The sequence below is a fragment of the Atheta coriaria genome, unplaced genomic scaffold (assembly GCF_025399875.1).
Source record: "Atheta coriaria isolate IRGN ID8LTWV9N9 unplaced genomic scaffold, Caltech_Dcor_3.1 hic_scaffold_6_pilon, whole genome shotgun sequence".
Lineage (NCBI taxonomy): Eukaryota > Metazoa > Arthropoda > Insecta > Coleoptera > Staphylinidae > Dalotia > Dalotia coriaria.
In genome coordinates, this window is record NW_027045448.1 from 5469862 (window position 1) to 5582757 (window position 112896).

At 36.2% G+C, this 112896-nt stretch overlaps 14 protein-coding genes and 3 long non-coding RNA genes across 20 annotated transcripts; 10 read left to right on the forward strand and 7 right to left on the reverse strand.

Annotated features, from left to right (window-relative positions):
* Window positions 1–238: 238 nt before the first annotated feature.
* On the reverse strand, window positions 239–23328 carry Cht6 (Chitinase 6). 3 transcript variants are annotated; one of them, XM_065306411.1, is made up of 12 exons: window positions 22129–22698; window positions 8673–8916; window positions 7846–8230; window positions 7507–7636; window positions 7090–7275; window positions 6766–7028; window positions 6353–6705; window positions 5906–6297; window positions 5177–5844; window positions 5021–5116; window positions 4572–4959; window positions 239–4163 (listed from the first exon to the last, which is right to left on the reverse strand). In XM_065306411.1, exons 1-12 carry the CDS (start codon window positions 22129–22131, stop codon window positions 1440–1442), a joined length of 5832 nt encoding a protein of 1943 aa, XP_065162483.1. In that variant the 5' UTR covers window positions 22132–22698; the 3' UTR covers window positions 239–1439. The 3 variants fall into 3 exon arrangements, with proteins under 3 accessions (XP_065162483.1, XP_065162482.1, XP_065162481.1); XM_065306410.1 differs by lacking the exon at window positions 22129–22698 and adding an exon at window positions 23204–23328 and having other exon boundaries at window positions 239–4959; XM_065306409.1 differs by having other exon boundaries at window positions 239–4959.
* Window positions 22731–23473, forward strand: LOC135794937 (thioredoxin, mitochondrial-like). The gene is made up of 3 exons (XM_065306436.1): window positions 22731–22981; window positions 23057–23180; window positions 23237–23473. Exons 1-3 carry the CDS (start codon window positions 22845–22847, stop codon window positions 23354–23356), a joined length of 381 nt encoding a protein of 126 aa, XP_065162508.1. The 5' UTR covers window positions 22731–22844; the 3' UTR covers window positions 23357–23473.
* Strump (WASH complex subunit strump) lies at window positions 23414–27514 on the reverse strand. The gene is made up of 9 exons (XM_065306412.1): window positions 27375–27514; window positions 27212–27311; window positions 26957–27148; window positions 24816–26890; window positions 24588–24760; window positions 24253–24529; window positions 23940–24151; window positions 23725–23875; window positions 23414–23627 (listed from the first exon to the last, which is right to left on the reverse strand). The coding sequence occupies exons 1-9, from the start codon at window positions 27512–27514 to the stop codon at window positions 23480–23482; spliced, it is 3468 nt and encodes a 1155-aa protein (XP_065162484.1). The 3' UTR covers window positions 23414–23479.
* A 167-nt stretch (window positions 27515–27681) lies between these two features.
* On the forward strand, window positions 27682–29921 carry LOC135794930 (tRNA dimethylallyltransferase). The gene is made up of 6 exons (XM_065306427.1): window positions 27682–27888; window positions 27950–28104; window positions 28609–28850; window positions 28993–29235; window positions 29293–29503; window positions 29563–29921. The coding sequence occupies exons 1-6, from the start codon at window positions 27762–27764 to the stop codon at window positions 29875–29877; spliced, it is 1293 nt and encodes a 430-aa protein (XP_065162499.1). The 5' UTR covers window positions 27682–27761; the 3' UTR covers window positions 29878–29921.
* Window positions 29922–32685: 2764 nt separating this feature from the next.
* Window positions 32686–56208, reverse strand: LOC135793178 (bHLH transcription factor Myc). The gene is made up of 3 exons (XM_065304005.1): window positions 54538–56208; window positions 52993–53999; window positions 32686–36260 (listed from the first exon to the last, which is right to left on the reverse strand). The coding sequence occupies exons 2-3, from the start codon at window positions 53831–53833 to the stop codon at window positions 35662–35664; spliced, it is 1440 nt and encodes a 479-aa protein (XP_065160077.1). The 5' UTR covers window positions 53834–53999; window positions 54538–56208; the 3' UTR covers window positions 32686–35661.
* LOC135793179 (uncharacterized) lies at window positions 56167–56816 on the forward strand. The gene is made up of 2 exons (XR_010548552.1): window positions 56167–56268; window positions 56324–56816. It is a non-coding gene; the product is annotated as an uncharacterized lncRNA (long non-coding RNA).
* Window positions 56817–71818: 15002 nt separating this feature from the next.
* LOC135794127 (G patch domain-containing protein 1) lies at window positions 71819–75448 on the reverse strand. The gene is made up of 3 exons (XM_065305292.1): window positions 75222–75448; window positions 73796–75161; window positions 71819–72781 (listed from the first exon to the last, which is right to left on the reverse strand). Exons 1-3 carry the CDS (start codon window positions 75292–75294, stop codon window positions 71908–71910), a joined length of 2313 nt encoding a protein of 770 aa, XP_065161364.1. The 5' UTR covers window positions 75295–75448; the 3' UTR covers window positions 71819–71907.
* A 136-nt stretch (window positions 75449–75584) lies between these two features.
* Window positions 75585–77030, reverse strand: LOC135794869 (glucose-fructose oxidoreductase domain-containing protein 1). Its single transcript, XM_065306339.1, has one exon. The coding sequence runs from the start codon at window positions 76861–76863 to the stop codon at window positions 75694–75696; it is 1170 nt and encodes a 389-aa protein (XP_065162411.1). The 5' UTR covers window positions 76864–77030; the 3' UTR covers window positions 75585–75693.
* A 322-nt stretch (window positions 77031–77352) lies between these two features.
* On the forward strand, window positions 77353–78865 carry Rh3 (Rhodopsin 3). Its single transcript, XM_065306340.1, has 4 exons — window positions 77353–77507; window positions 77571–77774; window positions 77834–78353; window positions 78408–78865. Exons 1-4 carry the CDS (start codon window positions 77458–77460, stop codon window positions 78777–78779), a joined length of 1146 nt encoding a protein of 381 aa, XP_065162412.1. The 5' UTR covers window positions 77353–77457; the 3' UTR covers window positions 78780–78865.
* Window positions 78866–78937: 72 nt separating this feature from the next.
* LOC135794872 (uncharacterized) lies at window positions 78938–79528 on the reverse strand. The gene is made up of 2 exons (XR_010548973.1): window positions 79398–79528; window positions 78938–79333 (listed from the first exon to the last, which is right to left on the reverse strand). It is a non-coding gene; the product is annotated as an uncharacterized lncRNA (long non-coding RNA).
* Dhc16F (Dynein heavy chain at 16F) lies at window positions 79234–92754 on the forward strand. Of its 2 annotated transcripts, XM_065306338.1 has the most exons (21): window positions 79234–79376; window positions 79600–79687; window positions 79746–80035; window positions 80098–80615; window positions 80679–80938; window positions 80993–81561; window positions 81618–81999; window positions 82065–82193; window positions 82253–83704; window positions 83761–83897; window positions 83958–84410; window positions 84467–84612; window positions 84671–88586; window positions 88640–89366; window positions 89417–89589; window positions 89642–90246; window positions 90337–91017; window positions 91068–91681; window positions 91740–92012; window positions 92075–92396; window positions 92452–92754. In XM_065306338.1, exons 1-21 carry the CDS (start codon window positions 79234–79236, stop codon window positions 92679–92681), a joined length of 12108 nt encoding a protein of 4035 aa, XP_065162410.1. In that variant the 3' UTR covers window positions 92682–92754. The 2 variants fall into 2 exon arrangements, with proteins under 2 accessions (XP_065162410.1, XP_065162409.1); XM_065306337.1 differs by having other exon boundaries at window positions 89642–91017.
* Window positions 92755–92816: 62 nt separating this feature from the next.
* On the forward strand, window positions 92817–93503 carry LOC135794871 (uncharacterized). The gene is made up of 2 exons (XM_065306342.1): window positions 92817–93058; window positions 93117–93503. The coding sequence occupies exons 1-2, from the start codon at window positions 92843–92845 to the stop codon at window positions 93429–93431; spliced, it is 531 nt and encodes a 176-aa protein (XP_065162414.1). The 5' UTR covers window positions 92817–92842; the 3' UTR covers window positions 93432–93503.
* Window positions 93504–94951: 1448 nt separating this feature from the next.
* Window positions 94952–96116, forward strand: LOC135794228 (uncharacterized). The gene is made up of 2 exons (XR_010548830.1): window positions 94952–95656; window positions 95724–96116. It is a non-coding gene; the product is annotated as an uncharacterized lncRNA (long non-coding RNA).
* Window positions 96117–96188: 72 nt separating this feature from the next.
* Window positions 96189–98410, forward strand: LOC135795057 (coilin-like). The gene is made up of 3 exons (XM_065306614.1): window positions 96189–96462; window positions 96525–98037; window positions 98091–98410. Exons 1-3 carry the CDS (start codon window positions 96248–96250, stop codon window positions 98298–98300), a joined length of 1938 nt encoding a protein of 645 aa, XP_065162686.1. The 5' UTR covers window positions 96189–96247; the 3' UTR covers window positions 98301–98410.
* A 157-nt stretch (window positions 98411–98567) lies between these two features.
* LOC135795058 (lipid scramblase CLPTM1L) lies at window positions 98568–100537 on the forward strand. The gene is made up of 6 exons (XM_065306615.1): window positions 98568–98813; window positions 98900–99512; window positions 99566–99754; window positions 99808–100004; window positions 100056–100307; window positions 100366–100537. The coding sequence occupies exons 1-6, from the start codon at window positions 98569–98571 to the stop codon at window positions 100457–100459; spliced, it is 1590 nt and encodes a 529-aa protein (XP_065162687.1). The 5' UTR covers window position 98568; the 3' UTR covers window positions 100460–100537.
* Window positions 100466–103193, reverse strand: LOC135795056 (kinesin-like protein KIF22). Its single transcript, XM_065306613.1, has 6 exons — window positions 102955–103193; window positions 102369–102892; window positions 102042–102247; window positions 101829–101983; window positions 100743–101755; window positions 100466–100687 (listed from the first exon to the last, which is right to left on the reverse strand). The coding sequence occupies exons 1-6, from the start codon at window positions 103039–103041 to the stop codon at window positions 100576–100578; spliced, it is 2097 nt and encodes a 698-aa protein (XP_065162685.1). The 5' UTR covers window positions 103042–103193; the 3' UTR covers window positions 100466–100575.
* A 58-nt stretch (window positions 103194–103251) lies between these two features.
* On the forward strand, window positions 103252–110179 carry Cmtr1 (Cap methyltransferase 1). Its single transcript, XM_065306612.1, has 17 exons — window positions 103252–103740; window positions 103800–103952; window positions 104009–104194; window positions 104259–104423; window positions 104478–104780; window positions 104835–105018; window positions 105076–105319; window positions 105388–105578; window positions 105638–105769; window positions 105822–106268; window positions 106325–106430; window positions 107270–107689; window positions 107745–107974; window positions 108033–108760; window positions 108835–109397; window positions 109463–109981; window positions 110051–110179. The coding sequence occupies exons 1-17, from the start codon at window positions 103696–103698 to the stop codon at window positions 110106–110108; spliced, it is 4674 nt and encodes a 1557-aa protein (XP_065162684.1). The 5' UTR covers window positions 103252–103695; the 3' UTR covers window positions 110109–110179.
* The last annotated feature ends 2717 nt before the right edge of the window (window positions 110180–112896 follow it).

Here is a 112896-nt window from a genome sequence, read left to right on the forward strand (position 1 = left end):
GTATTAAATTATGTACTCCTACGTGCGCATGGTGGGTTTTCTCTCCTTAATCGGAACGAAGCATCTTCGCAATCATGCCAGACAACATTCCTGCTAGAAGACGTCATGCCAATCTAAGACGACAATCTGAAGATAATACTTCTCTAGTTTGCGATCAAGTGTGCAAGGAAAGAGAAAGCTAATTAAGTCCACATACATTAACATCAATCTGTGACCATTCAAATAAGAAAAGAGACGATTCTTTTAAACATAAATATAACATATATTTAACACATGTACACACAGTTTTGTTAGCAAAAAAAATACTCGCACATACTGGCCGAACAACAATTATTTTACAATCTCGATACAATACAATAAAAATGAAGTTCTATGTCTATAACTATAAGTGCATGTAACTAACAAACTAATTGTTATTTAAAAAAAAGTAGTAAACTAATAGATCACTAATTACGTACAAAACAGAATTTCACTGCTTCCACTAAAGTTTAAAAAAATATGATGTGGTTTAGTATGGTTTAGTTTAATTTTGATGTTAAAGAGAAACTACTCACTACACGAGCATTACAGCAAGAAATACTTGGTTAGTTTGATAACAAGTGGCATCAGTTGGTGTTTCGGTGTCTGAAAAACATTCACAGAATATGAGAACGAGCAGTACAACCACAAACGACGGTGCTGAGAGTGTTGCGCAGTGTCAAATCTACTTTTACACATTTTCACTATGTACATTTATAAGCCACAGCGCTATCGAATTCAAGTGTTGATGGCAGTATTGCTTCATAAAGTGGTGGCATGGTTTCACCGGCAAAGGCAGAGAGCCAGTGATTAGAAAGCAGTATGGCAGGCATGTACATAATTGCTTAAAATGCAAAACACCTGAAGAGAATTTTTACTTTTCTCGCTTCAATATATTTATATATACATACAAAAACATTCTTGGCTTCTTTTCCAAGCGGTGCGCGACGAAACAACTTCGACATGGTTATGGAAATTGATTGAATAAAAAGTTTAGCAAGCTAAATTAGGTCGTGATGGCGGTTTGGAGACACGCTCTCGATGGCTTTGATTGATTGCCTTCAATCTTCATCTGTTTATTGCTAAATTATTGAGTCTCACTTTCTAATCGCGGTAATTTTACATTTTCATCCAAATGAGTTTAGTGTTAATCCTAAATGTCATTCGAAAGTTAAACAAATAACAAACGTGATCAACTAATCAATTTATTATAACAAAATAAAAAATACGTTTTATCTATCAACCGAAATTTTGTGCTGAATAAAACCAAAACTATTCTAAATAGAATCTGATAAAAAATCGTACACAAATTTTGTTTGGAGTTATTAACAACTATTGTATCTCTTAGGTTTGACTAGCACGAACAATCCTAATTTGTATAGACTTTTAATTACAACCTAATTAACCTCAAATCCATCCACCTATGCGCTTTTTTCTTTTTTATGTACAGCAACAGCAATGGGAGCAATTTTAATAACCTCCTTATCATTTCTAGCAACCTCAACCACTTGAGCTTTCACATCGCTTGCATCATCATGGAGAATCTTCACCGGAACGAATTTCGCTTTAGGGTCGATGATTGCCTTCTGCGCACGCGCGTAATCCTGATCCAGAATCTTAATATTTACATATTTTGTGTGTTGTGTTTCTAGCAGCTCTTCGCCATCTTTGTTTTCCCCGCTGGACATTTCCGCATAACTAGGCGCTTCGGTTTTGAATAAACCCTCTAAAGCAATAGTTGACACTTCAGTATTAAACAATGGCCGAGGCGTGATTGTTCGCACGTTTGACTTGCTTTCGATAAGAATCTGATTAGGAATTATCTCAACTGCTTTCGCATTCACAATGGCTGGGTTCTGACGAGTGTAATTCAAAACCTTGCTATCTCCGTAGATTTCAAACTTGCGCTCTTTCCTGTTATTATCAAATGGATTCAAGTATTCCGTCTCAATATTAGGACCATTGATATTAATTTTTAATTCTCCTTTGGAATCTTCAGTGTTTTGACCGTTTACAACTTCAATGTTGGTAACTCTGTTGATCACACCAAGGTGATCCACTTGTGTGCCGTTGTTTGATCCGTTTTTAATTTCTACAATTCGATTGACTTCAATTAACTTCTCGAAGTGATTGGGTACATCACCATCGAGAGAATTTAATGTTTTGTCATCTTCGGTTACAGATGGTTCTGTCTCAGCGAAGATGTGATAGAATGTTGTTGGTTTATCAGTAGTAGTTTTGGATTGTGCTTCATGTTCAGTGGTAATGGACTTATCAGTACTTTCAATTTCATTGCTAAATGTGGTAATATCCAACTTGTCAGTGGTAAAATCAGAAGTAGTTTCTGTGTCTTCATTGGTTGTTGATTCCGAGTGGGTGTTACCAGTTGTAACACTTGCCGAACTGACAGTTGTAGACGCTTGGAATGGTGTATTCATTTTTCTGGTCTTGGTAAACAATTGTTTGTTACGTTGATTTAGAGCTTCAACGTTTATGTCAGCTAAATCAGCTGTGGTACTAAGAGGTGTTGTGCTTGTGAACCTCTTGTAACCATTTCTTGTTGTGGTTTTTATACGTTTAGTAGTTTTACTATTTGGATTGAATGGAACATTAGTCCATCTTGTAGATGTGTCTGGTTTTTGATATTGAGCTTGATTTCTGTTTAAATTGAACCTTGGCAGAGCTGGACGACTTACAGCAGGAGTTTTAGCTTCTTCTTCATCTTCTTCATCATAATCACCTTCTTCATCTTCATTTTCTTCATTGTCGTCAAATCTTTCATCATCGTTGTTTTCATCTTCGTTATCTTCATCATTATCAATCACAGCTGCAGTTGTACCTTTAGTAAATTTGTATGGAGTCCTACTAGCACTTCTGAAAGTACTACTAATGGTATCATCTCTAGTCACACCACCAAATCGTGGACGGGATCTCAAAATCGTAGGCTTTTCCAACTTTCTGAACGGTTTAACTGTTCCATGACCCACATCATCAAGTTCTTCTTTTCGGGGCTCTTCGGTGGGACCATTTTTAGTCGGACGCAATTTGAATGATTTTTTAGAACTACTTTCAAACCTGTTTGCTGATTTTGAAGTTAATTCAGGGTGGGGCGTTGTAAATCCTCTGGATTTCAAGTCCAGCTTAGGTCTATCTTCAGCTGACTTGTAGATTTTGTTGGTGTACGCCAAAGTTGAAGCAGTACTTGAACTTACAGGTTCATCAGTAGCAACTTCTGTGGTATCATCATTATTATCATCTTCATCAGTAGGTTTGTCAGTTTGTTCTTCAATCGGTTCAACAGTTACATCATTTTCTGTACTTTCAACTTCTATAGGTTTAACAGTAGTTGTGGTAGTAGTAGTAGTGGTAGTCGTACTAGATGGAACTTCTAAAGTTTCAGTAGTACTTGAAATTGTATTCAAATTATATTTATTACCCGAAACTGGAATCAGTCTAGTTTTTATTGGAACGGCACTTTCTGTAACTTCAGAATCAGAAATAGTTGTTGATGGTGTTGTTCTGATACGTTTAATAATTCTGAATTTTCTATTACTTTCAGTTGTTTTTTCTTCAACTGGGGTTACCTCCTCAGTAGCTGTTGTAGATGGCGTTGTGGAAGTCACTTTTCTTAAAATAATCCTAGTTCTGACTATAATATTCGGTTCAGTGCTGCGACTTGCAGGATTTGAGCTAGGAGCTAATTCAGTTTCTTCCTCAATGGCACTTTCGGTTGTAGTACTTGTGCTAGTGGTTGGATATCTAATTCTTTTAATTACTTTTCGTGGCACTGCCTTAGCATCATCTTTAATGGCGTTCGTGTTGGCCCGATTCAAATCACTATTCTCTAAAATATTACTCTCTGATAGTTTAATATCATCATCGTCGGTGTTACCACCATCAATTTCATTCCTTCGTCGGTAGGGTAATGGCGTCGTGCTTCTTCCTCGATATCTTCTTGCTTGAGTCACTTCCGAAGGCTCTGTAGAAGTTTGAGTGGAGACACTAACAGGTCTCAATCGTCGTACATGCGTGCGCTGTACTTTGGTCACTTTGGGCTCTTCGGTGACGGACTTAATTCTAACATTTACACCCTCATCACTAACCGTCGTAGTCGACGTCGTCGGACGGCGTCTACTGCTACCAAACTGTGAATTTTTCAAATATTCTCGTGCTAGAGTTAAAGTACGTGAACCCGTTTTAAAAGTTTCTTGTGTTGTTGTTGTAGTTGTAGTTGTTGATAATGGTGGTAAAGTATCAGTGCTAGTGGGTGCTTGTGTGACTACAGTGCTAGTGGAAGTGCGCGGGCGTGACCGTCTGCCATGATGGTTAGGATTATTTACATTGAAACCGAAATCGGCTGCGGTGAGTGATGACAAGTCGCTGATAGCGGACGACTCGGGTCTGTAATGGCGTTCAGTGTGGTCGATGTGCTGTTGTTGTTCTTGTTGCTGGTCGGGCGATTTTTGTGCATCAGTTTTAAGCGTGAAACGTGCCGTACCCCTAATCCTACCTCTTGTTTGTGTCTGTACATTGCTTAGTGACTTAGAACTCACCTTAGGGGCTTCCGTCTCCACGCGTGATGTTGTTGATGTGGTTGAAGAAGATGATGTTGGTACAAGTTTCGTTGTAGTTGTTGTTGACGTTGTTGTGGTAGTTGATGGTACCAATTTGGCGTTTGTGCTGATTGAGAATGGGCGCGGTTCCAACAATTGCGGTTCAAGAATTTCGTTTTTGGGTGATTCTGTGATGGATGGTATTGTTGTTTCAAAGCTTAATGTGTGACTTAATGGCTCATCGCTAATGAATGTTAGAAGCGTGTTAGTAATTTTTGAATTAGTGTCTGCTGTTGGTGATGCAAAACTAGTTGTTATGTCCTCTTCTTTTTCTTCTTGCTCAGTTACCGGTGGAGCTGCCGTTGTACTACGTCTAATCTCCTTATATCTGGACAGAAACAAAACAAATAAACAACTAATTCCAACATTCAACCTTTAGAAAGACATACCTTGAAGTTGTAGCTTTGGTGGTGGTTGATCTTTGACGATTTAGAACAACATAGTTTGGTGATGCAGTATCCACTTCCTCTTCTCCCAGTACCACCCTATAACAACATTAAAAAGGATTTCAATCGTGTTCCTCAATAAATTATTACAATAATTACCTATCCAAAGGTTCCTCCTCGTTTCTTGCAGTAGTTGTAGTTGGTCTAGACCTCTTTAAAGTAACATATGGCGACTTGGATGTTGTAGAAACTTCAGGTAACTTAACAGGTTCCTCATTATCTTCATCTACATCATCTACTGGAGCAGCTGTAGAGACCCTATTACGTCTTAATGAGATATATTTAGGTTTTTCGTAAACCGGAGCAACTTCTTCTTTTGTTTTAACCACCTCCTCCTTATCATCCTCTGGTGTATCTTCGTTGCTTGTTGTTCTCGCACGGGAAATAGTTGAATATTTAGGTCTTGCTAAAGATTTCTCAGTTTTGTCTTCATTGGTTAAACCTTCATACTGCGGACCACGACTATTGCGGTTTCTATTAATTGAGTTGTAATTTATAGAATTCTGACGATTTGTGGGATTGCTCAATTTGGTTTTAGCTAAGACTTTTTGATACAAAATTTGTTTAATAGGTGAAGGTGTAGTGGATCCCGGTTGAGTTGGTTCATTAGCATCATCTTTCAGGTTTAACTGTTTCTCCAGTTCTTCGATACCACCAGCTTTCTTGATCAACTCCAACAACTCTTTAATCACTTGTGGATCCTCGGAATCCGATTCTGTATCGTTGCCATCTTTACGGTCCTCATCTTCATATTCTTCATATTCCTCCTACACAGAAATTAAATTATATTATATTATATTAAAATGTAGGCACGAACAAAACACGTACCTCATACTCAGGTGTAGTGGCCTTAGTGGTAGAGACAAAAGTGGTTCTGCTGGTTGCGGCAGTTATTTTCGGCGGTGGTCGACGCGTTGAGAATATCGACAAAGAGTCAGGTCTTCTTGTAATTTCTTCTGTGGTTGTCGACGTTTTAGTAGTTATACCGGACTTTGTAGCCGTGGCCTCGGTGGTTGTGGTCGTGGTGGTTTTTGTTTTTTTATTACACAGCACATTTTGAGTGTAGTCACAAGAAGATGCTGCTTTATTGAAATACAAACCCGACGGGCAAGTGAACTGATGAGCTATAATACCCAATTCGGAGGGTCCACTGAGACACCAGAAATATTTCTTACAATCGCGTGGGTGCGGGTAGAAACCTTCATCTTCACACTTAAAATCTGAAAAATTCATTTAATATGCACAAAAACATTAAAACATAAATAAATAACATACCACCGCCTGGATCTGGTGTTGTTGGTGGTTCTGGTGTTTTGTAACTTGGTGTGGTTACCACTAAACTACTACCACTTCCTCGTACTGGTTCATTAGATTCAGTGGTTGATGATTTGTTTGATTTTCTAGAACTTGGACGACGTCTGCGACTTGATGTACTGCTACCGGTATTGCTTGTTTCTTCAACGCGGCCTTGTGGACGTTTTCGGGAGGAAGTAGGTTCGGCACCTTGACGACCACCACTGTTTCTTGTACGTTCTGTGGATGGTTCTTCAGTTGTTTTGGTGCGGTATCTGCTGGTACGTGGTTTTGCGTTTTTGTTTGATTTTTGAATGGCATTCTCATTACCAAGCCTGTAAATAAAATAATTACTCAAAATTTTTATTCAAAAATATTGAAGATTGAATTTATACCCAAGAGCTTCAACTAAAGCTTCCTTAGCAGCTTCAATAATTGGGTAAGATTTATTGTGACAGGTTCCTCTAAAGTCGTCGTTATCAATGGACCAAAACATAATACCACCCAAATCTTTATCAGCAACATATTGTGACTTTTTCCTTGCGATTGCTTCGTCATCATAACCAACCCATTGGTTTTCTTTGTATGCGTAAGGACCCATTGCTTCGTCATTAGGTTGAACCACCGTCCACTCACCAGAATTTACAGCTTCACAAATCTATACAATACACAAATTAAACAAAATCTCTTCTAGAAATAAAAATAAATATTAAACATACTTCATAATAAGCCAAATAACCATTCTCCCTGGTAGCATCTCCCATTTCTCCCGGCCCATCAGCAGGCGCTCCGATGTCATTGGCATCAGGATTGAACAGCGTGTAGGAGCGACCATAAGTCGGAATACCAAGAACAAGTTTATCGCTTATGGCACCAGCCTTCAAATAATGCTGAATCGTATGCTCCTGCAAACCCACACACAAAGCGCCATGTAAAAAATGATGAATCCCTATATAGAATCAACAATGCACAAACAAACTCATCGTGGATACCAATTCGAGTGGTATCCCACCTACGCTGGCGTTTATGGCAGGCATTTATTGAAGGTGCTAAAGAGGAAATTGCAACCACGATATGACCATGAACTCACGCCTCAAGCGCACCTTGATTCGTTCTGCATTCAGTCCAATACTTACGATATTCAATTCGGTGTCGTAGTTATACTCATTGTCTTCTTCCAACGGGTAGAGTGGTGCATGATGATTCACAGAAGGTTCAAACGCGGAATGATAGTCGTAGCTAAGAATATTCATCCAATCCAAGTATCTTGAATAAATAATTTGTAGAAATTAGAAATTATGCAATGCGATTGTTATGCCTAGGCAGGTAATAATAGAGGTGTGATATTTAAATATGCAAATTAAAAAACTGCATATTTAATCACAACCAGAAGCAGGCAATGTACATTCTCAAATCACAATGCAACGCTATATAAATACCATATATTAATATTAAATAGTTAGTTATTTGCTTACTTCATGAGTTTTGGTACATCATATCCTTTGTTAATGTACTCTATACCAGCTGGTACCGCCATGGTAAGTAACAGTCTTGGTCGTCCGGTTTTCTGTGATTCTCTTTCAAACTCTTCACGTAATTCCTGAACTAATTGTGCGTAGTTATCTCGATCTCTAGGTTTACCTCCATCACGGAAACTTGGATATTCCCAATCTAGATCTAGACCATCAAAGTGATTCTGTCGCAAAAACTTGACGACATTTTTTACTAATTCTTTTCGTCTCTCAGCGCTTGCCACCATGGGAGAAAATCTAGATGAACCTTCATTCCATCCACCAATGGCCAACATTGTTTTTAGATTCTTGTTATAGGTCTTCAAACCGGTAAATTTCGCATATCCACCTATGGAAAGCAATAAAACATGTTTCCTATAAAAATGTATAACAATGTCTTCATTTGTAGCAAATAACTTGATCAATAGGACACATTCTAGGTTAATTTGTCTGATAATTATATAATAAACGCGTATGAAGTAGTTTGTTGAGTCAATTAAGCTTTATATCTTTATAAGATTTTCCTCCATGTGAATAAAATTGCACAAGATGTAAGCAGAGTATAATAATGAAAGTTGTTCTGGTGCATACAATGCAAATTGCATATTGCGCACGTGTAGGTATGACAAGAAAGTTTTGTTTTAACCAGGCGACACCTATTGAAATCATGTCAATTTGAATAAATTGCACGCAAATTGAATTTATAGTGTTAGCAGACTAATTAATCTACAATTGCAATGCACATAATGCAAGAGTTAATTAATCAGTCTGTGGCTGTGAGTCATAGTTACCTTTTTCGATATCTTGATATTTATCGAATGGTTTCAAAGTGTTCTCCTTCGTGAAACCACCGAAGGCGTAAACAAGATGTGTACACAGGTATGGATTTATATTCTGCGGGCTGAACTTTGCTGTTCCCGGCCTATACACTGACCAATTTGTGTAATAACATACCACTCTTAATTCCTTTGATGATGTTTCTAGTATTTTTATAAACATAAACAGTAACAGCCATAGCCATCGATGTTGCGTCCCCTGAAACAATAGAAAATATACGTTTACAAATCAATGCCACTTACAACTGCATTGTAGTTAATTAATTAAATGTGTAGTTGTGGTAGTTATCTAATAATAAAATGGTGGAAAGCTTATTAAGTGTACGGTGTAGTATTATGTGCAAGTGGTGGAATATAAAAAAACGAAGGTGGTTCACATAATCACAATTCATGCCGTGCTTGCGTTGCTGGAAAAGACAATGAAAAATTTCTATTGTCTTTGCTTCTGAGTAACCACATGTAGTTCTACATTTTTTATACAATGTAAGAGAACATAAATTATTCATCTTGTTCGTTCTGTTGAAACTTTGGTAAAAATGGATGTCCTTGTTATTAGATATTGCAACTTATCAATAACAACAATATTATATTATTGTGTAATAATAAGCAGTAGATGCTTGATTGCGCAGAGTCTAGGGTGTCACCGTAATCTTTTTACTGATAAATTGTATTCGCAAAAGTTTCTTAAATTGTTTTGTATATCACAGCGCCATTTCTTTTAAAATTGTATTATTATAACTCTGATTTCATGAAATGCAAAGTTTAATCTTATATTTCACTTGTTTTAAGTTAAATTTTGCGATAAAAAATATCCTATTTCGACATAATAAGGAAGGAAACATACAGAAAAGGAATAAATATGATTTTGCTTTTCTACTATAAGAATAAATTAATTGCAAGTAAAATTCATTCATATTTACAAATTATCAATTGTTTTATTTACACATTTGAAATTTTGTAAGTTATTACTTTATTACTTCCTGAATATTGCAAATGATTTAATTAAACACCATATATAACATAACTATTGCAGGAATGTTCTTGACAAACAAATATCTTTATTCAAGTGTGATTAATTAATAGGAATTTTCATTCATAGCATTTCTGTTTATTAATATCAATTAATATAGCGTATGAAATAAATTGTTGTCAGTTTGTTATGTTACTAGTTTCAGTTTTTCTTTGTTTTGCATTCCGCAAGTACTTGACATAAATTTGCTGATCTGCATACAAATACAGTAAACTTGTAACAATTTGCAATATTGCACTAATTTACACAAACTGGATTCGTTTTGCTTCAATTTCTGTCGTCGTTGCGAAACAAATCGGAGCAAAAAATTTACATTTTCACATTGTGCAACTGTGCAACTGAGACTGTGAAACAAAACACAGCACCTGCCCTAGAAAGTAGGTACAGCTCGCAAAACCACGCAAACTAAAACAAATGAAAAATCAAGTCTACTTATCTTAATCTTAATGCATTATCTCATTCGCGTAGAACATTCAACTACTCGTAATTTATTTTCATTGCAAATTGTCTACAAACTGCTTTCAAAAACGTACACAATTTTTAAATTACTAATTGTAATTGCTGCATAATTAAGAAGTAGGAGTTTAATTAATCTGTAAAGCGCATACTTTCCATTTATTAAGTAAAACTAAAAAATAATTTTTGGCGAGAACAAAATTTTTAATGTTTGGATGTTGTTTAATTAGATGAGCAATTATTTTTTGTAAACCCACTCAGGATTAATTATAACCACAGTATAAAATATTAATTAAAATTAAACTGGAAAGTTAATTGACCTTCTCATCGTTGAATAAGTTCTGAATTGATGAGAAACATCCACACTTCTTCTTTGCGGATTTAAGCTTTTACTTTCTTCAATCGTCAAATTTAAATTTAATTTGTTGAGTTCATGACGTTTGTATAAAATTATGCGTGTAATAAACTGTTACGAAATCAAGGTGAAATCATCAGTGTAGAATTACATGAAGGAATCTTTATTACAATTTATTTATTGCTTTCGGTGCGAGTTTTTACACTTTGTTATCGAAACAATTACAAATAAACGCTGTAACATATAATAAAAGCATACAAAGAATAAAGTGAAATCACAACTTAACTTAAATAATTGCTTTTTTTTTACTTCCGGCAAACCGGATGTGATGTTCAATACAGTAACTGTATACTAACAGTAAATAATTGTTTTATGACTTGAGGAAACTACTTATTTGGTGTAACACCTAAAGATTTATAAAATGTTTTTACATGTTTGGTTATACCGTTAAATTTTCGTATCCATTTAACTACGCATGTGCATTCAGTATACGTTGGATTAAAAAGTTATATAACTCGCACCGCCTCACTGTTGTAGCCTAATTAAAGAATAAATTGCATCTTGGATACACTTCATGTGTATCTGAAACTGTGTTTCTGTTACGAACACATCACGATAAATCGCATCGAATGGCTGGCTGATGAGATCGAGTGCAAGCGTACTCTCGAACTATTCATGAGTTTATTCCGCGTACGCGCACATTTATTGCTGTGCGATTTGTTTCACGTTTGGAATGCGCACCTTAGACGTCGTTTCGCAACTTCTTCGTCGACCAATATCGATAAGGCCTCAGTCGCGGCTCCTGGATGTAAACATGTGAAGAGAAAGTGGACGACTATTCAGGCTCACGTCGCGCCGGAATCAAATTCAATACGCTAACAAATTCTTCGAAATGTTAATAAAACTATTCAGGCTCATACAATTTATTGAGTTTTATTATTTTGGCAATAACAGAATACCAATTCTGTTCGTGTTTTTATTTTGCTTGAATTTGAGTGGCAACTTAAAATAATAAATTCATTTTTATAGATCGAACACACTAACCGCCGTTTTTTTTAAAAGCAGATGAACAACATAATCCCATTTTGAACAATTGACTTAAAGTAATTTATCCATTTAAAAAGTAACCTACAAATTACTGGTTTATTCTACTTTGACCGACAATCAATAAAATGTAGTTAAAATAATTCCACTTCTTTACATATTTTTATCATTAAAAACTCGTCAATTGAGCAGAAATGATCAAAAACCAATAATGGCAGGAAATACACAATCATCCCATCAATATTGTCAAGTGTTGTAAATATAATAATCTACAACAAATTCAGTTGTTTACACAAACTTTTACAAAAATTAATCATTAAAAAATGATTACATCTTTATCGAAATATGTACAAGTATACAACATTCAATATTCAGCTACCTACAAAAAAGCAATTGATATTTAACTCAAGGTAAATCACACATGAACTTGCTTGCAAGGAACGACGTCATTTGTTCGACATTTAAGTAGATCCTGCATGAATTCAATATTTACATCTCAAAACGATTCTCACTCGTAGCAAGTAATTTAGTAATGGAATTCACGATGTAATCATAGTTATGAACAAGCCAAATGACAGGTTACACATTTTTTGCTCAAATCACGCTCGCTAACGTGCAAAAGTACAACTTCAAAATGAAAAAATCGTGCGATAACCATCAATCGTTTTGCAGTGGTATTGCCATTAAACGATTACGTGCTTCTATGCACTTGTAAATTTGATGATGATCGTTCTACATACAAAAGGTATAATCTTCCATTCACTTTATTTATCGCTGATGATTTTTTAAGTAGGTACAGTTTTTAATACACATCCAGATTTCGTCATTTTGGATAGACTAAGAATTGTGAAATAATTAGGTAAATACCTAAACAGATAAATAAAAATTAATCATTTGTTGCGATAAAATATTTGTTCACTTATGTTGGTCAGACTTTAGACTTGAATCATATTGTAATACCTACTGTACAAATTTTAAGAGTGTACAAAATATATTTTTTATTTTTATTGATTTGATGATTGAATTCGCCAGGAGAGATTAATATTGCTCAAATCAATTATATTTAAAGTGTATTCAGGAGTTTTAATGCAAATAAGTGCATCTTAAAGCCATCTACGTTCCATTTGTACTTCTATTCCCCAAACAAACTTCTATCTTCTATTTTATTTACGTTTACTTGTATTTTGTGATAAAAAATAGTCTATGTCATTCTGCAAAGTCGAATTTATCAGCATACCAAAATTTATCAATATCGGTTCCGTGGTTTAGATGTGAAATGAAAACAAACAAACATATCGACATACTGCGTTACTATTGGATTAAAAATAATAATACTTTGTTATGAAACGCTTCAAAGAACTATTTCAATGACAAATATAATTAATAATTAAATATCAAAATATTTAATATTTGAGTCAATAGCATATAAGATTCCATCTGGTTCTTGCCGAGTGTACGACCGTCACAATGTCATTTGCACGCTGATGGCACGAACGTGATAATAACGCGTTAATGCCAGCAGCGAAATGAAAAGCGTATTAAAGCCAACGCGACGAACAACAAGAATTTAATGAAAGTAAAAGCAAGACAGTGGACCAAGGACGCCTGCACTTTTTGTAAACGTGCGTACAGCAACAATATGAAACCACTATAGATTAATTCTTTTTTGTCCCAACGCGACCACATTTTTGTTCATACAATTTTGTACACACACATTTTTAGTTTCGCTTAGCGCTAACTCACTAACTCAATTCATGATTCATGTTTTTGTCGGTGAACAGGTTGGTCTCACGAATTTATTTATATCTTTACCTGGCGTTGAATGCCAGCGAGTTTTGGGTCGTTTACGCGCTCGGTTGCTTCATTTTATTGCATGGTAATGACTCTCAAGATGCTTATCACTCATATTAACCGAGATTTATTCCTTTTATCCGGATATTAATCTTTGTCAAGAAAGCAAAATGTGCAATTTGAACATTTGAAATTTGTCAAGCGAAAAAATTATTGCTCACATTAAGTTTGCACATTTCCAAGATGCAAATTAACCTAATTATTCAATTTCTAAGTGAAAATTGTACAAAGTTATAATCACGCCTTCAAAGCATAAAAATTAATCAATAAATTTCAGATAATCATCGGTTACTTAACAAGAAAATACGATACTAGGTCGCGTGGTAAAGATTTATGTGGATTTGATGCTCGAGGAATGCGAAGAGCTGCAATGACGTAAGCTCCGGTCCGGTGTAATGTTCTGAGGAGTTTTGGATCGCGTGCGTCGTCGGTGTTTGCTTACCCTACAGCGCAGAAGTACCTTTAGTTGCGGCCGTCGCCTCTTTTATTAGTGAAAGTTATTTTCACTACTTTCTCTGTGTGCATAGGCGAACACGGTCCGCGCCTCTGTCTCCGCTGCCATCGGGATTTTGATTTATTTAATGAATATAAATACATATTCATTGAATCGATTATCTGACCTAACCTTATCTAAAGTTAAGATAAAAACATAAAATCACTAGAAAGCGACATCACTAGTGACATCTAGTGGTGCAAAGATTAGAAATTCATAATAAAAATTGTCCTGAATAGCGAAATAAATAATAATGCAAAGATATTAAAAAAACAACTAAAATTAATTTTATTTGAAATTGATCAATATTATCGACAATATTATGTACTTTAACGTTTGGCAGCTGATTTAGAAAAAAAATACACTTGTTTTATTGCAATAACTGAACTGAATTACACTGCAAAAATTAAAAATTAATTTGGTACGACTTTTTTAAATAAATTAAAAACATTTATGGGGATTTAATTACTTCTCAACGAACAAATATTTAAATTCTTTCATTTTTATTATGTGTAGGCTAAAATATTTAACTATTAACACATTTGTTTATAATTATGTTAATTACAAGCAATTTGTGTTTTAACACCAGTCTAATTGCAAGTGTATGATTTCTCAATCGGTCAGAATGTAGTACGAAACACGCGTGTAAGGAAGTAAGTAAAATTCTAAACTGTGTGTACACTGTATTCATTAATGCACAAAAAATATCGTTTTATTGGCTGTGCATAAATTTATTTCGCTTGTCACATGCGTGATATAAGTACTTAAAGATTTGGTAATCACTTGTAAGCTCACGCGTTGTGCAAGTTTATTACACGTTTTCGATGTATGATTTATACGCTTGTAAGTATTGTGACAATAGGTATGGATTTTAAAACTTTCGTTCGAATTCCGATGACTAATAAAAATAACACACATTAGCGCAATGCATTCCGTAAATCAACCTGTGTGTATTTAATGTATTTACAAATTACTACAAATAACTCAAATTTATTCTTTGGATTAGTTAGTAAACTGAATTTGGGTAAAACTAGAACAGTTTTAGCTACGTGACAGTACGCATGTGCACTTTACTCATTAATTAAACATTCTAAAACAGTTCTTAATAAGTAACACAATAATCTCAATCAATGTAAAGCCTAGCAAGTGTTATTTTTTGTTACTCGTTAATAATTAATAAAATAATTAATTAACCGATTACTTTCGTGTGAGCACTGCGCTAATTTATTCCCATTTAAATGAATACCTATTACGCACGTGTTCGCGCACGTTTACATAATCGAAATCGAAACTTTCCGTTTCGATTTGAAACCTGATTATCATATTCATGTCCCATTGAGGAGCCTGCCAGCAATGAATGTCATAACCATCCGAAATCCGAAATACCTGACAATCAAGTGGCAATGATTCATTCTCACATTCGCACATTCAAATATTAAATGTTAAATATTTGGTTCCGGTGTGTTGCGTTGTCACACGCAGCAAAATATCTTGTTATTTGCAATACAATAAGTTTTGAATAAATATGCATCGATAAATCTGCGTTAAGAGATATATTCTGAGAAGTTGAGAAGCGCGCTTTCATTTTTTTTCCGATTTCGATTCTCACCATGAAACAATCGTCACTTCGTTAGTTGAAAATCTTCAATAGTGAAGAAACAACGCTAACTAACTAAATAACTAACTAACTAACTAGAAAATCATCGTAAATCTGTTCTGGTAAAGCATTTTAACGTATATTAACTTAATTTTAACTTATTTACTTTTCCTTTGAAGTTTTACATTCGTGCAACATTAAAATAAACAAACCAGAAACGTATTTTTCTGTGTTTAATGTATGTACCAGTACGTATATTAATTAGATAAGTGCATTCATCATCATCATATTTACATTTTTTCCTTTTTATGTCCTTCTTTCTTCTACTAATATACCTCAAAATTTAAATTATATGTAATGAACTGCCTGCGATGCACTCTTCATTCAGTGCTTACACAATCATGAGAATTTAATTAGAAAGAATACGTCAAAAGAAAGTAAACCCGAGTAACTCAGGCATCTTTAGTGATTCCTACAATGTAATTCATTCTTTGTGGCATTTCTACAACCTGACGTACTTAGGTATATTCAACATCCTCGAAACATCCGCAACAAAACAAGTTTCAACCAACTGAACACACAAAAATACTATTTTTAGTTTTTATTGAACTAATGATTGAATATGATTGAAAGGTCATGGTTCGTCAAATACTCTCACTGCCTCACATAATTTATAGTTAAGGATGATTTCTTTAATAATTCTGTCCATGAAAATAATGAGAAGAATCCGGTTTTAATCTAAACGCATTTACATTAACGCACTATTTCACAATGTTAGAGATCTACTTATTGGTACGTATCTATTTTTTTTATATTCTTGAGCTAATAAGTATTTAATGAAGTCCGTGTAAGGATTTAATTTAACGTAATTAATGGCTATTATCTAATTAGCCGCCAACACGTCTCGAGTTGTCTATCAAGTTGGTATCTACCAAAGATGAAGAAGCAGAGTAAACGCACGAGTGAAGAAAACATGATGCAGTTTTAAATTTGTACTAACACGCAATTAATTTGCGATGTTTCGTGTTTTCATATGTCAAGGTTTTTGAAGCGAGTATTTAATGGCTTGGTATGTTGGGAGTTGATCTTTACAAAAACGGAAATGGATGAATAATAAATTAATTGGTAAATTATATTTAAGTACCGATCATGAATATTGAGAAAATAATGAAATTAACTGTATTTTATGTATGTAAAAGATGATTTTACATATCTAAATAATAATTATGAAGTTAATTTGTCGTTACGTTTGTTTTTGCTTTATAAGCGTTTAAAAATATATTTTAAAATAGCTAAAACGTATTTAACCTAAAAATAGCAAATGTCATAAGGCAGTCATCTATTTGTCTTGATTTTTCTTTAATAGATGTCGCTATCTCTCCGTTTTAAGAAACATTAGAAGAAAAATAAAATAAACTTCAACTACAAAAAACTAAAACTTCCTTATGAGCACAAATCCTGCTTGAAGATTCCATAAGTAAACCAAACATAAGCCAACTTCTACACAACTTCCTTGTTTTTCTACCGCAACGTAAACATTAATATCAATTAATCCATAGCTAAAAAAAGAAACAAAACGCAGCAAGCGTGATTTCCAAGCAAAATCTAAAGATTAATTACGCATGATTAGAGATTAAATCGCTGGCTGTGTTTCGTTATTTATGGGAATTTTTACTATTATTGTAGATTTTTCTTGGTAATGTCTATTTTTTCGTGATTGCATCTGCGGAGTGAACTCTACGTGCCGCAACTTTCACTAAATCATAACGACGTGTTTGGCGAGCAGAACTAATAGCAACTGGGCATATAATCTGCACCAGCATCCACTCTCATATGCAAGCACTGCACTTTAAGTTTGTTTTCACAATTAATTCCCAATCAAGTATTGCTTTGAGATGATTAATCGTTTAATATTGAATTATCGCATATTCTAGAAATCAGTCTGCATCTCTAAATGTTATTCTTATTACTCTAGTGATATGATTTATCGACATACTCATAAACGGATTATAACATGATAAGATCTTAATGCGACTTAATTAATTAATTTCAGGCATTGTTATTGATTGATCGCAAGGAGATATTGTGATAAAATTTGCGTGTGTTTTGTTCTTTGAGTGTACTTCTAAGGTCGGAATGAAAGTGTAATTTTATCGATTATTTGACATCACAAACGGTGGGAACTTTAACAATAAACTAAACTAAAACGAAAGCATTCGAATAATTGAAGAATAGAAGCGTGGCAAATCGTTCGAATCACCAAAGCAGAAACTTTAACGTTCCCATTTATTGTTGTTCAAAAAGTGCAAATTAAACAATTAAATTGTACACAAAATGAAAACAAAACAAAAAACAACACGACATATTACAGAGTTATATAAAGTGTTATATATTTAATTAATTATTTAAAAATATTCTCTTGAGAATGTTTGATTTTTTATAAAGCTGTTTATTATAAATTACATAAATCGAACAAGCAAAAAATTTCAATTTATATTTTGAGTAGTTAGAATTTAAGTAGTGGTACTTCAATTTTGAAACTATTTTGATTTGATAGCAAAATAATAGAATAATAAATTGAACTAGTCAAGTATTTGACACTTCACTTGATTAGGATTAAACTACAATTTAATTTGTATTTATATGTAGTAATAGTTTATGGAAAATATAATATGTACTTAATCCATTTAAACAATGTAATGAATACTTTTGATAATTATGTGTGATGTTTCAAGAATTTAAATTCACATAAATGATCAAAAAAGGTGAAGTCGAGCAGTGGACTTGATTGTGGACTTGATGGTTTATTAAGAGCAACAGGTTGTTTTGTAATCACTCGTAAAATATCAGCGCGTGCTCTAAATGTCGACTTGTTTGTTGTTTGGCAATAACATTTTTGTGTGACACGCGCCTAGCGAAACTCAAAATTCAAACAATTACAGATATTATTCTTAGGTGTGGTTGTTTCATTCGTGTATCGTACCAACAATAATTATATGTTTAGCAAAATCAGTCAAACATTGTGTTTGAGTAGATATTTGCAAAAAATAATACATGCTTTTTAATAATGCTACTCAAATATAAATTTGGTTAAATTTACAAAGTTTGTAATTATTAATTAACCGGGAATCTTTGGTATAACTAATAATAGCCTATATTTACACAAATGTCAATAAGTTACTATTATTTCTTATTTTTCTCTGCATTGAAAAGACATTAGTGTAAATACCATCAATTATATCTCAAAAAAATTATGAACCAAAAGAATGTTCTTATTTTGTAACCACAACATTAATACCTCTAAATTACACATATTTATATCATTATCTAATCGTGCCGGTTCGTGTAGTAAACGATCTTAACACTTTTTTATTCTTACGTTATTTCTTTCGATCAATAAATCAGAGCTAGTTGAAAGGTACGCTTTTGATTGAAATTATGTCTTTAATAGTTGCCGCAGGCATCAAATATCGACTTTCTAGAATTCGGTCAAGACTAAATCTAAAAATAATATTTATCTTTTTGGATTTTTGACACTAATTAACAAATAATTACTTTATTTTTAGTACTCAATTTTTAAGTGCAAAATTCCACGTAAATGCACTTAAAAATACCAATATTTTTAGAAAGGAAACAATTCTCGTAATTACCCACAATTAATACAAAATTAAACATTTCGGTTTTCTTTGTTTGTAAAATATCCAATTAATGATTAAATTATCTAGACAATTAACGCGTTTAATCATCTGCTCCCAAGCTCCAAGATCACACTCCGAATAGAAACTGACTTAGCATTACCTTCAGAACAAATTGCACGAGTAGGTATTAATTAGAATTCCTTTGAAAACGCGTACGCACTGAACAAATCTTAAGATTGCGATGCATCAAGTCCCTCTTTAAGTTAGATATGAACAGAAACACGAGTGCTGGAACATTGTATGGAAATCATGCTGATGTGAAGCTGGGAAACGTCCTTCTTATTTGATGCTTTTTGTCTATTTGCAAGCAATGTTTGTGGGTGAGTGGGTATATTTATCTGATTGAAAAAATTAGACTTTCAACATATTTTAGTTGTTTTTAGTCCTTTATGATGAAATATGTTAATTGTTTAGAAGTGAACATTATACGCATGGATTAAACAATTTTATGGATACTAAAAACTTGAGTAGGTACTTTACTTAAGAGTAAAAGTTTTAGAAAATTGAAATTAAAAAATGTGTGTCACAGAGTCAACGAATCGAAATCTTTGATTTTACTTTGCGAGTTTGCGAAGTAAACTGGTATATGAGATAATTAATTTTTGCATTAGTTAAGTCAATACCTGTTTGTCAAATCTTCGATTACTTAATAAATATGTACTATCAAAACTTACGTAAATTTTAATAAAGAACTACATTTTAGAATAAAAAAAATTGAGATACAGAGCTTATCAGTACTTTTAAAGATTTTTCAAAGGAAATTTGCTTATATGTCACGAATTGACACACTTTTTATAGTTTTAATATCGTTATTTTAAAATTGAAGAGTAAATCTTTCAAATAATTTATTCAACTATCCTTAAATCCGATTAGAACTACCTTAAAACCGCCCTGACCCCTACGCAAGTAGATAAAACTTAGCAGAATATAAAATTCTGCTTTTAAACTAATACAATTCCGGATATAACATAAAAAGGAATCACACTCATGAAACCTAACGCAATTTCCATACAAATTTCATACAAAATTAAGTAAACCAAAGTAACACCAGTGACTCTCAAGTAAAGTAAAAGTGAACATAAACCATTTAACAGTTTTACATATACAGTTACAACGTACGTAACAAGAACATCCTCTTCAGTATGTCTGCAGACATACCTACAATCCTACATTGAAGTACATATAAGAGTGAACATTGCAAACGTTAATTATTAGCCGTGCGTTGTTCCCAATGCAACAGGTTAACGCGAACGCGTTATGTAACTTCAGCAAATCGACGCGTAGACTAGGTGCAGACTGCCGGTTGTAAACCATAGGCGTACGTACGTACGAGTACATTGGTTTACATCTATGCTTACATGCATTGTACACTTTTCGCAGACACGCGATAAACACCCGAAGAACCAACTCGGTGCTTAACCGTCTGTAACGAACGCCTCGCTAGCCTAGAGCACGAGGATTCAGGACATAATCTCTTACATCTTACTTACTTTTTACGTTTTTACACTTTAACGCTTGACGGCGGTGTAAATATACAACATTGGGAGTTTAAAGTTTAGAATCAAAACTTGAGGTGTTGTTATTAGAGCATGTCATCGTTTTAACATTTTGTCATATTATTGAAAGTGGTTAAACTATTATGAATGTTATTTAGTTGTGCGAGAACATTTCCTGAAATATGAGCACACGTTTCTTATACAAAATATAAATTTTTGTATGTGTCATAACCAAAGTTTATAATAAAGCATAAAACTTATTTAAGGGCTCTTTAAACTTTAATTTTGGTGTTTAACTTGGGAAATTACTAAGATATCAGCCACTCTACTTAATAGTTCATTATTAGTTTATTCTGCATTTTTATTAATTACTATTTAATATACTCATTGGCGTGGCATGATGATGTTTATTATTAAAATGATTATTATCGTTGATAAGAATCAAATCATTGCTTGCCCATTGAAAGAAATTGATTTATTAAAAACAATGAATATCAAATGCAAGTATTTGAAGAAGATATCCGAGATTTAATTCTAAAAATTTCTCATTCAATATTTTAAAGAAAGCGAAAACAAATGATTGAATTGAATAGTTCAAGTGGATTAGAAAATTGATTGGTTTAAAATTGCAAAAATTTCGATCCATGAAAGCGGCTCCCAAAATTTCATGACATTCCAAAAAATGTGAAAACAACAAAATTGCATTAACGCGAATCCGACAGCCGCGGCATATGGCATTGCACCATAATTTTAACTTTCATCGGCCACGACAAACAATAAATTAGACACCGCCTTTGTAAATATTTTCTTCGCTAGTAGCAAATTTTGCGCGCCCGCTTTTACTTTCCGCATTCAAAATGTAAAAATTGGCCGAACGCTTGAGCAAACAATACTAATCAACATAATAATAACTACTTAAGTATTTAAAGTAACTTTACATGCGATTACTTAAAAGTTTAAATTAAATGCAATGAAAGTAAAACTATTCTTTTCTTTATTATGTCTTGTGGCATATGCAAATCATTTATAATCAATTTTTCATTTTTAATAATTTTTATTCTTCCTCCGATTGTAGAAACTGATAATGAGAAGCATAAACAGAAAACATTTTCTCTCTGCTAATTTATCGCAAAGCGCGATCACACACCTTCTGCTTTCAGTATTCATACAGCTAACATAGAGTTCATTAACTAAAGATCTGTATAACTCATCGATTTTTGTTTTGTTTCAATAGATTAAACACAAGCAATAAATGCGTATTATACGCAAAACTTTCCAATGGCATTAACAAACGAATGCCTCTGAAGAGAATTCAGTCAGAAACTTTAGACAAGTACTTTTCCTCGGTGTTTGTATAGAATTTAAATTAAAGTTTATATAAATTCACTCACCATTTTGAAGAAAATCTCTTTGCGTGCCTTATCCGTTCATTAAAAAGAATCAACACACATGTCACCACAAAACTGTGACACAGTCCGACACCCTAGCGGCGTTCGAATGGCGGCTTTCTACTTTGTAAACTTTGTGAATGCGCTCCTGCATACAAAAACGAATTAATTCGAAAAAATCGGAAATCCACCGCGAACACTCTAGGAATTTTAATACGCGATAAAAATTAACATGCGATGAATAAAGTGTGAGGAATGCGCCTCTTAATGTTTATGTGTTTGCTGAGCGCGCGCCGCCGATGCAATGTTATTAACAAGAAGCAAATAACTGGTGGTACCGTGCGCGCTGAAGAGTTCTTAAGCGACTGACTCGAAAGGAAATGCGCGACTAGACAGACGCACCAAGTCGATTTGTTCTTTGGCTTTGGGTTGGGTGCGAGTAAGGTGAAAGGTAAACTCGTGGCGCTCAACGATACAAAACAAACTTGCGTTTTGAAGTAATTTCTTGATTTCCAGGCAAAATTAAGTTATAATTAAAAAACTTTGTTACGTTTGGACACAAAAGGTCTCATATTGAATAGGAGTATGCTGTGAAATCAATAATTTAGTTTGTTTTTTTAATGAGAGAAACGTTTGGTGTTTTGTGAAAGGCTTCAAATTTTAGTCTAAACACATTTTACTGTTTCTCCTGAGTATCATTTTAAAATCACTTCAAAATCATGAATACCTGCAAAATACTTCGGCGCCTTTCAGGGCAATTCAAGCGTAACGCTTCGTACAAGGTTTTGGACGAGAAAGACTTTTCAGAGAAAATCGAGAACAGCACCAGCCCGGTGATTGTAGATTTTTGTGCAAAGTAAGTAAATGTTCATGTTAAACAAAGTTGTGGTCCGTTTTACATTGTTATACTTATCCATTATTAATTGTTTAGTTGGTGTAAACCATGCAAAGCAATGGAACCGCGTTTAGATAATGTCGTAGCAAAACACAAGGGCAAAATCTCAGTAGCCCAAGTTGACATTGACAATATGGCCGAGGTTGCCGCAAAATACGAGGTAAACCGCCGACATATACTCACGAGCGAACTCTGATCGTATTACAATCACTTTAGGTTGGGTCTATTCCGGAGCTCGTTGTTTTCCGAAATGGCAAGGTAGACGAGCGACTTGTAGGACTCCAAGACGAAGCTAAATTGGGCACGTGGGTCGACCAAGTTGTCGGCAAGAAGTAAAAACAATTGAACCTAAATAATCAAAAATGACTGCGAGGATAAAAATATATAATCAAATTCATAGAGTAACACAATCTATATACTTTGGATTAAATCAATAAAGTATCTGCATCCATACTTAGTCTACTTTTCCGTAATAGTTTGTAGCAGATGAATAATTTCTTTGGGAATGCATTTCTGAAAATGCGCGCGTGACTCCTCCGAGAACGAAGTCGTAGCATCCAGTAACTTGAGAGCGAGGGTTGCTTCCAATGGAATGTCATTTTTAATGCTTGAAAAATAAAATATGAGCCATAAAATGCAATCAACGTTAATTTTAAGAGCTTGATGTATCATGCATCGCTTGATACACATAACTTAACACTTACGACATTGCGTATTTGCTCAAATGTACGGCATATTTGCACATAAATTCGATGTAAATCTTGCCCAAGTCAAAGTTGAGTTGTTTGATAAACGTGTGTAAGCCAGTGCAAAATACAGCACCATCCATTTCGTTATTCTTCTTAGCTGTCAAACCTAGAATTTCAGTATTATAAACATTGTCATGCGTAATTAATAGACTGTTAATTGCTGGGCGCACCTGGCGTCTGATATAAGAACATTTTTTGCAGGTGCATGAGCGTAAATACGAACAAATTGAATGCGCAAGCCCCGTCGGCTTTGGCGTTGACGTAAATCTTGTTAAACGGATTATTCATTCCGGCGTAATCGAAATATTGAGAAAGTTTCTCCATCAACTCTTCCGACGGTCTGCTTGTGCAATTGTCATTCGTAAAGTCCAATATTAATGCCCTAATAGAACATAATAGAACACAATGTTGTAATAATAGTTTAAAGACTTTAAAGTGAACAAAGAATAACATTTAAAACGAATGTGAATGTTCGTAAATTACTTATTTAGTGAACTGAGTGACGACTCCAAGTTCTTCGCGTCGAATTTGCAAGTGCTGTTTAGGTTGAACGCAATTATGTTGCGCAAAATCTGCAGTTGACCAATGTTCAATAAATGGTCCAGCATACCGTTGTACAATTTGCTTGCTTTGGCTATAGCGTTTTGATACACTTTTTGTGGATTAATGCTACTCTCATCTAAGGATTTCATTTCCTTCTGAATAGTTGCTGATGTTGTTGTCCAAGAAGCATTTTTTGTTATTTTGTTATCAAAAATATCTAAAAACATCATCAGTTAAGAGCTAACAAGATGGCGCAAACTTTCAGTTACCCTTACCAAGTATTTTGTTTAAATTGGAAACAATCATAAATGAAAATAAGCGATCAAGCCCGACCAGGCCGGTAACTTCAATCGCATACATAATCATTGCAATAGTTTGCTTATTAGCGATAATTTTCTGCGTTTTCATGTCGTACCACGTCGACGTCTGCTCAATGTAGAGCGTGCTCCTGTAATTGCATAAATTATTAATAGTTTTCATTTTCGTTTGGCAAGTAAACGCACTTTGGGTCCGTGATCCGTAGAATTTCCCTCGCCAGTCGGCCGACAAAGTTCTCACTAATGCTATCTGTCGGCGCATAGTGCGGAATGGGCACGTAACGACTTTGGAACGCGCTTTCCCAATCGTGCACCTTGTTACGCAAAAACCCATTGCACTCTTGCTCCACATTGTAGTTTATGATCCGGGTGATTTCTTCTTGCCATATCTTCAGGCCGTTCACGTTCACGTAGTCTTGAATGTACTCAAATGAGCGCTTATACCCGTCCATGATCAGCCCGATGCGCTTCAGCTTCTGGTCGAGTTCCTCGTTTTTGTTCCGTCCAGTGAATACAATCTCCACGTGCAATGAATGCGCAATATGTTGAACTAACTCTTTACGAATGCCATCCTCGAGTAGTTTCTTGGGATCCAGACAAACAACACCAACGAGAGTGCTTTTCATCATGCGCATGCCTTGACTAAAGACAGAAATCGAATGTGTAAGATGTGCGAACTCAAAACGTTCATTCAACTGTGCATATTCTTTAACTTTATCTTTCTCGAGACGTGTCGGTAGTTCTTTTAAAACAGTCGTTTGCATTTGAATGATACGCGCCATTTTTTCAAACATCATTTTCGGCATGATTTGTAAAACCATGCGTATGTAAATCTCCAACTCATTTGAATAGTATTGCGATACTGATATTAAATCTTCACTGTGGGCTTGATTAATCCTCAATAAAGGAATTTCTAATGCAGATGCTAATTTTAAGAAAACCGCACGTAACTTAATAACTAAAGTAGGCTCAGCTTTGATGCCGGTTTGCATAATCGGTGTGTAAGTGTCAATTAATTCCCAAGCATAACTTAGATCTCCAATTATTTGCATTGTTATCAACACGTCTTCGTTCACTTTCATATTCCGGAGCATACGGTCCAAATTCTTACGGATTTCCTTTAAATATTGAATAATTTGCAGCTGCGAGTTCAACTCGTGAAACTCTTGAACTTCCTCCAGTGCTTGTATTAATTGTACAATCTTCATCGAAGAAGTGTCGTCATCTTGTTGAAGTCTTTCAACTTGTTTCGATATCTCCTTAAACCATACTTCAAGATTTTCGTTTTTCTGCACGCGTGTCAATGGTTTCGTCCCGCTGAACACTTCGGATATCTCCATTAAACTCGAGAAACTTTCACTCCTCATCACCTCCCAGTTATTCTGTTTATCTTGCAGCAGCGTTTTGAATATATCTTTGACAATTAGTTCCAATTGCGCCGTATTTAACAGCAATTTAAACACTTCGACTGCATTGTACTTGGATTCGACAATAACCAATTCGCGTAATTGTTTGGCTTTCTTAGACCTATCGACTTTTCGCGCAATTGTATGCAACATCAACCAGCGAATTACGACATTACAGTCTCTCAATGCATTAATAGTATTGTGAATGTTTTGCAATAAATTGTCCTTTGTGAGGGTGCCTTCTTTGAGTAGGCGCGTTGTTGTTGTGAGATGTTTTTGAACCGCTTTGCCATTTGCATTCGCGTAATTTTTTATGTTAACCGCCTCCAACGTGTTATTGAGCGCTAACTTTGCAGCTTTAAAATACTCCCAAGATTCAACTAGATTAATCGTAAAGCCCATATATAAAGCTATCACCCAATTGTCTGGGAAGTATTTGTCAACAATTTCGCGCATTATGGCAGTTTGGGAATGCAGTGTATGAGGTGAGAAGAATAAACAAATACATAACATAGCAGCTTGTGATGTCAATGCAGTACTTCTGTGTCTTGCGAGTGGGTAAACCGTCAATTGATTGTAAATATCATCTGAACGTAGTTTACCTATTACCAAATCGATGTAGAACTCTTTTATTGGAATACGTCTGAAATAGTCTTCTGGGTAATTGTTTGGCTTTTTGGTTGCAGATAAGCCGGTTTCTCTTAATAATTTGCAAACTTCATCAATGCAACTTGCCGTATCTCGTCTTTGAGGTGTATAACGATAATAGGAAACAAGTAACCGCTCACGAATAATTCCTTCAATGTGCGCATCTACCATCAGCAGCATTGCACCATATAAATACAGTGCTTCACACTAAACAATGCAAAACAATGAGTATATACATGTTTACATTATTATTATAAAAGAAAATCAAGTTACCAATAATTGTTTACCCTCCATATCAGTAAAAACATTTTCAAGGGACTGATGAATATAATATCCATCTTCTAACTCATCAATGTAATGATTCAAATCAGTAATATAAGTATGAATGCTTTCAAATGCCAAATAAAACCTTTTTATAATCTCGATGTGATTGCATTTGAACTCTTCATCCAAATCTCTCAATACCTAAAGCAGAAAAAAAACTTTTCAGAATATTATGCTAACTATTAGTTATACTTGAATCTATACATCATTAGATTCAATTTTGGTATCATGAGCCTCTGCAGCCTTTAAATAACTAAAATCTTGAATTATATCTCCATATTTCTGACTGTCTTGCTTATTTAATCTGAAACAGAAACAAACACAAGATAAACCATTGTCATTGCATTATAGAATTAGTTTTTCCTACCTAAACACATTTGGAATGTAATGTTTCAATCGCAATATCTCTGCAATGATAGCATTTCCTCTTGAAACCAGTTGAAGAATAGTTTGGCCACAAACATTGTTGTCAGCTAGAAAGTCCTGTATCACTGGAGCCTTATTCATGATTATAATAATAATCACTGATTAAAATGTACTGAATTTGCTGAAGATTTGAGCACCTCCATGAAAATATTAATGTTCAATAATCAGCTGAGCCCGTGAACTGGTAGGTTAAATCTTGGAATGTATGTGGAATGTAGTCACGTTGCAGGGAATAATGTACCTACAAAACTTTAAAGAAACTTTATAAGTAACAAATGTGTTGTTAATTAAAAGTGTGCTGATTGTTAATGTGCAGCTGATTTTGATAATGAGTAAAAGAAAAGCGGATGAAATGTCGTTGAGACTACCATTGGTTTTAATCTTAGGAGCTACTGGGTCAGGCAAAACCAAGTTGTCATTGGATTTGGCTAAAAAGTTCTGTGGAGAAATTATTGGTAATTCTCATAACTAACAAGTATTGTTTATATGTTTTTATGACATGATTTTTCTTTTTAGGGGCTGACTCTATGCAAATTTACAAGAAACTTGATATAATCAGTGCTAAACCTACCATTGAGGAACGAAGTGTTGCTCCACATCATATGATTGATAAATTATCTCCAAATGAAGTATGCACTGTAGTAGACTTTAGAAATGAAGCTGTTTCTATAGTATCCTTTTTTGGTACTAGAAAAAATACATTTATTAGTCTATTAGACTAAGTAAGTTGTAAAAATGTTCTACAAATGTCATTGCAGTTAGAAATTTAGAAAATGTTAACTATGTCATACCAGAATAATAATTGTTATTGCTTACTTTTGGTACAATTAGTAACAAGGTTTTAAAAACGCAAAAATGTATCAGAAATTGAAACAATTATTGTTTATGGAAACAAACTTGCCTAGCCAATGTTAATGAATCATGTGAACATATTGATTATTATTGTTTACTACAGTTACAGTTTCATTATATTGCATAAGATAATGCAACTGGTTGCTGAATAATTCTAAACATAACCATTTACAGCTTGTTTGCCAAAATTATTTTTGTATTCATGTGATGTCTATGCAAGTCATGCTTTACACTTATAAATAACTATGTTTGGAATTCTCCAAGGTGTTGATGTTTCACCTACAGAAAGCTTGAAAAATCAAATATTTCCTATTAGTAATCAGATCGATAAATTGTTTGCTGAAAACAAACTACCAATTGTTGTCGGCGGCACAAACTACTACATTGAGTCACTCTTGTGGCACATACTCATCGAAAAACCTGGCGATACTCGTAAAACTTTACCTTGGGAGTATCGCAAGAAAAATCCAGATGTATCTAGTGAAGAATTGCATGAAAAACTAAAGGTTTTAGATCCGGAAATGGCAACTCGTTTACATCCAAACAATAAACGCAAAATCATAAGGTTTTCTGGATGAGATATTCAAACATACACACATCTTTCTTAGAAATGTTGTCATAAAGTCATTAATTTCATGACTGTATTCTTAAACAACTTTTATTTGCTTTTAAATTAGTAATTACATTTCAAATAAAACCTTTTTTAGAGCATTAGAAGTTCACGAAGAAAAAGGACGTAAAACGAGTGAAATTCTAAAAGAACAGCAAATGGATGGTGGTAATTCGCAAGGCGGTGGCTTAAGATACAAGGATACAATAATATTCTGGCTACAATGGGACCAACAAACATTAGATGAACGAATTGACAAACGAGTTGATCTCATGATAAAAGACGGTCTCATAAATGAATTATTAGATTTTCATAACGAGTACCAATCCTACTTAACCAGGTTTTAAAATATGCTTACTGAAAATTTAAGTAATATTAGGTGATTAATAAATTACAGCACTCCAGATTATACAACAGGAATATATCAAATGATAGGACTGAAAGAATTCCATGAATATTTAATAATGAATGCAGAACAACGTGCATCCCCCGAAGGGAAAACTGCATTCGAATCTGGCGTAGAAGTATTGAAACGTGTTACACGCCGTTACGCACGCAAACAAATCCGATGGATAAGGAATCGATTTCTCGGCAGGAGCGATCGAGAGGTACGCAAAATAAAATTTAAAGCAAGTTCGTACAATAACAATTAAAACTGATTTAACAGGTACCACCGTTGTACGCATTAAAAGCTGATAGGATCGAACAATGGGATGAAAATATCACGGAACCTGCAATAAAGATCGTTAAAAGTTTCATATCGGAAACGCCATGTGAAATTAATCCAGAAGCGAAAGTCGCAATTCAATCCTTTGCAAATTCGCAGGATGAAACGTATCATTGCGAAGTTTGTAAACGCATTTTCATTGGAACATTCCAATGGCAGATTCATATGAAATCTAGAAAACATAAAATGAGTTTACTTAGACTTGCCAAACAGGAGAGAATGTGTAATACTATAAAAAGTGATACATCAAGTTGAAAGGAAGTAATTATTTTAGTTTGTTTGTAGATGTACAAAATAAATTGTTCTTTTCGAAGTTAAAACAGAAATATTTACTTGATTAGGCTAGGCTAAAACATTCGTATTTATTTATTGCACGTTCGTTTTGCGTGATTAATGTGCAAACAATTACGTGCATTTTCCTTGGCGCCATTTATTCAGTATTTAACTTGGAAAATTGATATTGAGTCAATCGTTTTTAATGGAAAATCGACTGGCGCCACGAATATTCATAACGTGTCACGCTGTACTGTGTACACATGTAAAATTGTATATAAATAACAATTTACATGTGTACGAGTAAATTCAATAACGATCGTTGTGTGCGGTTGGCTCGTGACGCCAATTTCGCGCGTCACATTGTGCAACGTTTCATAACGCAGAGAAACACAGTAGCCAGCTTGAATGAAGTGCATTTACACTTGTTTATTTTTAAATAAACAAAAATTGTCCACGATGCACTCACACTTCCGTCCACGGCTATTAATCATGACGCTAATTGACTTATAATTTGTTTACGACCTTTATGGCTTTGCAGGTGGTTTACTATTTATACAAATATGCATCTTTTTCACCAATAACATTTAGAAACGACATAATAAAGTGTTATTTATGTTATACACATGTCTTCTTACCTGTTTAAATGAAGATGATAATGGAATTTTCTGTCACACTTAAATTTTTGAATGTTTCTGGCATTTGAAGTAATTTCTTTGGCCTTGGGGTGAATGTTTAGTCATATTGTGCAATGCTGATGCTTCTTATATCTATTACAACGAAACAAACGATGATGTTAACTATGTTGCTACGTTCCTACACAAATTAAAACAAGGAAATAATATTGCTGAAACAAATACGAATATAATGATTTTATTTTAAAAGTGTATCATATAATATTTTAAATAAAAAGGAAATTAAAATAGATGCATGGTAATCCAATAAAACATCTATTTCCGATCCAAGAAAAATACCCTTTACAAATGCGTACCCTTTCGATGATTCATAAAACATTCCGGAAACACCTTAAAATGTAATTAGATTAAAACATGTAAAAAAGGAGTCCTCTTATAACTGCTTGAATTAAAAAAAATCAACCGGAGTAAGCTATCCTGTAGCACATTCATTAAAGCAAAAGGATCTGAAACCACTTGAATGACATTATCAAGCCTCCAATTGATTGAATCTGAATTATTGAAACTTTCAAATGTTAATAACTCATAAACTAAACAAGATAAATAAAAATTATATTGAAATAAAAGATGCACATTTACCACCTCTACCGTAATCTGCAATCTAATTGCAACTTTAATTTTTAATTTAAAAATATCAAATATTATGGCGGAGGCGCCTGACATTTTAGTTTGTATTTGGGTTTGTCAATAAAATATGATAATCTCATTAGAGGGAGGGGTTTTCAATTGCCTTATTAACCCAACTTTTTTCCTGATAGTAATAATGGTTTTCCCTGTAGATTAATGTAAGTGAAATGTGTACTTGTAGCAATACTTAATTACCAATTATCTCTAAAACTAATAAAGTTAAACAAAAACGGAAAACGCCATTGCGTTCAGTATAAAATTCTATAATAGATAAGACTTTAAAATTTTTATTTTCACGAACTGAAAAAGTCATTTTCCGATGCAATTTTCTCGGAAACTAATAAAGTTAGAGAAGTATTTCTTTAACTTTGTTCATGCCCTAATAAGGATCTATAAGATGGCAGATTTAGTTTCTTGATTTTCCGAGGTTGACAAAAATTCATGAAGATTTGTCAAGAGGTTACACTTGATGAATTTTTGGGTCAAAAAATTATTTGTAAGATAGAGGAAAATGGAAAACGCCAATCGATAGAGAATCGTAATGTGATGAACAATCTCTATTTAGTTTTTTCCTAACACCAATATTTCGGAAAATTCTGGTGAAAATCGAAACGGACAAAATTGAACCCCCACTCTGATTACCACGAAATTTTCTAACTTTGTTTAGAATGATGCCAGGAATCCATTAATTCTATTTTGGTTCCGATAGGGTAATTAGTTTTCTAGTTATTGACCATTTTCATTAATTACGTAAGTGTTGCAAATCGAAAATTTTAGGTAGCTATATAACGTAAAATTTTACCCTGTATACGATCCTGAAAACCATTTCCTTTCAACCCTAATAGTTTCCAAGATAAATGCTAAAAACTGAATTATTCGTTTTACCATTCATCTATTATACAAAAAATTAATAATTAAAATTTATATTTTTTATTGCAGAACCCAACAGAAAACGTCATTTTGAAAGCTTTATCTTAGTAATATTTTGTTGTCAGACTAATTATTTAAGTAGTAATCAACATAGATAGTCAGATGTCACCGATTTAACGTTTGAAGTAAAAACACATAATTATAAATATAAAGCATACAAAATTTCGTTATCCCTTATCTCCTGAAGTCAAAAATTCAAAAATATCATTCGGAAGTAAATTTGAAACAATAATACGGTCCTGCCTTTCGGAGTCAAAATATAATTTTAAAAGTAACTTAGTATTTAGCAAAGTAAAAATTGAATACAAATACGTACCTGTTGTTCAGTGAAAACAGAGTTCCTTCAACTGAAATATGAGAACTCGAAATTGATCAATTACGAAAATACGAGAAATACAGGGTGCTACATTGAGTTTTAAAAATGGTAAACCTTTAGGGAAGCAATATAAGTCATTTCTGAGGGAATGTGGGATTGCAAAAAAAAATAGACACAAATAATGCAAAGATGGGTAACGCTGAAATAAACAATAAAACAATGTTTTCAAGTGAAGCAATCAACAATTTATTTTGTAAACTCTTAGGAACTAAAACCAATTTTTAAACAGCATACAATAGATGTGTGTTATTATATAGTCTATGCATATTTTAATTATTAGAAATATAGATATTACAATAATAGTTAGACAAAACAAAAAAGAAAACTCTACTTAAGAGAAAAAAGAAAAGAATTTCGTTTTCCATCGATAAAGTGGTATGTATTCATATAAACTCTCGTTCCAATAACAATGTAATTTTGCAGAGGAAATAATAAAAAAAAGAAGAAATAAGTACAAATAATAACATAAAAAACAGATATATACAATTTTGTTTGCAAAAAATTCACTGGTTTTCCTTTTCTTACCAAATAATTTCTATCATCATAGACACCTTCTTTTTTTGTTTGTGGTATAAAAAAAAAACTATAACCATCATCGAATAAGGATGAAAATTGTTATTTTAACTTACATTAATTAACACATGTTTAAGAAAACCGTATTCATGTACACATAGATATTTTATATGCATTTAGTCGATCAAGTGTGAGAATTGCTCTGCTCTCATTTTTCATTTCATTTCATTGTTTTTGTTGGTTGTTCTTGATTTTGCCTTTAGATGTTGGCTGCGTCGACTACGCCTATTATGTGCCTTTTAAAATAGAGTGAGTTTTTAATTTTTGCCTTGTACTGCCCAATGCGTTACTTTCCACCTTTTTAATAGCGTACTTCAGGTTATTGTTTATTGTAGTTTTGTATAACTATACAATCAATTAACATTAGCATCAATTAAATATTTCTAAACATATTTGGTTAACGCGAGGATCACAGGTACATATCATCATCATCCATATCTAAAATAATTCATATATAAAAAAATTACCGATGCCAAATAAGTTCAAACGTGAAGTAATTTGTGTTGCAAAGGTGAGAAAATAATGCACCAGCAGACTTTTCTAATTCGCTTCTCTTTTTTTGTTTGTTGCTTTGTAATTCTCAGTGTGTGTAAAAAACTAGAGATTATCTTTCCATATATTTGTATTTTTTGATTTTCCTTATTTTTTTGTCGTTTTTGTTTTTATCTTTGTATATAAATATAATTTTAACTTTGTTTGTTAACTTTGTGTGTATTTGCTTTATTTATTTCGTAGTTTTTCTTGTTTCTCGTCGTATCAAAATATCGTATAAAATACTGTAAAATATAGTACTAATGAACACAACAATTCTCTTGATCTAACTAATTGTAAGTATTGTATAAGAGCTATTCGTAAATTTATTCTTCATTATACGTTAAATATATTCCATAAGCTTTCTAGCAATGTGTATGCGCTTACATCATACTTTAATATATATTTTTGTCGTCGGTATAATTTCAGAATAAATATAAACTATTTCTGTTGCAATATTGCAAATATTTCAATGCATATTTAGGAAGACCGTTTCAATTTCCATCTCATCGTAATTTTTCAGTAGATGTACTAGTTTTCATAGAAACAATTGCGTGGTGCGATGAGTCGAGAATAAAGTATAAAGTGTTGTCTTGAGTCCGCGTACAGCGAAACAATAATAAGAAAACAAAAACAGAACACATACCGCCCTCACAAACCTCTAAAACGAGCGCAAACAATTGACATTATAACCGATGTCTCAACAATATCGCATATTATTTCCAAACGCGTAAAGAGGAAAAATAAAAAAATGTAAAAACGTAAACATGAAAATTGAATTGAATTTAAGAAAGACGCTGTAATATACTAAAATACTAAGCTAGCAATGTGACTATCTTTACACCCAATTTGCAGTCACTTCCCGTTTTTCCCTACCTAACATAAAAAAAAACTCCTTGTTTATTTAGATAAATGTTAAGAAATGTTAAGTCATATAAATTTTGCGGTTCATTATTCATTTTTTGTGTGTGTGGATTGTTTCCTCCATCGAAACCGTGTTACTCTCTTGTCTTAGATTAATCGTTCTCATTAAAACTATATCACATGATGGGTAGGTACCATATTACTAATGTATGATATTATGATATTTCCTTAATAAATGTTAATTAGTAAAATATATCCCTACAGTATGAATATCATAATATATCAGCTGCATTCGTTACTATACATATTGTTTCAGTTTATATGGGTCATATGGTGATTTTATTATTGTTTTGCGTTCATCGTATGCGTAAATACGGTTAGTGCGCGAATTAAACAGAATCGAGACATTTCGTGTTTCATCTTGCATTTTCTCTGCGTTGCCCTTAAAAGTATCTGGGTCTAAACATTTTAACTATGTCTAATTATAGAATCGCGTAAACAAAAAATACGAACAATAACAAATTAACAAAAAAAGTACCAACGAAAAATTGGTTCCGATTTTTTTCGAACAAATAAAAAAACTTAAGTGGTATTTTATTTACAAATGACAGTTGTTGAGCCGATTCTCTTCCGCCAGCAATCATCGCTCGTTGGCGCCCCTTATACAAATAGTTTCTAAACCTTAGCCTAAATTTCATATCAATCGTATTCTAGATCAATCAAATAAAAGTGTAGTTTCGAAAATTAGAAGCAAAAAACCAACTCAAACGTATTTCGACTTCGTTACAATAATATATACAATATACAATACGAAAAAAACACAAATTGTGTAAAACTAAATTGAGCTTTTCTTCCTTGTTGTGCCAAAATGATCAAATTCAATTGGATACGTGTTTAGAAAACTAAAAATGTATTCATTCCTAATTCGAAAATAAAACTAAACAAACAAAACAAAAATACGTTGAAACTTTTAATTAAATCACAGTTATATTGTTTTTTGTAATGAATTTTGCGTGTGTTTTTTTTTCTTTCAACTTTTCCGTTATTGTTAGCTTTTTCCTGTTTTAAGTTTGACCTCTTTAGTAATGAAAAGTGAATTTATACGCAACCAAGCGAAATTCAGTATGTGTGTGTGAGTGTGTTTCACATTGTGTCCTTACCGCGCATTGCTTATCGATGCTTGGGCGCCAGACTGAGGCGCAGCTGCGACAGTCGTGTTCGCAAGCGCTTCTGCACACGCCGCATCTCATCGACCTGCCGGTGCATTGCGTCCGAGACGTCCGTCAGCTTGTGGCAGTAGACGGCCGCCTCGCGCAGAATGACCACTTTAGGCGCACGCTCACGCTTGTTCACCTCGGGCACCAGGACGCGCAGTTCCTCGAACGCGTTCCGGAGGTCCACCCGCCGTTGGCGCTCCATGTTATTGTGCTCGATGCGCTTCTCGGACGGTTCCTGCTCGCTGTCGCTGCTGAGTTGTTGCTGGTGAGCGTGGTATGAGCGCTGTTTCTTGTAGGGCGACGTGGGCATTCGATGGCGGTTGCGTTTGATTCCGCGGGCGTCCGGCCGCCGCTTCGAGGGGGAATGCTCTATGCTGCCGGGGCCGGTTTTGCGTGGCACCAATGTTCGAATGCCGTTTTTCGTAATTGCGGAAGCCATCGTCTTCTGAATCTGCTGGCGGTCTCTGGTGGTCGGATTCGTTGGCAGGGCGCTAACTCCTCGCTGAGGATTGAGGTGCTTGTCATCGGTTGATACAACATCGATTTCTTCTTCTGTAAAAATAAAAATATGAAAAAAATTAGTGTCCGATTAGTTTCGCTGAGAGATAAATAAATATTTGTAAAAGTAAATGACACTATTCGTAAAACTAGCGCGGCGAGTTTCTGTGAAGGCGAGCATTTGCGAAACCGAATCTTCTACCTGCTCTCGCAAGACGGTGTTCTTCCGAGAACTGTGACCGCCCCGTTCGTTAAAACTGCACAACGCCTATCTATTGAATACAAAAAAAAACTATACACGAAGCTACGAGTCTCATCTCGCACGAACTTGAAACTTGAAAATTGAGTAATACCACTTTCAGCAGAATGCACACTTTGTCACACCGAAGAGATAAAGTAGAACACATTTGATTCGAAACGTGAGAATCTCGCATCGAGTACACGTGCACCTTGATAAAATACTCTTTTTGACGTAACGCCAGCAGATAACGCGTGCCCTTCGAAACGAATGATAAAAGACTGAAGCAGGAAGTTTAGACAATCAAATATTTACATAGAGTACAGTTCTGCTCCAAAAAAAAAATTGAAAATAAATCTAGAACCGGTATAACACAAAAAATACTTGTCAAAACCGCAAACTAAGTTGCAATATAAAATTATAATTCCTCGAAGCGCCAAAGTTTTCTCTTTTTTTTGTTGTACCGGCAGATATACTCAGAACTTCATAGAAGATTGGACAAACCATTTGCCGACAAGTGGAGGTGTGCTCGTTCGCATGAATGGACGAAAATTCAATGGAAGCAAACTCCTGCACAATTCATAAATAGTCTGCAGGTAATATCTTACCAAATAAATAACTACCCATCTACCTAAAATATCACAACGCCAGGTAGACACACAAAATTTATGCCCGATGTATACTTAAACGCTACGAAGAGAAGGTGTATGATGTGAAAACATACGTCAAATACAAATGAGAAAAAAATGTCAATTATGAGAAAAAGCCACGTAATTGGAAAATTGATGCTCGCACACGTCGCGCGTACACACTCTTTCTCCAGCATGCGTGCTTCTTTAGAATGAGAGAATGTTGTTCTCTAAAACTGGATCCGCGCACGGAGCGACCTTTCACATTCTTGTTGCTGAGTGAAGCAGGCTCGCGCTGCGCGTCCGAAAGATTTCTTTCTGCGGCGAAAACCGTTACACCACGTGCAGAAAGAAGACGAACGCATGAACAAAATAATTACGCTCAAATTGCGATGAGACACTATTAGTCAATTGTCCGTTTTAGGAAGTAATTGAACAACTTCTGCATTTTATTCATTCATTCAAAGCAATTCGAAGCAGAAAGGTGTGTGTGCGCGCTCATAATGTTACCAAACTTTATTAATGAATCGTTCACATGCCGCTAAGGGAGAGGACGTGGGGGCGCGTGGGCAGCCGGATGTTACAAGGAGTTACAGTTGTGAATGAAGTGAATATTTCGTAATAGCGCCGCATTAAACCCATTGGAGCAAAACAATGTGTGGTAATATAAGGTGAACACGATGCTATCGGTCACATGTTTAGCATTGTGACCAATTGCTTTCGCGTGCGAGTGTGTGAGTGTCATGTGCGCGTTAAGATCGACCGCAAAGGAATGTGGAAGCGAAAACGGCCGCGCAACTTCCAACTCATCTAAATCTACGTCCAACCGTATTTATAGATTTTTGCTCCGGTATTTTAAATATGTCTGGCCTTAATAATTAAACACGGGTCGATTGTTAGATTCTTCGTTTATGTTCGGAACTATTTTTATATTCAGATTTTTCAAATATTAGAAAAGCCTAGGTGTTAACATTAAAACTTAACTACGTTCGCTTTCAGGCTGGCCACTACGACTACTACTTCACGCTGCAATGCCAAATATGTGGGTGTGTGCGGCGGTGAGACACGCGTAGCTAAATATACGAGGCGCGACGACGCCGCCGACGCCACCGCCAGCCGCCGCCGCAGTGGGGAATTGACCTCCGTCATCGAGCGTCTAGCCTACACCAAGTGCCATTATCCTCTCCTGACTCCCAACTTTCCTTTACCAACGAATTTAATTCTATACCCAGTGTACCAAACCATCTCCTAATCGAATTAAATTTCTATTCTGGTACTAATCAATCAATTAGATTGGAAAAAAAACGTCCGATACTAAATTGGTTTGTTTAAGGTGCGTGCGGGGGCAGGGAATGTCAAACATTCGGAACGTAGTAGGAAGCCAGTTGATATGCGAAACATGTGTAGTACTTTGGTGCCGCACGGCCGGCCTTGACATATTATAAAAAAGCGCGAGTATCAGTGTAGTGAACTTTATAGTAGTGTAGTGTGTGACGGTGTTGTAGATTTGAGATACAACGCGACATTCGCGGCAAAAAAAAAAACGTCTACGCACTTTAATCGGAACGCGCGTCTAGCGAGAGGTGAGGCGAGGAGGAAGTTGGCGGGAGTTTCTATCGCCGCGACGCCAAACGATTTTAAAATCATTGCCGGCGAGTGATACACGCTTGATTTCCGCCTTGCTAACAGGCCTGGCACGCAGCACGACGCACTTATTACGTATTACGACATGTTCACACATACGCGCGCACGACGAAACCATCTTATGACAGCTATAGATTTAGTGATAATTACCGTCGAAATGCCGGAAAACGGTTTTCTTCATCGGAAATTTTTGAAATTTCTGCAACGCCCCAATGACAATATCTCTGAATGCCACACAAAGTGCTGAATAGGCAAGAATTCATTCATGGGTACGGAACAAGCTATATTTTGAAGAGGCGGCTGTCGCAGTGCAGTAGAAGCCCTTTAAAAAGGCATAAAACGATAAAACGCATTCATCTCAACTTGCGCATGCGGTAACACCGAATGCGCTTCTATGAACTGCAGAAGAATAGTGCAGCTCGGAGATTTCGCCATAGAAAAGATGACAAATGTATAACACGAATTGTGCCCTTATTTGCCCAACGTTGATGGATGGAATGCGGATACTTGCCGTAGGACGAATATTTATTGTATTATCTGCAGTTGGCGCAGCTGTGCGCACCCGCTTTGCTATTTCGCCGGTAAAACTTATTATTTTTCCACATCGCGTTCTTGTTTTCCTGATCTTTTGTATTCATCGGACGCGCCAGCCCCAGAATAATTCTACCTCTTTCCATTTTCCACAAATTACCATTTCTATTGCTTTTGAATCTTATGAAATGCACAGAGCGACATCGGAACAACCAAATAATACAATAAAATGTCAACTTGCTCGCCCTATATATGTAGATATATACCTGTTTAAACATATTGTAGCCCCCGACTAGAAAACGCATCGCGCCAACGTGACAAAACTTCCAAACACGACTTTTATTTAATCCACTTACTTTTCCCACAATATTCCACCACAAATCGCGTACAAACAACAACTAGAAAACTTCAACCGTAAGACACTTCAAGTTGTAATACCAATCGATTTCAATTTTAAGCTTCTCATCGATAACGAAACGCGACCCTAGATAGTATCGGATTCTATTGACCTACTTCGTCCACAATCACTTTCAATTTTTGTTGAAAGTTTCATAATTTTGGGCCGATGTCGAGACGACTTCAGCGAATTAATTAAACATGCATGAAAGCGTCAAAAATTTAAATATTATCCTAAAATATTTCATCATCGCGAAGGTTAGCGCTTAAATTCGACGCTAACTATTTTTAAGTTCTCGTCAGCTCAACAACTAAAGTAGGCATTTTATATACGCAGCACTGCCGACTCTCAACAGTTGTAATTCAATAAATTTCGATGTTTCCTTGATGTTAGAAAATAGAATTTCTATATAAAAATGCACATATATTATCGAGGATCCAATCCTCACACGCCACTAAGCTTGACACATTCGTATTGGTTGGGAAATGCTCCGAAATGTTATTGTTGTAGACGACACACGAGCGCGTCGTCGTGTGGGATTGTCTTTAATTAACCAGCTTCAGTTCGAGATGCGCGTCTTTGGTCTGACACAGTAGGACACACGGTGACCCTGTCTTAAAACGCGCATCAGTAACAAAAAAAGGCGGCAGATTTATAACTATAACCGCGGGCTGTTCACCGAATTGCAACTAGCAACACATACAGCAGCGGAATGGTTGTTTACATTTTTTGTTATAATGCGCGGTCGCATTGTTTTTGTTGTTATGATGCTACCGCGATCCCAATCGTGTCATCATGCACAACATTCAACAAACGCGCGAGCGGCATCGGCATCGCGCGTCTAGACGAGCCCGAAATTGTTTAATAAAATTGCCGCGCACGAATTCGGGCGCGCCAAAACACTTTCGGTCGACGGACGCGCACATATTGTTGTTTTGCGCTTGTTACGCGGAACACGATTTAGTAATTAGAATCCCCGCATAATGGCATTCAACAACGTCTGCAGCCGCCGACGATTGTTATTTTAATCGGGCGGCGCGCCGTCTTGAATGCTTATAAACGTTTACAAAACAAAAAAGATAGAAAAATCTTAATCACGCAATGTGCACTATCGCTTGCAATTGACACCGTGTATAACTAGGCATAGCAAAGTCGCAACTTTTTTGCTTACTAAACGTCTTCTACTGTTTCATCGTCATATATCGTAGCTACAACAATATTACAAATCCCACGGCATCTTGTTAATGATATAAAGCAACATCCAGTTGATAATAGTTTTGTTTCGCAAGGTAACTAAATAAAATCAGTGCAAAACCACAAAACACAAATCGATATTTAATTTGTATGCCTGACACCTGCTGCACATTTGGTACTTTTGGGTACGATCCGCCTAATTGCACCCGAAAACAATTTTTTATCATCGAACACACTCGCTGTGTGTTTTTTTTTACGCTGACCGCAACTTCCCCACAGAGAACAACAAAACAGGAAGCACAAACATCACCGATCCATCGCCACCGCACGAATTCATTACGACCAATTTATTACATACTTATAGATAATTTATTATCACAATTGTGTAAAATTTTCACCAATATTACGTTATTAACCAGAAACGTTTTTTACAACTTCCTGTTTAGTTAAATAATAAAATAAAAGTTTATCGCAGCCTTCAAGATATATCTCAGTATAAAACGATACACCGGAATTTAAATCCACAAAACGATAGCAACTTTTGTTGATCTTAGATAAGCGTAGATAAGCTGCGACCAAGAAGCGGCGCCCGTCAAGTATTGAGTAACGGAAGCTTTTATCAAACCAATGATATCGCATGGAAAGTTGGAGAGTGAAATCTTTCAATTTAGTACACTGAAACACACTCGTTAGGATATAGTTGATTCAATCCTCCCCCGCAACCTCCACGCCTATTCTACTAATGACATGTTATTAGTGCAGGTAGATGGAATAAAAAAACAGACGCATGTGAGATTACAAGAAAATCTCACATGTGGCAAGCATGAGCCAAATTACGATGCCACCTGTTTCGTCACACTCGTGCGTAAAACGTAGCCATGAAAATACAAATGTTCCAAATTAAAGCAAATAAACCGAAAATTAAAAGAAAATTGTTTGATAGGCACTGAGTTTAAGTTCATTGGCGTACAAGAACCTTCCTAATATTTACTTTAATTAAAATTTGATGTGTTTAGATTTTTTTATTATTAGATTCTAAAAATACGAAAATCTGAGTGCAATACGTTATAATAATAATTTTTGCGCAGCAAGTCGAAACTTTGGACATTATAAACAAACATTATGCGCTTGAGGTCAATGTGTTTGCGCTGCGTTGGCGAAAATTGCTCGAAAACACCAATATTTAATAAACAGTTGAAAATTCCATCAGTTTGTGTGCTCTATCGACACGTCATAAATTTGTATTCAGTTCCAAATATGTACTCATCCTACATTCTTTGGCGGCTGCCACAAATATGGCCACAATAAAAAAAAGAGAGTGTATCCATCACAGCAGCAACAAAAAGCGCATAAAAAACAATTTGTCGAGTTGAATACTCATGACAAGTTTTAATAAATCGCTGTAGACTTAAAATATTCTTCCTATGAGGTCTTTTTTCACGCGGTGCGCAGCGTAGGTCTGTGCTAGACTTTAATTTAATTATGTACAATTGATACTTTAGAATGTCTTACAACGCAATGTGTTATAGGTGTGTGTGTATGTGTGTTTGTGGTTATTCATTTTGAAAAAATGTGAATTCAATATGATGCGAAACACACACGTTTTGGATTACGCTTCCGCCGATTATAAATGCACAATCAGTCGATTATAATTCGCGCGGCGCACGCATCCGCATGAGTGTAAAAAGCGACACGCTGTTTATTTGCAAACACACCGGTAATCAAAGGTATGTCGGGCGAGTGGACGCATCCGCACGTAGTGTATAAGTACATACCTGGAAGAAAGTGCCTGTGCTTGTAGCGTAATTAGTACCGATTCATGCAAATGCTAATTGAAGGGGAAAAGTTCATGCGCCCGTCGCACAGCTGTTCCGACCAAAAAGACACCCAACCGCAAAAAGCTCGCAGACTTGACCTGTGCGTGAATATGCAAGCCAACAACTTGCTGCTTGCATTGCATGTTTTCAGGCTGTAAGCTGAAGCTACAAAACACGACAAACGCATCGGATCGCGCGCGCGCGCATCGTTCAAAAACCCAGACATGTTGAAACTTGTTGAATCCTGTAGTACACAGGATCCCCTCGACTTGTACGACGACCGCACGCAAGAGTATTGTGTACAAACATTTGAAGATATTTTCGAAACACAAACAGCTACAATAACAATTATTGCAGGAATCAATTGTGCATCAAATTGGGTATCAAATTACGTTAATATTATTATTATTATTAACGGGCAGATGTTAAAACATTCAAGTTTTGAAAAAACTGTTGATCGAAAATGAGCTGATTCGTTATAACACACACTCGCTAATCATTCCACTAGTGAGGGTGTCAGGTCCTAGTCCCATTCATAGTTGGATAGTCAAAGGTGCGCGTCGATGTAGCTACGACGGGTTGACCTTCGCGGTTCAAACCTAATGCTCAACCGATTGGAGTGCGGCAGTTTTGAATACGCACCGCGAACAGGTCTCGCACACTCGCCAAGTTGAATGGCCCATTGAAGGAAGGCCGCGCGCGCGAAATATGCGCATGATACGCTCTTATGGAAGAGAAGCAGGCCTATGTGTTCACATGGCCGAAAAAAAAAACTGTCGGTTCGCGGCTCGACCTTGGGCCTATTTAAAACAGCCGAACTCTATTATACGCCACTTGCGTCTATCTGCCTATCCACAATATCCTCTATCGAAAGGAACACCGAACCGCGTCTTATCTGCGCGCACATTTATTGGGTCCCCCTCAAATGAACAAAAAAAAAACGTCCTAGCAACCGAATCGACGCAGGTCGACTCTTATCACCTAAGTTCTAACGAATTCGGAGCATGACGACGACACGACACAAACGACGCCGGCTTTGTTCCTACCAAACTTTTTTTTTCGGAGCCGAAAAGCAATCAACTTAACGCGCGCTCGCCTCACACAAAAACTTAACTGTAAATTTATAATATCGCTCCACTTTTTTCCGCCTCGATATGACATTTGGGTGTTTCATATTTGAATATGTATTGTAGAGACCAACGCCTATGAAATTTCTTGTGCTTAGCACCGGCGATTGATATCGTTCGAATGAAACCGGTTGATTTACTCTTTTCTCTTTCGGTTTTTTTCTCTTCTAATTGGCATTTGCATCGAATTCTTTCGCTTACATCCGTGTAGTCATTAAAAACGAGAATAATCAAATCAAATGAATGCAAAGATCATCGGTCATCAGGTCAGCAGATAGAAAAAAATGAAATTTAAAATTTTGCACTTTTACAAGTACAATACAACATTGCATACGTCCGAACAATAATGACGCATTGTTATGGCTACACAAGAGACCCCAATCCGTATTTGCTTGAGGCAGTGGCGGAATCTTGTGTTCTTTTTCCCGTTCCTGCACACCACCGACCGCCAGGTGTTTCCTTTAATTTTATTTTCGTGCAAACGCAAAACTTTTCCTTTGCCGCCGAAAATTACAGCGCTCGTCATACCCAAAGCCACCCGAGTTATATTTAAGCCCAGGACAACGAACTTCAGACACATCATTCGATTTCTTGGCGTGACAACCACACACACCACATAGGTGAAAACTAGAACAGGCGTAATTATTCAAAACGACATGTCGCCAAAATACACACGGAGACGTTTTATACGCCTACAAATATCATTCAGCGAGTTATAAAAAAAGCCACGCTATTAATAGTCCATGTGAAAATTTCAAATTCCGACACGCTCGTTTAAACTTGACTCTTGCACCGTAACTAGTCAAATAAATGATGGCAATGATTTTTATCGCGCACATTTCCTCGAATATCGAAGGTTACGCGCAGTGTGAAACACCTTTAATTTAATTTCAAACGTCGAAATTAGTGTCTGGTTGTAAAGTTTTAAAAGTGACATAAGAATCAATAAAATCATAAAAAAACTTGCGATTCCGATGCGTACTTGAATAGAATACGCGCACACACATACTCGTGCGTTATGCAATCGTAATAAAGTGAAATCATTCATTGAGTGTAAGAAATTCAACATCCGATCTACGCTGTGCTGCCTTATCAGCGATAGTAAGTGAGTATACACTTACGCAATTACAACTTATTTGACTTTAGTCTCAAAGGTTATTTACTCGTAATAAAATTATGCAGCATTATTTTTTGCATGACACAAACTTAATTAGTTATATTAAGTTATTTTTAAAATTCGCTCTAGTGTGTGAGTGTGTGTGTGGTGCTTATTCATACGCCATGCATGGCGTCGCATTCATTAAGACGCATTAATACAATTTACGTATTAATACGATGCGCGGTTTATGGTCTCCTGCACTTTCGTTTTTTAATGAGGAGCGAGCCTGCACGTATATGCATATAAAAGGCAAGACGCGCCCGACGCGCACAATGACCGAGCAACGCCAATTTAATTTTTTAATTACTTCACCTTTATACCGACTACCAACCACTCTCCTCTCTAGAGTTCCTTAAAATCGGCAAGTAATTTCACAAATTGGGTCGTCGCGGAGAATGCAACTGCGCCGCCAAATATAGCCGAAATCGTCTGGAGTTATTAACCCAAATTGCAATGTAAACCTGCCGTGAAAACATAAAAACGTTGTGCTACATGCATGTGTGCGTCGTTAAACAATATATACTTGATTCGCAAATTCGCGAATAGCTCGAGAGCACCGGCTAAAATTGTTTTTGGCAGCGGGAAAATTTTCACTACGTTTATTTTCTAGTGTTCATGAAGATCTATCTAGGTCAAAGTAAGCGTAGAAATTGAACAAAAAATAGTACACGATAATCCGGAAACACGTGAGAAAACTACGCATAGATTCCAAGTTTAAAAAGACGTTTGCAACACACTAGAAACGTGGGAATCGTAGAAAAAATCACCCGACCCTCACGTGTTTTCGCCCAAAAACACGAAGGGGAAGACGAAGCAGCACATATGTGAGCGCAACGAACGAACAAGTGTCGCTCGTGTTAAGGAATGTGTATCAATCGTGTGACGTGCATGTCTCGGACGTATGTGAAATGAATGAATTTACGTAACGATAGATCTGCGCGCGTGTTACACACCAAACACGCGGGAAAAGGAGAATGTGCATTAATAAAACCGCATTAATGGGATAACATGTGTATGACATTTAGGCACTTACCTACGTGCATAGTTATATATAGAAAAAACAAATATTTTCTTCGCGGCCTTCACCACTACATTCATATACATTTTATGCAAATATCAGCGCTGTATTTGTATGTATAAAACAACAAAATTGAGCAAAAAAATCGTAAATTTAATTTGAATTTAAATATAATTTTAAAACATTGGAATAATACGCTCGGATGCTTAATTAGTTAATTAATTCCAAGCAAGCAAATAAAATGGAATTAATTAATGAAAATTGTCTGAAATTTATTACCTATTAGTGTCCCGAGTACCCTTCTTGCCTTCTTACAAAGTCCAAGCAACACATAGCGCACAAATTGAAATTTAGTCATCCGCCTTTTTAATATAATCAACGCGAATGTGTCATAATTAATTCAGCAAATGTCTGGCCCATCAAATTCCGCGCCACACGCCTCTAATCGACGAGGTCACGCACATTGTGCGTTGGTGCGTCGGGTGTAACGTACGTGATCTGCAAATCATTTCGGCGACCAAATGTGGTCTGTCTGGCAGATTCGCAATCGTTTATTATAGAATAAGTACGTGGTCGGCAGCCTAGTTTTATCAATTACCTGTGCAGTCAGGTGATGGCGGCGTCTAGTCCAAAAACAGATTGCGTGACAAATTAAAACGAAGAATTAGAAACGTAATTTATATCCGGTGCTTTATAATTTTCAGGTTTCCTTCCTAAGTCAATTTAAAGACAAATATTGCAATTTATCAGAATCTACCAGATTATATAATCTTTTATTCTATAACATTTCTCGTTACTGATTAATTATACGTTAGTTTGCGCACCGCGAATAATGAAAAGCGAGTGTGGTAAATCCAGAAATAAATGTTTAGCGCCGGGTAAATCCCAACAGCACATTATTCGCAGCTACAGCTCGCCAAACGCAGCTTGACTCTCGCACGCTGAATCAGCATTTCGCGCGCATTTGTGCAGGCGCCGCGCTTATTTGCACCGTTTTTTTTAAATATCGCACACGCGCTGCCGTTTTACTACCAACACACGACTCCGCACACTACTCACACTCGATCGTAAAATGCACCGCGGAACCAGTAATACAATAATACTACGAGTATCTAAGTATAGCCCACCGCGCGCGAGGTCCGCGCGCGAGGTCCGCGCGCTAATATTATTATTTTCATTTAATGCGCGTTATACTGCCGCCTCCGAATGCATTGTTATTGCTACATCGCGGAACACACGTTCACCGATAAGATAGAACATTTTAAGCGCATAAAAGAGTTTTACACGTGTCACGCCATCAGGTTAGGCATCGAATCTAGGAAGTTGCAATCAATTTTTATATTTTAAACACACATTTTATTTTTAGCCCTGCGGACGTATTGAAAATATATTTAAATATGTGTAGAACATCCTAATTTGATGTTTAGCTAAAATTAATCGCAATACGTGCGCAAGTGATAAAAAAATACGAAGATTTACAACGTATTGGAACGATTAAAAACGGTAACAAAATGTTATCAAATCGAGCGCGTCAAGGTTTTTGCGCTTTATCAGAGAGCTCCGAGCGAAGCGTTCGTAGTGTACGTCAATGCGACAGAATTGGCGGGAAACACGACGTGGCGCACCAAATTCAACTCTGTCCATATTTTCCCATAAACATATTACACCAGTGTCTTATCAACGAGGCACACCGCCGACTCGACTTACATAAGTAGCGATAGTGTCACTTCCCACCACATTACCGAATCATTTTCATACACACGTATTACATACGTTCATCCAAGGTTGCGGACATGAAAAAAATCAAGATTATACAACGCGCGCTACAATCAATTACAACAAATTAAGTAATATGATAACAATCAACAGATTTACACTGATTTTCAAGTGGATTATTACACGTGATGCGTTTTAGAATGGCGTCGCTTAGGTCAGAGATAATTGGAAGCTCCTCGATGCGTGCGACACCCGAAAAAAAGTGATAAATATAAGTGCGACAATGTAATTATGTCAAAACCATTTCGGAGGCTAATGTTGATATCAGCGTTACATAAACCGAGATTAGCACATGGCACTTAACACGACTCCAATTTAATTAGTATAAGAATTTCAACAAATCCTAGCTGAGCACTAAGAATTAACAAATCATCTACATACTTTAAATTTCAAAAAAAAAAAATCAAGAGATATAGTTTCAGCACGCGTATTAATTATTACATCAAATATTTAACATTCGAAACCAGATGTAAAGCTTAAGCCAACATAAGGGCACCGCAACTATATAGATATATAAATAAATTAATAACCTCTCGACCTTACTTTTAATTGTTAAAATATGCGAATAAATATAACGACGACCGAATGTTAATTAGATGGTAATCGGTGATGTGATGAATAATTTTTCATTTCGGCGCGCGCGAATCCGAGTGTGTAAATCGTGCGCGCGCCGTAAAAATTCTTACCGTCGCTAACTTTAAATACTACATTCACACATGTATGCAGACACACACAACATACGCATTTATATAAGCCGGCAGAGCTTCCAAGGCTAAGCAGCGAAAGCGCCTTGGGGCCCGCCAGCAGTGTGTGTTCACTTATTAGTAAAACCACTACGATGTGCTCATACGCGGTGTACGCACACCGCGCGACAGGTACAACAAATATTTTACACACGCACACATACACCAAAGTGTTCAATGAACACACCGGGACAGAGAGAAGACCAATGGCCAGCATTTCGGCTCAGTTAATAACGTAATTATAATATTTGCTAGTTTGCTAGTCGTCGCATCCGGTAACATACAGACATATATTTTATTGAAGTTTATTTACACGCGCATTGTTATTATATATCCTCGGCGCGTCTTCCTGCCGCGCGTTGTAAATTGTCTTCTTGGTGCCAGACCCGCATTAGATTTAATTTCGAAAAATCAAGATATGAATTAACACACGCAGCCGACTCTTAAACTCTACTTTGACCCTCTCTGTATTTTTATATTGTATATTAAATAATTGTTGCAGTAGCATAATTATTATAATGGCATTTAGTAGCAATACCGGTGGTTGGTTTAATTAATCCGACGTAAATATAAATAGTAAATTACAGACTCAACGATGTACTTACTTACAAGACAAGAGCGCCAGTCAAATTTTATTACCGCGCTTATATATCAAATTATTTTCGAGCTTCCCCAAGCGTGCATTTTTTTACAAACATTGTTGCGCGACTCGCGAGTGTTTCGTGGTCGAAAACCACACTCAACCCGTGCCGGCGGTGCCAGTCAACCCCGTTACAAGGAATTAATTTCGTTTAATTACTTTAATTAGCTCAGCTTTTTTGTTTATTGAGGATTGCTGTTGTGCATCATGTAGAACAGAGGCTGAAGGCGAAAAAGAATAAATATTTTCCATTGAATTAATTAATTGTAAGAGGAGTTTTTGAAAGGAAACTAATATTGTGCAAAATGTGTAAATAATAAATCTGTATATTTAGAAAGGACAAAATATTATAATTATAATAGAAAGTCCTTCTGGTAATAATTAAATGATTATCATCTCTTTACCTCGACAATAACTAAGCAAGGAAAATATTTCGTCTGCACACACGAGCGCCGCGAGCGCTATGTTGGAACAAAAATGCATTTCGTTGCATGCACTTTCCGCTCGCGCGCAACTTATGGAACGAGAAGCAGAGTAACAACACCGCACACACAGCACACGCCGCCGCCGTTCGCCGCTTATGAAAAATTGGACATAAATCTAGAGCGAGCGCTTTTCCCATTCGCGCGAATGCATATTAGAAATTCGTTTATCTATGCGCCGCGAAGTCTATGGCTTTCCGCTGGCGTGGATATTATTAAAACGATCAGCATTTATACAGAACGCGGCGGCTACAAAGTTTCATGGTTGAGAAATCTCGATATCAACAAATCAATGGAATGTTCTGTGTTGCACCGAGCACCAAGGCCTTTATTTCTATTCATTTATCAGTGTACGTGTTTGTGCATGTTATAAATGTATTGTAGTTCAAATTTTGACAATTTACATTTTTTTTATAGATGCATTAGCAAATTGAGAAAGCTACAATTCTTCGTAGAAGAAATACCGAATGGGACCAAAATAATCAAAACTTTTTCATGTTAAAAAAATCATTAACTATTAAATTAATACAGTTATTCATCATGTCACCTGGTATATAAATAATAATTTACATAAATATGTAAATCACACAACGCCCAAACCGAGCATAAAATAGACATTGCCATCTAAAGCAGTTTTTTGTTAATCCGTCGAAACTTCAATAAAATTCTCGTCCGACATTTCGACTTTTGCTCATAAAAATCAGAACGGCATTGATTTACATCTTTTCGACATTCACAGGCATAAAATCTGGTCTATGACCATCGCGTACAAATGGGTTGGTTGGTAACATAAATACAATCTACCGTTGCAAAGACAAGAATAAGAATGTCTTCGGCGGCGAAGCCGATGGAAATCATTGCATGATACAATTAAATTTGACATGTCCCTTTAAGGTGCATCCTCAGATTATGACCCGCACGGTGCGCATCACATGTGCACCTGCCCGCGTGCGCGGTTAAGCGGTCGAAGAGATGTTGCGTTATAAATTAGGCACCCCTCTCTCCCGAAGAGGTTCGTCAACGTGAGGTAGTTACAGTGCACGCGCACGCTGTGCACTGCACCTGTCTTGACCACCATGACGCCTTTTTTCTCGTCTCCTTATGCAACTATCATCATCATCAACAACATCCACCACGAGCAGGTGAAACTGCACAAGACGCAACAAGACACGAAAGCAAAGCGGCGCGCGATGCGGGCACGTGCTAAACCGGCAATAAAAATCTCCGCTGCCTCTTGTGACCTTTGTGGAAGACACATTTGTATCTAAACTTTTATCATTTGTCAAGGTTGTGCCCCGTGTGTCCCATTTTATAGTAGGGCCGGCGCTTTTAAATACTGCATAAATGGGGACTTCGAAGAATTTTAAACGTAACTTTCCTTTGACGCTTTTATAACAGTGCTTAAAAGAGCGATTTGGAAAGTTTTCACTTCACCCCGAAAACAGATGTTTCGCTACTGGAGACCCCCGAGTGACGGGAGACTACTTTACTTAATTCCCATCATATTTCTTCAAAGTGTTTAGTTTTAGATACATTTTTTTACCCTAATCGGGGTGGTAAGATTCACAAAGTGTTGCGTAAGGTTAGCCGCTCTGAAGGTCGTCACGCATACGTAAACATCTTCTTCATTAAAAACTTTCAAGTCGGGAGGAAATCTACATAATTAGGACCACATTATTTAGGCTTCAACGTCGAGGCTAATATCGACGTTAATATTTATAAGCTCGTAAAAGTGCAACCGGCCGACGAAAATCAAGAAATCAACCCTGGATTTCCAAAAGAGATTGAATTTTAATTATTTCGTTTTCCTGTGTTCAATAGTTGTACTCACCCAATTTCTTTTTTGAACTACAAAACCGTTATTACAAGCATCTGGTTAAACTGGTTTTGTTTGAATGATTTACATACAAATCGGCAAAATTGGTCAAAATTTCAGTAACACAACTAATGATGCTCTAACAAGGCTAGTGTTAAATTTCGTCGAAAATTTATTGCGGTAAAATGCTCAATAAAATAGTCGTGGTTGAGCGCGCGCAAAAACCCATGGCAGCTACAAACCGGAAGAAATTACAAGCTCATTGAGCGCGTGGGCGTATGTGATGCGAGTACACTCGCACTAGTAATGCCGATATGATTCATGCTGTGGCATAATCACATTCCCATATTAAAGCGTGTGACTACATCCAGCTAAAAATAATGTTTCGCAAAAATCGCAAGCGTTTGGCGCCAACGAGAGCGAAAAGTGCATTTATCGCATCATTCACGCGCATCATGTGCAGTTTCGCGCGAAACTATTCTGGCGTGAATCACCATACGTCCGAAATTCTGAGAAGGATTATGTTTTTAAAAAACATTTGGTAGTCCCGGGAATCATAAAGACGCCGGTTGGCCGCGACCGCGACTGCGGCTGCTGCAGCGAGAGGAGGAGAAAAAAAAACAAGATTTTTTGAATGGAGAGAATTCGCGACGTTTCCTGTACGGCGAATAAAACCCGAGACCGGCGCGACAGCATACAAAACGCACTCTGCCAGTTTCGCATATAAAAGTTGAACGCCGTGTATGTATAGTATGACGTCTGGCGCGAAACATTCCGCCGTCTGGGATCATTTCCCACACACTGCGAGCTACCGCGGAGTTTAGAGTTCGCGCGTATTCCTCGCTCGCAAATGTGTAGATGTTGGCGTCGATGTGTGCGTTTTGGGTGGTGGATTGAATGAAAATTGATCGGCGTGGCGCCGCGTCGCGTAAAAAGGATCGGCGTAGTAATCCTGCATACCAACAGAGGCGCGCGCGCATGTTGGCGGGAAACGCCCGACGCGACGCCGCGCAAAATTTCGCTCCCACTTTACCAATGCAACACGCAAACATTACCAACATCAGCGCCTCAATTTGAACCTAACGCTACAGCTAGAGAGCAAAAGCAGCGCGGTGTCAAACAGGTCAAAATTCCTTTTCTCGGAAGGAATAGACCCTCCGCTCTAACACGAAATTTTCAAATTCTTAAAAGCGCAAACTTCTAAATTCACATCTTCAAGGTCTACCGGCGCGTGAATTTGTTTGGAGATTTGCATTTTATAAAAAGGGCGGCGCGGTGAAATATTCGGTTTCCGGCCTCGAGACGTGAAGGTTGTCTGGTGTCTTCCGACGCTACTAGTTTCGCTTTTAGAATTAGAATTTCAGCATTAGTTAATTGACCACGCGGAGCGGCAACCGAGAGAGCCGGTTCGCGTCGATCTGGGTTAATATGTCGTGGGTGCTGCGCTCAGGTCGTCCGAGTTCGCCGCGGACTTCGCGCATTGCACGCTCGGATACAAGTTATTTTAGCCGCTTGCGCTCGTTCAAGCCGGCCGTCCAATCGGGAACTACTGATTTAAAAGTGCTTAACACTTACCGGAATCTGATGGTGTCTCCGGCATATTCATGCTGTCGTTCTTATCTTTATGATAGCAGTGGTCGCTGACGAAAGGCGATGTGTGCTTGGCGACCTTTTGAGTTGCTGGGCTGGTCTGTTCTTGAACAGTGGGACATTTAGGTTTCGGTTTGGGCTCAATTTTAGGCTTAGGATCTTCCAACTGATCATCTTCCTCTTCCTCGAATGATTTGAAATAGTCCACCAGATCTTCATCGTCCAGATCACACTCGGAGATGTATTCTTGTAGATATTGTAAAACTTGGGACTTGCTCTCCTCATCATCTGAATTGGGCGGCGAATCGTAAAATTTAGTATTCTGCAGTGCATTCTGTTGTTCTACTGAGGTTTGCACTTGTTGAAACTGTTGTTGCATATATTGTTGTTGTTGCTGTTGTGGTTGTGTCTTCAACAGCAGACTTCTACCCGGTGCAATGGGGGATTGTTTCGTGGGGACAACTGGTGGTGTTATTAACGGGGGAGCCGGAGGGCTTGTCGGTGGTGTTGGTTGATAATTCATCATAGCAATAGGTGTAACCAGGCAGTTTTTAATATCTTCCACTGAATGCTCCTTGCTACCACAATGTCCAGCCCACATACAATCATGATTACGAATCTTTTCCTCACCCTTAGTCTCGACAGATTCAGGCTGGCGAACAATTTCTGTATCGGGACATTTGGTGCTATCATATTCGCCGCGATTCCATTCAAATTGTGTCATATCCCAGCCACCGGTGAAATGAAATTTATCCCAAATATCTTCAGTGAGCAAACAGTCCGAAGACATGTCCTCGTACAGATCGAACAACATGCTGGTCGCCATATTAGCTACTTTAATTTGTATCTTAAGTAGTTTTACTTCACTTGGCTCGATAACAATGTGTCGTTACCACTCTGACCAATATTTGTGTTTTTAATTCTAATAGTTACTAATATCTAGTATCACAAAATTCCCTGGCTTCGTCCGCCGTTCAGCGGGAGGTTTTGAGCTGCAAACAGAAGAGCAAAGGCGACCGTGTAAATGGATAAGTAAAATACCCCCGGCGTGTTGTGTGTAATTTAAAGCCAAGCGCCGAGCAACGTTGAAAATCTATTAACACGTCCGAAGGTGCAAAACAAGAAGGGCACCTGTTTGCTTGTCTATTAACACAACCGTATTTAGAAGCGCCCTCAAATCCCAACATTCCAAGAAACTGGTCGTTTTAAAATAGGCGTAACGCTTATCAAATTCTTGCTAAGTAAAAGTATTGAAAGGTTAAAGTTCACCGTATGGTGCATCGAAAAGAATTCATATGAAATTTTATTGTGAATTTCGTGCATTGCTAGAATACGCTTGGCACTAGTATAACAAGTAGAAATTCCGCGGGTAAATTATCAGTATTTTGTTTATTCGACTTCAACTTGATACAACACCATTTAGATGGGCAACACACTTGCCGCTATCTGAAGCCACGTAGCTGATACCTTCCGCAACATATTTTACCCGCGCAAGAATGTGCAATAACTTAAAAACTTGTATTCACTCACCTATAATATCTCTAATATTATGTCGAGGTATGTCCAATTAAAGCACTTTTAGATTATACTGTAAACTATGATTTATCTCTTGGCGGGTGAACGTATTTAAAAATTAAACAAAAAAGTGGAAAAAAAGGAACCAAATTCGCCGTACACTGTTTTGTTTGTTTCTATATCTCTCTGGCCGCTGCTTTCTTCTTCGTTGGAGGTACAAGTTGACGAGCACGACAATTTATTTAAAAGAGTTCTCGTGCAGATATTCTCGCCGATCGCGTTGATTAATGCGGCGAGTTCAGTTTTTTTCTAACGCACGGCGTGTCGAGGACGAAACAGACCGCAGACGATATCAGCAGCACGTTAATTATAACTTTTCCACACTTCTTCGGCTCTACATTCAACTTTGTATACATGCTTATTTCAATGATGTAGTTGGGAAAATGTAGGGCTCCCGTTGCAGACGATGGACGTCCAACAGCGAAGAAGGTGCAACTGCGACTGCCGGTGGATTCGACAAAAATCTGTTTGCCGGTGCCGGCTTCTCCATCCTCGGTTGCGTCGCGTCCTCGGTTCGGAGCGGCGATCACTCATGGTATGAGTACCGGCACCTTAATTTTGCTTAAAATTGCATATTTTAAAGCGTTACACCTAGTGACAGTTACATCAATCGATAGCTCTCAATTTTCCGCATATGATACGATTTAATTCACAAAGAATCATTAGATTTTCACGTTTTTATTTACAATTTACCGTAGTCTTACTTTCGACGCGTAGTCAACGGCGCGAGGAGTACGCATGCGCATTACCAAACAACTCGCGCTCCGAACGTCCCAACTCCTGCATGCTTCACAGTACTATTTCAGCATCGTCGGCTGTGTTTGTAGTTTGTAACGTTTGTAGTATAATGTAGATTACAACTTTCATTGCGCTCAATGAATTTCATACCGCGCGCACTTGGACGAATGCTACAATTGTTGCGACATTTTTCAATTTGAACTCTCGATTACAATCGATTATTTATGCAATCTTATTTCGCCACGCAGCGTGGACTAGGGTCGTTTGTTTAGTGTTTCTGTGCGAAACAAATGAAAAACGAGTGTCGCATGCCTCATTTAGCATCGATTCGGTATCGTTAGGTATTGTTTTACGAAATAGTTAACAAGGAATTTGAATTGCCATTGTTTGTCCGGTGTGACGACGCGTTTTATGCGAATTGTGCGCACATTATATTAATTATTTTCGAGAGAGCTTGGCTTTTGCAGATCGATTTACGTAATGCGTCGAGTCGCAAAGATCTTGCTGTAGTCTGGGCGTCCATATGTCTCCGCGGAATCTCTCTTTCATTGCTCTCTTCGTAAGTTTTAAATCTCTCATTCAGCGCTTGCTCGTTTTCGGTTTGTTTTTCGCCTGGGACCTTACTTAGGTTCTACATGTTCGCATTTAGTTTTTTATGTTGGCACTGAGGGTGTCGCATAATATATTCAACCGAAACCATGACTCAACAAATTTTTTACTTCTAAATTTCTGTATTAAATAGAATAAATCTTACCTTCACGACGAGTAAGGGGGCACAAAATGAACTGTCAAAATTGAACAATCAAACAAAATGGCGCTAAAATATCTCAATTTGCGTCTGCGCGTAGTGACGTAGTGAAAATGTCAAAAAATTACATAACCTACACAAATTTGAAATAACGTCAACTTATGTTATAACATTCTACACTGTTATTACTAACTACTCTGGTGAGTTTACTAATAGATAAACGTGTTTAACAAACTTTTAATAATATATTTTTAGCCAAACCATTACTTAAACCAACAATAAATATATCATTGAGTAAAACAATGTAAAATCGTCGTGGAAGACATACTGCAGCAGCCCAGGCACTGAAAATGCAAAGAATGCGTCTTAATTGCATCCTCGGTGCTTTTATTCCAGGCGGCGAAGCAGGCCTCTTAATGAATGTAATGCACCGGCACCGGCTCGGCCAGGTAGAGTGCAACCGAATACCGTTAGGACACCGATAGGCCGATGCACGCCGGTCGCGGCGAACGTGTCGAACCTGCTAAACGAGCGCATTCAGACATTCGCAGCATGCAAAACGCGCCGCGGAATTCGCGAGCAATGTGGCTGCACATATCCGCCCGTCGGGCCGTCCGCCTCTGGATCGCACGCGGTGCGATTGTTAACATATCGCTGAATTAATATTACACACTTTGCCGGCGTTAATTACTTCCATCGAAATTGTCGGAAATTCATATAAAATAAATCATTTGATTTATTTACTGCACATACGGGTTGGTCACACGGGCAAAATCAATTACTGCGTTTAATTCATCCTACAAAGTAACAGTTCAAGTAGAATAAGTTGCATACATATTTTAAAAAGCCGCTTTTTTTAGTTGGTGAAATTTTATGGTACGATTTATGTAATTAATCGATATTTAATGTGTATTCGCGCGCGCGCTTGCGCTCTTATGGGTTCAGTCGCATTTTTCGAATACTCTATCATTGCAAATTTCACAATCGCGTAGTTACACGCTCATTGAGAAGAGAACATTGCAAATTATTGACGGTGCACCGGCGAATGTTGCACAACGCTTCCACAATTATGCGGCAAGCCAAGGTAAAACGTCGCGCACAGCATGCCTATCGCCGCACGCATTACAATGTAGTTATCTGTCCGTAATGCCGCGCGCGTTTTCATACGTGAACTTAATTTCTTTTAAATATCCCTGAAGCAATTGGGTTACCGCATTCAGCACACACAACTTCAGCGTCATTCAGCCGCTGGCAACGCACGGCTTCGTCATTCATATAGAATACTATTATCTGCAAGTTACAGGTATTAAAATTAAAAATTCCGGCTTTTTTTCAAATTTGTATAAAGCTAACCTACGTACCAAATGTCTAATTGCTTCATAATGTTGAATGCACCTATGATAATGCATTATGATGAGCGGATGTATTCAAATTTCCGGTTTAAAACTACGCCATTACACTGGACACACATTTTTCGTTTTTTTCCGTGTAGGCTATTAAAAGTGAAATTGAATAAAATAAAAAACTAATTTAAATCAAGCGCTATCTTTGAGGATAGCCGGTATCAAGGACGATAAGGCAAGGATGAGGAAACAGAAACCTTCAATAAATTACGCACGCGGTTTCTATTCTTATTTAACACATAGTGTTCGAAGTTAAACTTACTATAATTTAATCATTTTTATTTTAATCAGACATTTTGAAACATTAATCTGTAAATTATGCGGCGTTATGAAATCGTACACACCAAATATATTTGCATACTTACATCAATTTATTTACATAGAAATAAATTCATGATTTTTGGTTTAATGTTTGCAAAGAATTAACCAATTGTTTTTCATAATTAAACGAAAATTATAACTAATTAGTTGCGCATGGTGTAACATGATGATATCATCGAGAAGGCCCTTATTACTTAATTCGGCTCGTATTAGATCTAATGCCAGTGACAAACGCATAATACCCATACTTTCCCTTTAATATGGGCCTTATAATTGGTTCATTCTTGGGTTGTTATGAGTATTATTTTCTCCGACCGCAACAGCCCGAAAAGTGGAAATGACGGAAGAGTAAAAGAAAACTAACCGACCACGACCGTATAAAAAACAACAACCGGTATTATTAAAACGCATTAAAACCCACATAAAATTTCGTGCATCTTTTGGTGCATCAAAAACGAAAATTCAAAATTCAAACATGAAAACACCTATTTTTAAATAACAGGTTACCAAACAGGTAGGTCAAACTTTTAATTGCAATAAATAAGTATTTTCGAAATAAATTAGCAACAAATTAAAAGTTTGTTTGTATCGAAATTAATTGCAATAAATTGTGAGATTCGGACCGATGAAAACAAAGTCTTGTTAATTGTTTATCGCAAGATAAATATTTAAAAATAGTTATGGTTTGTTATTTGGGTCGTTGAAGACTTGCCGACAGTTTCATTGCAGTGTCTGTTTCGTGTTCACTGCGAGTGTTTATTGAGTTGTAAGAATTTGAAATTGCACTTATTTGTATAATTTTCATTGCGCACGTTTTCTTATCGGATAATTTCCGCACGTGTACATCTCACCGTCATTACCACCTCCGCATTTCCAGCCTCGGGAAAGTACTAAACCGCAATATGTAAATGTTTAATCACAATTTGATAAATTTATAAATAATTTCCATACAAAGTACACGAACGCGGTATGAATGCCTTCAAAGTTATAATTTCAATTAAAAGTTAAACACTCATTATTTCTGTTAGAATGGTATCAGTATCAGACTTGTAGTCGACTGATACGCCTCCGTTGGTCGATACGTGGGTGATAAACTAATTATTACCAAAGACCAGGCCACACTCTGCGCAGTTTTACATCCTCTCACATCCTTACTGCAGTGGTTTGACGCAAATCCCAACAACCGGCGCGGCGTTATAACCAGATGCGATATGCATGCGAAATTTTACCAAATTCCGCGCATTAATCGAGAGAAAGGAATTTAATTACTCACATCCTGTCGCTGGCGTTTTAAATTACTTCGCACCTCAGCCGGTTTATTTGCATCACATGCGATTATAATAATAGTGATTTTAGTGCAGTATGCAAACTCGCTTCGAAGCAGGTAAAATGAAACACAATCAAATGTGTGACTTTTTTTTAGTACTTCAGTGAAGAGAGGCTACGAAGTGTGCACTTAGCGACGGTAGGAAACTCGGAACCCTTGTGAGTGCTTGTCGTTATCGCCACTAATATTAATTAACATAGATTCCGAATTATATCGTTAATATTGCATGTGCTCACTTGGAATATGAATAGCACCTACGAGTGTTGCTACTATCGCTCATTGAACTCCATTTGCATTTGAGCGCTCTACTTTTGGTGACAGTTTTTCAATTCGACAAATTTGATAATTATCACTAGGGCTACACGAGTGGGTGTTACTTGAAATGCGTGTGAATTGGTAAATGGGTAGGGTAGGTAATGGAGGAGGCAAAAATTTCTTTTTTGAATTTTTTTCTTCTCCTAAAAAAACCAAATAAAAAAAATTATCTGCTCGAAAACTTTTTCAAAACTTGCGTTTTTATCCAACTTATTTGAAATTTATAAAATTTATGGCAAAATCAAAGAGTATTTTGTATTTTTTCGCTATTTTCAGACAAATAACCTCGTTATTTACAACAACTCTCCGTTTCTCTTGTTATTTGTACTCTAAAGCAAATTTATACTACCTACCAAAGGGTATATTTTATCCACCCACTGAATTTTCCTTTCTAATGATACTTGATCCAACACACTGCGCCGCTAAACACCTGAATTATGACACAAGCAACTTTTCTTACATTCTGAAAATGCTCCGATCGAATCTAGTGTAGTCTTAATCAAATCTCCACCTAATCCAAGTTTCAAATTTATCCTCACAAACGACTCGTCTCGCCGCTTGCTTTTAGTTCAACCTAGTTCCAGTTTCTCTCAAGGCGGATGTACTCCTAATTCTAGTTCTAGATTGAACGCCGATGACGCTCCCGATGACAACGCGATCGTCTCGCAACAGACGCCTTCTTGTTGGCGTCTCTCTGCCTCTCCTCGTGCTTCGCCGCCGCCCGCCCGCCGTCGTTGTAAATTCTAATTTTGTTGCCGGGGCGTGGGCGTGCGGCCAACATGGGAAAGCGTCGTGCAGCGTCGCGCACATAATTTAATTACTTACAACCTACGTCATGTGCGCGATGCACTTTTCTGCATATGGAAAGTGACCTGCACTAGGGACGAGCGCTTGCGGAGGATGATCAACGCGCCACTTTCATGTCGTCTCGCAAATGCGCTCATTCATCCAGAAACGATCATTAATATTCATTAAATCGCGTGTGCGCAATTGAATCATTATGACAAATTGTCTTTTGTTTTCTCCACCGTGTAGGAAAGTACGGAAAGTAGTAAGTAATAAATACATTTGTATTGTTGGGTAATGAGAGGCGCTTGTGTTTTGTTTCGTGGATTTCTGAATGGAGAAAAAATGCATTAACCGCGATAGTAATACTTTGGCGCCAAGGACGAATCGCTTACGATTTAACTCGCGCTAGCGCCGCACACTTGTGCAGAAATGCAACGTGCGCTTGCGATTTACGTTTATGTAAGTGTAATTGCTTTATAATGTCATAGTAACACAGATACACTTGTTACTACAAGTATAAATAGTAAATACCTGCAATATTTCATTTAATCTTCTACTATAAAGCTATTTAATTTGCTGCCACGCCTGTTTAATATCATCTACCACGCATGCGGTGGTACAATTAAAATTCAGGTATGGATTTGTAACGGTTTCAACTGCATTTGCATAAGAATACCTTATGTGCTTCCTGGAAGATGACAATTTCTTTCAAACTATTCGACTTTCAACGCTTCAGAGCAACCAATAAATTATGCTTCACACGAAATCGGACAGGTGCTTGCGAATTTACATTACAAGCACTTTTCGTATGCAAACAAACAAATGTTAAGTTTTACCAGCTGCAAGATGTCCGCAATAAATTTTCACACAATTTGGTTTATTGTTTAATTTTTGTTATTTAGCAGTTGAGGAAATACTATACATTCTTTTTTTTTAATTTTTGTGTCGTAGCGCAGATGTAAATTTTTATAAAATAGCGATTTTCAGCTTTTCTGATGTTTAAAAGCTCATATTATTGCGAAAAATTGTAGTAAACAAAATATCAAAATTTAATTTTAATAAAATTTCGAGTTTTTGGAATAAAATATTAAATTTAAAGAGCAGTTAATGAGAGATAATGATTAGATACATTTAAGTACTTGAAATTTTAAATTTTAAGTAAATATAATAAAATACCGATCAAAAAATCATAATATTTTATATTGAACAATAACGCCAAGTAAAGAAAGAAATATTGGCATATGTTTATAGTTGTATCATGTCGTTATTTCGCTTCAGAGTACCGGCATACATAAAGTTATCATATGAATAGCACTCCGACCCACACAATGTGCATGCGCCATGTTTGCAGCTGCAAGATGTGACAATACACCGATAGATAAGAAGATGTCAATCGGGTCAACATTTGCAAGGTCATGTTTCAGGTAGAAAATGATATTGCAATGTAGGTATTATTCAAAATGCCAATGCAAAATCCGTATTTACTTTCAACGCCTGTAAATAAACGAGCAGAAACTTTTCAACTCCTTGACGAAGACGAACCAGCACAGCATCGCGCACGACATTGAGATTTATTGTCTTTCATGTGCCATTAAATTGACGATTTTGAAAGCGCCTGACTGTCGATTGCAATTGGCACAGAAACGAGGCGCGCTTATGAAACCGATTAAGATTAAGCCCAATACATCTTTCATTGATGCTTTTTATTACATTATTCAATTCACGATTCGCCTATTTTGCGAGCACAGTCGCACGCCACCGATTGTGGGTTACGAGACGACATTTTTTGCCACGAAATTCCACAAGTAGGCAATTTCAAAGAAGTACTTACCTACTCTGTGTAAATAGATTTATCGGCAGATTAAATCTACGTTGTTATTTATGCAGATTAGATTCCTGATGCATGGTGTTTAGAGATGCAAGTTTACTGTATGCGCAAACTTCGATTAAAACTCGATATTCCGTCCGACAAAGCAATTTATCTCTCGATATTTCGTTGGTTCACTTTTTGGTGTTGTCGATACTATAACTTCGATTAATAGAAAAGGCTATAAATTCAGCTGGGCAAGGCGAAACACGAAATTAATTGAAATATAAGTAACAAAAAACTGCGCTGAATCTAGACCATTGTGTACGTTCGTAAAATATTACGTTTTAAAATTTAAAACTGTATTTTACAACAGCAATGAAAAACCCTTTGCAATAAACCGTGTTTAGGTATATATAAGCTGTATAAACTTTATAATACTAAATTCGGTAAGCATATTCAATGCTCATATTAATATTTAAAAGGATAGCTACCTGTGTGTGATGGTTTGTTACCTGCTGAGTGTTAAATCCACCCAAAGATGTTTGTTATTGCTGTCGCGCAGTAAAATAATAATTCTATGACTAGTTGCTTTCGAGAATTGGAATTGCGATTCGACGCCCGCGAATGTCCGCCCGTGTCCGTGAGACATGTCGTTTGAACTCCGAAGGAATTCTGAAGGTTATGCGCCGAATTTGAATTGTAGTTATATTACTTTAGTCCAGCAAACAACGTCGAATGATTTAAGAGTGAACCGAGACTTTTAATCAGATTTTTTTCTGAGGTTTAGATACGTTCCTCGACGAGCACAACACAGAATGATTGGATTGCAAGCAGATGTATGACTATGACTAATATTACTACAGCAAAAATGCAAATATTGATGTATTAAGTCATTCTTCCTGGAAGTACATTTGTGATTTGAATATTATAAGTTTTCCGAGATAATTCCAACGTCATAATTCAAATTCCACAAACGTTTCGCACGTTTTTTATGTTTTATTTTTATTTTTATTTCTTCAATACCACTTTGAGAGTTATTGGACCCCATCAATTTATTTCTAATGGTTGACGCAGCTAATAAAATGGCCATTCTCAATAAAAAACATATAAAACCCCCAATTACTGCCAACAAGGGCGTTCGTAACCCGATGAACCAAGAGGGAAGAAAACCCCTTTTCATCGAAACCCTTCAATTTGAAGAACCATTCCGGATTATGTACTAAAAACTTCACCGACGGAAGAATAACGATTCTTCCGCTTCCAAACAAACAAAAAAAAAACTAATAATATAATACAAGCTTCTCGTCTCCTCAACGTATATTTTCATAGTCGATACAAACATTACGCACGTGATGTAAACATAATCATATGCTAACTTGTCAAAATTGAATTAACCATGTGCGCATATGTTTGTTTTGATGCTCGGTCTTAATTACAAATAATATTCCAACTATGGTGATAACCGTGAAGAACCAGAAACGTGTTTGAAAAAAGTGCGTGGAGTGTGTATTTCCTCAATTTATTTCGAATATTTATTTTCGGATATTTAAACGTGCGTAATTTTTCGTATGGTTAGTTGATCACTGCTTTGATGGTATTTACATTCCAATGCAAATCGAACAATACGTGACAGATAGATTTTTTGCTCGTGGATCATTGCTCTCTGTTCTTCGTAGACTTTGTAGTGGTAGTAGAGATTAATGTTAGTTTGCGGTAATAAATTATACAATGAAGCGTGTGGTCATATGGCGGGTTCAAGTTCGATTAGCCTTGACGCACGACGTTCTATTTCATTAGATTTGCAAACGGCATAGATTTAACAGATTATTGATAATTTGCCTAGATAACAGACACGCAAAATTAAGATTTGTGCGCTAATAATCAAAAAATAAAAATTTTCATTTCTAAAAAAACTCACTTTTTAAATTAAAATAAGCTTAAAATTAAAACAATAAAATTATAGGTAATATAACCTTAATTATGGTACCCTAAAGTTAGGTTATGTCAAAGTTTTAGCCGCAAATGTGCGAAATTTATTTATTTTCATGTGTACTTGCATATTTAAATATTTATTGTATATCTGCAATCGCTAGAATATGCCAATACTATCAGAACATGAGAACGTTTGGAATTTTATTCCGAGAAGGTTCGCAACCGTTGGAATTTCCTGTGGTTGCCTTAACTATTCGCCATCGACGCATCGGAGTGCGAAAAGTTTCGCATTTTAACGATCTAGCAGTTCGCATTAAAACGCAAACAGCTTATGACACTTTTACTCTCCATGTCAACCTTACCTTTGGTAACAATTTCCAAAGCACATAACAACAAAAGTACAGCCGTATATATTTACATTATGTCTCATATTTTTTTATTCACCTTAACTGAAAAATTGTACGCGCACACGAAAAAAAAACCTGCGCATGTAAATTCCAAACAAATATTTACAAAAGTGCATACTTATCATAACTCACTTACGATTTAATTTATTATTTTTCGTTCGTAACATAATATTAGGTAAACGTCGCACTAATTTATTTATTACTTTTAAGAAAAACAAATATTTTCCGTGAGTTATGGTAAAAAGTATTTTCTTTTAATTTCATGCTTTTCGCAACGCATTTCGTGCTAAACACTTCTTCATTGTTCTGTTAGGTGCCGCGTGCGGTGTTCGTTTTTACACAATTGCATTATGGCCGTCTTACCCGTCTTATTATCTTCCTAGACTCTTAAGGTCCTAGCCGACCACTGACGACCATGTCATCCGTGCTCGAAGGGGGTGCAATGAACGGAAAGAATATTTATAGCTTAGGGTGCCTGCAACCGCAGTGCGCTCGCAATCTTTATTTAAACATAAGTGCATCTAATGCCCAACGGTGTTGAGAACGTCGAGATCCTTTAGATAAGATACAGAGCCTAGCGTCTTCAAGTCTGAACCGTAAACGCATTGCTAAAGTTTGAAATTTTAACACTGCCGGCATAAAATCGTTCTAATTAAGAGCAGAACATGATAAATATTAAATATTATCTTTAGGTATAATCTACCACCCATGAAGATACCAAAGATATATTTAATCTGAGTCATTTTTCATTATTTTTGCGGCGTTTGAAAGTTTTCTATTGAATGTTAAAAAGGACAACTGGTTTATACAATAGTTCTGTGACACAAATAGAAACACGTGTCCTATTTACATGTTTTTAATGATATTCACTGAGTGAATTGATTATGGTGCGTGCATATGCACTCTGTATGTAAAGTTATGTTGATAAGTCCGAAAAATAAACAAAAAATAAATAAATTTTTGTTTTTTCAAATGTCGCCAAAACATTTGTTAATGAAAGTTGCATAATGGGGGTATTTGCCATGGCCCTTGCGATATCAGTATCTACGTTATATTCTGTGTGTGTACGTGTGTGTTGTAAAAGTTGATTCAACGCGTACCGACGACATTTCAACTTCCCGATTAAGCATTTTTTAATTCAGTATTTTGCATAAAATATCAACTGGATATTGTGCAGTTCAAGGTTTAAAAATCAAATTCGATTCGTAAGACATGCATTAAACATTATACATTAAACATTCCACGCGGAGCTTATTCAATATCTAACGTGTGTATAGTATACTACGTTTAAAATGGCGCGCACTTCGATATTTGCTTACGCTGCGACGTAGTAGTAAGATCGTAGTGTTTGATTTTTTTGTTTGAAAGGCTCGTTATTTTCGTCAAATCGCTAATGTCCAACACACGCAGTCGAACGACAATGACATTCTACACAAAATGATTAAATTATGTAAACGTTTGATTTCAAGGCAGCTTTTCGTCATTTTCTTCGCTTTTTTGTAATTTCGAAATTCCAAATTCAAGCATTTAAAAAAAAGTCTTACGATTTGTGTATTGCCTTGCGTCTCTAAACATAATCAGGAAACTCGCATTCCAGTAAACATTGTTTGCCTACGCGACCTATTAAATGCGCACGAAATTTATAAAACTAAACAAAGATGCCGGAAAATGCGGCCCGCACGCGCAAGCTCACGCAAATAGAATTGTCTTAAAATACATCGTTCCAGGGCCAAGCGCAACCGACGCGGATTGCCTTTTATTCTCCATCTCCAGCCTTTGCTTTCTTTTTGCGCTTGTTTCATTCACTCGCCGCTGCAGTTGCATCATGAGGTGCAGCCAAAAAAGTGAAGCAACGCGCTGCAAACCACACAAACGAAATAAACGATCGCGACGAAGAAAATAACTGTGACGCAATGGAGGCGCGCAGGAGACGCTAACCAACCGCGTTGATATGCGTAACGACAGTATACTGCAAGTCTCCTAGACCGATTAATTAACAGAGGAATAAAAACTGATGCGTCTATGAGGAGTACAGCGGGAGAGATGATAAAAATGAGATCTTAAATTGTCTTAAAGCAAGTAAAATTGTTTTAAAAACGCAAATGTTTTATTTTTTGCAAATTGGTTTGCCTACCATACGAGTAGTTCCCGTTCAAATCAACTGTCAAACGAAAAAGTACACAATGTTGCCTATACGCATTAAATGTCAAGCAACATAACTTAACTTCTACAGTAGAATCTTGATAACTCGAACCTTGTTAAGTCGTAATCCTCAGTAACTCGAAAAGATATGCTATTCCCTTCCGCTGAACCCCGAACGACGCACTAACTCGAATTTTTTAGACTCAGTAACTTGAACAATAAGCTATTTCCCTGTGAGGCATTACTCGTACATTTTAATACTCAGTAACTCGAACTGCAAATACTACCTCAGTAAGTCGAAGTTCATAAAATTTTATGATTTCTTACTCGAGATTCCCGGAGCTCAAAACTCGGGATTCCCGGAGCTTAAAACTCGTGGCAATAAAATCAAAAAGGAATGTTCGGGGCTCGGGGCCTCTTATCTATTGTTTTTGTTTTGCACACGTGCAAGGAATGAATTCATTCAATAAACTATCTAATTTCTAAGAAACACAGATGTTATGTTTCTTCATTTTTGGTCACTTTTGGTTACTTGGCTCAGTCAGTACATATTTGTTTGGCTGTTAACAAGCAACAACATGAGTACAATACAGCAATTGATACACTACGAACTTACATTGAAAGATGTAATGATATCGAGTATCATATATTCGGTTCACTATATGAACTAGAAAAAATAATTGATAAAAAATCTGTAAATGGCTTGAATCAAACGAAGATAACAGATTTTTTATCAATTATTTAAAACATACAGTGTAAGTTCATTCATTATAATTATGTACTTGACTTTCATTTTATATTACCTAATGTAATTTGTCGTAATAAATGTTCTATGAAATTGTGCCTTTTTATGTCGAAATTTGATGAGTTAACTCTTCATATCTCGAAATTCTTGTTAAGTCGAACTCTTGCTATCTCGAATTTTTTTTGGTTTCCCTTGACATTCGAGTTATCAAGATTCTACTGTATATTTTCTTTGTTTTTGACATTTTCCGTGATTTCAACAGTTATTCTGTTCTATAGGATAGAAACAAATTTTAAAAAAATAGAAGATAATAAATATCGGTCCATTTGTTCCTGAATTATAAACAGTGTAACATCAATTTTGTTTTATGTAGATCTAAAGATTTTAAAATCGTATGAAATGTATGTTTAATTTCATAAACTTCAAGTCTGATATGATCAGATGTGGTAACAGTAGCTGTCAAAATAATTCCCAAACAAAATTTCAAAGTATATCTTAAAATTGTTTACCAAAACTATAAATTGTGAATGATTTCCGCGAATCTCACTTAAGTACATATTTTCAAATTCGGTTGTAATTTCCTTCTCACTGCTGTTACCTAAATAAAGTAATGTCATTACAGCAGTGATAGAAACTAGTGACTATTTCAGGACTGTTCTATTTTCAACCACTCAAAGCACTTGTATCTTCGGGGGGATAGAAAATAACATCAGTGAGAACATCAAATAAAACTGCTGAAATCGAACCTGCGATCGTTTAAAATATGAGGACATTTTTAAATAGTGAAAAAGTGAAAAAAATGAGTGTAAATCACTTTAAAGCAAATATTGAATGAAACTATTTACACATGATATCAGTGTAATCGAAAGTTGTTTGACCAAATTTTTAAATATTGACTTAAACAATTGCAATTTTGTGAGTTATTGCGTCGTAAAATTTTACACACGTGCGAAATGCAAAAAAAAAAACGTTTTTTTGTAATTTTAGAATTAATTATCGTCTGTAGCAGTAATTATTCCACAGTAGAACATTTCCATACCAATGTCAATCGCCTAGTTAGATAGAGATTCTTCCTTGGAAAAAAACATTCGAACTAAATAGATAACAAAGTGTCAGCTATAATCAAATATCTCAATAGTGGCGAAATAGATATTCGACATATTAATCAGGAAATGATTTATACGCAATAAAGTATCACTTCATAAAGTGAGTAGTTGTGATTTATAAATATGTACACTGATAAATAATAATCACACTACTTCTTCCCAAGTGTGATAATAGTAATAAAAATCAAATTAAATTCGAAAAAAAAAACACAGTGTATATAAGTAGTGCTATCTTGCGTTTATCTAAGAAGCAGCTACCTAGTGTTTACAATAGCTGTAAAATTACATATTTAGAGAAACTCGGGCGTGTTGCAATAAGATAATATTGAACATGAAGCATGTATGTGAGATAAAACTAAGTCAGGAATGCATAGTCGTATACTCGTATCAACATTGCGACATGGCGACTGAAAATCGTCCGCTGCGGGTCGTATCCAAGTGAAAAGTAGCTTACAGCCACATATATTTCAGTTTGCAGCAAAATGAAGCAGTTAATAACGTGTAGCACTTATAGTTTCGTGTTTTTCGTTTTTGTTCCTTGCTCACTTCATTTGTGTGTGTTGATGTTCTGACTCTCGCAAATGCTCTCCCCCATTTCGTTGCTCACTATGTTAGCGAGATCGCCCCTATTCTGGCCCCCTGTTTAACATCTTGACGTCTCTTCCATTCGACCCTGCTCACTGTGTGTGTTTTGTGTGTGGCTGTTGCCAATCGATATTTCGACTTGTGTGAATTTGAATATAATTGTCGAGTCCATTCACGTCGACGACTGCGATGGGTGATATATCAATGCTAAAGGAAAACACACGACACATGCACGCGTGCATCGCAAAATACAAGGGGAGATCGAGATGGAATGCCGAAGAGCCCCACGAGTATACCATTCGTGTTTCAACAGTCATTATCTCATCGATTACTCTTGCGGTGGGCAAAAAATGCGTTTATTGACTTTGACTTGGATGACACTTTGATGTTTTCTGATACGATGTAGCGCTTATGTCGTATTAAAGTATCATATTTCATTTTTATTAATGATTCGCCCAGTGTAAGCTGTGTGTTATTACTGAAGTAATTCTAATTATTGCTTGTTAAAGTCTGTAATTTGCAAATCCATCTGTTGTGTTATTCAATAATCCCATGTTGACATATTTATAAGTTATATCTAACGTTTTACTATATTACTATGACCAATTTAGCATAAACATTCTAAAAAGTTAATTTAGTGTGGTCCAGACATATGGTTAGTTATTGGGCCAACGGGTTTGTTCCAAGTAAGGTCAGTTACAACCGTTGAGACAGGTCAAACCCTCATGTCCCTGCTGAGGTGCTGACTATCGATTTTATTCGAGACAAAACGTAGCAGGTTTGAATTCGCAGACATAAAATTCGTACTCACGCGTAAACCTGTACAAAATGTTAAATTTTACATATAAATTACAACATAAAAATAAAAAAAATCAGAAATATATTACATCTCAAATGTCAAATTTTGATTGACATACTTTTACTATAATATTATTGAAAAAAAAACTCTAAAAAATAGATCTCATTTTAAATTCTATAGTTTTTAAATGCGTTGTAACAACCCTGTGGTTGTGGTTGTGTGCATCATTTAGCCGCTTATTATGTTCACATTTTTTTAGCATACCCGGAAGGTGAAACCCGCCATTGTTCATCAACATGCGTTGTGTTGTCTAGGTAATAATAGAAAAAATTGTGAACAAAACGCACGCAATGAACGCGGCGCGCAGTGGAATAAAAAAACGATTTCAATGCCCAAAAATTTGTTTCTGTTTCTATTGTCGGGCGGGTTTTACATATTTTCAGCTAAGTGCGTGCATGCGTCCCGGACGCACTGGACAATAGAAAATAACGAGCGAGATTAGGGATTTTATATCCAATTTTCGAAACGATTCCACGGACGCAATAATTCATACAATATTTTCAAGGGTAATACATCGTGGTGTCGTGCTTTTGTGGAATGCAGGCATATTGCACCTAGGCATGCCCGGGGGGTTGGGGTTGACACCCTTTGCGAAATCTTGCGGCGTGAAATCCGATTCAACTTTGTGCCTTCTGTTCTCCGGCTCTGCTCTGTGCCAATATCGTGTACAACATCCACGCGCTAAACGATTCCGCAAAGTTTTTCCACACACAGGGTGTACGTGAATTTAATTTTAATTGTATTTATTGTTTGACGGGCAATGAAAAGATGCCCTTGTATATAATTTTTACACTTCACCCTATTGCACAAAAGGTGCATACGCAATGGATTGCACACTCCACACGAATAGAATGCCACCGCAAAAAGGAAGCAAACAATTCTAATTAGTCACGATTTATGGTCGAATGGGATACGGTTATTCTTCATTCCTTCTTCCGCATGCGGTACCTACACCCGAGGGTGCAATGAGGTGGCAAATTCTAATGTCGAATTTTATTATTTCATTGCGATTTTATAACGGCACGTAGTTGTAGTAATCCAATGCGGTTTAGCAAAAAAAAACCTGATTTTATTGATATAAGTCTAATATTTGCATATCAACACTGTCGAATCATTGATTCTTATTTTCGTAACCAAATTCAGTTACGCTTTTTCAAATAACAGATTAAAACATGAATACATGGATTTATTTTTTGTGCTGATAAGAAGAATTTGACATACTTTTGCGTTGTCAAATTCTATAGGCGCCAGTGTGTGGTTTGGAAGTGGTTAAAATTGATATCACACGACACTACTTGAATTTGTTGCGTTTCCAAAATACATGCTTACATCGAAACCAGTTTCGTACCGCAGTGATCTAATATAATTATATATAATCACTATCTAAAGCTAACTGCGTTTCTTTTTGGCGAAAAAATATTAATTAATTGGTTTATAAATAGGTCATGATCAGTGCGATTTTCGAATGGCTGGATTTTTTGCAAATTATTTGCAGTTATCAAAAAACGCGCCGTGATGACGCCAAAAAAAATGTACACGGTAGTAGAATTATCTAATTTATTGTGTACACGTGCGACACTTGAGTATGAGTTTCTGATTTTTCCATTCGAAATCGTCAAAGCCAATATTGTTATAAGCCAGATATCAAACTGGAATTTCATTGATATATTCGAATCGAACATTTTGGTATAGTGTAAATATTTGCTTGTATTTATTTAGTAAAAATCAACGAGTTCCGCTATAGATGTGAACTATACAAATTGCAATAGGAAGTACGTCATCGAAAATGTGATCAAACTAAAAGCAAAATTTCGATTTTGACATGTTTGGAAAGATAACAACATTTTGATGACTAGTGATACCGAAAGACTGCAACATTGTATATCCGATGTTTATTATTTGAAAATTTCCCCCAAAATTTCAGGGTTTGAGTTTTTGGTTTTGATTTCAGGCGTAGAACTATTGCATCAGTTTTATGTTGGCCCTGATATGTTATGGACAGGACGCGATAACAAATTTCTTTGATTTATTAATTTAATCGAAACCTTCATTAGGAACATTAATTAACAACATTAAAACATGTTTATATTATTGTTGTTCATTTGTCTCGCTTGCTCTTGTGCTTCTTATGTTTGTGTTTCTCCTTTTTATGTTTTTGCTTCTTGTGTTTGTGTTGTTTCTTTTCGCTTGTCTGCTCATCGCTTTTCTCCACCCAGTCAGAATCCTCATCGCTGGCGGCGCTCTGCTTAGGTAAATTTGTCGCTTTTCCCGGCTTTCTGAAGGTAATCTTCGCCGGTAATCTCGGTCCGTACATATTGTCCGAGCTAATCAAGTTCTTCATGCCCTCATCGATAATCTCCGGCGTTTCTTCATGCGATGCTTGTTTAGGCGCTTCTCGTACTCTCTCGGACAATATGGACTCCACGTTCGACAAAATCCCCGGCTTCATCGGCTTTATTTGCGGCAACAGTAAATCTTCCGCTAAAGTTTTTGCCTTCATTTCGGCATCCCTTGCATGTCGCTCCTCCTCTTCTTCGTTTCTTGTTGTATCATCGATGTGTTTGTCAACGGTGTTATCATTATCGGCGTTAGTGTTATCCTCTTCATCGCTATCGGAATCCATGAAAACGGCCTTGAATAGATCGGCGTGTTTCGATATGTCGAGCTTTTCCGTGGGATCCAACGCCGGTTTTTTTTCAGCGACATTGGTGGCGGGACGCTCGGCGCTCGTGGTCGACGATGACGCCGTCGCTGTAACTGATACATTTGCGTTGTTGCTAACCGACCACGGCGCGGATATTGTTTCTATTGCTGGAACTTCAGGCGGATTTGTTGATGCAGCAGTGATCTCGTTGCGCATTTGCAGACCCGCCTCGTGGACAACATTCGATTCGGCGGTCGTATCCAACGAGGAAGCGCTTTCAAAAATTAAATTTCTATGACGCTTTTGCTTCGTTTTAAAATCAGCATCACTGTTAACAGAAAAAAACCGTAATGAATCATTTTCAACACGTCAAAAAAGTTTTATCTTTAAACACTTAAAAAGTTTTCACGCGTTCGTCTCATGATAAAATAAAGCTGAGCTGGTCATACACGGATATTTTTTGCATCGAATTCTGCAATACTATGTTTCCACATGTCATCGGTTACAAGTGACAAAGTTTCGCAAAGTCCACGACCTTAAATAATTCCAACATAAACATATCCCGATGCGCCGCATCCCAAAAATACACATTGTTACTACATGTGAAATGTGTCGACCGAAAAAATAAGATAAATATGTACATTTAACGTCTATGCGACGTCTAGAGCGTAAATGCGCGCTGAGAAAAAAGCGCAGAGTAATAAATGTCAGCGTTTTGGCGCAATCCGAAATGTTACATACGCAAAGAAGCAAGTGCAAGGCTCAGGATCAAGGTTTGTTATTGAACCCAGAACCCACCACGCATGAAACGACGCAACAATGTTAATTAGATGCTAATTGTGCAAAATTAAATTTGGCCGAAAGCATTGACTCTAATGAGTTATCAAGAGTTGTAAAAGTGTAAACACGAGGACACGTGTAAAGAGACAATTGCTGAATTGCAACTTGCACGCCCTTGAACTCGCGCGCGCAATACTAGTCGTAAATTATGTCGCTACGAATTAATGCACTACTAGTTTAATACCAATTAACTACAAAGTTTAAAATACCGCGTTAATTTGTGATCGGATTTATCAATATTTCAATTTGGGCGAGTGACCCTTGCCATTTGCATTCTGGACGCCATTAAGATGTATTTAATCACATATCAGCTCAAAAATCGATTCGAATCCACCGAATGTTTCTACAACAAAATTAAATCTGCTCCAAATTCGATTGCGTTCGAATACGAGTTTACAATGTCCTAATTTTTGAAAACCAGATTAACAAATCTTATCGCCAAGCAAATAAAAACTGTGTAGTGAATGTGTCGAAATATAAGCAAATCTGAATGAATAGTTACCTAAATACTGGTTCGGGCACATTGAAGCGCTTGCATAAGAGCGCGTTCGGCAGCCATGAGGTGACAACACGCGTCAAAGGACCGAACATTTTTTTCGCCACAGCGTCACGCTGGTCCTGCGTCCCGTGGGTGGTTCCCGACGGTTGGACGGGCTGCAACATTTCGACGTCCGCTTCCGATTTGCCAGCGGAAACAAATTTATCAAATATTAATCCGGCCGGGCCGACGTCGAACATTGTCGCAAGTTGTGGTGCCTCATTTTTGATTTCCACCGTTGTTGGTTTTGATATAGTTGTTGTTGATTTGGGCGCCGATAATCTACTGTTTGTTGTACCCTCGCCCAGAATCAAAGCTCTTGTCGCCGCGTCAATTTCGTGCCTCTTAGGTGTCACTTCCTTATCGTCTGGTGTTTGCTGAGGCTCGAAACGTGACTTTCTCACTTTATGCTTGCCGGTAAAACTGCTCGGTATCGTCGGTGGTGGAAACTTTTCCACCATCGACAATTCATTTCGTGCTTGCACAAACATATCCAGTATCAATTTACGTGTGTCAAGTGATTTCGGTTTCGACTTTTCCGAAGATAGCTCGAAATCATATTTTGTTAAGTCTTCTTTCACGTAGATGTCTTCGTCGTCGTCTTCAAACGCACCGACGCCGAACGCCTGCCCCGATATTGATAATTTTTTGTTGTTGGGTTCATTTACAACTAGTTTCGATGACGTGAATAAATTAATATGACTTCTATCTAAACCCTGATAGCCCATTCCAAAAGAGTTTGACTTTGGATTAGATAAGGCATTTTTATATATTTCTGGTATGTTACAAGCATTTTTATTGCTAAAGTTTCTTTTTTTAGTATAAGTCTTTGGCATTTCACAACCATACACTCTTTTTGAACCATCTGAAGGATCTTCTTCATTGATATCTTCATTATCTTCACCTTCTTCTTCATTACCGTGTTTGTAACCCATGTGTCTTAACAATAGATATCCAATGGTTTCATTGCCACTGTCAATCAATGTTTGCAATACTGGTTCACCAGGAATGGGCCCATCAGACATGACTTGCTTTTTCCTCTTTCTACTAGTGTTGTATTCATCTGTTGCCTTTACAGTTTGTGGGGCAATACCAAATTCACTCATATCTTCTTCATCCATATAATCCTGAGCTCTCTGTTGTTTATTCTCTGCTTTACTTGATCTGGAACTTTTGAATTCTGATGGTCTCCAACCCTCAAGGGAACCAACAGTGTTGAAGAATCCTGCTGAGAATCCTCCTGTAAAGGCACCATGGAATCTTCTTCTTCCTTGAGCATCTTTGGCAACTTGGTCTTCAATTGGAATGGCTCGTTTCTTGGGTACATTATCTAAAATTTACAATTACTAGTTAGCTTGCTTGTAAATTAGAATTTGATAAGTTTTCATACCTTCATCATATGGTTCAAGCGCTTTGCCATAGAACCCACGAAATTGTGCTTCGTCTTCGGAATCGCTAGACATTGTTGTATGGTATTTAACTTTATTAGGAGCTAAACAAAAACGTTTTGTAGACACAGGTAAACATTTTAACCTAGAAAATAATTTTCCTATTTGAATTCATAAAAAAATCAGGAATAGGACTTTTACGTAGGCATTCAGGAGCACAGTTGACGAATTTAATTTGAAAATTTATAAAATGTACTTTTGCGTTAGGCAACCAATCATTCACCTGGATATATCACTAGTAAATTTAAAGCAGCAACAAATTTAGTGCTTTCCTAAGTTTTTATTTTGAAATAAATCCATCGTAATGCCCAAGTATTAATATATTAAAAATAAATATAATATAACAAAATAAATACCCAAATTTGTTGAAAAAAGGTAATGCATCACAACTTTAATCTCTAACTGTAAAATCTCTTAATTAATTGCTGATATAGCAGTGCGTCGAACTGCGGCACTTAACAAAGCATTCGAATCTGGTTGTTCAGTCATAATGTTAACTTTTGTCCATTGCTTCATCTCCGATGATTGTTTAATCGCGCCCAGAACAGCTTGAACATATAATCCATCTTCAAAACCTGCTGCCGATTGAACAGGCTCCTTGATCCACCCAGCTTTTTCTTTTACCGGAAGAAAAGCTTCTCTTAAAGCCCCGACCATTTTGCACAATCCCTTAGCGTACGGTTTCGGTATAATTGTATTCGAAATTGGTGTTTTCATATCCTCCACATCCAAAAATAATACTTCTTCTTTTTGTTTCTCCTTGCGACCAAACAAATCTCCACCATGCACAACCAAATGCCCCTCATTTCCAGAAATGCTAATCTCTTGTTGGAAAACACTGCCAATTGTATGGCTATTAATAGTTGCAGTAACTAAAGTGCCACCATTTAACTCCATTTGAAAACAACAGAAATCTGGAGCAGATATCTGCCTGATTCCTTTGATGTTTTCAGTTGTTTTTGTGAAAGTCCTGACAATACCATGTACTTTAGTTGCAGTTTGACCTGTAAGAAATGTGACCAAGTCTACCACATGACTACCAATCAAATTTAAAGTGCCTCCACCCATTAGATCATCACATCTCCAGTCGTAAGAATTGTTCTCAGCATACAACCTGCCACTTTGTATTCGAATGTCAATTAAAGTGATTTGAGATCCAATGTAATTGTCTTGAATGGCCTTCTTCATGTGTGTGATAGCTGGCAGGAATCTGAATGAATGATTGATGATGGAAATCAATGAAGGATAATACTGACATGCTCTGACCATCTTCAAAGCATCTTCTTGATTCAGGCCACCTGGTTTGTCACAGACAATGTGTTTTCCAATTCCTAGGGCTTTGACTGATATCTGTGCATGCAAGCTTGGGGAACAGAGCACAAAGATGAGATCAACATCTTTGCGCAATAACACATCGTCAATTTTACTTGTGTGAAATGGTATGTTTAGTTCCCTTGCCAATTCTTGTGCATCCAGAAGTGTTCTACACCAAAGTGCTTCGATTTTAAAGCCATTGTCGCGCAGAATTGGAACTAGAACTCGAACAACTGAGCCGTTGCCGAAAACTCCAATGCCTGGTAACATGGTGTTTTATTTAACTTTTTTTTAGTTTCAGCAATGTGTTTATTTATTTGATTTGTTTATCCATAAAACGTGAATCATAAGGTGAACATTGGCTATGACAAATAACAACAACGTCTGACAGGTTATATGGTGCTGTCGGGGAGTACACGACACTTCTCCGCGAGACGTTTCTCCTCGGCAGGTACGAGTATATAAACTTAGTAAATGTAGACGAAAGACATTCCTTCTCCAGCAATCACATCTCAACTTTAATATTAACTGTAACTATAGACATACTGATGTTTTGCACAAATTCCAATTTAGATAAGATAAGATGAAAGGAGTGAAGGTGCCATTTCTTCATTATTAGAAATCTCATCCTAGCTTTTTCCGAGGTGTAAATAATAAGATATCACATTGCATGATTAAATTGATAAAATTTCAATGGCTTCTTAAACCGTTCTGCTGACTGCAATAAAAATTAATTGCATTAATTAAATAGGTCAATCGAGTTGCTGATCTAATTATGTTTTGATATAAAAGTGATTGAGGAACTCAAAGTAAGCGTCAGTTTACAGTCAAATGTTTTAAGTCCGCTTTTCCCAAGGCAATAAAATGAATTTACTGAATCTGACCGCATATGTTAACACCCGAGCAGAAGCCAGGTGAAAACAAACTAGCAATTTCAAACAATAATAATTTTACACTATTTTATCTGATTTTTATAGAATTTTGGACAATGCAAAGAATCCACCAGGACAGCGCCTTCTTGGCTGGGACTTATCCCCAGAAGATCTGGTCCACATACCGGAACACTGGCTTGTCTATCCCGAACCGGAAGCTTCCCTTCATCTGCTGCTGGGATTGTTATACATTGCTTTCTTCTTGATGGCAATCATTGGTAACGGACTAGTATTATGGGTATTCATGGCGTAAGTAAACTTAAATTCCACTTAATTTGATTTAATAAACTAAAAATGATAATTTGCAGTGCAAAAAGTTTGCGAACCCCATCAAATATGTTTGTAGTAAATCTAGCCTTCTGTGACTTCATAATGATGTTGAAAGCACCCATATTTATCTACAACTCATTTAACCGAGGTTTCGCATGCGGTAAACTGGGATGTCAAATATTCGCATTTGTTGGCTCTCTCTCTGGGATCGGTGGTGGAATGACCAACGCATGCATAGCATACGATCGATACGCCACCATAACGAATCCTTTAGACGGGAAAGTAACAAGAACAAAAGCATTCGTCATGATACTTCTAGTATGGATGTACACGATACCATGGGCCGTTTTGCCTTTACTTGAAATTTGGGGACGATTTGTACCTGAAGGATTCCTAACAGCTTGTTCTTTCGACTATTTCACAGATACTTTCGACAATCATTTGTTTGTCGCTGTGTTATTTACATTCTCTTACTTTATTCCAATGGCTATGATTATTTACTTTTACAGTCAAATTGTAGGTCATGTGTTTAGCCATGAGAAAGCGTTACGAGAACAGGTATAAATTAATAATATTTTAGCTTTAAATGATTAAATATTATATTTTTTACAGGCAAAGAAAATGAACATTGATTCACTTAGGAGTAACCAGAACGCTAATGCTCAATCTGCAGAAGTACGTATTGCAAAGGCGGCCATCACGATTTGCTTCCTGTTTGTGGCAGCATGGACTCCTTACGCTGTCCTTGCCATGATTGGAGCATTCGGTGATCAATCGCTACTTACACCCGGAGTGACAATGATTCCTGCTCTTGCTTGCAAATCAGTTGCCTGTTTAGATCCTTATGTTTACGCAATTAGTCATCCACGATATCGAATGGAGCTTCAGAAGCGTTTGCCATGGCTGGCGATCAAAGAAAATTCTCCTTCTGAGACGCAATCAACAGTTACCACAGAAAATTCTACTAGTCAACCGAATGCATAAACTCTGCAAAGTTAAATGGACATGCAACACCGGAAAAAAATACTCTGATAGTAGATTGTACTATAAATATAGATTGTTTAATTTGATTTATTTATTTATGTATATTTTAAAAAATTCAATAGATATCCATGCATACAATTGAAAAACGAAACAACATATAAAAAACAAATCATTTATTGATTCATTAGTCATCCACCCGTAGTGTCCGAGCTACGGGAGAAATTTTTTTTATATTTTTGATCGCACAAATCTCAAAATTTAATTGGGTTTCTTTTTTTATTCGAGGGCCTCGACGAAGGTAATAAAATTTGCAAATTATGTGCGAAGCGCATGTGGGTTGGATATTTAATGCACGTGTTGTGTTGTTTGGTCGATTATCCACCCGCATCCACAGCCGCAATAAGACGCAAATCCGTTTATTCGCATTTTTGATTATTCGCCCGCAGCCGCCAAGATGGACAGCGATTCCAGCAGTGACAGCCAGCTGGATCCGGTGGCGGCTTCGGCTCGACGTCGGCGTTCGATGCCCATCGTAATGCTCGCCGAAATGGATGCTGAACAGAATCACGTCTGCGTTCCACCAAGGGAATACAAAAGGTTTGAAAAGTTTTTACTTACATGTGTGGTTTATTTGAGCAAGCGCATTCCTTTGCAAACTTTTTTATGGTTTGGGAACATTCGGTGCTACTTTCTTGACTAAACTCGAAATAAACAAACTAAATAATGAACATTTGCTCCGAAGAAAACTTTCCATGACTATCTTGATAATGATTTATATTATTTTGCTTGTTTTTATTAAACAGCACACTTTTTATTTTAGAAATGCGCGCGCTATTCCCTTCCACATTCCACATCGTAATGTTTTGGAAAAGTACGAAGGACCACCGCCAGAGCCACCAGAGCCATTGGTGAGTCAAAAACAAACTTTTTTCAGTTTTTCAAAAAAATAAAAATGAAAACTTTTAGTCTGGTTTTCGCGATTGTCAGAGACGACTTATTCGCAGTAGGAAAACAGAGTTGAAACCAATTGAACCAGTGCCGAGTCGTTCATTGCTAGCAAAAGCAACTGCATACTCACATCCTACAGACAAAGAATTTGACACTTATGATATTGTGTTACCTCATTATAAAGTTCCTGATGTCGTTGAGCAAAACCAATTGATTGAAAGTTTACGCTCCGGCAAAATCGTCGGTTTTGTTTATTTAATATTTGCTGTTACAAGATCATCGGAGCATTACACTCCTTACGCTCTTAGGTAATATAAATTTACCTTGATAAAATCAACAAATAATGTAATTATTTATTGTTGATATTTAGAATGGTACCTTATGAACAAATTGATCAGAAATATTTCATCACAATGAGCGCCCACGGCGTATTACAATGTTCCTCCGGTGAACAAGTGTTTACATCTTTGAACAAATGGCAAAAGGAGTACAATATGTATTGCCGATTAATGCGATTCAAATCATTCTTCAATTTTCGTAAATGGAAAGCGTTTTATAGTTGGAGGAAGATTATCTCATATGACAAGTTTCAATCAGCTGGTGATTTCTTAACGGACAATTTATTTATTTTGAATCCATTACTAAGAAACGCAGTATTAATCATTCGTGAAATGGTACATAAACTAGCGTATAGTACATTCACAAACGTGACTTACATAGAAAATCAACATATTTTCTATTTCAACGAACTTCAACTCGAGAAAAAGGATAATTTAGCCACCAGTTTACGACAATTCCGTAGTGTTGTGGCAGAAATTGTGTCAAACGCTTGCCATGGTGCCTTATTAGAGAAAGGATTTATTGTTGATGAGTCAACTGTAGAGCAAAGTACGTGACAATAGCATAGCTGTAGGTTTTATTAATTTTAATTTGATTAAAATGTATTTTTAGCACGCAGAACACGTGAGAAAAAGGCTAAAACTTCGTATATTGAACAAGCTAACAAGAGGAAGTTTTCAATGCGTTTGTGCTGCTTCATTATATTTATAGATTATATAATGCTTGATATGTTACATCACGTTATAATAAACACCATGGAAGAGTTGCTGTGGATTCTGGAACAACATATTCCGTTTGTACCTAGTGAAGAAGCTCTTAATGATCTAAGCTTAATCAATATTGATATTCAAAGACCAGATGTTTCATACCAAGTAAAAATATTATATTTAGACATTTAAAATAGTATCTGATTAATTTCATTTCAGCAACCCTTTATTATTGTTGATGTATTTATTAAACCTGGTTTGATTTATTTCTGGCCCAATTTAGATGTAATTACAAAAGTGTTTCGTGATTTGGAAGCTTATTGGTATGATGTTGTCCTTGGCTTGAAGCCATTTATTGCTGATAAATTGTACACAGCTTTTACAAGACCCATAATCAACGGTAAGAAAGAAGATCGTATTTGTGGCTATGGCCCGGAATTATTCTTCTTTCTCGAAGATAATTTATACTTGCATGAGATTCGCGGTAAAATCTATGATCATCTTGAGAGTAATTATATTATTGCCGAGAAATATTTGCTAAAGTTGTATAAAATCAAAGAGTTTTATACTGAGGACGCTATGACTGAGGAAGCAACCATTGAAGAAGAACGTGAATTGGAAAAGTTCCGTAATATGTGTTTAAGATACAATGAAGAACTTGCTACTATAGAAAGTTTATGGGATTGGCAACCTATGGGACTATATTATCTTCAAATGATTGAATTTAAAGGTTTAGCTTCGCCAGAACCCAATAGATTGATTGGTATAATTGAACGTGTGATGCCATCGTAAGAATTTTATTCCTAACATTAAACTATTTAAAATTTACGAAACTATATTTTAGTATTGGTAAAGAAAAAGTAGATTACTTAATGGAAGAAGTAGACAAAGCGCAACTATTTTTGGAAACTGAACCAACATCAACTATTGAATATGTTGCGTATCTTGAATTTATTGATTCGGCACAAATAAAGGCTGATGATTTAGAAGTCGTATTAGATTATTGCAAAGATTTGTATGATATTACGGAGGAATTTAAAATTCCGGTGCCAGTCAATGATATGAACAACTATTTGGGTCTCAGTGTAACCATGGGTGTACTGCGTAACTTGATCGATAGGAAGATTGAAGAACGCGATAAGATTATTGTTCGATTTAATGCCAAAATGAATAAGGATATCAGTTTACTTATTGAGGAGATTGGAAAGATTAAAACTGATTGTTCGGTAATATTTCAAACAATAATATCTCATGTTTGTGTTAATGTAAAATGAAATTTTTATTTATACAGCAAGAATGGTTATATGACTCTGAATCAAACATTGCCGAAGTTACTGCTTACTTAAATGAACTGTATGAAAACCTTATGGATTGTTTAAGACGTGCCAATGAGTACAAATCATACCAAAAGCAATTTAGGGTAAAATAATTAGAAAGAAAAAAACTATTGAAGTAATAATTTGTTTGTTTATTGTTTAGTTGGAAGTTACTAGGTTTGACATGTTGGAAGAAGTGTTAAATGATGTCAAGTTACGAATGCTTCTCTGGGAGAGTGTTGGTGGCTGGGCCGATCAAGTTAATGAATGGTACGAGGTCGACTTCAATACTCTTAATGTGGATGATATGAACTTGTTCACTGCGAAAAATATGAAGAATATCACACAATTAGAAAAAGGTTTACCTAAAAATTTGGTTGTGCCTGAATTGAAAGAATCTGTAGAACAGATTAAAGATAAACTCCCTGTTATTACCTACCTGAGAAATCCCGCGCTGCGACATCGGCATTGGATGATGATTGAAAATTTGCTCAATTACAAATTTAAAGTTGACGAAACGCTTACTTTGGAACTGTTGGAATCGTTGAAAGTTTTTAGTTTTCCTGAGGAGTTAATGGAGATTTCTGGACAGGCTAGTAGTGAATACAGTCTGGAGATGCTTTTGAAGAAAGTTGAAGAAAACTGGAAGGCGTTAGAGTTTCCTATTATTCAACATCGTGATGCTAAGGATGCGTATATTTTGGGTTCATTGGAAGAAGTGCAAGCGATCTTGGATGATAGTAATATTAATATTATTACTATTGCAAGCTCTAGACATGTGGGACCTATTAAAGCAAGGGTTGATGAATGGCTTCGAGTGTTGGATTTGTTTGGAAGGATAATGGATGAGTGGCAATTATGTCAACAAAGTTGGATTTACTTGGAAGTTATCTTTTCTGCTCCTGATATTCAAAGACAACTTCCAAATGAAGCAAAAATGTTTTTAATTGTTGATAAAGCCTTTAAAGAAGTTATGCGGAGAACGGCCAAGAATCCTATGGCGATTGAAGCAGTTAGTTATCCAGATTTGTTGGAGATATTCCAGAAAAACAATGAATTACTGGAACAAATCATGAAATGTCTGGAATCTTATTTGGAGACAAAAAGAGTTGCGTTTCCACGTTTTTACTTTTTATCAAATGATGAGTTATTGGACATTCTCGCGCAGACAAGAAATCCACACGCCGTACAACCACATCTACGCAAGTGTTTTGATGCTATTTCAAAGTTAGAATTTGGAGTGAAAACTGCAACTGAAGGAGAGGATGGTGAAATTGTCGAATCTGCAACACCAATTTTGACTACAGATATTGTAGCGATGATATCGCCTGAAGGTGAAAGAGTTGCTCTTGGAAAAGGTCTGAAAGCAAGAGGCAATGTGGAAGACTGGCTTGGAAAAGTTGAAGACAATATGTTTGTGTCCCTACGTAAATTGATGAAGGGTTCTATGTATGACTACATGTCGCGTACACGTGAAGCTTGGTGTTTGGATCATCCTAATCAGATTGTTCTCATTGTTTCACAAATAATGTGGGCACGAAATGTTCATGCTATTTTTGATTATTCCAAGGACAAAACTGTTGACATGCAAGAATTTGAACAGAAAAATATTCAGGTATAAATAAATTTATATTATTTTTACGAAAAATTAATATTTTGTTATAACTTTAGGATTTGAACAAACTTGCTGGTTTGATTCGTACTGATTTGAACAAAATAACAAGAAAAGTTTTGATTGCATTGATAACGATTGATGTGCACGCTAGGGATACCATCACACAAATGGTTAAAAACAATGTTACAAATGGGTATTAAGCACTTAAATTACTTTACAATAAAACAATATAATTAATAATTAATTATTTTAGAAATAATTTCAACTGGTTAAAGATGTTACGTTATTACTGGATGGAAAACATTGACAATTGTGTTGCGAAGATGTCTAGCGCATCGTATGTCTACGGTTATGAATATTTAGGAGCATCGGGCGTCTTGGTCATTACACCATTAACAGATAAATGTTATCTTTGCCTGATGGGTGCTTTGCAATTGGACTTAGGAGGAGCGCCAGCAGGTCCGGCTGGTACCGGTAAAACCGAAACAACAAAAGATTTGGCTAAAGCGTTAGCCATTCAATGCGTAGTTTTCAATTGCTCGGAGGGATTAGATTACAAGATGATGGGACGATTCTTTTCTGGTTTGGCCCAATCTGGTGCTTGGTGTTGTTTTGATGAGTTCAATCGGATTGATATTGAAGTCTTGTCGGTGATTGCTCAACAGTTGATTACTATTCGAAATGCAAAAGCTGCAAAACTCAACAGGTACATTTCTATATTTATTTAAGAGTAAATAATAATCATTTTAAATGTTTTCGTAGATTTATGTTTGAGGGACGTGAAATTAAATTGGTACATCAATGCGCAGCTTTTATCACGATGAATCCTGGTTACGCAGGAAGAACTGAATTACCCGATAATTTAAAAGCACTATTTAGACCAATATCTATGATGGTGCCTGATTATGGTATGTTTTTCTTAAAATTAGTCTTTTAGGCTTAATTATAAGTTTTATTTTTTCTTAGCACTTATTGCTGAAGTAACACTGTATTCCGAAGGCTTTGAATCTTCAAAAGTCCTCTCATATAAAATGGTCCAAATGTATAAACTCTGCAGTGAACAATTATCTCAACAAGATCATTATGATTTCGGTATGCGTGCTGTTAAAAGTGTTCTTGTAATGGCCGGCGCCTTGAAACGTGCCAGCCCCGACCGCAATGAAGATGTTGTTTTGATTTGTGCTCTACGAGACAGTAATTTACCAAAGTTTTTGGCCGATGATGCCGTGCTATTTCAAGGTATTCTCTCTGACTTGTTCCCTGGTGTCGAACTACCCGTTAATGACTATGGTAACTTTGAACTTGCGATTGTTGAGAGTATGTTCAATGAATTATTGCAACCTGAAGCATCGATGATCAAGAAAGTAATACAACTGCATGAGACTATGATAGTGCGTTGGGGTGTCATGTTGGTGGGACCAACTGGTGGTGGTAAAAGCACGGTTCTAAAAACTTTGAATTTATCGTTAACCAAAATGTACGAAGATGGCGAAAATGGCCCATATTGGCAACCTGTTCGTACGTATACAATGAATCCGAAAGCTGTGACTGCTGGTGAGTTGTACGGTGAAGTAAATCCATTTACTCTGGAGTGGAGAGATGGTCTAATGGGTATTATGGTACGTACTGCTGTGAATACTACAGCGGAAGATCATCAATGGGTGATTTGTGATGGACCTGTTGACGCTGTATGGATTGAAAACTTAAACACAGTATTGGATGATAATAAAATGTTGTGTCTTGCTAATTCTGAGCGAATTAAACTAACTCCATATGTGCATATGGTATTTGAAGTTCAAGACTTGGCGCAAGCATCACCAGCAACTGTAAGTCGTTGTGGAATGGTTTATATTGATCCGGATGAATTAAAATGGCTGCCGTTCGTGAAATCATGGCTACAGAGACAAGATGAGAATACATTATCACAGGAATATAAGGATTTTATCCTGGAGTTGTTTATTCACGCTGTTGAAGGGGGATTTATTTATATTAGGAAGAGTTGTGACTATGCCATTCACCAAGTTGACATTAGTAAAGTCTCGATGGTATGTGCCTTGATGAAAGGTATAATAGAAAACACAAAGATGGATAGAATAGGTGAGAAAGCCAAGGTGAGAAATTATATTTGCCAATCCTTTATGTTCTCCTATATTTGGGGCCTGGGAGGAAACCTAGATGATATCTCAAAAGAGAAATTTGAGTCCTTTGTCAGGGAGCAGTTTGATGAACATGCCGATGCTAGAATACCTCCTGGATTAGATTTGTGGTCAGTATATATGGATACTGACAGTCACCGATATGAAACGTGGAACACTATCATTCCCACATTTAGATACAGTCCTGAGTTGTCTTTCTTTGACATGTTGGTACCTACTATTGATACAGTCCGTTATGGTTACATCATGGAACAGTTGATTAATGTTAACTACCCTGTTTTTTACACTGGTGGCACTGGTGTGGGAAAATCTGTGATTGCAAAACAAGTTTTGAGCAAGATGTTTGAAAGTGGATTGTTTGTTCCGATTACTTTGAATTTCTCCGCACAGACAAGCAGTATGCGAACGCAGGAAATATTGGAACTTAAATTAGAGAAGCGTAAGAGGAACCTTCTGGGTGCCCCACTTGGTAAAAGAGTTGTGGTCTTTGTTGATGATGTAAACATGCCAAAGTTGGAGACGTATGGTGCCCAACCTCCGATTGAATTACTGCGGTTGTTTTTGGACCATGGTGGACTCTACGATAGAGAAAAATTGTTTTGGAAAGATATTAAAGATGTAGTTTTGGCTGCGGCATGTGCCCCGCCCGGAGGCGGAAGAAATCCGTTAACTCCACGATTTGTAAGACATTTTGGCATGCTATTTATTCCGTCCCCCAATGAATATTCTCTGAAAGTAATATTCAAGTCTATTCTAAAAGGCTTCTTGTTTGATTTTTCAAACAGTGTGAGAGATTTAGGAGATAGTATGGTCAATGCAGGTGTTGATATTTACAACAGAATAGCCGAAGATTTACTGCCGACACCAGCAAAGTCACATTATGTCTTCAACTTGCGCGATTTGTCAAAATGTGTACAGGGAATCCTACAAGCTGATTCCGGTACAATGCGAGAATCTGGAGATATGCAGCGTTTATTCTGTCACGAATGCTTAAGAATCTTCCATGACCGTTTAATTAACAATGAAGATAAGGTATATTTTTACTATTTATTGAGAGAAGTTTGCAATCGTTGCTTCGGTAATCCAGTGTTGAGTTTTACCGATGAGTCTATTCTACAACGCACGCCTGTTTTATTATTTGGTGATTTTATCGTCTTTGGCGCTGCTAAAGAAGATAGAATCTATGAAGAAATCAAAGATCTCAATAAGTTAAAGAATGTATTGAATGATTATCTAGATGATTTTAATCTAGTAACAAACAAGGATATGTCAATGATATTTTTCATGGATGCCATTGAGCACTGCACCAGAATTGCGCGTATTTTACGTTCGGATCGTGGAAATGGTCTTTTGGTAGGCGTTGGTGGTATGGGCAAACAAAGTTTAACTCGATTGTCAGCTCATCTTAATGGTTACAAATGTGGTCAAATTGAACTAACTAGAAATTACGATCATACTGCGTTTTTTGAAGATCTTCGTAAAGTGGCATTTTCGGCTGGTGCATTGTATGAACACACTGTATTTCTTTTCACCGATACACAAATTGTTCAAGAGGAGTTTTTGGAAGATATTAATAATTTGTTGAATTCTGGTGAAGTTCCTAATTTGTTTGAAGCTGATGAATTGGAGAAAGTTATTATTACTTGTCGTCCGGCTGCTAAACAGGCTGGAATTGCAGAATCAAATCGCGATGGCATTTATGATTTTTTTGTGAACGGAGTGAGGAATTTATTGCATTTAGTACTTTGTATGAGTCCCGTTGGTGATGCATTTCGGCGAAGATGTCGAATGTTTCCGTCACTGGTAAATTGCTGTTCGATTGATTGGTTTGTCAAGTGGCCAGATGAAGCGTTACTTTCTGTTGCTGAACGTGCCATGTCTAATGTGACACAAAACCCAGAGACAAATAAGAATTTAGCTGAAATATGCGTCGTTATACACCAAAGTGTAGAAGTTATGACCACAAGATTTTATAACGAAGTACGACGCCATTATTATACGACTCCAAGTAGTTATTTAGAACTACTTAAACTTTATCAAACTATGTTGACACGCAAAAAGGCTCAGATTTTAAAAGTCCGAGAAAGAACCGAAAATGGTTTGAAGAAGTTGTACGAAACAAATTCTGTTATTGATACGATGAAAGATACTTTAACGGCAATGGAACCTAAATTAAAAGAAAAATCGAAAGCTGTTAAAGAGTTGATGGAATTCTTGTCGAAGGAACAAAAATCTGCTGATAAAGTACGTAATATCGTTAAAGATGACGAAGTATCAGCGAAAGTCAAAGCTGAGGAAACTCAAGCTCTAGCTGACGATGCACAAAAAGATTTGGATACTGCTATGCCTGCCATGGAAGCTGCTATGAAAGCTTTACAATCGCTCAATAAATCTGATATCAATGAAATACGCGTGTTTCAAAAGCCACCAACACTTGTGCGTACTGTAATGGAAGCTGTTTGTTTATTACTGGGAACAAAAACTGACTGGGCTGCAGCCAAACAAGTAATGGGAGACGGTAATTTCTTGAAACGATTGCAAGACTTTGATAAAAATAATATTCCGGAGAAAACACTGCAAAAACTGAAGGCGTACATCGACAACAAAGATTTTCAGCCGGATATTGTTGCGTCTGTGTCCAAAGTGTGCAAAAGTATGTGTATGTGGGTAAGGGCAATTGATATGTATGCTAAGGTCTACAAAATTGTGGAACCCAAACGAAAGAAGTAAGTTACATGAAATAATTATCCAACATTTATTCATTTATGTTTGTGTGTAGACTGGAAGCAGCTGAAAAAGAATTGAACAGTGTAATGGGGGTTTTGAGAGATAAACAGAAGCAGCTTGCTGATGTAGAACAACAAATTGCGACTTTGCAAGCTAACTTTGAAGCTAGTGTGGCTGAAAAGAAAGCTCTGGAAGATGATATGTCTCTAACAGCAGCCAGATTACAGCGAGCAGGGAGATTAAACATTGCATTGGGTGATGAACAGATTCGATGGGAGGAAAGTGTTAAACAATCTGCTATAGATTATGAACTAACAACAGGAGATGTATTGTTATCTGCTGCTTCAGTTGCATACTTAGGAGCCTTCACAAGTTCATACAGAAAGGAGCTTGTAGATGGTTGGTTGGAAATATGCACCAATTTGAAACTACAAACCTCGCCAAATTACAGTATTATTACTGTATTGGCAGATCCCTATGATATAAGATACTGGAACACTTGTGGGTTGCCAAGGGATCAAGTGTCTACTGAAAATGCTATTCTTGTTACTCAAGCTGGAAGATGGCCGTTGTCTATTGATCCACAAGAACAAGCGTATCGATGGATTAAACAAATGGAAAGTCTTAATAATTTGAAGATTATTAAACAAACTGATGCTGGGTATATGAGGATATTGGAAGGTGGTATTAGAGTTGGCATGCCTGTGCTTTTAGAAGAAGTAGGTGAAACCTTAGATCCTACACTGGCTCCCATTTTGAATAAACAAACTTTTATTCTGGTAAGCTACACATTTATTGGAAATTTATTTTTTTAACCATATTATCTTAGGGAGGGAGAACCTTAATTCGTTTAGGTGATACCGATGTTGAATATGATCCCAATTTCCGATTCTATATCACTACGAAATTATCCAATCCACATTATTTGCCGGAAGTTTGTATTCAAGTAACTATTGTTAACTTCACTGTCACACCATCCGGTTTAGAAGATCAGTTATTAGCGTAAGTACAACAATAACACTTTAGATATAAATCAAAATTATTACAATTTTAGCGATTGTGTAAGACTAGAACGACCAGACTTAGAAACTGTAAGAACTGAGTTAGTTGTACGCATTAACAACGATAAAAGTCAACTGAAAAACATTGAAGATAAAATATTACGTATGTTATTCCAATCTGAAGGCAATATATTAGACGATGAAGAACTTATTGATACACTCAATGAAAGTAAAGAAACTTCAGCGATAATTGCTGCAAGATTAATAGAAACTGAAGCAACTGAAGAGAAAATTTCTATCGCGCGAGAAAAATATCGCAGTGTTGCAACCCGAGGTTCCATTTTGTATTTTGTCGTTGCACAATTGGCTGATATAGATCCAATGTATCAATATTCCTTGAAATATTTCAATCAAGTGTTTAATTCTGTAATTGAAAACACAGAGAAAGTTGATGATAATCTGGATAAACGTCTCCATACTTTGTACGTTGAGATAACTCTAGCGATATATACAAACGTCTCTCGAGGATTATTTGAACGCCACAAGTTAGTTTACAGTTTTATGCTTTGCGTAGCTATATTGAAGGAGAGTCAACAAATCAAGGAATCACAGTATAACTTTCTACTGCGTGGTCCTGTTGGTACCCGATCTTACGCCGGTAAGAAACCAGACATTCCAACTTTGTCAGATCTAATGTGGACTTCCTTTCATCATCTGCAATATGAATACGATGAATTTAAAAATTTAGTTGCAGAATGCACTAAAATAATTCACGTCCAGATTGGTTCCTTTGGGCAGTCTCTAACTTTTATTCCGAAAAATAACGTAAAGTCTACTATAGACTGGAATACTGAATTAGGGGACTTTGAAAAACTGCTACTGATTAAAGTAATGCAAGAAGAAAAGTTGGTGTTTGCTATAACAGAATTTGTAAAGATTAAATTAGGGCAGGCATTTATTGAGAGTCCTGCTGTGGCATTATCTGTATTGTATGCAGACACATCCCCGGTGACGCCATTGGTCTTTGTACTCAGTACCGGATCTGATCCATTCAGTGCTTTTCAACGTTTTGCAGCAGACATGCAAATGTTGGATAGAATACAGTCTATATCACTAGGACAAGGTCAAGGACCAGTGGCTGAGAAGATGATTGAAACTGGTAGACTACGTGGTGACTGGGTATTCTTACAAAATTGTCATTTGGCTACATCCTGGATGTTATCAATGGAAAGGATTATATTGAAGATTGTTGAGCAAGAAGATAATAGTCCAGTGTTTAGATTGTTTATGAGTTCTATGCCGTCGAAGGCGTTCCCTGTTTCAGTATTGCAAAATTCTGTTAAGGTTACCAATGAACCTCCTAAGGGACTTCGTGCGAATGTTAAACGTGCCTTGGCGGATATGATGGAAGACTTTTTTGATGTCCATCGTAAGTAAACATGCAAATTTATTTATTTTTTCTATAGAAAAAGTGTCTAGCTCTTGGAAGGAAATGGCAATCAATGATTTTTGGTCTCTGCATTTTTCACGCTGTGATTCAAGAGCGTAAGAAGTTTGGCCCACTTGGGTGGAATATTGTTTACGAGTTTAATGATAGCGATAGAGATTTTGCCTTCAATACGTTGAAAATGTTTTGTGCAGAAGGGACAATTCCATGGGATGCATTGGAATATATAACTGGTGAAATAACGTACGGTGGTAGAGTTACAGACTATTGGGATTTACGATGTCTGAAAACTATTCTGAGAGGATTCTTTTCTGCTCCTACTATTGCTCCTGAATATTCATACTCAAGGTCTGGTGTTTACTATTGTCCAAACTATACGAAACTTCGCGAGTTTCGTAATTTTGCTGATAAACTACCAATAATTGAAAAACCGGAAATATTTGGAATGCATGAGAATGCCAACATTGCGTTTCAAATTAAAGAAACCCAAATTGTTATCAGGACTATAATGGAGAGTCAACCCAGAGTGGCAGGAGGTGCTGATGCATTGTCAACAGATACTATAGTTCATGATTTGGCTGAGAAGATTATTGGAAGGATTCTGTCAAACATTAGCACTGACGATGCAATCAATAAACTTTTCATTGTAAATATTGTTTTGGAAAATATTGAGCACTTCTCGTTAATATTGCTTTGCCTTTTAGCGAGACGACAAAGGAAGACTGCCTTCTTTTACCACAGTTTTGATGCAAGAAGTTGATAGATTTAATAAGCTACTAAAGTTGATACATGACTCAATGGCACAATTAAAGAAAGCTATCAAAGGCTTAGTATTGATGTCTGACGCATTAGAGGAAGTCTACACTTCATTTATCAATAATCAAGTACCTAATATGTGGAGTGCAAAGTGTTATCCATCAATGAAGAGTCTAGGAAGCTGGATTCGTGATTTAGAACTACGTTTAGACTTTATATGTGTAAGATTAATTCAAGTAAAGATTAGTTTTTCTTTTAAGGATTAATTTTTCATGTTTTGCAGGTATGGATACGATCTGGCCATCCTACATCTTATTGGTTATCTGGTTTCTATTTCCCTCAAGGATTTCTAACGGGAGCTCTGCAAACACACGCAAGAAAATATAATCTCCCAATTGATCAACTTAAATTTGATTTCATCACCAGGGCATTATTGATAGATCAAGAAGATATTAAAGCTGCCCATGATGAAGCTGCCGGCAAAGAAGACTATAACGTCTATGGGCAACTGGCGGTACCGAAAGATGGTGTCAATGTTCATGGGATATTTATGGACGCAGGACGATTTGATATTAGGGATATGATTCTAAGAGATGCTAAACCTGGTAATTTATTGTTTTATTGGAAAGTAATTTTTTTAAATGAATGTTTTATGTTTAGGTGAAATTAATCCACCATATCCAGTGATGACCTTGATTCCGACAACGAATATGCCTGAAAGAGATCCGCGATATGTATGTCCGCTGTATAAAACATCTGTAAGAGCTGGTACGCTTTCCACCACCGGACACAGTACAAATTTTGTTATTGCTGTTTTGATTCCATCGAATGAAAAACAGAGTTATTGGATACTGAAAGGAACTGCGTTGCTCACTCAATTAACCAATTAAAACGAGCTGAAGCATGTTTTATATGTTGTAAGTTTTTAATTTGTTTTGAAAATAAATGTTGCTGTGTAATCTATCGGATGTGATTGTATTTTCGTGTAAATAATTGCATTGGCATATATATAAGTTCGCACGATGTGTTTTTAGTAACTGACAATCCAAAAATGATTGCTTTACTATTTACTTTGGTGCTGGTGGCCCCGTCCTTACAATTGGGTCCCGCAATGGGTCCAGTAGGAAAAATTAACATTAAGAAATTGCAAGAGTGTCCAAATTTTTCTGGTGGGCAATTAAAAATGCAGTTGGCGAAAGATAGTAAGGGACAGAAAGTATTTAACGCTCAACTCAACCTTCAGGAGGATTATAATAATAAGTATACGGTATTGAAAATCATAAACTGCTTTTTATTGTGATGTTTCATAATTTTATGTTTGCTAGTTCTTAGTTCGAGTACATAAATGGACAGGTTCGGAATACAAGAAGGATATGATGAAGTATGAAGGTGCGGCATGTGATTACATCAATAAGTTTTTGCCTGCTGTGCGTGAGAGAGTTTACAAATTAGCAAAGGTCTCTGGGACTTGTGAAGCCAAAAAGGGCAAATACGATATCAAAGCAATTTTCGCACTTGAAAAAGATTTGAAAGTGCCAGCGTTGCCATATGGCACGTTCCAACTAGAGGTAGAAATCTACAATGCGAAGAAGGCCAAAATTGTATGCCTGGTTGTTGATGTTGATTCTGTCGCAAAATAAATACAAGAATGCATCTTTGAGATACGAGTATTATCTTATAATAATTATGAATAAACTGAATTTTAAAATGAAGTATTGATACATTATCTCTCACTTTTAATTTTATATTCCTTTAGCAGAAAAAATCAATAAATGTAACTAAAGATCTCTTTTTATTTCGAAACAACATACTTTATATTCTCCTGATCAAACATAACTTAGATCTTTCCCCACCACTGTTGTCGGTTTGGCCGCAGGTTTAATAGAGAAACCCTGAACGAACAAAGTAGTTAAGCATGTAAAAATGGTCAAGCTACGTAGTGGTAGGTCTGTGATTATTCTCAGTTAGGGTCGTTGGTTTGGATCGTCCCCAAGGAATGTCCATGAGATATATGCATGTAATTATTTGCTGCGCCCTGGCGTCCCAAATTCCTTTGTTTTATTAATTTCAAACATTAAAAGTAATTAAAAAAGTCTTACTCCAAAATTGCTGTGTTGCGAAGTAATATTCAATATACTTAACTGACCTGTACATTCACATCAGTAGTGTACCCTCAAATTCTTGCACCATTTCTATACCAACCATATTCATCAATTATTATAAACACAACGAAGAATAAATCAGCCACATCAGCTATAATCCAGTAACGTTTTAGGTTTGTTTCAATTTTATTTTACTTAATCTAACTTCGTCTCAGCAACTAATATGAAAAATGCCAACAAACGACTTTTTATATCAATCAAAAGGCACTAAATATAATTCTAAATTTATCAGTTCTACTTTGGTCCCAAAAATGTATTTGCAATTGCATGTCTTGTATAAAGGTAATAAAAGTAATGAAACATAGATAGATCAAACATGGCTAACGTGTGCATGCAATTAAATATGTCATTTTTGGTATATAAAGCTTGTTACCAAAGAATAATTTACATTCAAAGTGTGGTAACCGCCGAACAATGTTTTTTCTACCAGTCTTTGCGTTGTTAATGTTTGCGGTGCCGTCGCTTCAACTGGGTCCTATGATGGGACCAGTGGGCAGGATAGATATCAAGAAATTACAAGAGTGTCCAAACTTCAAAGGGCAGTTAAAGTTGCAAATGGGCAAAAATGCAAAAGGTCAAAAAGTGTTCAATTGTCAACTGAACCTCCTCGATGATTATTCAAAAAAAAATACGGTATTACATATGCTCTTGTTTTTGTTGATAACTTTAATGAATCTGTGGTTGTAGTTCGTGATCCGTGTGCACAAATGGACCGGATCGGAGTATAAGAAGAATATGATGAAGTACGAAGGCTCGCTTTGCGATTATGTCAATAAGTTTTTGCCGACTGTGCGTGAAAGAATTTACGCTGCGGCGAAGGTTAATAGTGACTGTGATGCTAAAAAGGGTAAGTATGTAATGGATAATTTGTATGCAACAGAGAAAGACCTCAAGATTCCGGCGATACCGTATGGGACTTTCCAGCTAGAAGTGGAAATCTACAACGCAAAGAAAACTAAGATTGTTTGCATCCTTGTTGATGTAGATTCTGTAGTTCGATAAGAAAACAATTGAATGGAGTTTAAAATTGCAGTTTTCCGAATATTTTAAAACATCAATTCTTGTTGCCTACACTTGTCCGTGCAATAATTTATCAATGTTAGAAAACAGCATTTTTTTAAATAATTTACTTAAATTTTTTCTATAACCCAAATTGATTTATCTGTCCCTAAGAATTAACGTGATGTGACGCTTTACTAATTGTTTTGTTATTTTAAAATACGTATTTATTCGTTTTTGGTCTTGTCACATTGTAAAAAATATTATTACTGAACACTGAATGGAAGGCTAGTGTATAAAAAAATCTTGTATTGATATTATCTAGTTGCAAATGAGTATTTTTCAAATAAAACATGTGTATTCGTTGCATTCGCATGTGCAAAGTTACACCTATTCGTGACAACTAGATTGGTTGTAACTGATATAAAAACTATGATTTTTATAGTTTTACTGCAATTCCTCATTAGAAAACCAACAATTTAACAATGTTTATTCTAACATTTTTTGCTTTGATAATTCTTGTGGTCCCATCGCTACAGTTGGGGCCGTCAATGGGTCCTGTGGGTAGAATAGACTTTAAAAAAATCCAAGAATGTCCAAAATTTAGTGGACAATTAAAAGTGCAATTAAATAAAAATTCTAAAGGGCAGAAAGTATTTAATTGTCAACTCAATCTAGCAGAAGAATATAACAACAAATTTACGGTATGACACAAGGAGATCCAGGCTTCTTAGTTATTCAATTCTAATTGAGGCATTTTTATGATTGTAGTTTGCAGTTAGGGTTCACAAGTGGACAGGATCGGAATATAAAAAGGACATGATGAAGTACGAGGGCGGAATGTGTGATTACGTCAATAAGTTTTTGCCTACTGTGCGTGAGAAACTTTACAAAGCAGCGAAAGTGACTGGTAACTGCGTAGTCAAAAAAGGCAAGTACGACATGAAAGACGTCTACGCCACTGAAGGAGATCTCAAATTGCCTGCGATACCTTATGGCACTTTCCAGTTAGAAGTTGAACTGTTCAATAGCAAGAAAGTTAAAATTGTATGCCTGTTAATAGATGTTGACTCAGTTGCTCGATAATTGCTTGGATATGTTTGTAAACATTGCATATGTATTCACATAAATAATGATAAATTTGAATCATTTCTCTGAAACTTATTTTATGATTTGAATTTGTGTATTTCACCCCACTTTTCTTTTACCGGTCAGCGGTTTTATTATCTCAGTTTTCAAAGTTTGGTTAACCTGCTCTTACATGTGTTTTCTGTTTTCTTGAGAACAAAATCAAAATGAGTTATCGAGTGAAGTTGTTAATGTGCCATTATTTTCAAGATGATCGTGCATTTACTTACGCGTTCATCCAATCCGAATTCAGTGTTATACAGGATTTAATCAACCACATAACAAAGATGTTCGATATAAAGGATTTCAGTTTGCTATTGCATGGTTTTTACTTGTTACCAGGTGAAGACATAAGAATTATTCAAGCAAATGATGAGATATTGTAAGTGACTTGTATTACTCTGAATATCAATTATCATTTATTAATGTCCATCTTTTAATCAGAATTAAACCAAATCAAGTTCAGCAACTGCCACCAGCTCATCAAGTTGTTGAATCACCTGCAAAGAAAAAGAAACAGAAATCCAAAAGAAAATCTGCTGATTTAGACAATTGCAATGAAGTGAAAATTAAGAAGAGAAAACTATCATCAAAGTTTGAACCAGTTGCTACCAGTTCAACAAGAAAGAAAGACATTGTTGAGTCAAGAGTTCAATATTTTAATAACCTCAGCAATTCCAATGAAAATTCTAATATTGCAGAACATGATGTAGGAACAGAAGTTGTTCCTGAGAAATTGAACAATCAGTTAATTTCACAAGACCTCATCACACCTGCATTAAGCAGCAAAAGCACTAAGAAGAAGAAGGAAAAGAAATTGTCAGAACAGATGGAAATTAGTAATGAAGAGAAAGCATGTGAACTTAATAATATAAAGTCTAATGTTCCACATCAACAATTAATCCACAATGATGATTCAAATGCATTCAAAACTCCTGTTGACAAAATGAACAATTTATCAAATAATGTTCATCCAAAATTAATCCAACACATGACACCCTTAAGGAATATGTTACCCACCACAGTAATTAAGGAAAAGATACACGTAATTCGTAATATTGTTATGAGTCGAGATAAAGATACCATTTTAGAAGAAAACAAATGCAACAATGTGAGTGAAGTGGTGACAAAGAAAAGTGCTGACATTGTGTCAGTCACAACTTCTGATTTAAATGGGAATGCTAATTCTATTGGGGAAAACTCAGATTCAAAAAATGATGAACAAGTGGAAGAGCCTCAAATTTCAAAGCCAGATGAACAAGAGTGTTTGCCTTCAACTTCAACAATTAAAAATGAACGTGTTTCTTTGCCTGTGTCTACAAATACATTAACTGAGGTTCCTGAGGTACAGAGTAATGAAATAATGGATGAAACACCACAAAGAAATTCTGAATGCAAAACCATTTCAACCGCAATTCCATTAAAATGTTCTGAAAAGCGTTTACAATCTTCAATGTCTTATATTCTGTCATCCTTAAAGAGTGACTGTTCATCAACATCAAATTCCATTGATGGAAATGATTGTGAAGAAGTTAAGGAGAAGTTTATCACACGTAGAAAGCGTCACAGAACACGAAAAAATAAACCTATACATAAGGATACTCCAGCTCCAATAAAATTTTCAGATTTTAGAAGGCCCAATATTCAATCAAAACCATTGATTCACCGTTTCTTTGCTGAGGAACCAATTGAAATTCCATCCACTGATACTGAAGAATGTAACAAAATTGAGCAGAAAAGCTCTGATAAACCTGAAAATGTTACAATTCTTGATTTGACCGAGGAAACGCCGGAAATATTTGAAAATCCATTGCCAGTTCCATTGAATGGTCAGAAAAAGTCTTATCTTGACACGAAGCTCGAAATTTGCGGCCAACCGCTTACACAAGAATTTATTGATAAGTTAACTGTAATGAGTAATGTGGTACCAACTCGTGGTGATATTATTATATTTCAGGTAAGATAGTTTCTGTATGTAATTTTTATAATACAATGATTATTTTGTGGTAGATGTTAAAACTGGGATCTAGTTTTACCCCGGAAGTTACGAAGAATATAACTGGTTTGGTTAAATCTTTTGACGCAGAAACAAAACGGGTAGAAATAGATATTTGGGACGGACTATCTGAGCTCTCACAAATTCATGAAGAGTTTGATGAAACAGGTGAAACGGCGATTTTGGATTGGATGTCGTTGGTGAAACCGCGTCGGGTGGCTTAACTAAGTTATTTTATGTTGTACTTGTTAATTCGTGTTGCCATCTTGCATGTTTATTATTTAAGTTATCAATTGTTTAAATATTTGTATCGAAAATATCCGAGCAAAACCGATCCGTTCGTTTACTTTGCATTTAGGTTAGTAATCAGCAGTCATACCGATTTTGTGTGTGATCCACGTCCTCATTGTCCTATGTTAACATAAAATCAGTGAAAACATCGTCAAAATGAATAAATAACCATCATTTATTATCTTTGAAACGTTCCTTAAGATGCGTATAAGTGTTAGTACGATTATTACGTCGTTATTTGCGGCGTTCGTGCTTCATTCCGTGTACAATTTGTATCTGTTATACCGGCCACCTTCGTGCAATGAAAAAGATGTTTGCTACAAGTCCTTCTTGAATTCGCAGCCAAAATTAGAACTTTTGGTGTATTTATCTGATAGCTACAAATCGAATGGCTATCAAAACGTTCTGCACATTCCAGATTTTGATTATAATGAAGCATTCCAAAGGTTAGTTTAATTTGAATAATGTTTATCTTATTTAATAATTATAAACAATATGCAACATAAATTAAGAATGTTTTACTTTTTTGCAGAGATATAAACTTTATAGTGCCTAAAGCAGCACATTCAAATCAATCCATCTATATTCACACATTAATAATTCCAAAAAGACAAATTTCATCTGAAATTACATTTAAAGAAGCTGAAAGCTTGCATGATTCCACACATGTTAAAAGTAAACTTACTAAACATGCAGTCCCAGTAAGTGCTACATTCAACTTGCTGCAAAATGAAAAAATACACATCAAGTCACCGAAAGCAGTCACTCACTTAAAGACTAGATATGCAGTGGTGTTGTGCAATGATGTGGTGGGTATTCCACACTCTGGTGTACCACTGGAGTTACTTAAGTATTTAAGGATTAATCCTAAGAAGCAGTTCTTGCCCATTGTCTCCCAAGACATTCTACAAAGTAGATTAAAAGACTTAGAGGAAGTCACCAAAGAGAAAAAACAAATGATGTTTACCTTCATTTATCAGCCAATCAGTATTGGGAAGTTTAAATTTTTAGTACAAATGGAGACTACTTTTGTCAATTTTATGGAAATGGGCTTCACTACCAAGGATGTAGATGAAGTGAAAGGCGTTTTTGCTGATACAAATTTTTATCTGTTGTGTGCTACCATGACAATAGGGTCAATTCATGTAAGTTTAAGTTTTAAGTGTTTTACACAGTCTAAACAAGTACTTTGTTTTAGTTACTGTTTGACTTTTTATCGTTTAAAAACGACGTTAGTTTTTGGCGATCGCACAAAAGTATGGCAGGATTATCATCGAGAACGGTCCTATGGAGATGTTTCTCGCAAACAGTTGTGTTTTTCTTCCTTTTGGATGAGGGAACGTCATTATTGGTACTAATTCCGAACGGGATAGCAATGATAATTGAAGTAAGATTACAAAATACCGTAAATAACTATGATTCAACTTTATAAAATTTTAGTTTTGGAAGATAACAAAAGTGTACAAATTGAGGTTCGGCCTCAGCGGGATAAAAGTAGATAAAACTTACAAGGAAACTGTTGCGGAACAAACCACGAAAAAATACGACGATGAATCAATGAAGTACTTAAATTATTTACTGTTTCCATTGCTTGTATGTGCAGCGATTTACTCTTTGATATACCAACCACATAAAAGGTAATATTAATTTAAATTTAATAAAACTTTATTAATTGTGTTTTTTTATAGTTGGTATTCATGGACAATCAATAGTTTAGTCAACGCCGTTTACGCGTTTGGCTTCATCTTCATGCTACCTCAACTGTTCATCAACTACAGACTTAAGTCAGTGGCGGCCTTGCCTTGGCGTGCATTTACATATCGCGCTTTTAACACATTTATCGATGACATCTTCGCGTTTATTATTACAATGCCTACTGCGCATCGAATCGCTTGTTTCAGGGATGATGTGGTCTTCCTTGTTTATTTATACCAAAGATGGTAAGAATAATTTTAATAAGCAGCTAGATGAGATTTTTAAAACTATTTTTCTTTTTAGGTTGTATCCTGTTGATAAGACACGTAGTGATGATGGTACCGAAATGTCTGCGGAAGTTGTCCAGGAGCCACAAGAGACTAAGAAAGATAAGTGAACTTAGTTACATGCTAATTAATTTAATTGTTAAATCTATTCTGGCGAAAAAATATACAAAGGGGTATAAAATTTCAAATATTTTCACGTTTCTTCATCATAAAATGCGTAGTAAGATTATGGTGTGTTGAGATTCAAAAAATTTGCCTTCAGGAACGTATCGTAGCCTTTGCCTCTCCATGGCATTTCCTGGAGATCGGATATCTCCGTAAATCGACCTCTCATTTGTCTACAACAAAAATCATATTAAATATTTAATTTAAGACCAAATTAAAAATAATTACCTGAATTGGCAAATCATACCCGCGTATTTTTCTCCAATTGTATTCAAGGTCATGATCTCTTTAATATTTCCACTGTTCAGAACTTTTAAGACGTGTTTTGTATGATTGTCGATTGCGGTTGAACTTTCGATTGATTCCCTCTTCGTGCCATTCAATTTTCTAGGTTTCTTTGGACTTATTTTAGGTTTGAAATGTATTTTAATCTTGCGGGCTCTTGTGCTTTTTCTCAGTTTCACTTTAGGTGACAAAGCAAAGTTTAGAGAATTTCCAAGTTGTGCTGCCACAGCCATTGATTGTCTTTGACTTATTCGCACAGATCGCCGCCTATTCTTCATCGGTGATGGGCTTTTAAATATCGGCGATGATGCAGCAATTGACTTTTTCGCCCTCTTTACGCGTTTCATCGGCGTGAAAGGTTTTTTAAAGCCTGGTGTTTTATTACCAGATATTATAAAGCTCGCACGACCCGTATCACCGGCGTCAAACGACTCAGCCAAATATCCATAAGCCGCTTGATTTTTTTCCGGAGTTGTATCATCGTCATCAATGCAACACGCGCTTGTATCTCGGTTGCTATTAATTTCATTTCGAAATGTCTGGAATTCACTTGCGAGTAATATATTGTTGCGCACAATTTTTGTGACTTCGCGCTCTAGGGAACGTCGTGAAATACGTGGTGAATTTACACGACCCGCCATTGGTGTGATAATATCAGTGACGATATTCGTAACGCGCTTCAAGAGAGTTTCACCAACAGCATCCATGCATTTCTTTACAATCGGCGAGAGAGTATTCGGTACTTCAGGCAATATTGACATTGACGAATATGATGGAAGACTAGCTTCAGCAGTGGATAAACTTGATACAGAATTGAATTTTGAGAGCGGTCGTTTCCGATGGGTATTGTAAGAGTGCGAGTTTAAAGGCGTTCGATATGTTGTAAATTTGTTCGGGGTGCTTGCAGTTAATTTATACGGCGTGTTTCTAACTGCTATATGAGGATTGGATGATTTCTAAAGTAAATGATAAATTAAGCGTGTCGATAAATAATTTTTGATAAATAAACTTTAAATTTTCTGAACTTACTGTGTATTCGTCTACTATATTATTAACCTCCGGTTTATTTCTAACTCGTTTTGCTCTCTGTGCGAAGTCCAGGGTTTGTACTGTTTCAGTCAAATCTTCAATGTTTGTTCCAATACAAGCCACCAATGTTACGTAATTCTTCTTGTTTAACGAATCTAAATGAGTAACAAATGTTAGAATGTAATAATTGCCGGTCTTGTTTATGTTGTTTACCTTGTAAAATAGTTGTTATCGTTGATTCTCTGTAGGGGACATGTGCGTGATTATTTGAGAGTGCATTTATTACCTTCCCAATCCACAACAAGCCTTTATTAATATTTATTCCTTCATGAAGCTGACTTCCTTCATTTCCAGTCTTTTTCACACTCTCAGATCCAGCTAGATCAACTAGATTTAATTTTGCTTCTGTTTCCTTTCCACTAAAATAAATAGAAATCCATATTAGACAATGGTGCATATTTGAGTTTCAATTAATTTTCTCTTCATTTCTTTTGTAAAACCCTTAATATTTAATAAACTCTAGTTTAAAAGAATACTCACAAATGTTTAACATGGCAATAAATTGTAAAAATAGCATGTGATCTTGAACTCTTTGAATTTTGTTTAGTTTCCCCTGTGTGCCTATTCTTGCCACCTTCAATTAACAAAAGCTGTGCATCCAGTGGAGTACAAACCTTCTGTTTCTTTACTCCATGTACATTGAATCCTTTAATTTGCAGTGCAGATTTGTTGTTGCCCAATAAATCATACACCTTCTCATTGTATATTTCCACAAATGAAATGAATGTTGTAATGATTTGCTCTCCATTCCAAGACAGAATATCATTCAATGCATTGGTTATCAATCCAGCATCACTTGCATTAAAGTCAGAGTGGTCTGAGCCAATGGTGTATGTTTTGCCCGTGCCTGTCTGCCCATAGGCAAATATTGTTGAATTGTATCCATTGATTATGTTTCTTACTAAAGGCTGCAGCATTTCATTGTATACATTTTCTTGTGTGCTGTGTTCTGGGAAGATGTGGTCAAATGAAAATGATATTTGGCGCTCTGGAACCACAATTACCTGAAACAAAAATATAATTCTGTATATCAATTCTGTGGAGATTAAAATAATAAAATACTTACTGGCGGGTCAGTAGATACAAGTTCAATTGATTTGCCATTTGTGTTTTGGCATGGCTTGATTCTGATTGCAACATTCACAAAATCCATCTTTTATGTTAAAACAACGCGCACAATCCGAAGGCAGTCAGTGATAGCACAATAAAAATATAAAAGATATTATTATATAAATCTAACTAGTGCATTTTAAATTAAATTAATCTATTCATGATACATCTTTCAAAACCAACCGTCAACGGTCAACCAAACGTTAGCGGGGTTAACAGCATTTTTGAAATGCGCATGCGCAATTCATTTGAAATATTTTTATCAGGAAGCGCGCTTCTTATTTATTTAATAACCATTAAATGAACGATACAAATAGTGTATTGTACCTATGTATGAAGAGAAATCAAATTAATTCATATACTTGTGTATATAGATTTAATGGATTAAACCTAAGTTGAAGATGTTCTTTTAGTGCAATATCATAACAATAAACGATAAAGACGAAAGCAATTTCGAATGCAATGTACAAAACTATTTGATAAGACTAAAGTTGGCACACCTAAATGAATCTACCTAGTTTAGTTCACACAGTTTAACTTATTTCTTTCCAATATGTTGGTGCCACAACACATGTGCATCGATTCTAAAGATCTAACCTATTTGTGGTCTATCAAAAATTTATGTGAACATTATTAAATGAAAAATTAACTGCGCATAATTACTCTTTGTTTGTGAATGTAAAATTAAAGTACAAATATGGAGGGATTTAGTAAAAACAATGACAAAGGTTTCAGTATTATGGTATATCTATGTGATATTAATTTTGACTTGCTCTGCTATAATTCTTTGTGAATATGCAGGTGAAAATGGGTTACAAACCTGGTGCTGGGCTAGGAAAAGATGAGGCAGGAATGTTGCAGCCCATAAATGCCTCTGTAAAAAATGATAAGAGAGGCTTTGGTCATGATTCATTCAAAGAAAACCAAAGTCATGAAGTTTGGGATGGCAAAGATGTAATTAGGTATAAAAGTGATTCAAGTTTTGTTTCATTACAAATTATTTGTTGTAGAAAATTAATATTGAAGAGGAATTAATTTGGATTCATTCAAATGATTCAAATGCTACACATCAATTTTCCAATTTAACTTTAGATGATTTTCTTAATTTTATTGTTAAGAAAGAACCTTTGACCACTTTAGAGAATGAAATTCATTTTTGTGATCCAGCAACTTTAAGAAGTGTTCTTAAAACAAAAGTAAGTAACTGTTGTATGTAGGTACTTAATATTCTTTCAAAATTTTCAATATATCATATTTTAGGAAGATGTATTTTTAACTTTAGATGCAGTAGATCTATCAAAAGCTAGGCAGAGAGCAAATCAGTTTGAGACAATCAAGTCAGCATTTTTTATGAACAGGGCAGCTTTAAAGATGGCTAATATTGATGCAGCCACTGGTTTTATGTTCACCAACATTGATAAAGATGTAAACATTTCATTCTTCTACTTCATTTGTTTTAAATTCAATTTATAATTTTAGATTAATCATAAAAAGAAAGTTGGTCCATATTATTTTGCAGATGTTTGTGCAGGCCCTGGAGGGTTTTCAGAGTATATTTTGTGGAGGAAAAAATGGAGTTTTAAAGGATTTGGCCTTACATTGAAGGGAGTGCATGATTTCAAAGTATGCAACTCAACATGTGCAAGTGATGTAACTTTTAGAGGATATTATGGTTCCGCAAATGATGGGAATGCATGCAATCCTTGTAATATTAGTGATTTTACTAATAAAATTTTGCATGAGACTGATAAAATTGGGGTGCATTTTATGATGTCTGATGGGGTAAGAGTTTTCTCTCTCAAAAGAGTGTTAATTACATTCGACTGTTTTTTGTAGGGGTTTTCTGTTGAAGGTAACGAAGGCATACAGGAAATTCTGTCCAAACAGATCTACATTTGTCAATGTTTGATTGCGTTGGAGATTGTTAGAAAACACGGTCATTTTGTAACGAAATTGTTTGATATTTTTACTACTTTTAGTGTGGGGTTAATGTTTTTGATGTATCAATGTTTTGAAAAAGGTACTTTTTTATCTTTTGGTATTGGCGAAATTGTACTTACACAGTATTTTAATATAGTTGCAGTATTAAAACCGAATTCATCGCGTCCAGCAAACTCAGAACGATATTTCATATGTAGTAATTTGAAAGATTCACCGATCGTTATGGAGGTTCGAAATTATCTACGTAAAATTGTAAATGATCTGTGGAATATGCGCAAAGTTAGGAAAGAGACCGACGTGGATATCGTCGAGATTATACCATTGGAATTAATTAAGGGTGATAGTACTTTTTATAATTATATACGATCGCAAAACACTAAGTGAGTCTTAAATCAACTAGTTTTCTATAACATGATTTTAATTAATATTTTTTTAAATTTGTCTTTAGAATAGCAGAGGTGCAAACAGAAAGTTTACGTAAATTGGCATTGTTCTGCAAAAATCCAAATCTCATTGATGAGAAGCAAGTGCAATTACGCTCTAAATGCTTAGAATATTGGCATATTCCTAACTTACCTAGAGCACCAGCTAAAAAGTTTACTACTGATGATCTTTTAAATATTGCTATTCAAAAACCAGGTAAAACATCAGTTTCACGTCTGTTTTCATTTGAAATATCTTCAAAAATTGATTTTTAGAGTATTTATATGTTCAATCAAGGATAATTAAAAATTTAAAGGAGTTGCAGGAACAAGTTGTTGATGTGCACGACTGGATTTACGTACCATTGGCATCTTCAATGATGAGCAACAATTGTCACATTTTTGCAGGTAACTTTCTTCAAATTTGTAACAGTCCGCATTTTCTTGGTTTAAATTCTAGGCGTTGGTGCAATGTCTGCGTATAAACTACAAAATCGGAAGTGGGTAAATGTTAAGGGATTGAAATTAGTGAAAGGAACTTTGCTGTTTGGTGAAATTGTGACTGAAATATCATCTCAGGCAGAAACAACAGAAAAACTTGAAGTGAAAACATTGCATGTAATCGACGCACTGCGATTGGGAGACATCAGTCTGGCGGATTTAGATTTTCAAGAACGAAGTGTGCTGATTCAGACATACTGTAAATCTATTAATTTTGAAACGGCCGGCGATCAGTTCCGCATCAGGCCGAAGCTAAGCGATAAATTGATTAACATTCATGCAAATAGCCTTATCCATTATGCATTCATTGCGAATGCTTTGTATACGCATTTACCGACGCTTGGATATGGCGCATTTCGTGAACACTTTATTGTCAATTCGATATTGTTGCTAAAAACAGGCGAAAGTAAGTAAAGTTATTTATATCTGATATGATTATATGTGATATTGTATAATTTTTAGATCACTTCTTTAATACCACATATGTGCTAAGAACTCAGGTGTTCTTGGAAAAATCAAATGATGAAGAAAAAACTGAGGACTCTCTACAATATGATGCGGTACTCCAGTATGTAAAAGATAAATTATGATTGATTGATTGATTGAGTGATTAAGTCAAGAAATTGTCATGTTTACAGTCGAAAATATGTGTGTATATTTGATATTTCTTAATAAGTTTTGATTAAAGTGTATTTCATTTTAATTTCCGCCGGTTTTTTTGTTCAAATTTCACGATGCATTTTCCAAGTTCGCCCAGCTTAATAAGATCTTCGGAAGAAGAACAAAATTTGTTTTTGGATCGTCCTAAGCGAGGTAAATCTGAAGAACAACTGCGAAGACATTCACTGCAGGAATCCGTTGAGAACAAACCCATCGAACGGTCGTTGTTTATTCTGACGTAAATAATATTATTATTTTCTTCAGAAACTGATACTAAATGTGTATGAGTAGGCGAGGAACTCCGCAAGTAGGTTTTTAAATTATAATAAATAGTTCCTATTTCAGTCGAAATTAAACTTGATTGTATTTTACGGTTATACCGGTGACTTTTGTTTTACCGTTTGTACAGTAAGTGGGCACCTTAGTTGAGGCACCCACCTACACATATATACTTAATCTATGCACCTTATGTACATCTTGAACAGTTGCGCTAGTGCGCGCTCTGCGTACGAAAGAAGCTTGTTTATTTTCGCATTCGCTTACCGCTCGCGAATTAATTTCAGTAACATGTAGGCAGTGATACCTTGAGACTCTCAACATGGAGCAGGATGTGCAATTAGACTGTGTGAAGAGTGTGAAAGTTGATGTGAGGCTTCTCGAAGATTTGTTGTGCGTTTTAATACTCCTAACCTATGGTAATGCGACATAAAACTAGACTTAAGTACTATGACTTCCTCTCTGTTGTAGAATGGGCGACGATGTACAGAAAATCAGCGTCATTCATGACCTGCCACAACTAATCATGCTCGACTCATCGGCCGTTTATAATCGAATAATTCCAAAGATAAGACACAATCTCCCCACTGCATCATGTGAATTCCAAATAGCAACAAGTGCCGTTTTCATGTTACTCCTTCAGAGATCAGCCAACACTGCCATTTTGCAGTCTATTATTCAAGGATTAGATGCAAAGGATCCAAATGTCGCTTTTGCTTGGTCAGAGGCATTATATGGCTCAATGTCAAGCCTTCCAGAACTCATGATTCAGAATTTTCTGCTACCTTTGGCGCGCCAGAAATTTCAACCTAACTCAACTGTGATTTCAAAAGTTTTCTGCAGCAGACTTATAGGGGAGATATGTTCCAACACCAAATTTCGAGTACTTGAGTTAATGATTTTTTACTGCTATTTACTTGAAATGTAACTAATTTTAAAATTACAGTGTAAAAAGAGATATTTTACCAATTGCAATAGGACTTTGCCAGGATGGTCATCCAGAGGTGAGGTCTCAAATGTGCATGTTTTTACCCAAAGTTGCAGCAGTACTTGGCCATGATTGGGAGAAAACTAATTTGTTATCCTGTATTGTGGATCTAGCGCAAGACGAAAATTTAAACGTACGCTCTACATCAATCATTGCGATCACATCCATGCTCAAAATATTAAGCCAAGGTAGATATTTATAAGAAATACTTAATTAACTCTAGTGTAAACTTTCTTTGACTTTAAGAAACCAGCAGGACTACACTGTTACCACTAATTAAAAAATTGTGTACTAAGGCATGCGAAGAATCATTAGTCACTGCATTGATTCTCTCTGATGAATTTGGCGCATTAATGCATGAAATGCCTCCCATCAATGATCAAGACGTCTTATTTTTTGTACGCATATACAAGCAATTGTCCCTAAAAGGCAAACAAATATCAGCAACAAAAGCGAATGCATCTATTGAAGTATCAATTCGCCAAAAATGTGCAACTAACATTTATGGGATCTTGAAACTTGTATTGCAATCGTTACCAGCGCAGGTACCAGAGGTATATGGTTCTTTTCGTGATCACGCGATAGATCCTTGTTATTTGGTACGAAGAGCGGCCGCTGGAGTCCTAGCTGACATTGCGAACTTGTTAGGAAATGAAAATATGATGATGAGGAACGAAATTGTCCGCTTGTTACGCGATGATGCCGTTGAAGTTTTGGATGCGGTTGTACCTACAATATCATCACTTTTTACAAGTCTAGTTGGTTCAGGCGCGATATCATACGCGCAGTCAACGCAAATTTCAACGGATTTATGCAAAGCTTTAATAAAATGCCAAAACGAACTTGCAAAGCGATACAATTGGCGTTTGAGCGTTGAATATTTGAAACAGTTGGAGATTTTACCCACTTGTGTTCCAGGTGATTATATTCACAACAATTTCACGCCGACTATGTTTGATAAATTGATCTATGGGGTAAGATATATCCACAAACTACTAATGATATTTAATTAATCATGTACGGTATTTAATTTTGTGTATGTTTTTAGAAAGCTAAACCAATAAGAATTCAAGCTGCGCGCACACTGGTTGTTTTCATGCGTTACAATTTCCAACCGAATCAATCGAAATGGATTCGTGAGTCTTTGATTAGACAAACAGCTCAATCACGCAACTGTCACGCTCGGATTTTGTATTTTTACGTGTGTGAAGCTGTTCTCTCAGTATTCAGCGAGAAGTTTTTCAAGGAATGGTTTCTGGGTCCGTGTTTGGCTCTAGCCACAGACCAAATTGTCAATGTTCGGTGGAAGTTTATGCAGTTCTCGTCCAGATTAAAGTCGATGGTAACGCTTGCGAACGATTTAGGCACGAAGCAGAAAATATTGGATAGTGTCAATAAGCTTGAGTCGCGCGAGAAGAACAGAACTGTTCTAGAAATAATTCGGAGCAAGAAACGGGAAGCGGTGCCGAAGTATGCACCGGAGGCACTCCGAGAGGAAGCACTTCGCGTAAGAGGCGAAGGGACAACGAATATAATGAAATATGGATATGATGTAACTAACAAACCGACAAATACTGCTAATTTGCCTAGGGTAACCACAGCGCCCGCACCGTAAGTTGTGTTATTATTTTTACATAGTGTAATTAAGTTGAATGTTTTTTTTTTATTGTTTGTAGTGATATGCGCTTTCTCGCACAACATTTTTACATTGACGCAGGAATCAAATTAGAATCAATTATAGGAAACGAAATTACTTCGAAACATGACACACACGCATCTTTAGATCCAACAGACTTGATTGCTATTGAAACATGCAACATCACTGACGATGCAAAAGCGAATAAAGGAATTTCAAAATTGATACCACCGACATCGTATTGTTCGTTTTTCGATTCGCTTGCTTGTGGTGATATTCGAAGCAAACGATTTTCTAGTATTATCTCTGCGACTTGCTTGGAAACACAGAAAGCAAATCACAAATCGAGTCAAAGGCGACACAGTTTAAATCTGAATAATTATTGTGACAGTAAAATTCCGATTGCAAATCGTTTTAAATCTTCGACTATCACTCAAAATGCAACCAAAGAGGAAAAAATCGAAAATGATATTAATTCCAATGCGCGTACCTCGGCTTATTGTAAAGTAGGGGTTGAACCAAAAATTAAACATTTTTCACTGTTACCATTAGATGAAAGGTAATTGAAACGTTGTTTTGTGCTTAAAATGACTGATTTATATATTGTTTTCCTTGTTTTTGTTATTAGAAGACGGAGTGCGGCCAAGCCTGCGGGAAAAAAGCCTCCCAGCAGAAAATCAACTTAAAAATACTATGTTAAAATTACAGTCTGTTAAATATACGTATTTGGAAATAAAGGTGACCTGTACTTTTAGTATATTGTTTCAAGGCAATAATTTTTCTTCCGGCTGAATTTATATTTTTTGTGTAAAAATGCTTACACCTTTAGTTTTCCACTGCCCTTTCAACATAAAAAGTTTAATTTGTACGTACTTAATGAATTGTCTTATGTTTTCTGCACAAAATGTACAATAGGGCTTGTTTGTTTATAAACAGTTTTTTCTTATTGCGTTCAACGAACGATAGCATCGCGCTGCGCGTTGTTGTGCCGCTAGCGCTGCAGGCTGCATGCGATTCAGTCTGTTCTTATCGCCGGTTGGTTCGGCCACGTTCCTCGCGGTTCGGCTTGTCTCTGAGATTCTTATTCGGCAAATCGATTAATTGGCGGCATTTACTGTTAACGGGCTCGTATTTTGCTAATGAAGTTCCGCGACTGACTTAAATGTGCATGAATCGTAAAATATTGTACTCTGTTTATCTGTGCGCGAGTGAGGTTCCGGCGGCGGTCGCTTATTATTCGATTCAGTCACAGTTGGAATTATATTGCTGCTTTCCATTTTGGACTAATAAAAACTACGTCAGGGCATCCTAGTAAGTAACCTAAACCGAGAAATTGTCGGAGACCACACAAATTGAATCCTACAGTCTAGTTCGTCGGGTGCTGGTATTTATGTTTCTTTGAATAGCATGTAATTCGTATGATTTTATCGTTAGCTTCGACGGTTGTCGAATTTGTGACGGTCTGGTTTCTATTTAACAAATTGCAGAGAACAAACGCGGTTCTAATAAATTAAGGTTATTACATACAATTAAACTATCCTTCGGACCAATTCTGGCCGTAAAAATCGCTACGATATTCTTTCCTATTGGTTAATTCACACGTGTTTCATGCGACTAGGCACCACATTCCCCAACGGAAATCGATTTATATTCAATGTGTCGTGGATGATGTTCACTGCCAGAGGATGGTTCCCCTTTTCTCCAACTTAAACTTTAGAATATCCTTTAAAATCTTGCTATTTTCTTGTATCACTGTATATTACATTTTTTTCATCTGCAGTAAAAATTGTAGAAATATTGTTACTAACGAGCGATTTTATTTTAGAACTACAAAACGCAATTGTTCTCTTCTCTACCACCCTATCTGAGTTATCCTGAATATCCAGCAAAACATTTCTTTTGTACTGTACTTATTTAAGTCTTGTACCTTTCTTCGTTGTTCCCCATAGATAAAACCTATAGTTTTCAGTGTTTCTTTATCAAAAATTTTCAACACCCGGTATATTTATTTTCCTTTGGTCCTTTGTATACGGGAGAAAATTATCATAACTCATGATTTTCGGGTGTCTATTTATAGCATTTTATTATCAGTTTGCAACACACTGTATGTTTTTTTTTCTTAATCTCTAGTAGAAAATTTAAAATCGAGTTTTGGTAATGTCGTGTGTATTCTTAAGCGTTTTTCTGAGGCGATCTTCAATTAGTGCGCGCGTGACCTGCCGTCGCATAATTTTCAATTTACGGATTATTGAATTGGGCACAATGCAATAAAATTCAGGTAACGCCTTCGCCGCCTCTCAAAATGCTACCCAAACGCACTAAAAATTGACTTCAAAATTTGGCAGTTTTCAATATTGTTCATTTTTAATCTTGGAAATTGGTTCTTATTTTGGGAACGATTTGCATTATTGCGGTGTTGGGAGTCATTTTAAAATTCTACCCAAATGCACTAAAAATTGACTTCAAAATTTGGCAATTTTCAATATTTTTCATGTTATGTCGTGAAAATTGGCTCATATCTCCGGAACGGTTTGCGTTGTTGGGGTGTTCTTTTTTGCTATTGTTGAAAAAGAGTCATTTTAAACGATACGCATTTGATACCCCCCGAATTTGGCCGGGAGCACCCTCAAAATTGACTTCAAAATTAGGCAATTTTCAATATTCTTCATGTATCGTCGTGGAAATTGGCTCATATCTCGGGAACGGTTTCCATTATTACGGTGTTCTTTTTTATTATTTTAGGAGAAGAGTCCTTTTAAACGATACGCATTTGACACTCCTGGAATTTGGCCAGGAACACTTTCAAAATTGGCTTCAAAATTAGGTAATTTTCAATATTTTTCATGTTTTGTCGTGGAAATTGGCGCATATCTCAGGAACGGTTTCCATTATTGTGGTGTTCTTTGTAGAAAAAGAGTCATTTGAAGCAATACGCGTTTTAAACCCCCCGAATTCGGCCGCGAACACCCCCAAAATTGACTTCAAAATTAGGTAATTTTCAATATATTTCATGTTTCGTCGTGGAAATTGCTTCATATCTCGGGACCGGTTGGCGTTGTTGGGGTGTTCTTTTTTTATTATTGTAGAAGAAGAGTCATTTTAAACGATACACGTTTAACACCCCCCAAATTTGGCCGGGAACACCCTCAAAATTGACTACAAAATTAGGCAATTTTCAATATTTTTCATGTTTCGTCGTGGAAATTGGCTCATATCTCCGGAACGGTTTGCGTTGTTGGGGTGTTCTTTTTTGCTATTGTTGAAAAAGAGTCATTTTAAACGATACGCATTTGATACCCCCCGAATTTGGCCGGGAGCACCCTCAAAATTGACTTCAAAATTAGGCAATTTTCAATATTCTTCATGTATCGTCGTGGAAATTGGCTCATATCTCGGGAACGGTTTCCATTATTGCGGTGTTCTTTTTTATTATTTTAGGAGAAGAGTCCTTTTAAACGATACGCATTTGACACT

Excerpts from the sequence above, each read along its gene's own strand:
- LOC135793178 (XM_065304005.1), bottom strand. The coding sequence starts at position 53,833 with ATGGCGACCAGCATGTTGTTCGATCTGTACGAGGACATGTCTTCGGAC. Across the intron at positions 36,261-52,992 it reads GGAGACACCATCAGATTCCG|AAGAAGAAATCGATGTTGTA; the intron begins GTAAGTGTTAAG and ends TTATTTTTACAG.
- LOC135794127 (XM_065305292.1), bottom strand. The coding sequence starts at position 75,294 with ATGTCTAGCGATTCCGAAGACGAAGCACAATTTCGTGGGTTCTATGGC. Across the intron at positions 75,162-75,221 it reads GCTTGAACCATATGATGAAG|ATAATGTACCCAAGAAACGA; the intron begins GTATGAAAACTT and ends TGTAAATTTTAG. Across the intron at positions 72,782-73,795 it reads GTGCCCGAACCAGTATTTAG|TGATGCTGATTTTAAAACGA; the intron begins GTAACTATTCAT and ends TTCTGTTAACAG.
- LOC135795057 (XM_065306614.1), top strand. The coding sequence starts at position 96,248 with ATGAGTTATCGAGTGAAGTTGTTAATGTGCCATTATTTTCAAGATGAT. Across the intron at positions 96,463-96,524 it reads CAAGCAAATGATGAGATATT|AATTAAACCAAATCAAGTTC; the intron begins GTAAGTGACTTG and ends TCTTTTAATCAG. Across the intron at positions 98,038-98,090 it reads GTGATATTATTATATTTCAG|ATGTTAAAACTGGGATCTAG; the intron begins GTAAGATAGTTT and ends ATTTTGTGGTAG.
- LOC135795056 (XM_065306613.1), bottom strand. The coding sequence starts at position 103,041 with ATGGATTTTGTGAATGTTGCAATCAGAATCAAGCCATGCCAAAACACA. Across the intron at positions 102,893-102,954 it reads TTGTATCTACTGACCCGCCA|GTAATTGTGGTTCCAGAGCG; the intron begins GTAAGTATTTTA and ends TTTTTGTTTCAG. Across the intron at positions 100,688-100,742 it reads GGTATGATTTGCCAATTCAG|ACAAATGAGAGGTCGATTTA; the intron begins GTAATTATTTTT and ends TTTTTGTTGTAG.
- Strump (XM_065306412.1), bottom strand. The coding sequence starts at position 27,514 with ATGAATAAGGCTCCAGTGATACAGGACTTTCTAGCTGACAACAATGTT. Across the intron at positions 27,149-27,211 it reads CCAAAATTGAATCTAATGAT|GTATTGAGAGATTTGGATGA; the intron begins GTATAGATTCAA and ends TTTCTGCTTTAG. Across the intron at positions 24,152-24,252 it reads TCACTCAGTTCACTAAATAA|GGCATTAATATTGGACTTTA; the intron begins GTAATTTACGAA and ends ATGTTCTATTAG.
- Cht6 (XM_065306409.1), bottom strand. Across the intron at positions 6,706-6,765 it reads GCTTTAGTTGAAGCTCTTGG|GCTTGGTAATGAGAATGCCA; the intron begins GTATAAATTCAA and ends TTTTATTTACAG. Across the intron at positions 5,117-5,176 it reads GAGGAGGAACCTTTGGATAG|GGTGGTACTGGGAGAAGAGG; the intron begins GTAATTATTGTA and ends ATGTTGTTATAG.
- LOC135794871 (XM_065306342.1), top strand. The coding sequence starts at position 92,843 with ATGATTGCTTTACTATTTACTTTGGTGCTGGTGGCCCCGTCCTTACAA. Across the intron at positions 93,059-93,116 it reads ATTATAATAATAAGTATACG|TTCTTAGTTCGAGTACATAA; the intron begins GTATTGAAAATC and ends TATGTTTGCTAG.
- Cmtr1 (XM_065306612.1), top strand. The coding sequence starts at position 103,696 with ATGGAGGGATTTAGTAAAAACAATGACAAAGGTTTCAGTATTATG. Across the intron at positions 105,770-105,821 it reads CAATTGTCACATTTTTGCAG|GCGTTGGTGCAATGTCTGCG; the intron begins GTAACTTTCTTC and ends TTTAAATTCTAG. Across the intron at positions 107,690-107,744 it reads ACCAAATTTCGAGTACTTGA|TGTAAAAAGAGATATTTTAC; the intron begins GTTAATGATTTT and ends TTAAAATTACAG.
- LOC135794930 (XM_065306427.1), top strand. The coding sequence starts at position 27,762 with ATGAGTAAAAGAAAAGCGGATGAAATGTCGTTGAGACTACCATTGGTT. Across the intron at positions 27,889-27,949 it reads GTTCTGTGGAGAAATTATTG|GGGCTGACTCTATGCAAATT; the intron begins GTAATTCTCATA and ends TTTTCTTTTTAG. Across the intron at positions 29,504-29,562 it reads TCGGCAGGAGCGATCGAGAG|GTACCACCGTTGTACGCATT; the intron begins GTACGCAAAATA and ends CTGATTTAACAG.
- Rh3 (XM_065306340.1), top strand. The coding sequence starts at position 77,458 with ATGAATTTACTGAATCTGACCGCATATGTTAACACCCGAGCAGAAGCC. Across the intron at positions 77,508-77,570 it reads AACACCCGAGCAGAAGCCAG|AATTTTGGACAATGCAAAGA; the intron begins GTGAAAACAAAC and ends TGATTTTTATAG. Across the intron at positions 78,354-78,407 it reads AGAAAGCGTTACGAGAACAG|GCAAAGAAAATGAACATTGA; the intron begins GTATAAATTAAT and ends TATTTTTTACAG.
- Dhc16F (XM_065306337.1), top strand. The coding sequence starts at position 79,234 with ATGGACAGCGATTCCAGCAGTGACAGCCAGCTGGATCCGGTGGCGGCT. Across the intron at positions 88,587-88,639 it reads GTGGAACCCAAACGAAAGAA|ACTGGAAGCAGCTGAAAAAG; the intron begins GTAAGTTACATG and ends GTTTGTGTGTAG. Across the intron at positions 92,013-92,074 it reads TACGTTTAGACTTTATATGT|GTATGGATACGATCTGGCCA; the intron begins GTAAGATTAATT and ends CATGTTTTGCAG.
- LOC135795058 (XM_065306615.1), top strand. The coding sequence starts at position 98,569 with ATGCGTATAAGTGTTAGTACGATTATTACGTCGTTATTTGCGGCGTTC. Across the intron at positions 99,755-99,807 it reads GGATAGCAATGATAATTGAA|TTTTGGAAGATAACAAAAGT; the intron begins GTAAGATTACAA and ends ATAAAATTTTAG. Across the intron at positions 100,005-100,055 it reads ATATACCAACCACATAAAAG|TTGGTATTCATGGACAATCA; the intron begins GTAATATTAATT and ends GTTTTTTTATAG.
- LOC135794937 (XM_065306436.1), top strand. The coding sequence starts at position 22,845 with ATGAATACCTGCAAAATACTTCGGCGCCTTTCAGGGCAATTCAAGCGT. Across the intron at positions 22,982-23,056 it reads ATTGTAGATTTTTGTGCAAA|TTGGTGTAAACCATGCAAAG; the intron begins GTAAGTAAATGT and ends TTAATTGTTTAG. Across the intron at positions 23,181-23,236 it reads AGGTTGCCGCAAAATACGAG|GTTGGGTCTATTCCGGAGCT; the intron begins GTAAACCGCCGA and ends CAATCACTTTAG.
- LOC135794869 (XM_065306339.1), bottom strand. The coding sequence starts at position 76,863 with ATGTTACCAGGCATTGGAGTTTTCGGCAACGGCTCAGTTGTTCGAGTT.